Below are 121,896 nucleotides of genomic sequence, written 5' to 3' on the forward strand. Positions count from 1 at the left end.
TCATCTTCAGAAATCCATGCAAAAATTGCCCATTATTGTAGCTTCTAGCTATATCTAGATAGCTTTGGGGTGAGAGTTTCACTTTGACCCTTTTGCACATACACTGTGGGGTGACCTGGACCTTGGAATAGATGTCTGATCCTTTCGATGGAGAGATTTGGCAGAAAAAAATATTCATGTTAAAGCAATTCATAGGAAAGGATGGAAACCCTTTATTTTCAGAGCAAATACACCTTGTCACTTAAAATGGAACGGCAATACTTGCCAATGCCTTTAGAATGGATAGTACCCTACAGCTCTGCTCAGATGTATTTGAAGACTGCCTCCAGCCTAAGGAAGCTGAAGGAAGGCTTTAAACACTGCTGAAGGGAGAGGTGAGCTCAGTACATCCTACAGACTGAAGTTGATGCTGCTGTATTGTAGGGCCTTAGAATCTTCCCAGGTGCTAAATGACATGTCAAGGACATTTCCATAAACAATGTCATAGGATTTTACAAAGATCTGGCATTAGCAAGGATCCAATACAAAGCTGAAGAATTGCTGAAATAGAACATAATCAGTTCTAAGACTGACATAGATAACATGAAGCACAGGTAGTATATTGGAGTACATATTCAAAGCAACAGATAATATGCAACATAGTGGTGAAGTCTATGGTCCCTAACTCATTAGCGAAGCATCTGAGACCCCCTCCCTACAATACTTCCCTTCTACTTGGAATATTTTAGGATTAGCTCAGATGCATGGGGAGTAGAAATAGGACCTGTGTGTATAAATAACGTTTGTGGAATGTAGTGCTTATTTAAGTTTGGGAATCTTTAATAGATGCAGATGACCCAATAAAGATTAACCCTTTGATCACAGTGGATCTCATTGTAATTCCTAGAGAAAGACCGAGCATATACTGCACAAGTTCAAGAAGGGTTGCCAACACCAGGGCCTTTTCCACACTACTCACCTTCATCTGGAATGGGGCGCAACACTGCGAAAAAATCACGGAAGATAGCGTCTTCTCGCACAAGTTTTGCGCAACGTTGCAAGAAGACGCTATCTTCCACGTTTTTTTCATGACATTGCGCCCCATTCCGGATGAAGGTGAGTTGTGTGGAAACGGCCCAGGAAATTCATGGAGATTTGTGGGCAGCAACTGGGAACATTGGAGTTTGAGGAGGGGAGGGACCTCAGCACGCCATAGACTCCACCCCCTAAAGCTGCCTGTTTCTTGAGGGGAACTGATCTCTGCAGTCTGGAGATCACGTGTAATTCTAAGAGAACTCTAGCCCCCCCCCACCACCACTAGGTCCAAGTACTGGGTCTTTACTACTTATGCTATGGGCAAACCCAGCTATCAGTAGCTTCTGGGCAGAACTTTATATTAGAAGTAGTTTAATTCTGGCAACTTAATTTTTAAAAAGTTGTTGCCATGTATAGTATATTGGGCTACATTCTCCGTGTTGGTGGAATCTGTAAAAGAGGATCCTTAGGGTTCTGTTGCTATCATAATGGCTCATATAACATATGTATGTGCCATCAAGTCACACCTGACTTATGGCAAACAAGCAAGGGGCTTTCAGGGCAAGTGAGGAGCAGAGGTGGTTTACCAGTGCCTTCCTCTGCAGAGTTTTCTTTGGTGGCCTCCCATCCAAGTCCTGACTCTGCTTAGCTTCCAAGGTCTGACAAGTTCAGTCTATACCAAGCCACCTTTCCTCCCTTAACACAGTTAATCCACTGGCATTGTCAGACCCTCAGTCTATCAAGGTCATTCTTGCCTGCTCTGACCAGTAGCAACTCTCCAGAATCTCATGTCGGGGTCCTGCATATCACCTACTTACAGCATTGTCTTTAATACGTTTTATCTGCTTATATAACCATTGATCTCTAATTCTGTAATTCTAGTTCAATTGCATTGTTCCCTGGTTGTCTTATGCAGTCTGATCACACTATTTATAGCTTGTAATCTGCCTTGAATCTCAATGAGAAAGACAGACTACGAATAAAATAAATAACTGGAGACTGAACCTTGGGCCTTCTGCATTTCAGGCTATGGATGACAGGATATGGCAGACAGATCCCTGTCCCATTGCAACAAGAAGTCCAGGCTCTTGGTTAAATGGGTTTATTTAGAAATCAAATCATTTCCATATATATGCCCATAGGATTACTCAGAAGCAAGGTAAGCATCTAAGCAGTAAGAGCAAGATTGACAGGAATAGTAATTCTTGGGGAAAACCTTCCTCTTAACACTCACGGTTGCTCCTTTCCCTCCTCCCTACAGTAAATAGGATTTTGGCATGAATTTGCCCTGAGAACATCTCACATAGCTGTACTATCAAGTCGAGACACTGAGAAAGCAAGAGAACAAAGTCGAGACATAGCAATGCATGGGAGTGAGTAGTCTACAAGGTCATGAACACTGAACGTTTCTACAGTCCACTAGATAAGCACCCGCAAGCAGCCTGTGAAAGAAACAGTTATGGCATTGGCAATAGGACATCAAGTTACAGTATGAAATATTGGTTCAGTATTAGTATTGGTATGGATGGGGCTCAGACATGACACTGCATGTTAAGCAGATACCTACCTCTGAACCACAGGTACTACCCCATAGGTCCCATAAGGATGGACTTATTACTTTGGTCAGAGTAGCCTGTGGTAGTAGTAATGCACCCTTCCATATGACCTCCAAAGAATGGGGAGTGGTGCTTGAGCCTCATTATGACTCTGTCAGGAAAGGGAAATGACTCGTTCTCTAGCCAAGCTAATTCAGTGACTGCATGAATTTTCAGTAAGGACATCGACACATTAAATGTATTTCATCTTTGTCTTTAAACCTGGGAAAGCATTGGGGGAATTGTTTTTAATAAACATGGAGGTTTTTTTAGTAGCCCTCAAAGGGGTGTTAAGAAGATAAAGAGGACAGTATTCTGAGCACCTTGAAAGAAGCCTTGCATGTGAATATGAAAAGAAGCAAACAAAAAGATAAGTATCATGTTGCCTCTATTGAATCAAAGCATGATACAAAAGCCAAATAAACACTTCAGTGTTTATTTTTGCAGAATTTTGGGACCATTATCTCAATATAAAAATGAATGTATGCAGGGCTTTTTTTTCTGGGAAAAGAGGTGGTGGAACTCAAGACCGCACAATGATGTCACTTTGGGTCAGCTGGAACAAGCAGGGAGTTTTTTAAAGTTTGAATTGCCCTTGGTGAAAATGGTCACATGGCCAGTGGCCCCGCCCCCTGACCTCCAGACAGAGGGGAGTTTAGATTGCCCTCTGCTTGGAGGGCAATCTAAACTCCCCTCTGTCTGGAGGTCAGGGGGCGGGGCCACTGGCCATGTGACCATTTTTAAGAGGTGCTGGAACTCCGTTCCACTGCATTCCCACTGAAAAAAAAGCCCTGAATGTATGATCCCTTGGTTTTCTCACAGGCTTTCTTCTTCAGTCTTCAGTTTTGAGTTCATCATCTTCCTCCGAATTTCTGAAGGAAGAACAAAAGGAAAATGATATTCAGTGGTATTCCATTGTTAGAAATAGAGGACCAACATCATGGGACATTTGGTATGCTTAAATTTAGAATTCCTTAGGCCTTTTGCCATGAAGAAGAGATACCTTAGTACCCCTTATTCTTGGGAACCACACCAAACTCTACCTTGTTAGCAGTTGGACCCCTTCCTCAAACTGAAAAGGCAGTTTATAGATATGGAATATCATAAACCCCTTGCCATAAGTCCTAGACACTGCCTGGCCCCAGGCAGAGCAGATGCCAGCTGGCCTGGAGACTGGAAAGTTACCAAAATATGAGTCAGAGGGGAGAAGACTGACTGATGGCCCCCACATCCTGGAGAGCAGCAGAGATAAAGAGGCTTCCTGAGAGAACTCCCTGCCTAGCCTCCTTTGCTTCCCCTCACCCATTTATCTTAATCAAAACTATTCAGTGAACCTGATAGCCTTGCCATCCGGTACCTACCAGGTCATCAAGCAATATTTTCACCTATAGTCCATCCCAGATAGTCATATCAAACCTTTCACAAGTTATTGTCCTACCTCTGAACAAACTATTCAGTTACAATAACAGCCTCAAGTTTGTTTAATGGGTACCAGATCTTGCTATGCAAAGCCTGTGATCTTGTTTCCAGAGCTACAGTTCCAAGCAAAACAGTTTTCTGTGTTATAAATGTGTTGTTGTTCAGCAACAGATTTCCTTGCACTGCTTCATAGGATTCACGCCAGATTAATAGCAAGAAACCTTTTTTTTGGAAGGATGCATGCAATACAAGATTGCAATACATATCAACATGCTCTACAGGGTAATAGCCCCAAAGACAGACAGGATCAGTGCCTTCTTTCCAAGGGCATCACTTGTATTGGGGTGTGGGTGGGAAGCAGGAAATGCATCTCTTAGAGGAACCCCCCTCCCAACTGGTCCAACCTCCTCGCTGGGTTTGAGACTGGGAGGCATTGTTTGGTGACAGTTTTGGTCCTACATTAAAGATAGGTTTCAGAGTGTGGTGCTGGGGGACTGCTGCTCAGCCCCTTGGCTTCTGGCCTATGGGGTTCCACAACGTTCTATCTTGTCCCCCATGCTTTTCAACATCTGTGTAAAGCTGCAGGGAGTGGTCATCTGGAGATTTGGGTTTAGTTGTCACCAATATGTGGAGGAACTCAGGGTCACTCTATATGTTACTCCTTTTACAAGTTCACCATGCAGCCAACCTGTGCTCCATGCCGTCACACAGCAGCTCCCTCCCCCAGTGGCAGCTTTCCGAGCCCATTTGCGCTCTCTGTTTTAATAGACGTCATTCCCCAAAGTTGCTCTGTGGGGTTGGCTCTGTGGTGAATTCATACAAGAAGTAATGTGTAGAGTGACCCTCAGCTCTATCTCGTGCTTCCAGTAGATCCCAGGGAGGCTGATGAAACTGTGAACAGGTGCCTGGAAGCAATTTGGCCCAAGTTGAACCTTAGGGTGCCACTTTTCTGCATGGGCATGCACTCATTTTACCATGCTCCCCACAGTCACATGGCAGCTGTGAGGACGAATTCCTAAAAAAAGGAGAGCCCAAATGAGCTCAAAATGGAACTGCAGGGGAAGAAAGGCTCCCCCCATTTTTCTTGTGTGAAAGCCTCACAGGGGAGTTATTTTGTTAGTTTTGCTACTCCATACGGAGCAGCAAAATAACGCCCTCCCATACGTGATTTTCAGAATCACAGAGTTGGAAGGGGCCATACAGACCTTCCAGTCCAACCCTCTGCCCAATGCAGGATGAGCCTAAAGCATCCCTGACAAATATTCACCCAGCCTCTTCTTGAAAACTGCCAGTGAGGGGGAGCTCACCACCTCCCTAGGCAGTTGATCCCACCTTTGAACTACCTTTGAACTATGAGAATATGAGAAAATTGTGTTGGGGGAGGGCAGGAGCCTTTCCTCCTCCACAGTGCTGTTCTGAGCCCATTTGGACTCGCTCTCTCTTTTTTTAAGAAGCACTTCCTCACAAATGCCTTGTGACTGAGGGAAACACTTTAAAAGGAGTGCACACCCATGCAGAAAAGTAGTCTAGAGGTGCTCTTAATTAGAGGTGGGCATGATAAAAAAAAAATACCGATCAAACCGTTCATGGATCCAGGCCGCCGCTGAACCCAGGTCACTGATTCTAACTGATCAAGTCCCGTTTCCGATCCAGAATCGGGAATTGGGGAGGCCAAAGTGGGAGGGCGCCCCGCTGTTTCCAGCGATATAGGAATGGTGGTTGGTGGCAGCGGCCACCAGGCCCGGCGGGCATGGGGAGGCGGCGATGAGCCGCCTCGCCTCAGGGAGGGAGGGGACGTTCACACACACACAACACACACACACACACACACACACACACTCTTAGAGTAGAGGGGAGGGAGTTTTTAACCCGGCAATGAGCCGCCTCCCCTCAGGGAGGGGACATTCACACTAGGGCCGGATCTATGGTTGCCAGCGCCCAGGGCAACCGTAGTCAGGCTCTTGTGTGCGCGCGCTAATGGATCGCCCCCCCCCCACGCAGCAAGCCGGCTGTGCCGGTGCACTGCGGAGCTGGCAGCAGTGCGAGTGGCTCAGAGGCTGCCCACGCCGTTCACCTGCCCCGCAAGACAAGGGGCAGCCGGCTTGCCCGCGTGCCCCTTGTCCTGGGGAAAGGCGAACGGCACAGGCGGCCTCCCAGCCTCCCATGCTGCCTTTTGCCTTTCCCCAGGACAAGGGGCGGCCGGCTTGCCCACGCGCCCCTTGTCCTGGGCAGGGCTGGATCAACGGGGGTGGGCAGGGGGGTAGTCTGCCCTCAGCGCTGCCAAAGAGGGGGCGCCGGGTGCAGTTGCCAGCCCCAGGAGCGCGCCTGGGGAAAGTTGAACAGCGCGGGCGGCCTCCCAGCCACCCGCGCTGCCTTTTGCCTTTCCCGCAGGACAAGAGGCGGCCGGCATGTGGGAAAAGCAAAAGGCAGCGCAGGTGGCTAGGAGGCTGCCCGTGCCGTTCGTCTTTCCCCAGGACAAGGGGCGCGCGGGCAAGCCGGCCACCCCTTGTCCTGGGGAAAGACGAACGGCGTGGGCGCCCTCCCAGCCTCCTGCGCTGCCTTTTGTAGAGAGTGACAGACAGAAAAACACCCATTCCTCCTACAAAGCCCCATTTTTTTAAAAAAGCAAAAAAACCTTTGTGCCCATGGCTTCAGAACACCCCCTTCCCCCTCCCTCCCCTGGGTTGCTGCTCCATGGTTGGAAGGAAGCCTGCTAATCAAGGAAAGCTGGGCTTCCATTCGGTTTTCCAGAGTGTCAGAAGGAGGGCAAACACAGCACAGGCATTCCCCTGGCTCCGTTGCTAGGGCAATAGATTATTGGCGCCTGAGTGTCTGGTTCTCCGATTAGATCACAATGGCCCCCCCGATCAAGCCCCCCCCCAAATGCTGGATCGGTTGCCGTGGACGGAACCGATTAGCTGAGTCCTGATGGTGCAAACGCCATTATCGGGTTTTTTTTCACATCGTGATTCCGATCGTGCCCATCTCTACTCGTAATCCCCCCAAAAGAGGTGCTACTGGAGGAGGAAAGGATTGATTCAGGAATGGGTATATCTCCTGTTTGGATGGGGTTGCACTCCCTCTACAGGACCAGGTTTGTATTTTGGGAGTGCTGCTGGACCTGGGGCCTCCTATTAGACAGACAAGTGGTGGCAGCGGCTAGGTGTGTTTTTTACCAGGGTAAGGCAGCTGTAGCCCTTCCTCGGTGAGAAAGATCTTGTCATTGTGGCAAGATCTGTGCCCTGATAACATCTATATTAGATTACTGCCATGGGCTGTGCATGGGGCTGCCCTTGAAGACTGTTTGGAAACTATGGTTGCTATAGAAAGCTGCAGCCAGACTGGAGCAGGGTGCAGGGACAATATCACTTCTGTCTCGTTTCCTCTATACTGACTCCCAATTGCTTCCAGGTCCAATTCAAGGTGCTAGTAATGACCTTTAGAGCCCCATATGGCTAGGGGGTCAGCATAACTTAAGGACCACCTTCTCCCATATGAACCTACCCATCCATTTCAGTTATTTTCAGAGGCCTTGCTTCAGGTGCCCCCACAATCTGAGGCTAGTTGGGTGGCAATCCAAGATAGGGCCTTCTTAGTTGTGGCACCAAAACTTTGAAACTCCCTCCCCAGGGAAATTCGCCTGTCTCTCTTTGTCATTTTCTTCTGCCAGTGACTAAAGAATACCACCAGTAAATGATTACTGGCCCTCCGCCCTGATTGCGTTTGTTTTTACTGTAGTGTTAAATATTTATATAAACATTTTAAATGTTCTAATGTTCACTGCCTTGGGGACCCTATTTGGGTGGAAAAGTGGAATATAATTTTTTAAAAATAAATAAATTAGGTTAACAGCCCCCTCAGTTTATGCCTGAAGGGAAGCAAATGGCTAACAACATTCCAAACCTCAGTCTAATACAACCCACCTATGACTGTTCCATGGCCAAAGTGGTCCTTGAACCCATAGCTACAGCTGGGGCCTAAGGCAAGTTGCCCCAATTATTTTGGGAGGAGGGTAGATTAGCACAGCCTTCCTTTAACGCATAAAGCAATTGGGGAGGGGTGTGTTTACTGGGCACTTCTTCCCTTTTTTTATGGCCCTCAGGGCTGAGAAAAGGTAAAGCCTGGAGATGACAGGAGGCTGTTGGGATTCTTGTGAAGGGACTGTGGGAATGTTGCCAACAGCTATCGAAGATTAGGTGTTTTTTCTCCCTTTGTTTGTTTCAGATATTAAAAGGCCCAAGTATGGTCAGACATGTCAGTCTTTTGGCTAGATTTGTAGCCCTTGCTTGTACTAGGAGAAAACACAGGAGGCTGCATTAGTCTTCAGTAATACCATTCCCCCAAAATCAAAAATAAAGTAATATTCAATAATAATAAAGGCCTGTATAAAAGGTTTTATTTGACATTGGGTTTTGCTTTTAGCCCTTCTTTCTTGGAATACTCACTCAGAAGATCATCAGCTGAACTCATCAGAGATTTCTAACTGGGGGGGGGGGAAATCAGATATCCTGAGAAGTTAAAAATTAATCCATAAAAGTTGGATTTGCTTTATTTTTATCCTCATCCAAGAGGTGCAGTTTGTATGTGTGGGTCACAGTACATGTGACAGACAGCAGAATGGCTGATTCCCCAAACCACACTTGTTTTTCTCTAATTGTTTCCTAGAAAATTGCTTGTTTTTTCTGACTTTCTGGGGCTGGAAGAATCTTTCACTCTTCTACTTTATTAAACCAGTATGCAGTTTCTGTAAATTAAGATTCAATTGCATTTGGGGTTCAGCTGTGACAGCTGGGAGGTATAGGATTATATCTTCAGTTTTAAGTAAAAATAGGGGATTGGCCCTTCTGTGCTATTTTCCTGATTTAAATTACACACACCCTGAAGCTGCTGTTTATTCTGCAGGGAAAAACATATTGTTATCAGTCTATTTAGGTAAAGAGCTGGTAGCCAGCTCAAGGTTGACTCAGCCTTCCATCCTTCCGAGGTCAGTAAAATGAGTACCCTGTTTCCTGGGAGTAAAGTGTAGATGACTGGGGAAGGCAATGGCAAACCACCCCATAAAAAGTCTACCAAGAAAACATCGTGATGCAACGGTCCCCCATGGGTCAGTAATGACTTGGTGCTTGCACAGGGGACTACCTTTACCTTTTACCTATCTGTCTATTTTCTTCCAGGGAACAAAGCAGATTTGGGGGGAATGGTTAATTTAAATTTGGGAAAAAGTGGATGGGGAAACAGTTAATCATTTGGGTCATTTCTACCCCACTTTCCTCCCCAATGAGGAGAAAATCCTTCTCATTTCTATTTTATTCCACAAACCCTGTGGGTTTGGTTAGGCTGACTGGCTCAATGTCACCCAGCAAAGTTTCATGGCAGAGTGGGAATTGGAACCTGCGTATACCAGCTCCCAGTCTAACACTGTAACCAACAAGCTGCAAAGCAGCACAAGAGAGTTCAGTCCCAGGGGAAGGTTGGTTCCTTAAAGTTGCTTCAAAATCTCTTCTTTGCCCCTTCGTTACTATGAACTCCAAACTGGTGTTATTCAGGAGCACCTCAAGTTCTTCCAAAGTTTCAAGACTGATGTTAGTGGATTTGAGAACAGCATCACTACCTAGAATGTCCATGCTTTGGCATCTGACCCAATGGTGTTGAACTAGCCCCAAATGTTTACTAGAGGAGCAACCCTGCTTTCAAAGTGCCTTTTCCAAATTAACTTCTGCACAGGATCAAGCCCCTAAAGGAACAAGTTGATTCTGTGGCTGCTCTCCCATCCATGGCAGCTGTTTGGGGTTGAACCTGATGGTGAAAATGGATGTCAGCTGCTCTGGAAGCTCTCTGGCTGCCTAAATTATGAAGCACCCCCACCTGGCTGCTCTTTTTCACTTGGAGTGCTCGCCTCCTCTTAAGAACTCATTCCTAGGGACTGGGAGTTTCTCTCCCACCTCTTTCTGTCTATGTTCTATGGTGGACAAAGTCTCTAGAGTAAGTAGTTCTGGGTTTTTTTTCAAGGGGAAAAGGTGAGGGGGAGTTACTTAGAGATATTGGGCAGGAGGTGTAGGAAAGAGTTAAGCTGAAAACTGTTTTCTTCCTAAAAAAACAAACAAACCTGACAATTTGGTGAGCTGTTACTTTCCCTTCTAGCTAGTTCACAGTTCCCCCCCCCCACCTCCCAGGTGGAAGAGGAAAAGGCCTTTCTGTGGCTGCTTCCACACACGTTGGATAATCCACTTTCAATACTCTTTAGTGAACATTTGAAACTGATTTTCCATGTGTGGAACAAAAAATCCACTTCAAAAGGATTGCGAAAGTGCATTAAAAGTGCATTGTTCAACGTGTGTGGAAATGGCCTTTGTATTCTTCCCTGGATCATCTTAGGGGGGAGGTAAGTTGATGTGAGAATAGGATACGTGCAGAGTGCCTTTACTTGACAGTTAATCTGCAACCCATCACCCTGGCAGTGAGAGAGGAAGGCCTAGGGTCTCAAAGCCTGTGACTTCCAGGCACATCTGAGTTTTAGTCCCTCTCCAGAAACTAAGAATAGAAATGTGGGAAGAGGGCACAGCAGCAGAGAGGCATTTATGCAAAGGGAATGAATAACAGGGAGCCCATCCCCACAAAGGAAGTATATCAGGAGGTGCTCAATAGTCACAGATTAACAGCTTAAAACAAAAGCAAAATGTGACTTTAAGAAGAAAGGGCTGATGTCTAAGGTAATACAAAGGTAAGCTGTTGTCTCTTGTTGAGGACTAGTGTAGCTTATGATGAAGCTACCTTCTGCTGTACAACCATTCCTTAGTTTGGAGATAATATTTCCAGAATGCCAGTCATGTTTGTTGCAGCAAAAATAGACAGGAGTCTGGGGGCACCTTTTAAAGACGAAGAAGACATGGAATACTGAAGAGGGGGAAAATACAAATGGCAGAGTAAAGGGGAAAAGATGTGAATAGAGGAGGGCCTGTGGGGAAAAAGACGGGGATATCTTATTATTGAAAATTAGAAACCGTTCCTAATTGTAGTAGTTCCTTAGTTTTGTTATGCCAGTTACCACAGGTAGGCACCTGGTATCCCTAGTCTTTGTTTATTCCTCAGAAAGTGCTATTGGGGCAGCTTGATGAAATCTGAATTTGGTTTCATACTGGAGTCTCCTTTTGAAGATCTTTTGTTGAAGAAAGTTGTCCCTTGGCTGGCCTTGAAAGTGATTTATCTGCTAGGATGCCTCAGGCCTTTAGAAAAGACACTGAATACCCTTGGAGTCTTTATCTGGGAGTTCCCCTTGGTGCCTGTTGTGGGTTTTCGCTTGTGCTGTGACTAAGAGACTTCTCTGCTGCTTCTCCACAGATGAAACGCCATGTCCTCATGCAATCCTGCAATGACGGGCTTTGACTCCCAGCTGAAATGCAGTGCACCAGTCCCCATACAGGGGAGCCCTTTCTCTGCTCTCCAGTTTCTGCCGCGTTCAAGCCGCTCTTTTCCCTTGCTGAGCCAAGAGGAATTTGTGGACACCTTGGATGGGTAAATGAACAGCACATTCCTGACAATTTCTGTGGTGTAGTCTTTTCTCTTTCTTTTAGAATTGGTGGATATGGATTTGGAAGTACTAAGACTCCAGTAGGGTTACTAGTTCCAGTTCCAGTAACCTTTCTTGGCACAGTAAAAGTGTCGAGATGGCAATGGCAATACAGTACAATTTGCCAATTAGTCAAAATAAATTACAGGTGGTTGTAACTCTAACTGCTAATGAAAATGAAGAGCGACAATAAACCCTCCCCACAGGAACCCAACAATAATCACAGGTATCACAGTAAACCTTTTCACTCCAGCTTCCCCCCCCCTCTCCCTTGCTATCCCCTTTTCCATTTTTTCCCTTTTCTCTCACCCTCAGCACATTAGCGAGAAACTCTGCCCCCTGTTCAGTAATTGCAGGAGATCGGTCTGCTAACAAAAATTCTACACCTCTAGTAGTCGCTACCTTAAGGGTTTGAAAGAGGGCTAATCAACCATGAGTGCAGCTGGATAAACAGCGGGCAGTATAGAAATATATGCTGAATGGAGTCAGGTTCATAGCAGTGACACCTGCAAAATCTTACCTCATGAGGAATACCCTTATATCAGCTGGTGACCGACTGAGGGAAATATATTAAGTCTGGCCAGCATGAAAGCTCTGCGTTGAGAGGGAATTGCTAGAGTTGAAAAATACTGGGCCACGGCATTATGTGAAAAGGAAAGACCTAAAACCCGGGCAGGCAGGGAGAAAGTCCCCTTCTGCTCCAGCATTTATCACCTGCGAATCAATGTACCAAATTCTCATGTGAATTATTCAGAGTATATAAGTTTCACTAGAATTAGCCAGAGAATCTAAATCAATACTCAGAGTATTAATTTTTTCAGATATTGATTGGGACCATTGAGAAACAAACATATTGGCCCTTATAGAAGCAATAAGGCTATTTAAGGGAGGCTGAAATTAAAGATGCAACCAATATTTAATGGTAGCAATCCAAGCGCTGGATTCTATGGTATGTAGGCCCAACTCAGCCCACAGAACACAGTAGCCTACCGAATTGAGGATACCAAGCATGCGGCACAAAAAGATTGTGTTAACTCGTTCGATCTTTTGGTCAAAGCCCTGGATTAGGGTTACTAGCTCCCAGATAGAGCCTGGAATTCTCCCTGGATTGCAGTACATCTCCAGTTCCCCTGGAGGAAATGTTAGCCTTGGAGGGCACGGTTCAAGGTATTGCATCTCCTGCACTCTCTGATCTCCCTAGGCAGAGCCTCAAATCTCCAGGAATTTCTAGATTGCAATCCTGGGCTCCAGTCTGCTTGGATTTTCAGTCCTTTCCCAAGAACAGCCTGCTATGATTATATGGTGGTGAGTCACTTTGTATGTGGCTGGAGGTATCCTGAAAGGACTTTAGCTTCAAGAAATAAGCTCTGGGGATAAGGGCCCTTGATATTCTGACAGTTCTATAACTGTAGCATTGGCTGTGAATAGTAGTTCATTGATCTCACCATCCCAGAATCTTGCCTCCACAGCAGGTAGTTCCCACTGTGTGTGTGTATGTGAGAGATTTTCTGCTTTTGCCGAACAGGAGTCCTGGTCTGCTTGAGAGTGGCATCTCTTCCATGCCTGACTTGCAGCTGGTCAAAAGGATTGTGTCTCAAGTAGAGTTCTACCTCTCAGACGAGAACTTGTCCAAGGATGCTTTTCTCCTGAAACACGTGCAGAAGAACAAGATGGGGTTTGTGAGCATCAAACTCCTGACATCTTTCAAGAAGGTGGGCCATCGTTGCTCTTAACTGCCATTCGCTCTCTTTTGGCTCTTCCTCTGCAGAGGACAGAGTGGTGTTGGCATGGGACCCTGCTGGCCTCATCCAGGTTTCTTGCAGGCCAGACCTTCTGACTTTTGCAGGATAGATGACTGTGCCTTCAGAGTTTTAAGGGTCCTCTCTTTCTGTTGTGTAAGAGAGAGAGAAGGTAGCTTTGCACTGCCTTCTCAGATTGGAAGAGTGGGAGCTTTAAAATAAGCTGTGATTAATGTTTTAAAAATTGTGTTCATAGTAGGGTTGCCAGACTTCAAGTGGTGGCTGGAGATCTCCTGGAATTACAACTGATCTCCAGGTCACATAGATCAATTCCACTGGAGAAAATGGCTGCTTTGGAAGGTGGACACTATGATATTATACCTTGCTGAAGTCCCTCCCCTCCCAAACCCCGCCCCCTCCAAGCTCCACCCCAAATTTAAAGAAATTTCCCAAACTGGAGCTGGCAACCCTAGTTCATAGGTCAAAGTAAGAATTAAAGTCAGGCTAACAGAACTGAGACCATCCTCTGGACTGTAGTGTGCTTATTAGTGCCGTGCCCTATTCACACAGTGCAGAATTGATTTATGAAATTCAAAGCTACAAGAACGCAGCCTTCAAAAAAAGAAGAAAAAGAGGACCTGCAGAGAATTGGCAGTTCTTATTTGGGGTGGTTGGGGTATGCTGTTTTTATTTGGGGCCCTCTTGTGCGGTTGGGCTGAACCCTCATGTATTTTTTTAATGGAGTTATGGCTTAGTTATTTTAATACAAGTTTTATTTTTATTGTAAACCACTAAAGTATTTTTTAAGCGTACACTCTCCTAAATGAGAGGAGATGCACAGGGGGGCACTTTCAGCGCCATGTTTGTGTACGTGCCCAGTTTCAACTTGGTAAAAAATCTTCATATTAATTTTTTTCATGCTTGATGATGCAGGTAGCCATTGGATTCTTGTGGGAGGGGAGATTTCTGGCCACATAGTAAAAAAATCTCTCCTTTTTAACAAAAAAATAATTAGGTGAAATACTTAACCAGAGATTGGCGGGTGACCCTTTATGCGCTGCAGTTCTCAGAGGCGCTGGAAGTCAATGAGGAAGGTACGAAGGTGAGGAGGAGAAATCCCATCCCAGAGTTTCTTGTGAACATCCCTCCAAGCAAGATGCTTCTGGCCTGGAATGTCCTTCCACAGGAACAAGCCATTTCCACTTCACTCCTGTTCCAGACAATCTTTCTCATCAAGATAACTAAGCTGTTCAGCCCCTTTGGTGACATAACCAGCATTCGCATCTTCCGGCCTGGCAAGAAGCTACCTTCTGACTTGAAGAAGTATGTCTCCCGGTATCCTGAACTCTTAACCAAGTGTTGTGCTTTGGTAGAATATGAGAGTTTGGAGAGCGCACGGAAGGCTTTTGAAGAGCTTTGCCACAAGCAGGTGGTCGGTCATGGAGAAGCCATCAAAGTGGTCAGCCTGTCTGGAAGGGGTTCCAAAAAGAAGGGCATGGTCAATCAAGAAGATAGTGAGGAGACAGAAGAAGTGGAGAAGCCTCCTGGGAAGTGGGCTAATGTGCTATCTGAGGGCCTCCAACACGCCCTCGAAGACTCCTCCTTCTACAGCTCTTCAGAGTCAGACAGCACTCCAGTTCTTACGCCGATCCTGCCCCGGAATTTCCTCTCAGCTCCTGTCTGGCCCACTAAAGTCCTCTCCAGTTCTACTAGCCTGGTCCTCAGACCAAACTTCTTCAGCATGCCCTACATAGGCCCCCTCCCACTTCATGAGTCACTGGCTAAGCCACTGTTCTCCTTACCTCTCTCTGCTCCAGAGCTGGGCCATAGTGCTTCTGAATTGCAAAGGCCATCCGACTCCTGCTGGCATAGTGGGATGGGCTCTGGGATCTTGTGGGCCTCGAAGCAGAAAGGTCAGGCCTGCAACCAACCTATCCAAGGAAAGCCACAGCTGCTGAACTCGATGGCTCCGACGAAAAGGATGTTGGGATCACTTGGTGCTCGGCTGGCAGTGATCCGCCTTCCTCATGGGCCAGATGGCACCAAGGGATTCTACAATACCATTGGGAGGGGGAAATTTGTCTTACAACTCTAATTCTTCCATACATTTTGCTTCAATGCAGCATATTTGAAACGGGTTAGCTGGGGTGTGCACCATTCTTGGGGAGACCTAATTTGTTGGACTGGGCATAAAGGGGGTTGTGGTGAAGAGCTGGCTTGCCCAGGGAGAGGCTGCTTGTACCAGATATGACCTAGGTTTCTCTTTAATCTCCTCCACCAGCCTTTTTTTCCAAGGGTCCACTTTCCATACTCTGTTCCCCCCCAAAAAACCTTGGTACTTTGGGGGCATCCTGTGCAATGTGTGAAAGACTAATTCCCATTTCTGAGCTGGTCTTTACTGCCTCCCCCTCCTTTATTTTTGAATGTGACCTTCTGCACTGATTTGTGCCATGAGTATTATGATACTGTATTATAAATGTGAAACTTCAGTGAATTGAAGCGGAGGGAGGGGTGAGTGAGATGAAATTTCAAGTGACTGACCTCTGAAACATTAACAAGCAGAATGTTAAAAAGTAATTAAAGAATAGAACTAAGCAAAAGTTTTGTAGTGCTCGGTTTCCTTACAAAGAATGTGCCACAAACCAGAAATGTGAATCTGTACTCCACCCACACCTGTCCTTGACCCCCAGCCAAAGAGAATCAAGGTATATGTTCTACTAGTCTATTGTAGCAAGAATTCATTAGCACTGTAAAGACTAAGAATATTCGTTCCACAAAACTTTAGGCTGGCTAAATTTTGTTACTAGAGTAGGTATGGGGCAGTGACTTAAGCAGAGTTTTTTTTCTTGGTGCTATGCAGCATCTATTTCAGCCTGTGGCTTTGGGCTCCCAAGGCACCAAATATTGTGAGTACTGACATCTGTTTTTAGGAGAAAAAACACTGGGTTAAAGTGTCACACTGGAGTGTCTGGTAGACTGTTTCCTATCCCCGTGCTACCTCTGCCCTCTGGCAGTACTATCCCACGATGATTGCAAAAGGGTAGCAATGGTATAGCCAGTTGCAACAAAATAAACTCCTGTGCTATCTTAAAGAGTAACATTAACTTTAATAGCAGCTTTCTTGAGTCACAGCTTGTTTCTCTGAATATGTTAAAGGAAGATTGTACTGGAAATTCTTCTTATGGGGAGGAAGAGTTGAGACAGAGGTCTGGTGTGAATTTTGTCACAAATCAACAATCGCACACTATGGATGATAAGTCAGAGCTTCCAACAGATAAGTCAAGTTATAAAGTAAGATAAATAAGGTAAATAACTACTCAGGGAGATGTGTAAAATTTAAATGAAAACTTATTAATATTATTAAAAGGCTATAGTCTTGAGTTGCCAAATATTAGATGAGGTCTAATGAACTCCAGAAGTTACAATTGATTTCCAGACAACAGAGGTAAGTTCCCCTGGTGAAAATAGCTGCTTTGGAGGGTGGGACTCTATATTGTATTATACCCCTGTGAGGTCCCTGACATTGCCAGGATCCACCCCCAAATCTCTAGGATGTTCAGAACCCAGAGTTGGCCACAATGTTAGATGATGGAGAAGAAGCTTAGGGGAAACAGCCTGCAGCGCTCCGCGTTTTTGGGACTTTGGAACCACACTGACACTTCTCTGCCTCTTTCACAGCTGCTGGTTGGTGGCTGCTGCTTTTTCTTGTAAGGGACATCACTTGTATTAATTTTTATAAGTGACATCTTGGACTGGTTCAAGGGACATCTACATCTGTCTGTGGGCAGCAGATGCCCTAAGGAAGTCCACGAGGAGGGTGTGGAGGTGAATGCCATTAGCTCTCCATCTTCTAGTCTTGAGTTATACAGCCTCTGAAAATGGAGCACTGTGGAACTAGCAGCCATCAACAAACCCTTCCTCCATGTCTGTCCAATGGTTTTTAAATGGCATCTAGTTCCATATCTTGAAGTTATGAATTCTGTAAGGCAGTTATGTTTGAATAACAACAACAACAACATTCGATTTGTATACTGCCCTTCAGGACAACTTAATGCCCACTCAGAGTGGTTTACAAAGTATGCTATTATTATCCCCACAACAAAACACCCTGTGAGGTGGGCGGGGCTAAGAGAGCTCCAGAGAGCCGTGACTAGCCCAAGGTCACCCAGCTGGCTTCAAGTGGGGGAGTGGGGAATCAAACCTGGTCTTCCATATTAGAGTCCTGCGCTCTTAACTGCTACACCAAACTGGCTGTCAATAGTACAATAACGAGATCTGTGCTTTTCCAGCAGCAGTCTTTGCGATTCTGGGATCATGAGCAAAATGTGAGTCCAGGAACCCCAGAATCATGGGGGTGGGGGAAAGTAGTTATAGGGAGAGGGCCATGATGACTCCCCCATGCCTGTTGTCATCTTTCAGAGATTCATATTAGAAATATGGTAATCTAAATATTACAGAGCTAGTTATAGGCATCTAATCTCTCTATCACATATCCCACCCTTCTTCCAAATAACTAAGAATGACATACACAGTTCTGTCCCCATTCTTACAATAATCCTATCAGGTAGATTAGGCTAAGATTGTGACTGGCCCCGAAGGTCAGACTGAAAGAAAATGACTGACCCAAGAAGTTTCACAGATGAGTGGGGATTTGAACACGGGACCCTCCAGTCCTCACCTGTTATTCTAACAATTGCACAGCACCATGTTGGTTTGCTTTGCACATAAATGGTGTCTATGAGGAGGTGAATGTATTATATACTTAGTCGTGATTTGTATCTTATTGTAAATAACCCTTGAATGGAGGCAGCCTTTGTAGGACATCAATATTACCCCCCCCCTCCACTTCCGGGTTTTCATTGGAAGTGAGGTAATGGCACATGCAATGCTGTCAGGTCAAAAAAAATTTTTTCTACTGCTGCTGCTTGGAGGGGCGCAGTGGGCTTACAGGATCTGAGAGCAGGGGAACGGCCTACCCTCTCAGGGGGACTGACAAGCTCAACTCAGCATCAGTTTGTAACGGACCCTTTAGTAATGCCAACCCATTCCTGTGTTTTAAAAAGCAGAGTCATGGAGGAGGCTGCCCACAGTTTCTCTGTATGATTTACTTTGCTTACTTCCAGTCAGTTTGTGATGGAGACAGACAGGTAATTCTGACTAATTTCTGTTTCATAACAGAGCATTAGTCACCAGAATGACTTGTCCTCAGGGGACTGCGTTGTGCTTCTCCACTTTCAAAAGTGTGAGAAATAGGAGTCACTAATTAACAGCGCAGTCCTAGGCAGAGTTACTTGAGTCTGTTGGTTTCAGTGGGCTTGAGGAACTCTTCACAGTATTATCCTGGAAGAGGTGTAAGCAGATCAGCATTTCAGAAAGAGATTAATTCTGGCTTCTGAGAGCGTGAACTTGTGGTAAACCAGGCCTAGTTCACATATTTGTGCGCATCGGGTGATAACACCAACCTAGGGTTGTCAACTCCTGGTTGGGAAATTCCTGGAGATTTGGTTTTTTTACAGCGGTATTAATTCGTTTCTGCAGTAATAATGCTAGCTCCAGTACTGTAAGCAAAGTAGATTAAATTAAGCACAGCTGCTCAGTAAGCACAGCTAAGCATGTGCATGCGTGCATTCTGATAAGGCAATAAATTCAGAGTCGACTTGCTTTAATAAAGAAAATAAGAGTACATTTTATTTAGGAACTCCTCTCAGGATAGAAAAGAGGAGAGAATCTAGTGTAATCTATCTAAACTAAAATGCTGATAGATACAGGGAGCAAGCCCTGCTTCCTCCATGGTGATGAGATGGAGAGAGAGTATGCATGCGAGGAAGAAGAAGGCTGAGGAAGGAAGGGAGTTTCCTGAGAATAACGATCTACAGATCAAATCTGCAAATCAGATAGAGCAGTATAGTCAGTCTCTCTCTCTCTCTCTCTCTAAGCCTGTGAACAAGGGTCAGTGTACAAGTCCTTCAATTCTTAAAAATATAAGCTCCAGATTCATAAACTGAGTTGGTGATGGTCAGCTGTACCCCATCAAATATGGGAACCCATGACTTGTACAGCAGCTCCGCAGGTCCTAAGCAAGAGGTCTTTCACATCACCTACTAGTTCACATGAACTAGTAGTTCACTAGTTCAAAAAGGGAGATGCCAGGGATTGAACCTGGAACCTTCTTCTACCACAGAGCCACACATCTATGCAATGTCTCATAAGGGCCAAATTAGATGTGATAGTGTTTATAGATCCAACCTGTGGATGTCACTGCCATTTCAAAGCCTAATGTGGCAATTAAAAGAAGCCACAAGGCCCTAATCCTGCAGCACAGTAGGAGGCGATGCTCTTGTCCTCCTGCTCTGCTCTTTTTCAAGTGCAGAAATTGTCATTTTTGTAACATCAAGCCTGATTAAGAGTTCTTGAGAACTCAAAAGCTTGCTTGTTGTTTGATGTAATTTGGGTTGGTTCTCATAAAAGGTATCACACTGCTTTTGCTTTGGACTGATACAGCCGTCTGCACTTTCTTGATAATCTTATGTAGGTCAGATTTTTTAAAAAACGTATTAAGTTATTTATAGTCTGCCTTTCTAACTGGGACTCAATGCAGATTACACAATCAATAGGATGGGACATCCAATGAACAATGCAATAAAATTTGGATTGCAGAAATCTGGAACAAACCAGAAATCTGAAAGAGTTCAAACAAAGTGCAAGTATTAACATGCCATGTTAAACAATGCCAGAATTACATAGTAGGGTCCTACATACAGCAACAGGCAGCATAAGCTTTACACAGCAGTAGAGACCACAGTCCCTGGACCCTGACCCTTTACCCTAGACGCTTTTTAAACCATTCTGTATGGTACAACCCTATTACCTGTGCTCTCTAGAATAATTAAGTTTTGCATAGTTTGCAGAAAACTAGGAGAGCTGGAAGCCTTCCCGACCTTGTCAGGCAGGCCATCCCAATGCATATGTAGAATGTGCCATTGTAGATTTTGCCCATTATCTGCTTGGATAAGTGAAGCTGCTTTGGCAGAGCATGGGCGAGAAGTGGTCCCCATAAGAGGGACCAAGACCATAAAGGGCTTTGTAAACAATAGCCAATACCTTAAACTGAGTTTGGTAACTGATAGGTAGCCAATGGAGTGACTGCAGAATGGGAATAATATGCACGCTCTGTCTCGCTCTCTGAGCTGAGCTGTGGTCTTTTGTACCAACTGCAGTGTCTGTTTTGATTTTGAAGGGAGACCAAAGTAAAGTACATCACAGTAGCCTAGCCTCAATGTTACTGTAGTATGGATCTACAATACTAGATAAGCTATGTCAAGGAAGAGAGACATCTTTTGGGGCAGACTGAGTTGGAAGCAATTGTGCAGCTGCATTAACTTCCTTTTCCAACTTGCAGATCCAACTTGGATATGGTATAACCTCCAGACGTAGCAGGGATCTGCTGAAATCCATCAGGTGTGTGTGTGTGTGTGCAATGTCTTTCTGTTTTCCCAACCAGCATTATCTCAGAGCCAAACTACACGAGAAGCCAGACACATATTCTTCACATATTGTATCTTGCAAGATTCCCTGGGTAGTGTAGCTTTATAAAGAACAGCTGCTCTTGATTCTCCACTGGAGGAAGAGCAATGGAGGGATTCTCTCTCTGTCTCTTGCAAAAAGCCTCAGCTCAAGTTTTCCTCTGGGATCTCAGGGGTGGTGGTGAATGTAACAGGAGGCAGGAAATCCAGGGCGGCTTTTTTTGCGCATGAGAGAGAATCCCCACCACCACTCTTCTCCCTGGCAGAGAATTGTCTGTCTGTCTTGAAAAAAAGCCACCTTGGATTTCCTGGCTACTATCTTTGTCTAGAGTCAGACAGAGGTAATTGACTAAAGCTAGCAGGGTCATCTCTGTTCTGTAGCTGTTTCCAGGGCTGTTCTGGGCTCTGTTCTGGGCTGTTTCCAGACGGCTTACCTTCTGCCGCTCTATGCTGCAACGTCGCTGCTCGTGCTGGAGAAAACGCGAAATAGTGCGTTTTCTCGTGCAAGTTTTGCACAACATCGCACAAAACTTGCGTGAGGAAACGCGATATTTCGCCTTCGCCACAGCACGAGCCACGGCATTGTGGCATGGAGCTGCAGAAGGTAAGCCGTCTGGAAACGGCCCTGTTCTTTTATAGTGCTTACCACACTATAAGCACTTTTATAGTGCTTCACCACAATTTCTCTTTTGGTTGGTTGAGGGCACTTCTCCCCTCCTCCTTTTTTATGCATCTCAGATATAACACCACTGAGAGAACTTTTTGCAGCATCCCCAGCCTGGTACTTTTAAAGGGACCAAGTTCACATGAGTATAGGGAGAAAAAAGGCATAGAAAGAGATTAAATGTGAGACTGCCTCACGGTCTTCAAGTGTGTGCTAGTATGTCCAATTTCTTCATACACCAATGTAGGCTCCTGTCAATATGAGGTCATGCATGCAATACTGACATCATGGCATCCTCCTTCCACAACCTGCAATACAATTGGCTGGAAGGCTTTCCAAACCACCAACACACACACACTTGCCTCATTCTGGGTCTCCTGGCTTGACACAGCTGCAGAACCAGTTAGGCTTGTTCTTCAGAGGCTGGGAAAGCAAAATGCTCTTTGAGATTGCTGTCCCATAACCAGTTCTTCCAGGAACCTCGAAACCTGCAAGGCTTCAAGAGTCCAATGGCACAAATGCTGTTCTGGATTCTTCTCTGTTCCTGTCAAGGTTTTGTTTTGCAATCTGTTCCTTTAATCTGTTTGCTCCAGATTTCAAATTAAATTAACCAACTAATCGATAAATCAACCCAGCCATTTTATCAGTGTCCCAGAGGATGGATTGCCTATACAATCCTAAACTAGGATTGCATTAACAGCTTGCTAAGACCCCAATGGATAAAGAAGAGGGTCACTCATTAGAATTGCAGTGTACCTATTTATTCATTCAAATATTTATACCCTGCCTTTCCTTGTGGCTCAAGGCAGTTTACAAATCACAATTTAAAACAGAAATCCCAAATATAGCCCTCCCATGTCAGGGGCTGCCAACTCAGAGCTGCAAAATTTTTGGAGATTTTGTGTTGGGGGGTACAGCCTGGGGAAGGTGGGGTTTGGAGAGGAAAGACTTCAGTGGGGTGTTATGCCATACAGTCCCCCCTCTGAAGCTGCCATTTTCTTCAGGGGAACTGTCCTATGAAGTCTGGATATCAATTTTCCAGGAAATTCCTAGGCCCCACTTGTATTCTAAAGTTGCCAACCTCCAAGTGTGCCCTGGAGATTTCCTGGAATTACAACTGATCTCCTGACTACAGAAATCAGTTCCCCATCTTATAAAAGAGGTATTGTAGTGACCTAGTTTCTACATGAAGAAAAAATGTAAAATGAAAGTACTGACTGGCCGAGAGATAAACGGTCGGGTGGTCTTAGAAACAGGCAAAAGCACACATTTTACATTCAAAAGGAAGAAGTATTTTGTGGGGTAGGGTGTTAGGTTTGTTAGGTTTTGAGAACTGACCTTAAGGTTTTGTCCTGCCATTTGCCCTGGCATACACACAGAGAGAAGGCAGAATTTTAGGATTATAAATAAGGATGTTGGGGCAAGCTGTTTTTCATGGGGCTCATTCCTAGCCTTCTCTCTCCAGTCTAAAGTTTAAAACACCTCTTAGTCTGACACTCTAAGCACAACAGAATACTGTTACATGGGCTCAACAAAGATCTGGAACTTCTCAGCCATTATAGCTGTTAGTAAATTTAGCAAAACTAGGAAGATCGCCCATTACTACTTTCCTGTAATTGATTGCTTTTGAATTTTATGCAATTACTTCTCACCCTGGACCCAGTATTTCATGGCCCGTCGATTCTGCCTAATGAGAACCTGCTATGTGCAACTGGAGAAGTAGGGCTGAGGCCTGGAGGAAAAAAAGTCCTGCCTAACGGAGGTTCAAAATGTAGAAACAGGCAAGTGAAGCTTTTCAGAGCGTGTAGGTAAATAACATCTTCTGGTAAATACCGTCCCCTTAAGCGCCCATTAAAAGGACAGGACTTTTTTTTCCACAGGCAATTGGAAGCCCTAAAGTCCATAATAAAAACGTGCTTGTCTTTAAAGTGCTGCAAGATTCTATTCTATTCTATTCTATTCTATTCTATTCTATTCTATTCTATTCTATTCTATTCTATCATTAACAAACGAATTATTCCACTGCCACTGAAAATGCTCTGCATAAATACTAAGCATTATCACTACGTTGACAGATGACTTGAGAGGTGCGCGGAAGAAGGTACAGAACGAACACACAGAACTCAGTGGGAACAGAATGAATGGCAAGAGAAGGCGGAACCGCAAGCCACCAATCAGCTCGTAGAACCGCTCCCGCTCTGTTTATCGGGGCGTTTGGCACTTGCCACACCTCGTAGGGCTCCCGGAAGTCCTGTGGTTGCTAAGTTACCGTTGCTAGGAAGCGGCTCCGCGTCTTCCCAGGACTTGCTTGTTCCAAAGATGGGGGACTCGGAGGGTGAGAGTCTGCGGGGGACGTTCCCCAGCCTCATGGCCGAAGGGCTCATGCTGAGCCGGCGCGGGGAGCTGGCCAAAGCCCTGGCCTGCTACAGCTACGTGGGTATTCGGCCCGCGAATAAGCGGGAAAGAGGGGAGGAGTCATTTTCTCACGGGCTGTTGTGAGGATGGAAAGCTCGTACTTGATAGTGCCAGAGTGGTGTGGTTGGAAGGCCTGTGTTCTTCTTGCCCTGTGAGTGATTTTGGGTCAGTCACCCTTTGTAGGGTTGGGTTGCTAACAGCCCTGGGGGGAAATGTCCTGTCCCTTTAAGGAAGCTAAATGGGTGGAGATGGGCAGATGAAACTTTTCCAGACAAGGAGGTCAATCACATCACCTGGTAAATAGTATCCTGTTAAGCTTCTGTTAAAAGGAGAGGACAATTTTTTCTCCAGTTGTTGGCAACCATGTTTCTCAGCCTATCCTACAGCTGGGGTTACCTGCTTTAAACTGTTACCTGTCCCTTTCCCTTTAACATTAGCCTGATCTCCAGCAAATACCAGGAGATGTTATTTATTTCCATGCTCTGAAAAGCAGGGTGGTGTTAAGAGTGTTGAGTGGTTAGAGTGCTGTACTAGGATCTGGGAGATCCAGGTTCGAATTCCCACTCTGCCATGGAAGCTTAATGGGTGACCTTGGGCCGGTCACATGCTCTCAGCCTAACCTACTTCATAGGGTTGTTGTGGGGATAAAATTGAGGACAGGGAAACTGTAAGCTGCTTTAAGTCCCCATTGGAGAGAAAGGAGTACAAATGAAGTAAAATGAATAATCCGCCCATTTCCACACATTATATCTCTATTGAAGGGGAAAGAAAATTTTCTCCCAGCCAGCTAGCAACCGTAAACTTACTTCACAGGGTTGTTGTGAGGCCAAAATGGAGGAAGAGAAAACCAAGTATGTGACCCTGAGCTTTCTTTCAGGAAAGACAGGATAAAAACATACATATTTATGGCGCAAGGTGAGAAGGACTGAGTGCTTAAGATGGAGGTCACATGATTACATGGGAGGGATTTGAACTCTGAGGCCCAAAGTATGGGTGGAAGTAGAGGTCATGCAGAACAAATGGGGAAGGCTGAGCTGAGGGTTGGGGTGGAGTGAAAGTTCCGTGACCTTTCACAGCAGATAGGAGGGAGATTTGTTTTTCTTTTTTAAAATTTTTATTTTTTTACAGAAGATACAAGTCTCGTTTAGAATAGATAAAAAATATGACAACAATGGTAGCACAACACATATATAAAAGGTTTCTAAATGTCTAAAAATAAGTCCATATAGAATTGTTGTCTCTATGCCATACATTCAAATGTTGATAAGATTGTAAAGTCCTCTGTCAATTGAATTACAAGAGGATGGCATTTGTCTCTCCAATGTTATAATGTATTTTAGCTACAATAATGGCATGGAGGGTCCATTTTCATTGACCATTGGTTTGCCTCCAGGAGATGGGCAAATAGTTTAGATGTATGCAAACATCATCAAATTGTCTAACAGAAAATTAATACAAGTAATGACTTCCTCCCAATAAGACCAGATAACGATGTGCCTAAAGCTTATGCCAGCAATTAGATAATTTACTTAACCCTTTACTAAAAAGGTACTTTGGTGTCCAATATAGCCTTCGGGTTTTTTTAATGAATAAGTTACATCTTGAGATCTATAGAAACAACATGTATAAAGTAGAAGGTCATATCCCATTAGGAGATTCTGAGCTTGATCCCAGATTCATAGCTGTAAGCTATGGGTCAGGGCAGAAGTCTCATAGAAGAGGGCCTTAGTTGTATGCTTCAGGTGGGCAGCCATGTTGATCTCCAGTAGAAGAGCAAGATTCAAGTCCAGTAGCAACTTAAGAGACCAACAAGCTCTACAGTTCCTTTGTCAGATACTCTGACTCTTGAAAGTTTATACCGTGGAAATCTTGTTGGTCTTTAAGGTGCTTCTGGACTCGACTCTTGCTTCATATGGGGCAAGGTGATTCTATTATAGTAATGATGTCTAAGCAAGTTCATGACATTGGCCAGTTGATCCTGCAATTGTCTGTCCTGCAGTTTTAATATTTGAGAAGTGAAAGCAATATGAAAAAATAAAGCATGCATTGTCCTTCCCGGTCTTTCCTTCTCTCTTTTAGGTCAGGCAGCTGTTGGCCACTCTGAGACTTTCCCCCTTCATAGCAGTGAGCGAGTGAAAGGGATGAATGAGGGAAAGGACTTGGCCTCTTGCCTCTCCTCTAAACTGGTCAACCTTGTTGCCTTTTGCTGTCCTGTGTGAAAGGTTACCAGGTCTGAAGAGAGAAAGTTATTAGAGGGGTTTTAGGGGTGGGTGAGTCATTTTGAGGATATGGTTAGCATCCCTGAGGGAGGCAGGAAGAGAAAATGAAGTGGATAAGTACGTTATTTGTCAGGAAGTCAGAGTTCACTCCAGGAGTGGAAAAGGCCAGGAGGCTGGGTGGGAACTGGTTCAATGAGAGTCTGAGGGCCAGAAGCAACAGTCTGGGTTGCTGGCCACAGTACATTAACCATTGTGGGGAGAAAGCAGGCATCAGCTTATGTTATCCAGACTGCAAGCTAGGGCTTTACAGAGCTGAAGTTATCCCAGAGGATGTGTGCTGAGGCCAATCATTTGAGAAATGTAGCTCTCGTGTATGCTGCTGCCCCAATGGTATGGTTGGGTTGCACAAACTCCAGATCAGTCTCACCTTCTGTTCTGCAGTGAGTTCTTTGGAGCAAGTTGCAGAATGTTGGGGCCTGGTAGGCAGATAGCTTGATCTGAATCCTACCTGGATGGCCTGCAGTTGTTGAGATACAACGTGGTGACATTAGAAGACAATAATGCAATGAGGTCGAGGCTGGGGCTGTCGCCACAAAGGTCAACTGGTTGGGTAGAAATGAGATGACGCGCCTGTGGAGCCCTGTTAGAAAAAAATGTTGGCAGCCTGGTTTCAGGGACAGGGCTTGAATATAGACACAAAAAAGTATGGACTGGCTGTTTAGACCATTAGATTAGTGCAAAGTTGGTTTGTGGAATTCTAGGTTCACTATGTTCCACCAGGTGAGGCATTTCTCCCAAGCTGATCTCTGCATTTAGTTCTGACTATCCAAGAGAGCAGGATGGAGGTTGATCTCTATCTGGACCTTCCCCCTTTCATCCTTCTGGCCAGTTCTCAAAGTCCTCCCATGTTGTTAGTCTGCTAAAATCATTACTTTTTTCTTTTGAAGGTTTGACTTTTTGAGTTGCAAGAATAAAAGGTCAGTTTATACCACTAAAACTGGGCTGTGTACTTTTATTCATCAGGCCTTGCAGCTCCAGGCAGGGGACAGGAACTGTCTTGTTGCACGTTCAAAATGCTACCTGAGACTAGGAGATACAGAAAATGCTCTGAAGGATGCAGAGGCGTCCCTGCTGAATGACAAAGAATTTACCAAGGTAAGCCATTGGAAGGGAAACAGATCTGCTCCCAACCCTAAGGACGTGTTTTCTAAACTTATGGCAGGCTGGTGGAGGGAAATTATAGAATCCCCTTCTCTTTCTTTCTTCAGACAGAGTTAAGTAAAAAATCCAGTTCTCATGACTACTTTGGTTCTGCTATTGCTTTTTTGTGTGGCAACTGGCATATCAGCAAGTCAGAAAATATTGTTGCAAACTAGGGTAAGGGTAAAGATGCTCTTATCAAAGAAAAAGATGAAGAACAGGGATGGAGAATTGTGGTAGTGAACTGTTGCATTGGGGTGGTGGAGTAGTGGGGGCTCAAGGCTTCCTACATGCTCATCATCAGGAGATACCCCTTTACATGTTCCCCTGATGGTCATTGGTGTGGTTTTATCGGGACAGGGTGTTCTCTGTGGTGTCAGCAAGATTTTGGGTTTCACTTCTCAGGGAGGCCTGTCTTTCCCCATCTCTGCTGGCTTTCAGAAAACTGGTCAAGAAAGACAATATTGTTTTTGAGGCATTTGGGAAAGTCATGTCTCAAGTCCCTGTTGTATGATTTAGCTGCTGTTGATTCCTCTTGGGTTTTTTTCTGGTTTGAGTGTAATTGATACTGTTGCTCTGTTGTAATTGAATTTGGTGCTAGTGATTAGATTTTATAATGTTTCATGTTGTGTGTTTGCTGCTTTCAGAAGCCAAAGAATGTGTTTGTGGGGCTATTTTAACTAAGTAAATTCCCTTTGTTCGTTATATTTCCTTTTCTGTCACAGGGTTTATATCAGAAAGCAGAAGCATTGTATACCATGGGGGACTTTGAATTTGCCTTGGTCTTTTACCATCGAGGGTACAAGCTTCGCCCAGAGTTGCAGAAATTCAAGCTGGGCATTCAGAAATGTCAAGAGGCCATTGAAAACTCTGTTGGAAGTAAGCTATATAATTTTCATGGAGGGTGAGCCCTGGTTTTTAGTACTGCCTGGCTTTCAACTTGACTGAAAGAGCACATGTAAGAGAGAGTGGCAACAGAGGGAATGCAGCCTTGATTTATCCTTGTGTAAAGTACAGTCCATCGTGAGGGCCTTACAGAAAATGTGTAGACCTTAACTTCACTTTTGTAAAAACAAAAAACAAGAAGCTATTTGTATTGTTTTTAATTCAGTTTTTTCCTTAATCAACCAGATGGCAAAATATCTGAATTTAAATGTATCCTTTGTGCCTTAGAAGTCCAGGCAGTGGGTTCACTCATGTACTTTCCTCCCCCATCTTTTTAAATCAATTGCTGCTACACTGGTATACAAGAGAAGAGGGGTCTTTTCAGTGATGGCTACAGTCTTATAAAACTCCTTCTTGAAAGGTGCTGTCTGTTTTTTCTGTTTTAACATCATAGCATGCTGCAGCAGTGGGAACAGCAAATTCAGCATTAAGAATTATCAGGGAAAGGCTGAAAATAAAACCATTCCATATGTCCTTTCTGGAAGGCTGGGGTTTGTTTTTCCCCTATTTCAATTAAAAATAAGTCTGGAAAAGGTACAGAAAAAGACATCTAAAAAAATCAGAGGGTTAGATCATTTTCCTTTATGAGGCTCACCTGATGTCTCCCATAATAGTTGCCTGCTTCTGATTGCAGCAGGTGTTTTTTAAGGCTTTTCTCACCTCTTGGCTGGTACCTTTTCTCTCTGTAGGCCCTTCTTCTGTGAAACTGGAGAATAGAGGGGACCTCTGCTTTCTGAGCCGCCAGGCAGAGGTATGGTCTGGCTAGCATTTCCCAAAGTGAGTGTCTAACCTTCTTGGGAGGGACAAGAAATCATGGTAAGGGGGGGGACTGGTTGACAAGGGGCAGGAAAGCAGGAAGCTCAGCCTTTTGGCCTTCCTCTCCCACCATAACAGGTGAGATAAGTGGGAAAACCCACTATCCTCTTCGTCAGGATCCCTGCTTCTTCAGATTCCACAGTGGTAGTCTGTGGGAGCAGCAGAAATGAACAGAATTTTATTCCAGCATAAACATTTTGTTGAGCAGAGCTCACTTCTTCCAATGCAGTGAGTGGCTTTTAGTTCCCCAGCAATTATGTTGGCCATAGGTTGGATCTGGATTGGGCACCATTTTAGAGAAGATTTTATCCATTTAAGAAATGCCACAAGGGCTCAAACTTGATCAGGCCCATGTTGTGTGTGTGGTGGGGGGAGAGGAGATCTTGTCATTCCCCCTGCCCCGCCTTCCAGCCTTTTCAAGTACCAAAACAGCCTATTTGGGCATTTGAAAAGGTATGTAAGAGGGAACACGATGTCCTGGCCCCCCATGTATGATCAGGATTGGGCCCTTGCAGCATTTTTAAGTGAACAAAACCTTCTCTAAAATGGTGTTAGCAGCCACCGGTTGGACCTGTGGCTGCTGTTACGTCTATTTTGGCTCACATTTACAGATTTTAATCTAATTTAGAAAAACTAATGATTCACTATTAGGTTTGAATTTTATACAGTTCTTGGTACCTTGGCCCTGCTGTTTGTATTTTAAAAATACCCATGCATCAAGTAACCGTGTAGTATGGAGGCAGTGGGTTGCATCTGAGGAAAGTGCCACTAGACTTGTGCTTGTTCATGAGAATGAACAGAATTGAAAGGATAAACAAAATTAATTGTGAAAATAGTAATAATCCTTAGAGCACAGCACAATAAAGTTAAGCACTTCTCATCGACTTCAGCAGAGCAGTTTAGTACATACTGAACTCTCTAAATGAAATTAGTAGGACTGGAAAGTGTTTTAACTTTGGCTGGATTTTGTACTTTTCTTCAGTGCTTCAGGCTTCTCACATACATTATGTCAGTAATATTTACAATAATGCTGAGTCTTAGGCCAGTATTGTTCTCATCAGCTTAGTATAGAGGCATCCTGAAAGTAACTTTTAGAAGATCACTTGCCATTGCCCTACGTTAGAGGAGTGATTTGTGTTGGATGAAGAAATTCCTATTCCTGGCCTGCCTCCTTACTGATTTTGGTGTTCTTTTCATATGGTTTGAAGTTTTCCAAGCTGTTTTTCCCAATACTAATAAGGACTGGCCACTCCCCCCTCCTATTACGGAAGGTCAGCTGTGTTAGTCATTTATGACCAAAACAACACTGAGTCTTGTGGCACTTGAAAAGCTACACAAATGTATTGTGGCCTAGGCTTTTGCGAGCTCAAGCCCCCATCACCGTAAACATCTGACGGGATGGGCTGTGGCTCATAGAAGCTCCTGCCACAATAGAACTAGTGTTTATGGTACCACAGGGCTTCTTGGTTTGTTGGAAGTGAAGGGGAGATTTTCAGGACTCCAGACAGTGTGTTTTAAGCCCCATTGTATAATTTATCCTGTGGCCCTATGTTAGCTCAGCCTGGCTGCTTTGCAGCCTTCTGCCAGCCAGGCTCCTGTCCCCACTCCTACTCCCGCCCCTGAAGAAGTAATATTGTCTTGAAAGTGGAAATCTGAAGCCTTTGTCCTAATTTTAAAATTTGCTTTCCTACCTTTCTTGGTGATAGAGTAAAAAGGCAAAACAGAAGCTTCAAGTCAAGTTCCCTGAAAAGGACATGCGGTATGGAACTCGACAACAGGAACAGCCTGCACGGAACGAGAAGACAGAACGGCAGCTGCTTGGGGAGCTCTACGTTGACAAAGCTTTCCTGGAGAAACTGCTCAAGGATGAAGGTTTCTATTTGCTGCTTCGGCTGGGGTTGGGAGCTTCTGATACTCAGACCCAGTCATGTCCCCTTTCCTTTCTATAATGGCAAGCTCTGGGTATATGCACACATGCAAAGTTGCAAAGGTGCTTTCTAAGACAAAGGTTGGTATCCTAGCATATGCTGGAGGAACTACCTCCAGTTGAAGTGATTCTTACAATGGAGGAAGAGACTCTTGAGTAGGATGAAGGCTTCAAATTTTGCTCCGTAGAGAGGTAGGACACAGGCCAGTGTTTTCAAACCATATTCCTGGACTTGCTGAGAAGCATACCCAAGGATTCCTCTATGAGAAGATCCCAAATGACAGACAAACTCCTTTGAACGATGGCTCGCTCACAATATCGCTCTTTCCTGCTGTATGGAAGCACAGGGAGTGGGAGGATGGGATGACACATGGGGCACATGCTCTGTTCAAGTGGCATGGCAACAAACCTCAAAAGAATCTGGGCAGTGAGCCAAGTGTATGATCTAGATAGGGTCACCAACTCTGGTTGGTGAAATTCTTGGAGATTTGGGCGGGGGGGTAGTACTTGGGGAGGGCAGAGTTTGGGGAGGGGAGGGAGCTCAGCAGGGATGTGATGCCGTAGAATTCACCCTCTGAAGCTGGCACTGTCTCCACAGGAGCAGATCTCTGTTGTCTGCAGACTGGTTGTAATCTTGGGGGAATTCCAGGTTCTACCTGGAGGTTGGCCACCTTAGTTCTAGAGCATACCCCAGAATCCTTTGTCATATATTGAGGTGGGGGTGGTCTCTTGGCTCAGAAACAAAGATGGACTGGGTTCTATTAAGGCAGGAAGTTGGAAACCCAGTGCACAAAAGGATGTGAGCAGCCTCTGTCTTGGTGAGGTTTACCAGAAGTGGAGTGTTGAGATGTCAGAAGGAACTTAGCAGTAAGAGAGAGGGAGTATAACAGCAACAGCAACAGCAGCAACAACATTTGATTTATATACCGCTCTTCAGGACAACTTAACGCCCACTCAGAGCAGTTTACAAAATATGTTATTATTCTCCCCAGCTCTCTGGTGGGGCTGAGAGAGCTCCGGAGAGCTGTGACTGACCCAAGGTCACCCAGCTGGCTTCAAGTGGAGGAGTGGAGAATCAAACCTTGTTTTTCAGATTAGAGTCCTGTCACTCTTAATCACTACACCAAACTGGCTCTTGGGGAGGAGATGTATGGAGAGAACAGAGAAGTATGGGGAGGAGATGTATCTATCTATATGTGGTTCAGTATCCTGTTTAACTTCCTGGACAAAAACGGATTCTGAGTGAAAAGCTCAATATTATAAGGCAGTCAGGTGTCTTAGCTGAATGGCAAAGCACGTCCTTTTGTGCCAGTTCTAGCATTAGGAGAATTGAGGCAGTTGTCTTAGGTGGCATATCTGGCAGGCAGCAGTCTCCTATGTTGCCTGTCAATCTGGGCTTGAGGATAAGGAGGATTAATGCTTCAGCTCCAGCGGAGATGGCTGGATGTGTGAAAATGTCTCAAGCTGGCACCAGGGCGGGCCCTTGGTATGTGGACAGACCAAACTTCAGTCTTAGGCATCTCCTGTGAAAGGGGAACAATATTCCATGAGCTCTTGGTGAGCAGCCGCCAGTCAAAGGCAATAGCACAAGGTGTGGTGGATCTCCGGTCTGATTCAGTATAATGTAGTTTCCTGCATCCAGGGCACCAGAAAATGAAATCCAATGCAAAATAGCTATGGACAGTCTTTTTAGCTTGTGTTGCTATACACAGAGGTCTTTTGCCTGATGAAGCATTCTGGGCAACTGCCTTGAAAGTTTTCACTTTGCCTATTTATTCTATGTTAAGATGCACACCAAATTAAACTTTTTTTGCAGTATTCCTAGCATCCAGTATTCCCAGAACATACTATTTGTGAAACTTTCCTCCACTATCACATATCAAATGAATAGATTTACTTCTTGTCACCTCTCTTCATTGCCCAGCTTTCACATCCATACATAGTAATGAGGAGTGCCATAGTAGGAGTGACCTTGGTCTCCAGCAACATTCCCTCATCCTGAAAGATCTTTTTTAGTTCCTTCATGGCTGCCTTTCCAAGTCTCAATCTCCTTCTATATAAAACTATATAAATATAACATTCAGGTTTGCTCCCTGCCCCTTTGTTTGCATTTTGTTTGTCTACAAGTATTTGTTTTTGTCTTGGGTACCAAGAAACAAGCATTTAAATTAATACCCTTGTGGATTTGGCTCCCTTTCCTGTTCTATATGGGTTTTGCATGATTTGCAGTTAAAAATCATCTGCCAAAAAATTCTCCCACTGGATTTAAAAGATTATTTTCAGAATCAGAGTTCTTTGCTCCCATATTCTGGCTTTCTTCCATAGTTGGCGTTTGTGGAAACATAGTACACTGGTTCCTCCAAGGATCTTGATAGGATCCATCATATTACTGGACAAACAAAAAGAGAGACTGTGGGCCAGATCAGATGTGATGGAGTCCTTGTATCCACCACAGGAACACTGCCACCATTTGAAAAAGTGATTTAAAAATGTGTGAGGGCTGATCAGGCCTGCAGCATTGCTTGCTGAGGCTCTCTGCCCCCACCCCCATACCTTTTCCAGTGCTGAAACAGTGCCTCGCCTGGCTGTTGTTTCAGCACTTGAAAAGTTGTGTGTGTGTGTGTGTGGGGGGGGGAACCGGATCAGAGTTGGGCCCTTGTGGCATTTTTAAATCATTTTTTTTAAATGATGGTGATATCCCTGTGGCAGACACATCTAGTTTGGCTCTTTTTTCAAGTGACTTGCTGTGTGTTTTCTTTGAGTGAATGCTTGCTAGTGATGTTAAAAGTTCAAAATGCACTATACTTAATCGTAGTTATACTTAACAGTAGTGGTGTTTGCAATTCAAATGGTGTTACAGCAACATCTACTGACTAATCACAAGTGTTACCAAAAATACAAAAATTGGCCTAAGTGGGGAATAAAGAGAGCACTTCATATTTCACTACAGGGAGGAGGCATATGTAAGCAGGAAAGTGAATCCTAAAGTGCAGCTATGATCTTCCCCTTTTTTTGGTGCCTGTCCTCTCTGTAGACTTGATCAAAAGCACAACAAAGCAAGGGATCACAGTTGGGGACCTGATCCAGGAAGGTCTTTCCTACCTGGACACCCGCACAGACTTTTGGCAGCAGCAGAAACCCATCTATGCCCGGATCAGAGACCGCAAGCTTGTGCTGAAAAGATGGACTCGAGATCAGAAGCGGAAGCCCTCAGATGTGGCCAGATACATCCTCAAGAGCATGGAGGACATTGACATGTGTGGGTATTTGGTCTGCAAAAGTGTAGCTGGGGAGCTTCATGAAATGGATATGTTTACTTGTCAAAATTAATTTTACTTGTTTACTTCATTACTGCCCTGCCTTTCTCCCTAGTGGGGACCCAAAGCAGCTTACATCATTCTCTCCTCCTCCATTTTAGCCTCCCAACAGCCCGAGATCAGATTGAATTGTGTCACTCTAGTCAGAGTGGGGGGTGCATTGAGCCAGAGAAAGCATCGCTCCCCCTTCCCGCCCAATACTGAACAAAGCTACATAGACTTGAGAACTTAATCTGATCCTTGCATCTTCTGGGCTCAGTCCCCAAATGTGTAAAGTAGGATACAGTAATATTTGCACTTGCCATTCTTGCTGAAAGGGTCAGTTCTCAGCCACAGGTTGCAGTGATCTGCAAGATGCTTCCCGTATTCTCCAGGGAATGAATGGAGCACAGAACAAAAGAAAACTATCCTCAGCTTGGTGCCCATCTTGTGGGAACGTATCATATTTCCCTGTAGGCCGTATATGCAGCCAGATCACTTCTATATCTCAAAGAGAGAACCAGCTTTGGGACTTGCCTTCAGCCAGGGGCTGTTACTGGCAGCCTCCAAAATGCCTTTCAGAAGCCACCACTGGAGTTTTTTTGATAGTCTGCATTAGCTGGGATTGCTTCTTCCTGTGCCTGCAGTTTGAATGAAGCAGGCCTTGAAATCAAAGAATCTGACCTGAGCCTCTGAACTGCACCTCCCCATTAAGTACCAGTTGAGATGTTTAAATTTATACAGATGTCTTTTGAGAAAGGGGGAGGAGGATGAAGAATTAAGCAGGGGAGGCAGGAAATGGATATTTTATGGAGAGTTGTACATGATGCATTATGGGAAACTATGAATTAGCCTGTCTCTTCAAAAGCGTCAAGTAGCTGGAGTTGTCTGTTATATTGGACTGAGGGCCAAACTACAAGTGATGAATGACACTTGAATGGCAAGTGTATTCTTCCCTGTTCACTTGCCCTCCACTTGCTCTCCACTCGATCCACTTGCCGTTCAAATGTCATTTGTCACTTGTAGCTTGGCTCAGAGATGCACCAGAAATTGTCTGTTATATTGGACAGGAGCATGCAACCAATCTGACACAGAGGACATAGTGTCAGATTTTGACTAGGAAGATCTGGGTTGAAATCCTGAAATCCTGGGCCAAATTAGCCTTGAGCCAGACTCTCTCTTATCTTAGGGCCAAGCTAGAAGTGACGAATTACACTTGAATGGTAAGTGAACAGACTCACATGTATTCCTCCTTGTTCACTTGCACTCCACTTGATCACGTGACTGAGTGGAGTGCAAGTGAACAGGGAGGAATACATGTGAGTCTGTTCACTTGCCATTCAAGTGTAATTCGTCACTTCTAGCTTGGCCCTTAGACTAAGCTACTTCATGGGGCTGATCATGGCGCAAAGCATATTATCCTTTGCACACAGAAGGTCCCAGGTTCCACCCTTGGCATTTCCAGTTTAAACGATCTCAGGTTCAAGGCTGGGAAAGAACTCTTGCTGAGACCCCAGAGAGTTCTTGCCAGTTGACCTGTGGTGGCTCCTTCTATCCAGCTACAGGTAAATCAGGAGACAGTGGCAGGAAATACCTTGCAGGATCAACTAAGGACCTACTATGGTCTACCATTTGATCTCTGGTGACTCAGAAGATGTCTTGAGATAGGGCCTGCTGCACAGGCAAGGTCATGCAGTGTTGTTTGCTTCCAACAACGAAGTAACAAGGGATTGTGAAGGAAAAAATTGTTCAAGTCTGGGAAGCCCCATTCAGTTAGGTGCACTCAAGAGTTACACCTCTGCCTAATATATGCACATGACCACTGTTCTTTTTTCCCCCTCTCCCCCCCACCTCAGTGCTGACAAGTGGCTGCCCTGAACGAAGCTGCCAGAAAGCTGAGCAAGTGCTGAAAAAGATCCAGGGCTGGTCTGATGATGAGATCCCAAACAGAAGCGAGCTGGTGGGGAACCTCTACAGCTGCATTGGAAATGCTCAGATTGAGATGGGGAACATGGGGGCAGCTCTGCAGAGCCACCAGCTGGATCTGGACATTGCCAGGGAAAAGTAAGAATGGGGCAAAGCCCTCTTCTTCTTACGCCTGAAAAGTACCCAGTTCTGTCTAGTGCATAGCTGTGGTTGCATGCTCTCTGTTTTGTCACGCTGTTTAAGAAACATTAGAATCCTAGGATCCTCAGCTTTCACAAAACAAAAACCACCATATTATTGCAAAGGAAACTGCGGAAAGCTGCAGGCAGTATTTGGCGGCCTGATAAGATAGGGTGGAGGGCAAGCTGGACCTCCTGTGATTGGAAAGGACATCCATGTACTTTGCAGCTCTTTCCCCTTCTTCCTTTTTTTAAAATTTTTTTTTATTGTATTGATGTCTTTGTTTACATAGCCATACATAGTCACTTCCATTACATTAACATAATCCTACATCAATACAACCTTTTCCCCTTTATGTTACCCCTTTCCCCTTCTTCCTCAGCCTGTCTCCCCATTCCCAGCAGTTCTACTGGCTGCTGGTAAAACTTGGGCCTAGATGATTGCATCTAGTTCTGGTCTCTGTATTTTAGCCTAATGTGCCAGCAAACTGATTGCATTGACAATGAAGTCTCTGGAAATTCTTTCAAGCATTTGAGAGTGTGAAGCTGATCTTAGATGAAAGCAGATTTGTGCAGTAGGGTGGGAATGGGATTGCTCCAGAATAGAAGAATGGACAAGTTCAAGTTCGGTGGTGGCCCTTCAAGTTTTCAGTTCTCTTCTGCTGGATTTCTCACCAAAGCGTGAGCCTTCATGTCTTCTCTTTTGATTAAAATTTTAGGCTTTAGGCTTTCTTTCTCTCTCTCTCTCTTGCAAAATTGCATGTATATAGCCATTACATATATATATTGAAATGTCATCGATATTGATCGTACTGACTCATACTGTGTAATCCGCCTTGAGTCTCAGTGAGAAAGTCAGACTGTAAATGATGTAAATAAATAAATAAAATAATTAGCATGCTGTTACCTGTTCCTGGCTCTTGGGATGAGACAGCCTGTGCATTTAATAAACAAATAAAACTATCATGCAGCTTGATCAGGCATACCTCCATGTCCTGAATAACATTAGACAGGTGATGTTAGTTTGGGCATGGCTAACTTGGAAAATCACACCCAGAATTCTGAGTACTGTCTTAGTATTGCAAAATCATTTGCCTTGCCCAGGGTTTATACCACCATGAGATGAAGGTGGACCTTGGAGTGTGAAGGGAAACCTTTTGAAGTTGAACCTGCTTCTAAACTTACTCTGTTTTCTGGGACCCATTGTTGCAAGGCTGTGGACTCCTACCAAGTGAGGGTCCCAGAGGTGGTGGGTGTAGGCTGTGCCAATTGCCACTTGCACGGCTGATGTTCTGAGCCCCCAGGAATGACTAGGGCCACGGGTTAAAGAAGGAGCAGAGTAGCTCTGCATCCACTTCCCCCTTTTCCACTGCTGGGGGGAGGGCAAAGTCGTCTTTCCCAGTTTGAGAACTGCAGCGCAGCCTTAGGGAAAGATGCACAGAGTCAAACAGCTGTTTCTTCAAACCACTTTCTGAGGTCTGTCCTCCAAATACAGTCAAAGCCATGGAAAAATGCCTCCCAGGCCCAATCCTGCAAGTTTTCATGCTATGTAGTTTTATTTAAAGATAATATCATTTGGCGATTTACTCACTGCTGTGTTTAGGATTGTTTTGGTTGCTACTTTATTTATTGCTGCTTTTATTGTTCAATCGCTTTTAATGTCCTGTTTTTATAGGATTTGTTTCTATATTGCTGCTATCTTTATTAGATTTGTTTTTATTGTATTGGGCATTGTCTCATTGTAAGCTAATTCTGGAGTCTGCAGTTCATAGAGTGGGGTAGAAATGAAATAAGCAAGAGCCAACATGATGTAGTGGTTACAAAGGTTCCAGTCCAATAGCACCTTAAAGACCAACAAGAGTTTCCAGTGTATAAGAGTCAAGTTCTCTTTGTTAGACTAGGATCTGGGAGACCCAGGTTCAAATGCCCCACTCTGTCATGGAAGCATGCTGGATGACCTTGGACCAGTCATGCACTCAGCCTAACCTACCTCAAGTCCAAAATAGCAGACCCCCTTGTTTCCGTTTCTACTTTCTGGAAGATGAAAATTGTCAGCAAGACAAGTTGGGAATTGATTAGACGTTGTTTTTAGCAGATTTTGACTTCCAGTAGATATCAGGGTAATTCTATCTCTTTGAAAATGTTGTAATCTGGTCTAGGATTATATCATCCAAGTCCTCTGCTTGGCCTGGAGGTCTGTAGCAGACTCCCACCATAATATCAATATTATTTCTTCCTCCTTTTATTTTTTTACCCAGAGGTTCTCAGCTGACCATGCTCAGATTCGAGTATTTCTTCACAAGTGTATACATTCTTGACATATAGTGCTGCCCCTCCTTACTCAAGGAGGCATCATGAAAATTATTCTTGAAGTGACTGTGCCCTCCTCTTCCTGCTCCAGAAAGCAATGTGGGGTTTTTTGAAGGTGCAGTTTGCAGAATCTCTAGCTGAATTTTAGGCTGAAAGTCTTTTATCACAAGGACCCGTCTCTTTGACTCACAAAACGTCCTACATACACATTGTGGGCCTTCTGAATGAGTTGGGGAAAGGAAGGAGGGTGGACAGGAAAGTGACCTCCCTGGGTGTTTGGAAGCTCACAGTACCAACTTCGAGACTTCTTGCTTTTCTGTTGCAGCGACCTGACTGATGCCATCTCTAGAGCCTTGGACAATATTGGCAGAGTGTATGCCCGCACAGGCAGTTTCCAGGAAGCCATTGACACGTACGTGGAAGCCCAACAGAGGTCCTCTTGCTGTCTGCAGTGAAGTCAGTCTGAAGCCAGCCCTTTTGTCTTTCCTGAGTGATATCACTGCCTCTGCTAGTAAACTGGCTAGCCCTGGAGCTGGTCAGGAAAATAGGAAAACCAAGTCCACCTCAGAGTAGGCAGCTTAACATGGACTTCCTAGAAAAATATGATACCCTTATGAAGCCAGAGCATATTTTAAATGAGACTCAGTTAAGGGGACATATGTTTGTGTGCAGGGGGGTTGGGTTAGCCTGCTGAAGCTCCTGAAGGCTTGAAAATTGTTGAAGGAAGACTTGGGGAAAGGTGGTATTTCCAACCCACCCCCCTGCATAAAACTGGTTTACCTATTTTGGCTTCTTCCCAAGGCACCCTGGGAGTTGTAGCTTGAGAGAGCTCTTGACTTCTCACAAGATGGACTGTCAGCATCTTCACAGATCATTTGCAAGTCCCAGTGCTCTGCTAGGGAGAAGTCCTAACAGTGCAACTGGTATAAGCTGTCCATGTGGATGCACCCTGGGACACACCTGTTAGCATCCGTAGCCAGAGGACAGACTAATTTTCCTTCAGTGGTGTCACCAGACATCATTGAAATGGGTGGGGTGTGTGCGTGTGATGTGCTTAATGAGGGATGGACAGAAGATGTTTGGTCTTCAGGGTGTCTGGAAAGCTACTGAGGACTGAATCTCCCCCCTCCCCCCAAAATCTGCTTTAAGAGTTCTGTTTTTCTGTCGCAAAGGTGGGAAGAGAAGATCCCTCTTGTGAAGAGCAACCTGGAGAAGACTTGGCTTTTCCATGAAATTGGAAGATGCTACCTGGAGATCAACAAAGCAGCTGAGGCTCGGGACTATGGGGAGAAATCCTTGGCCTGTGCAGAGGATGAAGGGGACGTTGAGTGGCAGCTGAATGCTGGTGTCTTGGTGGCACAAGCGCATGGTGAACAGCTTTGCACCTAAACTTTATGCTTAGATAGCTTTCTTCTTTAACAGAGCTCCCACAGCTTTGTCTCACAGTAGTGAGCTTCTGAGCACTTGATGACTGCAGCACTTGATGGCTGGAGAAAGTCCATCTGTGAAGGGTTTCCCCTGACAGAGTTGCTGCACTAGGCATGCTTGCACCTGTTGAATTGCTGTCTGTTCAGCACAGAAGCCTCTGATGATTGGGACATAGGCTCAGTTGTAAAAAGGAAGAAGTAAGGAGGGCGCAGATTCAACTAGTGTGCAGTGGGGGAAGTAGTATCCTAATCAACTCTTGATCTCCTCATGTGCTATTGTTATGCTGCTCAGTGTACAATAAGACACATTGACTGGGATGGGGGAATGGTTGAATCCTTCTAGAGCAGCAAACCCCCCCAGCCCAGATGACAAACCGCCATGTCCAAAACAGAATTTTACGTACTAAGGCCTTTTTTGCACAGGTGGTTTTTTGCCGCTTTTGGCCCCATACTTCTGGTTTTCTTCCAAATTCCGGACAATTAAATCCCCCTTCAGACTTCAATGCAGCGTTTCAAGGATTCTCTTCCAAATTTGCTCCTAGCGTGCAGACAGAAAACTCAGAAGAGAACTCTTGAAACACTGCATTGAAATTTGAAGAAGGAGTTAATTGTCCAGAATTCAGAAGAAAACCCGAAGAGGCCAAAAGAGGCAAAAATCACCCCATGCAAAAAAGGCCTAAGAATTACAGGGGGAGGGGGGTGTTGAGTTTGCAGCAGTCGTGATTAAAGATACCCATTTTTTCCTGAGCACAGAACATTGATCTCCTTAGCAAAGCCCCTGAATTGGTGAGGAATGTGAACAGGTACATAATATTCACAGCTGAGGGTAGAACCATGGGGCATACCCTGCCTTGAGGAAACAGTGCTTGAGATAAATTATGCTCCTTAGAAATGGACATAAATTTTATATTGGCACAAATCTACTAAATGCAATTCATTTAGATATTTAAATATGGAGTTTTGCAGTGTTTTGGATATTTTTAGCAAGGAAGAAAGTGGTAGAGAGCAAGGAAGGAAGAGAAACATGTGTAGGAGGGGAGAGGCTTACAGGTTACCTCTGGACTAACCGTTTCCCATTCACATGTGGCATCTGGCAGTCAGTGGCCTGGTTTAGACAAATATCTCCCTGTGTTCTGGTCTGGGGTGTGTTGCAGTTCCAAAGAAGGTCAAAAAAGCTGTCAAATGTGTATTGCTTTACAGTTCATCTTCCTGAGGAGATTAGCTTTCTTTCTTTTTCTTTTTAAAAAGTCAGGTTTCTTGCCCCTATGATGAGAACAATGTGGTTGAAGGCATCTGGGCCATGCCTGCTGATGCCTCAGCAGACAGAGAAGAGCCTGAGTGGGGTTTCCAGGTGTTCAGTACCTTTAGAATTCTGTCCCTCTCCCAAAATCAGTATCAGTTACTCAAAAGAGTACAAGTGACTGAATAAACAGCGCAGAATAGTTGTGTGTGGCAAGGAAACAGACTTGCATTTGCTCACTTGGTCCACTGAGGGTTCCAATCCGTATGTAACATTATATTTCTATAGGGCTTATGCAAGTAAAGTTTAACATGTGCCAGCCCAAGCTAGGCAGTCATTTTCCAGGTTTTATGATCAATAAACATGCGGTCATTTCTGGACTGGATGCAGTAGATCAGGGATCCCCAACATGGTGCCCATGGGTGCCATGGCATCCACCAACAACTTTCCTGGTGCACTCCAAATAATTTAAAAGTGAGCAGGGCCAGGTAGGCTTTTGCCCAGCAGGGCTTCTGATTGGCAATTGGAGATCTGATTGACTGGGCAGATCTTTAAAAGTGGCTTCAGCAGCAGCTGCCACAACAGCACAAAGATCTTCACTGCATGACTGAAGGTAAGCCAAGCTTTGTTTGGACAAGAAAATATTTTTAGACAGTGTGTTCATTTAAAAAGGCATCCTTGTTAAACTGAGCTTCTGCCTGAAATGTTGAAAAGTTACAACCAGAGTTGTGTGTGACCTCATTCCCTGACGCTTTGTGGTTGCCTCATGTGGGCTCCAAAGTTTGGGGGGACCCCTACGGTGGCCTGTGTGCCTAGGTCTTATGCAAATGTTGCACCTGAGAGTGAACCTGGGACCCACGCACCCAGTGGGGAGGACAGGCAGGGTGCTGCTTCTGTATGCCCAGAAATTCATCTGGCCTGAGCTGTGAAAGTGATGTGCAAAGTGATTAGGGGTGGAGCCCGCTGTGTGGTGGTTTCTGTGAAAGTCCATGAGGTGAAAACGTTGCTTTACAAGACCAGCAAGACTGAGAGCAGCCCCTAAAGAGGGCAGAATGAGCCCTAAGTTGCAGAGGTTAAAAGCTTGCTTCCTGATCCCCTGCCCCCAATACCATTCCTAGAAAGAGCACACTGCCACTGATTGCTGCAGAGAGTTCAAATAATGGTCCAGCAACTGATCAGACTGACAGATTTTTCTCTGTATCCTCTGTCTTGAGTTAATTTTTTTAAATTTTATTTTAAATGAACAATTTTGACTCGCAGTGAAAATGGAGGATTTCCAGTCAGCGGTCATGCACTTTGAGAAGGCGCTGGAGAAGGCAAAGCGCATCCACAACGATGCGGCTCAGCAAGCGATCATCATTGTAAGTGATAGGCTGAAACCCAAAAGAGGAAGCGGAGGGTGATGTGGTGGGAGAGTAATGGAATTGGGTGGAGGAGCAGGGTGAAAAACCATCACCACCTTTGGGTGGCTGTCAGAGCTTGCTGTGTGAGGAGCTCGCTGTGGTGCTGGGTCAGGAAGGATGCCCCTGCCTGCTGCGGGTTCAGACCCCTCAGGCTGAAGGTAAAATTATACCTGAAGAGCTGGGTGCTGGGAGAAACATTAGGGATGGATGGTTGTTGCTTTCATGCTTTGTTTGTGACCCTCTGAGAAGTAGTGGGAACAAGATGTTGGACTAGATGGAACTGGTTTGATCCAGTTTGACTCTTCCTGCGTTCCAATCATTGCATTTGCACTGGGTCTTGCATCTCCAAAGAGGCTCCAGAGTCCTCTGCTGTGCGTCATTATACTCCACTGCTGTGATTAAATAACGGACCTACACAGTTGTCTCCCGCTTCAGTTTTATTGATTCATTGAGTTTCCCTCCAGCCATCCAGGCAGTGACAGATGAGACACTATTAACTTGCTAGTCCCCATCACTTGGCAGTGTTCCTCTTCTTAGCCTGCCAGAACTCTGTGTGGCTTGCCACCCCTTTTTATTGCCTGCTGAAAAGCACTGGGCAGCTGGGTTTGCTTCACTAGATGTTGCTCTTCCCTGTGCTGCCCCCTTTCACAACAGTGAGGAAGGGTCCACTCCCATACTCCACCCATACTCCACTCCCATACTCCACCAGACAGTCCTCTCTTAAGAGGATACCCAAAATTATCAGCCAGCGCAAATTGTACTGCAAATATGAGCTTTCTAACAGTGGGTGGGTCTGAGCTTCTTCCAGGGCTCTCTTAAAATACTGGTCTGCCCTTGCTCACAAGGCCTGCCTGAGGCTTTCCACTTAGACGCCCTTCTGCCTGTTTGTAGGCCCTGGACGAAGCCAACAAGGGGTTCATCAAGGAGCTGAAAGAAGAACAGCAACTCGAGCGGCTGCGTGAACTGCAAGGTTGGTTGATTTCCCCAAGTGGTGCCTGGAAGGTCCCTAGGCCCATCCTGAGGTTGATCTGTGTCTGCAGCGGGCAAGCAAGCAGTCTTGCTAACTGGCAGGTAGGCAGGCATGGAAGGTTAGCCGGCTCCTGGTGCCCACTTACTGAAATGCTCTGCAGTTGGGTCCCCCTCGAGCAGCAGAGCCCAGCGTGGGATGAATAATGCTCAGAGTTTCTTAAGAAGATGTGGGGGGGGAATCTGAATTGGGTGCCCCGTCCCGTTCTTCCTCAGCCCTGTGTGGGGCTTTCTCCGAAGGAACTGCTTCACTAAGCCAATTTGATAGGTTCACTGGCGCTAGCGTGGAAGGATGTGACATAATCCCAAGCCATCCTAACAGGTTTTTCAGGATGAAAAGCCAGCAGAGGTATGACTAAGGTTGAATGGATTGAGTCTGTGGCAAGTGCCCCTTTATTCCTCTATGGGACCTCTTGTAGGTTTTCCTGTTAGGTTTGGTAGACCCTCATACTGTGATTTCATAGTTCAAAAAATCAGAGATTTGTACCTACAGCTCATTTGAAGAATGTATTGTTTCGTATGTAACTTTTGAAAAATGAAAAGTATACAGAGTGTGTGGAGGGGAGACATTGACTTGGGGTTTTCCAGATCAACTTGATGATGGGTTTGATGAAAACAAGAGGAAGCATTTCTTTCTGTGCTCATTTATGGCATTTGTTGTGACAAAATATGGTGATGGACCACTAAGTTGATGTCTTTTGGAATGTTAGTATGTTGCAGGAATGTTTTGTGCTGCCCCTCCAGAGGCTTGCTCGAGGTAGCTTACAAGTAAAAACACCGAAAATCATAATAAATTGATATAAAAAGCAAAACAAGCAATTAAAAAGAAAGCAAGGGTGAGAAAATCTACACCCTTTCTCCCATGCCTTTGAAAGGTGCGGCAGCCCAGCCCACCTGACCTGTCTTCTGACCCTATTAGTGTGACCGTGGAGGGCTGTTGTTTCCTGTTTGCAAGCTTTTAATCAGGTTGGTGGGAAAACGTGTTCTGCCTAGCATCAGCAGGACCACAGACTTGCCCCAAGGCCTTCTGACCCCTTCCCGCTTTTCCAGCTCCTTTCTGCCCTACTCACAAGTTACTGCAGATAACAGAGCATCCTAAGGGAACGGAGTAGCCATGCCTAGGCCACAAGCAACACCCCGTGCAGCAGAGCCATTGGGTAGGTGGTGGTCCACACTGTGAGCAGCTCCGCTGTATTGGAACAGCCATGTCGTTTCTTCCAGGCGTAATTTGCAAGGGCCTGTTTTCTTGCTATCACGTCCCTTGAGTGGGATTGGCTGTATACATTAATGAAGCAGGAGAACTACCTCTTTACAGGATCAGGAAATACATGCAACCATATGAAAAGAGGTCTTGAAGTGCTGAATCAAGGCTTGTCTGTAGGTGGCAGCATCTCTCTGTCCAGTATTCCATCCTGATTCCATCTACAAGAAGGAAATCAGTGTAATGCCTTTTATTAGAATGAACCAAATTTACTCAAAACATTATGCAAGTTTTCAAGCTCACCAGAGTTCTTAATCAGGCTGTATGTCACAAAATTCAAAAAGATAGAGGGTGGAAAGCAGTTTCTTCAAGCCATGCTGTTAAGGTCTGATCTTGCATTTATCATCTGAGGGATGCATCTGCCAGTCTGGACCTCTGCTAACTACGTTTTTTTATGTTATGTGACTTCAGAATAGAGGTTTAAATCCCTTTGGAGGTGGTGTACGTAGGTTTTAGTAGCTTGAATGTCAAACCCCCAAAAGTTGCAATTCTGCCCCTCCCCAGGAGCACTTTCAGAGAGTACTTGTATTACTTAGGACAGAGAGAGATGGCTTCAAGCCATATTTTTGCAGAAGGCACCGAAGGGACATGCACAGGCACCTTTGGCAGAAAGCCCCGAATGGGAACTCGTGTTTTGCTTTAGCCATGAGCAAGCTGCTTTCTCTCTCAGCCTTCGTCCCATAGTCAGTAAAACTGAGTAAGTTGAGGCTTTAAACTGTAAAGATAGAGGTGAGCTAAATAATGCTAGACAGCCTCTCTCCTGAACTTCCTTTTCCTTCTCAGAGTTAGAAGATGAGGAGGAGGAAGAGGAAGGCGCAGAAAGCTATGACTGGGACACTGCAGAAGAAGAAGCTGACCAAGAAAGGGAGGCCACAGTAGAAAAACAGGAAGAGGAAGCGGCTGAGAAGGCTGCAGCCAAAGGAGAAAATCAGGTAGCAAGCACTGAGGGATCAGAGGAAAGCGGGACTGAAGAGGGGGAGATGGAAGATGTGAGAGAAACTGAGGAGGAGCAAGGAGAAAGTGGGGGAGAGCCTGAAAGGACAGAAGACGCAGAGGAGGAGGAAGACCCTGAAAAGCCAAGTGAGGACATTCCAGGATAGGGCATTTGGAAACTCTCGACTTGTATGAGAATCTCTGTTTTTGGGTCACCCATTTTCCTCCCAATAAAACCTTCTATGTAAGCCACTCCTGGTTCCCTATAAACATTTCTAAAAAAAACCCTACCACTTTACTCAGAACTTTTCCAAAAAACAGATTCCATGAATGTAGGAAATTTTACATCTTTAGGCAAGGAGTCCCCAAAGCCTCCTGTGTCTAAGCAAATAAAAAGGAACTATTATAAAGAATCCTTCTTGATCTGTTGTAATCTTTCTTTCCGCCCCAATGACCAACCAGATCAGTTAAGACTGATTTTAGTTGCCCACCAGCTAGATGATTAAAAGGATTTCCAAATCAATTACGTGCCTTGATTGACATAATTAACAAAAGAAATGGAGCACTGGAACTATGTATGAGTGTGGGGGAGTTTGCTTGCCTCTCTGTTTTTTTTTAAAAAACTATGTTATTAATAGTCTACCTTTCTCACTGATACTCAAGGCAGATTATACAGTGTCAGTAAATGTGATCAATGGTTGGGACAGTGAATAACAATGCAATAGGGTATGGATTTCAAAAATTTGAAAGCAAGCAGAAATCCTATACAGAGCTGGGACAATGCTGAAACAAAGCATAAGCAATTCAACACAATATTAAATGATGAAAAAACTACCCAGTAGAAGCATACTTAACATCATACAATATACAGTAGTGTAGTCCACTGTCCCTACCCCTTTTCCAAAGCATCTCTTTGAACTATTTCCTTACCGTACAGCCCTCCTATTTGGGTAAAAAAAAGCCATCCTGAATAATTCAGTTTTGCATAGTTTGTGGAAAGTTTTTCCTTTCTTGGGGTCAGATTTACCTATCAGTGCATCCACACAATCCTGTTTAAGAATAAAAAATAAGTAATTTTTATGTTTAACACTTAAGTAAACAAAGGCTTTGCATAGTGTTAATAGCTAAACTTAAACTTCTATACATGAGTTTCCCAGTAACAAAAGGCTGGTTCACACAGGCCACAAGTCAGCTTGCTGTTATCCTTGTTGGAAGAAAAAGCAAACGAGCAGAAGCAGATTTTTAAGATCTCAGTAATGGTTTATATATATACCTAGGTCAGGTCTACTTTTTGTCAAGCTGTTACTTTCTAGGTGTGAGTAGAGCAATTGCATCCATATATACAAAATACAAGAGTATAGGTATGTGTGGATTGGGCTCAGAACATTCACACAGGGTCCATAAAATGTAATCAATCCCACCTGGCTGCTTGATAGTTCTTAGATTTTGCACTCAGGAGGACTTGCATTTGATGATGAAATTACACTGATAGACCAAGAAAGGTGCCCAGCTTTGCACCCCCCCCTCCCCGTGATGATGTATAGGCATGCAGATGTCCCATCAGTGAATCAGTCTCCTGCCCAAGGTTTGCAACACTCAAGGTCTGGTCACACATGCGTTAAAGTCATGTGTGATAGGGAGAAACCACAACTCTATTTGAGTTTAACATGTGATCTCACTCACTTTCAAAATGGTTTGGAGGAAGGGAAAAGGGCTCCCATGTGTGCATACAGAGGAAGGAGTGGCTTTGTCCCTGCTTTCTGTGGATGTGGCTTTTTCTCTTTATCTCTTTTCCTTGTGTGTGCCCAGGAGATGCATGGATCAGGCAATCTTCTCCAAAGTATTGCTATCTCATAAAATGGCTGCCAAGCTGAATTTAGCAAAGATGGAGTCAGGGAAGAGAGCACTACAGGACCCTTCCTCACAGTTCAGTCCATGGAAACCTGAGCACAGTCTGCTTCTTGCAGCCAGAAAGAACATAGGTGTGGATGTACTAGATCAAACTGATGGGTCCATCTAGACATGCTGTTTTGTAGTGTGGCAACCAGATGTTCCCAGCAGATCCATAAAAGGGACATTGACACCGAGGCTTCCTAGTTTTTCCTCAGCTCTAAGAGTTACTGCCACTGGACGTGGAGGTTCCATTTAGTCATCATGGCTAAATAGCTATTGGTGGTCCCATCCTTTATAAATGCCCCCTTTTAAAGCCAACTAATGTAATGGACATAAATGATTACACTAGAAGGAGGGGGGAGGAATTTGGTTTTTAAACCCCATACATAATTTTATAAAACCCTCTTAGTAACCTTTTCTCTAAACAAAAAGCTCTGAATTTTTGAAGATTTATCATAGGGAAGATCCCTTCATCACCTGGGTTGCCCATTTTGCCCTTTTTTCTGCATTACAATATCCTTTTTAAAGACACAGTAATCAGAACTGTACATAATATTCTAGATGTGTACACACACAGAACTATGCAAGGACCTTATGATATTGACTGTTTTATTTTTCAATTCCTTTCCTAATAATCCGTAGAATAGGATAGACCTTCTCCATCACTGCTGAGCAGCGAATCAACATTTTCATCAAGATGTTCACATCTCCATGATCTCTTACCACCAGTTCAGACCCGCTCTGTGTATATTTAAAGTTAGGATTTTTTTGTTCCTGCGTGCATCAACTTACACTTAACTACACTGAACTTCATTTGTCACATTGCTGCTCAATCACCCAGTTTAGAGAGATCTTGATATTACTTTACTATCCGCCTTAGCTTTTATCATCCTGAAGAATATAATCTGCAGACCTGGCTGCTAGCCCCCCAAATCCAGCTCATTTATGAACCAATTCAGTAGCATCAGTCCCAGTACAGAGCCGTGTGTGACCTACACTGCTTATTCCCCCACTCCTGTCCCCACTGTAAGAACTGTCCATTTATTTCTACTTTCTGCTTCCTATTTTTTGATTACTTTTTTAATCCATAAGAGGACCTGCTGTCTTACCTCATGACTGCAACATTTACTCAGGAGCATTTGGTGAGTGACTTGGTCAAAAACTTTGTAGAACTCCAAGTAATAACTCCATAATTAATTAACCAATCAGCCTTATCTATGTATTTATAAATTCTCTCAACTCCAAAAGGGTGGTGAAAGAGGATGTCCTTTAGTGGTTAATAAACAGTTTCTACAAATTTACATAGAATAGGGTTAAGTTGGATGTTCCTGCATCGTAGTAGAAAAATTAGTGTTATGTTTGCTGTCTTCCAGTCCTCTGGAAGGAGGCATCTTTCTGTTAGATCAAGATTGCATGTGAGTTCCTGGAGAACCCTCAACTCCAGCTCTTATCCTCTTTATTTGACTTGACTCTTCCAATATTCTTCCTGAAGTTCCACAGTGAAAACGGAAGTGAAGAATTATTTCAGTGTCTCTGCAGTTGCCCTGTCTTCCTTTCATAATCCTTCTACCCCTTTGTTTTCTATAGGCCCCATGGCCTTCCACACTGGCTTTCTGCTTCTGTTGCATTTCAGCCAATGTAGGGTTGGCTCTGACCAGCTTTTCCATTGATGATAAAGGAAAGAGGGTTCCTTTGACCACCCAAAAGTCTATACTGAGTGTCAGGAAACTGCATGGACAAAAGCAAGGTGGGATGGCAATGGGCTGTAGAAAGGCAGGGAATTGACTGAGAGAGAGTGAAAAAGCTTTTAATTTCCTTTTCAGTAATCCTGTCCTTTTGTGTAGTTGCGTCTTCTGAAATGAAATGTCACATTGCACTGCTGGGAGGTTTGCTGTTTGCAGAAAAATATTTTCACCTGGGAGAGAATTTTCCTTTGAGGCTGAGCTTTGCCACCTGCTTAAGCCTTACCCCTAGATGCACAGCTACCTGTAAAAAAAACACCTTGAAAGCTAGTAGTTTGTTTGCTAGTGGTTGGTCATTAGATGTTTGTATTATAACAGGGTGGCTTATATTTGTCAGCTGCCTTGGGTGTTCTCTCAACAGAAAGGTGGGATATAAATTAATAAATACTTGGCTCATTATTCCCCAATAGCGGAGCACCACTTAAGAGCAAGTCCTCTCCAGTGAGCTCTATGATCTTCAACAAGCCACAATAATTTATGGTATCTAGGAATTTTGTCTGTTTCTCATGTTAGACATACACTGACCCTCACCAATGTGAGAGTAGTTGAAGTCACCCATTAGCACGTGCAACATCCTCTAGTTGCCTTCCAAGTTTTCCTTTCTCAATATGAAGATTAACCTTGGGGTTCTATTACAGGGAGAAAAGGTAAATTTGGTGCCCGATGTTTCTACCAATAGATAATGGGGACAGGGACTATTCTTGGGAAGTTTTTCAGTTAATTGGACTCTGAGTGATGGAGACTTTGTATCTAGGTATGGCTGCTTCTCACTTATTGTTTCTCTGTCCCTCCAGGTTTCTGAGATGCCCATTGTTGCTATGTTCCCCTTGAAGAGCCACCATGCCTACTCTCCCATCTTAGCTCAGGAGTGTCTAGTGCTTGCATATACACACACCTTTCCTTTTCAAGGTTCTCTTGGTATGCATGCTTTGCCCTTTGCTTCTTTTGTCTCCAGTAGCTGTCACTTCTCTTGCCCTCTCCTCTAACAGCCAGTGCCTAGTTTATCCCCACCTAGATTATCTAAATTTAGTTTATCATTCTTTAAGGACGAGACATTATAAAGCAAATGCTCTCCTGCCAACTTTCCCCTAGGAGCAAGTTTAAAAACCTCTCTGCAACTTTGCTTTTTTTATGAAGTGCCAGCCATCTGGCTCCATTTCCATTCAAATGGAGCCCATCTTTTCATCTAGTCTCAGAGAAAATGTTCTGGAGGGCCTGACACCTCTAAACCTTTCCTCCTGCCATGATTGTTTGGTCTATGCATTGAGGCATTGTATTTCCACCTGGCCCGGAGTGCAAAACGGGCAGCGTGCCTAGGAAGAGCCTAGACTTTAATATCTTGCCTTGCAGCTACCAGCTACACTATCTTACCATGCAGGTACTGTTGGCTAACAGCAAGTGCTTTGGGTTAAGTGCTAGGTGGATCGAACGAGTCAAGCCACATCAACCTAGAGAAAGTTAACCACCACCCCTGCTTTTGGGAGCAGCCTAGATGGGGGAAGTGGAAAATATTTATTCGTGTATTTTTATATTGCCTCATGGGAGAAAAAATGCTTTCAAGATGGTTTACACAAGTGATAAAATTACACAATACGTCTAACAACCCCCCCCCCCGGAAAATGAACGTTTTGTTTTATTGTAAATGCAACAATAAAACCGCAGTAAAAATCCCAAAGTTCTACAATTTATTCAAGCAAACTGCTCCGGAAAAAAATCCGGGACGGAAAACACACACAGAAGCAATTATTAACGGACAGCAATAAACATCACCGGAAGATTGCATGAATATAGAAATGTCTTTCCCCAAGTCCGCAGTTGCCAGTTTGAAGCAATAACAGAGCGCAACACACTCACGCTCTCCCTTTTCCTTCAGGCCACAGACGGGCTCATTCCACCCCCTCCCCCCGAATTACAAGCGGGCTCCGGGAACCCTAAAATGTCACGAAACATACGAAAGAGCTGCACTATCCCTTGCAGCCTCTAGGTGGCAGCCGAGAAACGCTGTTCGAGAGCCCCCTTTCTGCGCATGCGTGGAGAAAGTCCTCGGGCAGGTGCTTCTCGCGCTTCGGCTGCTTCGCGCGCTGTTGTACCAGGCAGGGATAAAAGGGGCGTGTCCGCTCCCTCCCTCCCCGTCGGGGCTATGAAAAGGGGCGCGAGCGGGCTGTCGCCAGCCAAACGTCAACATCAACGAGGCTGCTTGCGTGCTCGCCCCTGCCAGAGGCGCTGATTCTGCTGCGTCCGCCCTCTCCGCTCGGAGGCGCTGCCATGGTGAGTGCGGGTGATCGCGGATTTCAGGTGGCAGGAGAATGGATGGCGGAATTGGGCAAGCGAGAGAGCCCTTGTTTTGGGGATGGAGCTATAAAAGCATTTTTGCTAGGACTAGGGCAGAAGGACGAGAACAGCTGGCCAGCTGCAGAACCCTTATTCCCGCGATGCCTTTTTGGTATCGTGGAAAGGGGCTCGTGGTGGAGGCATTGGGGGCGGGGGATGCCTCCCTCCTCTTCGATGACAGAGGAACCTGTACCTTCAAATCAGTGCAGGACAGGCAGAAGTTCAACAGGTGGGGTTTTCTCTAACTTGCTCTAGCAAAAATCGAAGAGGGCGCATTTTGACCTGTTTCAAAGCACAGAGGGGGCTTTTTTACCTGTTTCAAAGAGAGGGGCCGCTTCAGTTGATCCCATCTTTCAGTTGGTTGTTGGAAAGGGCAGAGGCAGAGCACAATTTATAGAGAATGTAGGTGGGAGTCTGAAGATGTTTCTGAAAGGCTGTTACAGGTAGTACTTACAGTTTTGGGGAAGGAGGCAAGTAATGGTCAACTCAGATATTGTGCCCTCTGTGGAGGGCACCAGAAGAGCTTTGGTGAAGTAGCGTGCTGCATAGAAGATTCATGTCTGAAAGCATTTGCCACACATTGCGGATGAACATAGCTTGTGCACCCATCTACTTTGAGCTGAAACTAATTTCAGGGGAAAGGAGATTGGGCAGGAGCTAATGGGTTTTGGAAAACTACTCTTGAGGACAGGGCTCTGTGGGCAGGAAGAGGCTGGAATCCTACCCTGGGAGATCTACAGCAGAGCCACCCCTTCTGTAGTTTACACTCTTGACAGTTTTTTGGTGGTGGGTTTAAAAACATTTAAGAAATAATGTTATGAGAGCTTTGCTTTGCCTCCTTTGGGGAAGGGCGAGAAGACTTTTGGCAGGTATGCAACATGTTATCTTCTCAAAGGATGTGCATATTGGAAAATTGTATTCAAAATTTCCTTTGAAAGCTTCACCTAGAAACTGTAAACAAAATTAACTCTCCTTTTAGAGTAACATAGACCGATGGAGGTGGATAAAAGTTTGTGAATTGAATGGAGCTCTTCATCAAACATAGTAAACAGCAGATAAAACTGAAGCTTGTGTCCTAGTTTTTTAAAAGAATGTCAAAATTCACATGCAGTGTATCAAGTGGGGAAAATCAACTAAACTATTCAGGGAGGAAAGTTATTCCCTCCCATTTAGGATTTCTTTTTCCTAGTATTAGTTGTAGAGAAATCAGTTATGCAAAATTTAATCATCTGTAACACATAGATTTTGGACTCTTGAGTAGCAAGAAGTTCTTGTCCATCACTCAATTATGGGAACTATCAAGTAGGAAGAGTAGAACTTGGGAATCTAAGAATATAAGAAGCAGCTGTTTCATTATAATGTAGGCACGTATTCTTTTGGGGCGAGGCAGGCCCTTATGCTTAGCCTTGGAATGATGCTTGCTACACTGGTGTTCCCCACCCCATTCCTTTTCCTCTCCTTCCCATTCGCTGGAAGCAGCAGAAAAAGAATTTCCTGGAGCAATTCCCACAGGGCTTCAGGCAGCCAGTCCTAGGAAGGCAGGAGGCAGTAGTATAGCCAGCTGTTTCCCTTCCTGCAGCTATTCTAGAGAACGTTTGAACACCAGGGAAAGCTAGCTGGTCCAGAATACCATTAAGAAAACAACCAAGCTGATACCTCCTGCTTTCTGCTTCAAGTTCCTGCAAGAAAGTCCCGGTAAGAAATTTACATTACTTTCACCCCGTCTTTGAGAGAGGAGTCTTTTTGCCATCCTTATTGCTGAGACTATTGAGATAGAAGGCAGGATGCATTCAAGTTGTTGTGCTGGTACATCCATCCCCTCTTCGGACTGTGCCCCTTCCGGCCAGGTCTAGGAGGGGGTAACAGTCCCTTGCTGTGCCGCTGAGGGTTGGGTTCCAGTTGAGCGCCTCCTCAGTGGTCCCTGGAGAGGCTCAGCAGCTGTTCTAGAAGGGATCCAGGGAAATCAAACTGAAACAGCTCTAAAACAAACTCCCCTTCATTTCTCCTACACTTTCCTATTTTCGTAAAGCTCCACAAGCTTTTGATCTGCATTTGGGTTTACTGATGGTTTCGTTTTCCTGTTTTTTGTCACAAGCAGCTGACAAAAATGGTCTCTTGTGCTGTTGTGCAAGCAGGGTGGGGGTGGGGGAGTGTGTTTTGAGGGGGAGAAATCAGGCAGGTGCTTAATGTTCTCTGTTTAGAAACTGCTCTAAAAACATCTGTTGTATTCTGCCTCAAGTAAGCCTTGGTTCTGTATGTTATTTACAAGGCTGTCTTAACATTTCCTCTCTCCTCCCCACATCTCAGCATCGCTACCCTGTTTTCACACCTGTTAGCAAAGCAGCTCTAAAAGCTTATTCGTGTGGGTGGCTGAAACAGCTTCTCATGCCTGTGGACTTCCCACTTCATTTTCCGTCCAGTATCAACAACTTTTACCCACCTCAAATTCCTTTCTGTCAGAAGGGGGAGGGGGGGAACGACACATCTTGAGCAGGGCCAAGCCTGTAGGAATGTTCATACGTATCCACCATTTTCCAGACTTGTGACAGCTCACTTTAAAATTAAAATTGGAGCCATATTACATCTCTGCTTCCTAGAATAATGGATCTCAAACTTTTTGGCGTGGGACCTGCTTGCAAAATAATTCCACGCTACTTTCCTGTTCCCCAACATAAAATGAAGGAATCTCACATCAATTAACACTGTGAACGAGTTTATATTTTGGTTTTCATTCTTAGTATTTATAAATACTAAGTGAGGGCATTTCAGAGCAGCAGCAGCAGCAGCAGCTGTCTCCATAGCAGTTTTCTGGGGGCGAGCAGGCAGGCAGCCCACCGGATGCAGGGCGCCCTGGGAGAGAGCAGCAGCTGCCCGCTCCAAATGGTCTTTGGGGGCCCTCATGCCCGATGGGCTTGTGCCTGGAAGAAGTATGCTGCTGCTGGCTTCCTCCAGCTCTTCAGCAAGCAAGGAGAGCCTGAAGTGGCATGCGGGGAGGAGTCTCCTTCACTTCCCAGGTAAACTTGCACCAACCCGCCACGTGAAACTCATCTCTTGTGGTTCGGCTCTCTGTAGCTTCAACACTCATCTTCAGTTTCCTCATTCATTTTAGCAGGGTTGGGCCAAAAGATCTGTTGCAACACCTTTGTAATAACTTCTTTCAAGAGGTCAGCAAAGCTTAAAGCAAAGTTTCACAGTCCTCAGGGGCTCCCTTTGGCCAGTCTCCATCTTTTCTAATTTTTGCCATTTGCTTAACCAGCAATACTAGCTTTTGATCATTTGACTGGCTTTTGGTTCCAAAATTTTTCCCAAATGGCTCGCACAGAGAAACCCTGCAGAGTATGAATGTTTTACAGACAAGTCCTTTTCACCCCCAGTTAGCAAATCTTTTTTATTCCATAATGTAAACTCCTCCTTTGAAAGCGGACTAGAATTGCAGCATGGAAACTTCCCACTCCTTTTGTTTCTCTCCCACAGATATGGAGGCATTTAGTCCCTCAGGCTGGGAAAGTAGCTTCTGATGCGCTACTACAACTTTTATAACACACACACAAGGAATCAGCATGCCCTCGCGGTCACTGCTGTGTGTCAGTCTCAAGATGTCACAATATGCTATTGTTCATATTCACCAGCAAACTAATTCCCTTTGCTCAGTCATGATTATTCCATCTGCTGTGATTTGTGTCCCAGGAGAACTAAACATCCCCCAAAGAGGTGCACTGTTGAAAGGCAGGAGACGACTCTCAGTGTTAAGAATATCTTCAACTGAAGACATGTTTTAAACCCCAAAAGGCTCTTTTCCAAGGGATTTTTCCACTTAACGCCCTACTTGTTTCTTCACTCGGGAAGGGTAAATTGTCACCCACCTCTGTTATCTCTGTAGGACCCTGCCCCCCAACTAATATTGGGTTTAAAGACTTGCAGGGATCACTCAAAAAACCAAGCTGTCAGAGACTTGATTGCTTTGAAGACCTAATGAAAATACCAAGTGCAGTCCAGTTGTAGATAAAATATTTGGAGTAAAATAAAACATGGCTCTGAAGAAAGTTGGGTGCATTGAAATTAATGAGTCTTCAGCTAGACTCCTATCCCATTGTTTCCAGTGAGAGACTAACAGTGCAATCCTAAACAAGAGTTACACCATTTTAAACCATTGATTTCAGTGGGCTCAGACTGGAGTAATCCGGTTTAGAATTGCACTGTAGTACTAATAACTGTCTTGAATATGGATGTATCTTCTTGTGTGCTGATCCAGACTTGGTTCAAAATGCCCAAAGATGCTAGGCGGCCAATAAATTGCTCACTCTCCTGCCAACCCCTCTCAAGTTTTGTCTCTATACCTGTTTGGTTTGGGAATTCAGCATCTCAGCAGAGGGACACCAAAATAATCCAGTTCTACATCCTTCACTGCAGGAGGTTTTTTAATTATAGAATCCAATACTGGTGATCTTTCTCTCTCTTTGTCTCACACACACACACACGCTCCTTCCTTCCTTGGATGAAGGAATAGAGGGATGCTTATTAAATTTGCAGATGATACAAAATGGGGAGCGTTAGCTAATACACTGGACAGCCACTCACAATTCCGAATGATCTTGACAGGCTGGAAAACTGGGCTAAAACTGACAAAATGAATGTCAACAGAGATAAATGTAAAGTTCTGCATTTAGGTAGAAAAAAATCAAATGCATACTTGTAGGATGAGTGAGTCTTGTCTTGGCAGTAGTGTGTGAAAAGGATCTAGGGATCTTAGACGACTGTACAATTAACATCAGTTAGCAGTGTGATGTGGTAGCTAAAAAGGCAAATGCAGTTTGGGGCTGCATCAACAGAAGTATCGTGTCCAGATCATGTGAAATGATGGTATTGCTCTGCTCTGCTCTGCCTAGACCTCATTTGGAATATTGTGTTTAATTCTGGGCACCGTGGTTAAGAAGGATGTTGACAAGGTGGAGGGAAGGGCTACAAAGATGGTGAGAGGACTGGGGACCAAGTTCTATGAGGAAAGGTTGAAGGAGTTGGATATGTTTAACCTGGAGAGGAGATCATAGAATCATAGAGTTGGAAGGGGTCCTACAGACCATCTAGTCCAGTGCAGGATGACAGAGAAGTAACAAGATAGCCATCTTCAGATATTTGAAGGGCTGTCACATATGGTGGATAAAGTGGAGTTATTTTCCATTGCCACAGAGGGTCAGACCAAAACCAACAGGTTAAAATTAAACCAAAAAAATTTTTGGCTAAACATTAGGAAGAACTTCCTAATGGTTAGAGCCATTCCTCGGGGGAATAGGCTTCCTCAGGAGGCGGTGGGTTCTCCTTTGGAGATTTATAAGCAGTGGCATAGAATCAGCGATACTGATTCTAGGACTCAATATGAATGCAAGCAGATCGGGAGGGGGGGCAGGAAGGGATACGCCAGTGCTTGGCTATCGTGGCCCTTTCTTATGTCCCCAGGATAATGCCAATTGCAACTTTGCCATCAGGAAGGAATTATCCTCCAGGCCAGACTAGCCAGGGATCCTGGAGGTTTTTTACCTTCCTCCAGGCATTGAGTGAGGTCACTGGGGGAGTGTGGGGGATAGCTGTGAATTCCTGCATTGTGCAGGGGACTGGGATGGATGGATGGATACTGGACAATATTATAGGTGTTATAGGCTTCATAACATCTCTGATGGTAAAGCCACATTGTAGCCTAGCTCCTTAAATAATAAATTATGTAAATATGTTCAAATCTACTAATAATGTTGTATTTATATTCCATTCAAAATCAAAATGAGTGTTTATGGTAATAGGCACTAATTCATTTGAATGGCTGTTTCTCTGTATTCTTAAACAGTGCATTTTATTACATACCTGCACCCAACCATGGGTTTTAGTTGTAGAAGTGATTTGAAAAATTAAATATAAAATTTGAGGATATATGCTTTCAGATGCTTCGGATTTCAAATGCGGGGCCTTACTAGCAAGGCAGCAGTCAGATTGGTTTTTGGCGTAGAATTGGCTGGGTGTCAGAATATGGTCCCGTCTTTGAAAAGCAGGTTTCTAGTGCTCGTGGAAGCATCTGGAAGTCTGTAGCGTTTAGGGGAGAGGTTGAATTGAGTTGCTCTGCCCCTCCTTTATTGCTTGTTTATGGATGGGAGGAGGAAGACTGAGAGAGGTCTGTTTTGTGCAGAATGGGACAAATTGTTCCATCCAAGCTCTCCTCTCAAGACGGGCTTGTGTGGTACTATTGTCTGTGTCCCCTCCTACCCGTTTCGACACAAGCATTTATTATTTCAGATTCACTGCAAAACAATTGATGCTCACACTGCCGGGGGTCCCCCCACCGATTATCGTGCTTTTGTTTTGTGGTTCTTTTTGTTTTTTCCCTAAAAAGCCATTGTTAACTGCTGTTCCACAGGCAGCTGTTTTATCAAAATAGTGTAACAGCCATTAAATTCCCTGGTGTCCTGAACCAACGCATGCTGCCTCTTCTCAGTGCCTTGTAGTGGTATGTCTGCAAAAATAGATACAACAGGAGTTTGGAAGTTGCATTGAGCTTGCCAGGCTCTTGTGGACAGATACTACTCAAAAACCTGCTTATCTGCACACGGATGTACAGAACTGTTTGCTGCTTCCTCTTGGATAAGTTAAAACCTCCATCCTCTTGTGAGTGCTGTGCACCTCTGAACTGCAATATCCAACTCCTGATAGCTCAAGATTCAACTTATGTTTTCCTTCTCTGGCAGACTCCCTGCAAGTTTGAACTTCTTTTCTCTTGCTCTCAGCACATCAGAAAGACACTCTCTGTCTCAGTCAACACCCTCTCCTCCCATTTCTGAAAACCCTCTTTATCCAGAATCCCCCTCCCCTTTTCTCTAGACCGTCTGTAATGAGTTTTGTTCCTTACTCCTTGAGATGCTCCATCTTCCTTGTGTCCTTTTGCCTGTGGTGCTGTTTAAACTTATGCTCTGGGCTGTGGGTGTGCCGTGCTAAAAATCAAAACTACCAAGCAAAGCTGAGATCTGCAGTCTGTATAAAGCATGCAGCTGTTAAGTAATTTTGCACAGTTTTCTTCTAGTTGTGGGAAGGGGTAAAGCACCCCTTTCCCTAACGCCTGGAAATACCATTGAGCTTATTCTGGGTATGAAGATTTCACCAGGCATCATCCAAAGCATCAAGACAGTTGCAGTAGCATAGTGGTTAAGTGGTTGGTCTGTGAATCAGCACTCTGCTGGTTCGAATCCCATGACTGCCATGACCTCAATAGGTGGCCTTGGCTAAGCCACTCCACTCATCCCCAGCTACCCAGCTGTAGTGTGGAGATAATAACACTGACTTTGTAGGGCACTGGTCTGTCTAGAAGAGCAGAATATAAGCACAGTTATTAGTTATTATTAGCATCCACCTTTCCAGGTAAGAGAATGAGGGAGTTAAGCACCTGAAAAGTGTTCAGTGTCCATTGGCAAGGTCAGCAGGTGATCTTCTTTCCCATCAGGTGTAGAAGAACCCCTGAACTGGAGCAGGTATACAAGACTGGTGTCTCTTTCCTGGCTTCTTACCGGTCTGGTTTTTAGGGGATGGTGTTAGTGATTTTTTTGGGAGGGGGGGGGTAGTGTATAAACTGTTATGTATATGCACAGCCCAGCAAAGATATAAGTAAAATGATCTTATTTTCCATTACATAACTGAAAATGGAATTTTCCAGTAATAATGAGAAACACAATGGCTTGTCTTTAGCAGACAGGATTTCTATCATTTGCCTCTTGAAACCCTGACTTGGGCCTTAGAAATAACGTAATTGCCAGAGCCGCAGGTATTACATGCTCTGTCTTGCTTACAGCTATCAGTAGATGGACAGCAGCATTTTGGACTAGGTGAAATTTCTGAACTAACTGCCTGTGGACAGCACGTTACAGAGGAGTCTAATCTGGAAGTGAACAAGGCCAGGTTGCTCAGTTCTAGTAGCAGGCAGAATGAGCGCAGCTAGAAGAAGAAACAATTCTAGTGACAGATGCTGCTTTAGAGTCAAGAAACCGAGTCATATCCAGTGGCATCCACAGACTCCAAACACGTCCATTCAAAGAGAATGTAGCCCCACCCAGGGTAGGCATCTCCCCCAGTCTGTTGGTCCACCTAATCACCCACCCTCATCAGCTCTGCCTTGTCTGGACAAAACCCCAGTTCAGTTCAGTGCTTTACAGCATCCTTGTGTTGGTTCACACCCTTACCGGCATCCCCTGGTTCAGACACAAATGAGAAATAGATTTGGGCACCATTCCAGATCTCCACAGTGTTCCTGAACAGCCTTGTCAACATATTATTATGGGGTGTGTGTGAAAGAGAGATAAGAAGGGCCCTTATTGGACAAGATAGAACAGATCCCAAGGGGGAGAAGAGCAATCCCCGGCACCACTTTCTGGGATTCCAATGGACTGGAGCCACTACAGGGCACTGCCACCACATGCGCATCTGCTAGGTATCCCAGGAGAATGCCATAATCAGTCACATGCCAGGGAGAGGTGCAAGGCAGCCTTATCTCAAACCCAGTTTGAACCCTGATGGAAATGGATCTAATTAATCAGCCAGTCCTAGCTTTGGCTTGCTGCTAACCTCTTCGATACTCCGCCCAGGCAGGGTAAACTTGATATAACTATATGTTGTTAATGAGCAAAGAGGACAAGATTAGGGTTGCCAGGTTGGGAAATTCCTGGAAATTTTGGGGAGAGAACCTGGATAGGATGGGTTTAGGGAGGGACTTCTGCGCAGTATAATGCCATCGAGTCCACCCTCCAACGTGGCCATTTTCTCTAGGGGAATTGATCTCTGTGGCCTGGAGATCAGTTGTAATTCAGGGAGCTTTCCAGCCACCACCTAGAGGTTGGCAACCCTAGCCTGGATTGAAAATGTAACCCTCTGCCTACCTAACTAGTACATCTTTATCTTCCCTTTCCCCCAAGGAACTCAGGTTCCCCATACTGTCTTCTGAGATCATTTGGGTTGAGAGTGGCTCACCCAAGGCCAAGCAGGAAGCTTTGAGGCTGAATGGAGCTCTGAAGCTGGGTCTCCCAGATCCTACTCTGACACTCTAGGCAGTAGACCACACTGGCTTTTTCAGACATTAAGAGCAAGAGTCCAGAAAGATCCTTTCTCTTGTACAGCCATGCATGTATCTGGATTGGCCAATAATGATGATGGTGATAAAGGTCTGTGGATGGAGCAAGGTGTCTTGAGGAGTTGTTTCTAGATCCAGTGGGTGATGACCCAACAAAACTGCAGAAAACTGCAGAAGAACTACCATTGATGGTTTGGACTGTTGGAATGCGTTTAATATAGTGTTTTTATAAAAATAACCTCAATATTATCTTAGAAGGAAGAATATTAACTGGTAAGGTATAGCTGAAGCTGGGAGGCGCAGAGTGTGAAAGCCACTAAAGGTACAGCAGTACCGTCACTGAACCAGTAAAACTGTATCATATAGGAAATTAGAATACGTTAAGAAGGTCTAAGTGTGGTGTGTGTGTGTGTGTGTGTCTAAAAATGGTAAAAGGCATCAGAAACAGAATATGGGTTTCCTTGAGAGCTTGCTGGAAAATGTTACACCTAGGGAGAGCAGATGTTGTTGGTTAAAGGAAGTCTTTTGGTTTGTGATGTTCAAAATTGAGGTTGCCACACAGTAGCCCTTTACATGGCCTGCAGGGCCAACATGCATAGAGGAGGAGTGGAAGCTGGCTAGGATCAGCAACCTCCAGCTGGAGTTGGGAGATCTCCTTCCCCAACCCAAACCCTGCCCTCCTCAGCCTCTGCCCCCAAATCTCCAGTAATTTCCAGCCTGGAATGGGCAGCCCTGGAGCCAGCAGGCCCCACCCACTGTTTCCTGCACATGGTCTCAAAAGTAAAACCATCATGCTGCCTATGAAGGTAATCCTGAACCTATAGAATGTGCAGCTGTTCAATAGTTTAAGTAAAGCAGATTTTAGGGAGTTTTTATCCTCTATGGATGTGGGCAGGGAGGAAGAAAGAAATTCCCTTTTATGCAACACCCAAACTTAGCAAAGGCAGTGAGCAAATTGAGGCATTTTCAACCAGATAACAGCTACATAGTAGATTACACTGTCATGTATCAGTGAACTGGTGGCCTCTAAGTAGGGTTTGGGGGGGGGGGCAGAGGGAGGTCTTGGCAATGTCATTAAAAGACTTAAGGAATCCCGCTCAGGCAATGCCCCTGTTTTGCTACAAGGTTGGAGCAAGAAAGTGGGCCAGCAAAAATGTAGCGTTCATTTGCAAGGTTTATTTATGGTTCTGCAGAATGGCCTAGGCCAAAAAGAACAGGCCTGTGTCCAAAGGAGCTTACATGACTGGCCCAAAGTCGCCTTTCATTCTTCTCCATCTGAAACACGGTTAGTGGCCCACCTTTATAGCAGGCCAGCAGAAAATGAAGGAGCTACACGTGCTATAAAACAATGCAGCCTGAAGAGCTGAGTCTAACCTGAGCTCATCAAAGCTTGGCTGCTAAGCAGAGTTGGCTCTGGTTAGTACTTGGATGGGAGACCACCAAGGAAGATACAGAGAAAGGCATGGCAGACCACTTCTGGTCATCTCTTGCCTTGCCTTGAAAACCCCGCGAGGGGTCACCATGAGTGGTTTGTTAATTGGCAGCCATTCCTTGTGTTGCGGTTTTGTTGGTGCCATAGGGCTGTGCTGTTTTTGCAACCACAGACTGACACAGCAACTGCTTGTGAAATGCACAAAGTTCTTATTTGACATAATAGTGTCATTTAAAGCCATCACTGGGCCATTTGTGCCATCTGAATAGCCAGCAGCAACAACAACAAAAAAATCCTCTTCTCCAGTGTGGACTGAAAACAGTGGTCTATTATTCAGGGCCAAAAGATGGTATCTTGCTCTTTCTGGAATGTTCCAATAGAATCACACAAATTATTTTTCTTCCCAATTTCAGAACAAAGGCTTCGCCCGGAAGAGCCATACATTCCTGCCCAAGATATTTAGGAAAATGTCTTCCCAGCCCAAAGAGCGTCCAGAGAGCTTGCAGTTCCCCTTCCTAGATGATGACGAAACAGTCACCACTATCCGGGAATCGAAAACACTTTTCGTCATCCGGGGTCTGCCAGGGAGTGGAAAATCTACCTTGGCACAGGCCATCCAAGACAGGTACAAGGATGTTTGCAAAGTCGTCTCCACCGACCACTACAAAATCACGCCCACCATAAGGAGCGCCATTCCTGAAGATTATGGCAAGGTGGACGAGGACCTAGTTGACTATTTCAAGCGCGATGTCAGTGTGGTGGTGATGGACGACACCCACCATGAACGGGAGCGGCTAGAGCAGATCTTCGACATTGCTGACAAGTACCGTTATGAAGTCATCATAGTGGAACCCAAAACGCCGTGGAAATTGGATTGCTTGCAACTCAAGGATAAAAACCAGTGGAAACTTACGGCAGATGAGCTGAAGAAGCTGAAGCCTGCCTTAGAAAAGGATTTCCTTCCTTTGTACTATGGATGGTTTTTGAGCAAAAGGAGCTCGGAGAACTTGCGCAAGACTGGGCAGGCATTTCTGGATGAACTTGCCAGTATTAAAGTCTTCAAAAAGGAGTCTAATAAACACTGTGGGTACCAAAAGGCTTTTACTTTTAAACCTTTTAAAAACCTTTTTAAAACTTTTAAACCTTTTAAAAAGGCTTTTTAAATAAAAAACACCTTCCACATTAATGCATGAGGAGCAACTTCAGGTTAGTTTGTAAGGTGCATATCCTAAATGGCAATCCTTTGCACACTTCTCTGGGAGAAAGCCCCAGTAAATAAAGTGGGGCTTACTTCTGAGTAAACATGCATAGTAGTGCAGTGTTACAGTCCTTGTCTGAGGACTTGCATTTTTAAAAAGAAGTTTCTAGTTCTCACAACAGTTGCAATGCCTGGGAATTTCTCCTTGTCGTTCCTTGGTGTCACCCACTGCTTTATCCCAAATAATTTGAGAACCCATGAAAGCAGAATGAATTATTCAGACTTAAAAATTTCTGTTGGACTTTGATGCAGAAAACAGAACTTTGGCCACTAAGTGTTTCAAAAGTTTACCTTACTTTGACTGGAATTGGGTAGTTTTCTTCCTTCCTAGAAAGACGTTAGTGATGGGAAGTCTGGCTTCAGAAAATTCCTGTTAAAAGTTCTTTGACCTACTGCTGGCTCTCTGTGCCCCTGCTCCCATCCTGCCTGCCTCTGTGACCCAGTGGTTTTGCTGTAGCAGTTTTTCCAACCGCTGAGATCCCCAGAGATCTTTGTGGGCCTTACTTCTTGGCTTGCAGGTACTATCTATGACTCCTCCTTAGATTCTGGCCTACTGAAGAGCAGCAGGGACCCTTGTCCTTCCTCCTCACTGCTCCCAGTGACCCATCTTTCAGGAGCTGCAGTTTCTGCTCCCTGCCACCCTAAAAAAGCGTAGGCAGAGGGTCTGAGACTTACGCTTGTGTTGAAAAATACAGCAGCGGTGGGTACTTAAGAGCCTGAAACGAATTTAGGCATATTAAAGAATAACCCGCATGTCAACTTATAGACAGCATTTGTCTCCACAGTAAGTTAGTTTGACTCCTGGAGGCTTTCTCACACCAACTGGGGAACAGCTCCCATTAGGTCTCCAGCTTCAGACCTGCTTACCTTCCCTTGAGTGGTTCCAGGGTAGCAGAAATGCATAGAGAAGGAGAGTGTCAAGAAAAGAGCAACACCTCCCTTTCAGGAGCACATCTGCAAAGGTGCTGCCTTAAACTGCCCTCTACTGAGCAAGCTGCCCCTGTAGACCATTTCGAGATGATTGGCAGTGGGGACTCTGCAATCCTACTGTGACAAAGATTGGCAGAATGGCGTGCTTAAGCACACACTGTTTCTCCAGGAACCTGCTGCTGATAGAGAGACACAGCCTGGCCACCTCCGTGAGCATCTCTATCCCTTCAGTGGGCAGTCTCTTCTTCCACCAATTGCTCCCCCTCCCAAACTGCTTCACAACTTTCCATTGCCATTGAAATATCTGGGACAACTGGTAAGCTCCTAGAATCAGAAAGGTGAAGTGCCTTCTCTATCTAACTTGCTTCCAGTATCCAAAAACTGACCTTTCAGCAACTGCTGTGGGGCTTCTGATAAGATCACACTCTGGCCCCCAAAACTCATCATCATCCAAATGGCTGAGCTTGGTGGCTTTTGGGTCTGTCCAAGCACTACTGTGGAACCAAGGAGGTACGGTGGTGGAGTGATTCAAGGGTACTTGCTGGAAGCTCCCCAAAGAGGCAGCGGCATCCTTTCAGAATAGCAGAGATGCTTGCTTTGTTGGGGGTGGGATTGGTTCAAACGCCCCTTTACAAGGAGATAATATAAACATCTGCAGCATTTGAGAGCGCTGTATGAATGCCAGAAATGCTAAGTATTAACTTCATCCCAACATGTAGAAGGTAGCTTATTAATTGTCATTATCACAGGCTGGATTGGTGAAGATTTCTGAAATAGCAAGGGCATCATGTGTTGTCACAGTCTGTACATGAGATGCCAGAGATTTCCCAGATGTAGATTAACCCTGCATATTGCACTAGAAAAAAAGTTTAGCTGGTACGGGTTAGGGAAGGCACATGGGAAGAGGCTGAGGAGAAAAATCTGTTCCCTTTTCTTTGCAGTTGGGGGAGCGATTGAAGACCCCAAAATGAAATTAGACTTGACCAGCTACTTTGTGAAAAGGCCTCCGGGTGTCTTGCACTGCACAACAAAATTCACTGACTTTGGGAAGGCCCCAGGATCAGAGGATTATGCACAGCAAGAGGTGAGAGAATTTTCTTTCTTCTGATAGTGGGGGAGGGGACTGTTTTCAGCCTCTGGCTGGAAAATCCAGCTTTTCCATCCTCCTGTTCCTGGATGCTTCCCTTGTAAGGAGGGAATGGGATGTATCGTTGACAAACACCAGGCTTCTCTGTGGAGGCCAGTTGTCCAAATTGTGCTTAACATATTAATTAATTGATTAACTTGTGCCCTGCCTTTCTCCTCCATGGGGACTCAAAAGAGGCTTACGTTGTTCTCCTCTCCTCCATTTTATCCTCACAACACTCTGAGGTATTTTAGGTTGAGTGTGTGACTGGCCCAAGGTCACCCCGTGAGCTTTCATGGCAAAATGGGGATTTGAACGTGGGTCTCCCAGATCCTAGTCCAACACTTTAACCACTACACCACATTAACTCTATGAACTGGACATCCATTTATAAACTACGTTACCAGATTACTCAGGTGTGGAACTTTTTTTAAAAACAGCTCAATGTTCCTCTTGGGCTCCCTGTCACCCGAACTGAGAGCCAAGCTACAAGTGATGCCTGACACAGGTTGGACACTTGTCAGCTTCCCTCAAGTTTTGATGGGAAATGTAGGCATCCTGGTCTTGCAGCTGTAATGGAGAGCCAAGCTGTAAAACCAGGATGCCTACATTTCCCATCAAAACTTGAGGGAAACTGACAAGTGTCCAACCTGTGTCAGGCATCACTTGTAGCTTGGCTCTGAGTAAACGGTCATTCCTAGAAACCAGAAGGGAAGGGCAAAACCCAGACTGAATACAAAAGCCTTCCTGACATTTGCCAAAACTGCCTCAATATTTTCAAATGTATGACTACACCGATGTGAGTCCTTAAACTGTTTCATTTTAAGTCAGGCTTGTAAATAACTATTTGCCTGATTTCTCTAAGTGAGGAAAAAATCTAAGCAGCCAAACAGAGAAGCTTTTAAAAACCCAAAGAGACTTTTTTTTTGTAAGATCCTGATATGTTCAAAGTTACTGTCACACAAGTATGAACAAAGAAGCTGGCTAATAAACAAAAAATAACATTGTGGACTTTTGTGGACTTATTGGTGAAGCTACTTTAAGCAAACAAACACCAATATTTTCATTAATTTTAACCAAGAGGCTCTCCATCAGGATCCTCAAGGAAGACATTGAGAAACTGCAGTGATTTTTTATATATATATAAAAAGAGGTAACGGATCTCTTTTAAAGAGGGCTGCCTTCCATATGAATTCTTTAATTCCCTTCTGAAGCCAAACAGATTTTTAAAAAAAGTTTCACAAACTTTAAGAATACACTGTTGTCCTCCTGCAATTAATTAAACTTTATTCTGGGTTTTCCAAAACCTGGTTTGCTCTGATGGTTTTTGTTGTTGCACTTTATCATTAAAGTCAAGTGGCACCTTAGAGACCAACAAGATTTTCAGGGTATAAGCTTTCAAGAGTCAGAGCTCCCTTCTTCAGATACCACCATATGAAAGGGATCACAGTCTTGTGCTGTTTCTGCTAATAGCCTTAAGAATTACAGGAATAATTTCTCCACCAGGCTGTGAAGTCATCTTATGGAAAAGCTTTCTTCCTCACCATCTCAGCCCTCTTCATCACTCCAAGAACTGCTGGGGCACGCGTAGAACTAAGCGAGCAGCAACTGCTTCTGTGGCCAGGTGACGTGGATGTGCTCCCACCGGCAGGCAACCTCCCCAAAGGCAGCCGTGCTCACGTCACCCTGGGCTGTGCCAGCGGGATAGAAGCCGTCCAGACAGGCCTCGACCTCCTTGAATTTGTCAAACTGGAGAAGGCAGGCAACAAAGGCGAGGAAGTGGGGGAAATCGGTGGGGGGAAACTTTTGTCCTATGGGAATGGCATGTGGATGATTGTGCTTTCCAAAAAGATTGAGGTGAGGGCTGTCTTTGGCGGGTACTACGGCAAAGGAAAACTGGTGCCGACTCAAGGGGGCAGCAAAAGGGGGTCACCCTTTAATTCCTGTGTGATCATCTGAGGGCCTTTCTTGCCAAAATCATGTTTTATATGAAAAAAAACAATTACAATTTTTGTTCTCTCACTAAAGCCAGCCACCATTAAATTTTAAGCACAGCTAGCCCCTTCCACAGGACCCACAAGAAAGAAGCCAGAGGCTGGGGCACCTCTAATAGAAACACTAGCACTTTTTTATATATAAATGGTAAGATTAATGCAACTAAATACTTCAATTCATAGGCAGCTGAGGATTTTTAAAACAGAAATTTAAAGAAATGGAAGTATTCTCTGCAGGAGTATTGCTACTCCTGGCACTTTTGGCTCAGATTCACCCAGCATCACAGTCCAAGGCCCAATATTAAAAGTTGATACTGGCTGAGAGAAAAGCTTGCCCCTGTCATGTGTTGTTGGATCTGAGCTGCTCCCTGTACAAAGCATCTATGTGAGATGTCATTCCAGTGCCAAGCCCCCTGGGTGAGTTCTTTTATCTCTGCCACCACCGCCTCAGATCTTCCTCAGTTCCCAGAGTTTCATGCCCTCTCTTATCCTGAGTTGTTATATCTTTGAAAAACAGATTCCAGGCTTGAAAAACCAGACCTGCCTCAACTTATATAGTTGTGCTATGGAGCCTTCCCCCACTGGGTTATTGACTAGAGCAGTGAGGGATCTGATGGAGGATATAGATTTTTTTTTGTCATCAAGGACCTATAGCTCACTTTGTGCCAAGTACTTGAGAAATAGAATTCCTCTTGTTTGGACAAGCTCAGTGACAGGATCCCGCCCCCATCTCAGTCCTTCAGATCAATCAAGTGACTGCCATGCTAGGATTTCCAAAGTCCTACTAGGAAGGTGGCAAGGGCTGTGAAGGGAACTAAAGGATTACAGACCCTGTGTAACTCCATACTCACTGTGTTTTCTGAGGCTTAATAGTTGATGCTGCCCACCCACCAGGGATTGGTCACACAGAGCTGCCAGAGTCCAGTGCTGTGCTCACAGGCAAAGGAAAACATGACCTGACAGGCAGATCATGTCAAACTCTCGTAACTAGAAGTACATGCAGCTTGGACCCCAACTAACTTCACCTTGGAGCAATGTTGTGGTAGCTAGCTAGACCATCAGAATATGAAGAGAGGATTACAAAGGCAGGACTCTCTCAAGTCTACATGCAGGCATACACAAATGCACAGTCAGGCTGCGCATCTCCACCAGACATTTCTTAATGGGTTCTCTTCATACTATCACAAGGACTAGAATCTTTCATCTTGAAAAAAGGATAATGTTCTAAAAAGACAAACCAGACCCACAGCTCTTAAATTATAGGCTACACCGAGGGATATTTAGAGTTGTGAGGTAAAATTGGTTGGGTTTTTTTTTTTGCAGGGGCAGGAGTCAAGTATATGATTGGATTTAAACCACCATTGACAAAAACCCCACCTATTAACTGGGCTGTAGTAATTTTGGGGAGTGGTGGGGGTTGAGTTGGGGACTAGCTTAATCCAAGCTGCCTCATAGACAATAAAAATTGCCTTCTTCCCCTCCCACAACCCCCTCTCCCAAAGCTCTGGCAAATAGCATATGCCAACACACTGCCTAATAGTGAACTATTTTTTAACATAGGAATGAAAAAAAAACACATTACTAGAAGCTTGCAGCCACATATTTTATATCCTGAGCAATTGAACATTCCATGTCCTCACAGCTGTTCAGCCAGTCAGTTTGAGAGAGTTCACCACCTCAAATGCAATACAGAGTAGATTTGCTAATAATTTGCAAAGAGTCAGCATGGGAAAACTGCCCCATGCAGAGTCAGTCCATTGTTTACTTGAGCTGGCAGCAGCTTTCTAGAGCCTCAGGCAGAAAAGAGCCTTTTTCAAGAACTGCCAACCCCAAGATGGGGATGGCAGGAACTGAGCATTAGATCTTCTGAAAGAAATCATGCACGTTTTGTCACAAAGCCACCACCTCCACCCAGGATGAAGCCTTGCCTTGGAAGTTCACCAAATATAAAGGAGCTGCAGGAACATGGTATCCTATCCTAAATCTGTATATACATTCCATAGGTATCTGCTCTACAAGAAAGCTATTCTTTTAATTAATCTCTCCTCATGAACTCCCCAGACCTGAGAAACAAATATAATCAATCCATTTTGAGCTACAAGACGGTCCACTCATCAGCTACCCCTACCACTAACTATTTGGTTCCTTCTCCAACCTCTAAAAACTAAGCAGAATATGTTTGATAGCGCCCCTGCCCCCGATCATCAGAAATCTTTTGGTACACGTTTTTCACATTCCAAGCCATAAAAGGAACTCCCCAATTTAAGTCAATTCATCCTTTGCCATTTCTCTTGTTATGAACAGTTATCACAGATATGTTTTATTTCCTTCCCTGTCCTATGCCATCAGATAGTTACACGTCATTTCCTCTCTCCCACCCCCCACCCCTAGCCCAAACCCTTGTGTCTTTAGAACCACAAGTGTAGAATCTCACCACTGCAGAGAGCTGTGCAGGTGATACAAAAAAGGGAAGATGCCACATACAGCTTTTCTGGAGAGTGGGTGATATTTGATGAAAGATGGAAACGACCCCCCCCCCCCGTACTGTTACTTTTGTATGAGAAACAGATGGAGGTTGCGGGTGGGGGGCAAGATCAGAACTTCAAAGCAAGCATGTTAGGCACTTCTGAACTACAAATTGATTACTGTACACATGGCTCACTTTAAGCTGTAGTCCAGAAAGTCTTGGAGGAAACAGTGTTCTTCCCCCAGGGTAGGATAAAGAGAAAATAGAGATTTTTTGGAACAGTGGAAAGTGGTCTGTAAAATACTATGTTGGTGAGGAATAAAGGCATTTAGTGAAATACCTCAGACAGATAGGACTACTGCCCTTTGAATGCTCAGAACGGGTTGGATCCAACCGGTTTTTCCTGTGCTGAAAAAGGAATCGCTAGTGAGTGTGACCATCCCAAAAAGCCGTGCTGAAGGTCTTGTGACCTGCCTGGCCCAAAGGCATGTGGAATGGGGTAAGGACTGGATGAGATGAAGTGCTTGGAACACTAAAGTGCCATAGAAAAGTTTGAAAATGTTAAAAGGTTTAAACTGTTTAGAAACTAGCAGTACTCCGAACAGGTCTACATTTGGAACACACAAAGATAAAGAGATTGTTTAAAAACTCCAGTTCTCTTATGTGCATGAAGAACCTGATGAAAACGTAGATGGATACCCATGGATTCTTTGGGTATTAGTTAAAATAAGGAAATAGTGAGTTTGTATCTGTCTGTTGACATTGTAACAGTAATTGATCCTGGTGTACACTCTGCTTAGTTTTGTATGCTGTAAAAATATAGGTGTGGATCCCTGAGAATGATTTCTATGCGCAAAACAGATTTCTTGCCTCTCTGAAGTCCAAAATGTTCCCAAGGAGCAGCACTGGGGAGGGGCATTTTGGGCTGTAGGAGAAAGAGGCAGGCAAGAACGTCACACTCTGCAGGCAGAAATCCTTGTCTGTAGAACCACTCTGAAGGATCCAGGCCAGTCTCTAAAAAATGAAGGATGTAATCCATTGAAAGCCATGCATATCCTAAATCCCATTGATTTCAGCTGGGGAACAGTTAAGTACCAATGTAGTTTGGGTTGGATAGGGCCCCAGGTCTGGCACAATATTTTAGATACACATTTGAACAGATTACCTCCCAGCTTCTCGATTGCAAACCTGAGTTTGTGTCATTTCTAAGCGACTGTCCCCATGTTCCAATGTATTAATTCTGAGCAAGTAATAAAAGGTCGCAATTTACCACCAATTACAGTCCCCACCCAACCTGCTCTTGCATTAAAAATGGCCGTAAAATAGACATGTCTAGTTTAACACATTCTTTACTTGAATTTCATCTGGAAGAGCATGCTCAGGAGTATACATAGACATTGGTGGTGTTTTTAAAATTGTATTATAACCTGCACAACACATCTAAGGATGTATCCTGCCCTACCAGAGTTGTTCATGAGAATGCTGTAAGACAAGAGTCCGTATCCAGCTGTCTAATGTCCTCATATGACCATGACTCCCCTGGGAGAACAGGTCTTATAGACATAAGCAGTGGGAACAGCACAGAACCAAGGCTTATCCTCCTGAATAAACTTTACAGGTCTATCTAATGCTTTGTTCATGTAACTGTGCCCCTAATCAGCAGGGAGATTTAACACCGCAGTTGACTTAAGAGTAATGAGACTTAAAACAGAAAACATGAACTCAGCCTGATTATAGAATCCAGATGGAAGCTTAAACTCCATCAGCATATTGGACTTGGATCCTGTGGATCTGGTCTGCTTGTGGTGGAGCTTTCCTCCAACGCAAGGAGCTTTGACTTACATGATCCAAACTGTTTTTTCTTCTAAAGCAGTGAGATGGGGTTTTTTGAAGTCTGATTTCTCTTGAAAATTTAGTTACAAAAAAGGAAGTCTGTTACACTAACATGGTGTTGCTCAGGAAACACAGCCCAGTTTCATTTTAACTTTGTACCTGCATAATCTCCTAGTGTCAGATCTTGATGTCTCCTGCTGTTAAGTCTAATGGTCAAATTTCTGTTAATAAGTCTATCTTGAAGTACGGTCAAAGCCTGTTTTTATCTATTAGGAAATTCTGCAATGGTTCTTTTTTTTTTTTTTAAAAAAAGAACACTTTAACTCTTTCAGGGCAAAATAAAAGCTTGTAGTTGCTGTGAAGTATATTGAAATAAATCCATTATTAATATGTAGAAAAGTTTGCTGTGTCTTGATACTTTAAGGGGCTGGGGCTTTTATTTCTCCGACAAGACCAGAGGTTACTGCAACAGGGCACCCAGATTTGTGATTTCATTCATACAGACCATGCCCTTTTGAGAAGCAACTGCAGATGGTGCCCTGATTGGACCCCACAGTTGGCAGGAGTTTTGTAGGCCGTCCAGTCCACCTCAAAGCAGGGAATCCACAGCTAGAACGTCTCGGATTGCTGGCTGTCCAACCTCTGCTTCAAGATCTCCAGTTTGACAGCCCACCCCCACCCTGCGGCAAATCACTTTCATCCACAGAAGTTCAACCAAAGTCTGTCCTTCTATAAGCTAAGCCCACTTTATCTAATTTTTGCCCTTTGAAATGGCACAAGACAAGTATGTGCCCTCTTCCGTGGGACAGCCCTTCCAAGTATTTGAAGACGGTAATAATCTCTCCTTCCCAATCTTCTTTTATACTGGCCAAACATTTTATTTTTTAAATTAATTTATATCATTTATAGGCTGCCTTTCTCACTGAGACTCAAGGCGGATTACACAGTGTGAAATTAGTACAGTCAGTATCAAGAACATTTCCATAAACAACGCCATAGGGTAAATAGATATAAGTTCACAAAGACATAGCAGGAATCAAATACAACATATTGGTGAAGTCTGTGGTTCCCAACTCATTAGCAGATTGTCTGAGAACCCTTCCCTAGAATACAGCCCTCCTGAGTGAAAAGCCTTTTTGAATAATTTGGTTTTGCATCATTTGCGGAAAGCCAGAAGACGGGGGGGGGGGGGGGCGGCTCTCTTGACTTCAGGCAAGCTATTCCACACAGTAGGGGCCACCACAGAGAAAGCCTATGTATGGCTGCTGTTGATTTCACCTATGTGCAGGGTGGCACCTGCAGGAGACCCTGTTTGGAAGAGCGAAGCTGCCGTGGAGGAGCATAGGGAGGGAGGTGGTCTTGTAGGTATGCCGGACCAAAGACGCAAAGAACTTTGTACATGAACATACCCATTTTCTTCAAACTTTTCTTGTAAGATTTGTCTTCTGGGCCCCCATCTCATATCACTGTTGTCCTCCGCTGAACCAGTTATGGCTTCTGAAATGCCATGGGATGTACTCTGTGTGGGAAGCTGCTTGCATTTGGCATTCACACAAGTTAGAAGTTTCTCTTCTGCGGGGGGAGGAAGGAGGAGAGGCATTGTCTGGCCCTAGAGTGTCCTTGGTACCATTCCTAGGTGCTGAAACAACAGCCACCTGAGACCCCTAGCAGCCTTACAGGTGTCTGTACCTTAGTCTGAGACTCTTCAGCCACTGCATTAGTCTCTGAGGGTAGGCATGCATTCAGTCAGTAACTCCCGACACCAGAAGGTAATTTTATTAAGTAATTCAGATTATAAGGAGTGTATGCTGAGCAGGAACTACTCTACTTGAGCACAAGCAAGAGGTAAAGGAAAATAACAAACATTTGTCCCTGCTGGCTAGGGCCAACCAACTAAACATTAAAAGCTTGCCATCTTGCATCTCTGATGTAGGTCTCAGGCATGTTGCTCTTACCCACAGGCTTAGAAAGGGAAGTCCAATCCATGCCAAGCAGTTCTAGTCATCTTGGAATCTGGAGGAAAGCCTCTCATATGCTGGTAGAATAATACTGAGCAGAGGATCCCCAGTGCTGTGAGCAGCCATCTTTTCAAAGCCAGTTGACCAGTCATGGCACACTTGGCTAATTGGCGGTGCTAGCATGAGAAATGAGGGAAGGTAGATGGAGGCCGATTCCTCTTGCTGCCCAAGGATGTTTCTCTTGGGACCAAGCAGGCTCCAGGTGCAACTAATTAGCAGGCACACACATTCCCAGGACAGGCCGAACTGGGCCTGTGGTAACTTACACTCCGGAACTACAATAATGAAGCCAGGTCAACCTATAGTTTTAATGGCTCATCCTGACAGGCATGTATTAAGAAAAATTCTGATCCAGGTATTGATCCAGAACTCACCTGACTACCCAGTCATGGCCTCTTTTGAAGTTTCAGAGTTTGAGCCCCTCACCATTGCCATGGCTTCATGGTGAAACTGGGAAGCCATGCTTAACAAATTTCAAATGGACTGTCATAGGTTTCTTTAGGTGGGGCTCTTTTTACTTCGTCAGTTCAGCCACCCCACCCCCAACAGCCCTTGATCTATCACACCTAATCAAGAAGGAAAAGTCAACAGTGAATTCTGGAGAGTTTATTTATTTTTTTTGTACATCATATACAGTTTATAATAACGTTAATACCAATTGCATATGGTTTTTGCTTCAGTCTGGTTTGAAATTCTGCATATAAACACATTATGAATCCCGCCTAACAAATCACCAGTTTTTAATTTTGTTCTCTTTCAATTATCTTCATCTCTGAAAGGTTAAAAGGTTCAAGTTGGACAGTATACTTTTACCCATGTGTGAAGCCATCCCTAAAACAGAACCTGAAGGAGGAGAAAAAAAAATAGGGAGGGGGCATAACTTCCAGAACAGGGTCATGCAACAAACTTCGTAACAGGAAGGCTAGGTTCTCACACTGGAGGTTTAAAAACATAAATTTGTTAAATATTTCTAGCTAATACAGCCTCTCTCTCAAAACAAATTAAACACTGGAGAGTCCGTCCTCCGCACAGCAATTCCTCATACATGTACAGCAAAGAGGATTCAGTGCATGCACGGAAAGATGGAGGGAGTGGAGCCCGTGAAGCAAGATAGCAACTTTTCCTAGAATGCTCTACTCATGGATAGCAGCTCATGAGCAACGCATAAACCACCCTGGCTCTCCATGGCTGAGTAGACCTCCTGTGCTCCCCGCTGCCCCTGCCCCCAAGCCTGGCTTACACATGCAGCAGGTGGTAAGAGTTGAGGATAATTCAGACTGCAGGTGGGGTGCTATTTTGGAAACATCCCCCCATATAAATATATATATATATATATATATATATATACACACATACAAAAATCCTGTAAAAAGAGAAAGTAATATAGCAGGGCTAGAAGCATTCTAGTCCAGCTCTGTATCTGCCGGGCTATTTTTTATTTGCAGAGAGTATGCTTAGAAGGAACAGCTGACCGTGATTTCTCCACCTGCAGTCCAATGGGGGTAGACTCCATTCTATTCTCTCTCTTGGATGCATGGGTAGATCAGGCAGATATTAGGCAGTTGAGGGAAGATTATTTGGAGGTGTCAGCAATAAACTGATACCTCCCTGCTGATAAAAGCTAATCCAAAAAGTCCGATGACTAAAAATGAAATGCAATGTTTTCAAATACCACATCGAATGAATGTGGCGACTATCCCAAAAGGCTTTACAAGTTCAAGTGCCTACTTTAATCCAAGGAAAACAGCTCCTTAGTGGCTGCCTCTAAGACAGAAGCTGACTTTCAAGTCAGCAGAAATGCACATTAAAAAGGCAAAATGTTAATTTAAAAAAAATTGGCACTCATCAGCTTCCAGAATAACACCCGATGTCAAGCACTAGAAATCTCATCCTATCATTAGCTTTTGAATCACAAAGATTTTAAGTGCTTGAGACACCAAGAAACCAACTTTCTAGACATTTTTAAAGTTAGCTTTGAGACTGTTCCCATTCATACAGCCTATCAAAGAAAGCCAAGCACTGACTCATTTAAACTATTCACCACACTCCTGGAAGCATGCTTTTAAGCATCTAAAGAAAGCAATTTCAAACCTGCTGAAGACATTCAAGTTTGGAACATTTATAGGAAGGTTTTCTGTGCCTAGCAACACCAGCCCTCTGTAGACAAAAGGCCCACTGGTATTCTTTCCTCAGAAGGCAACCATGGCTTCCAAATCTTTTCTGCCCACTTGCAATTATACTTGTGGTTCATTTTAGCCGAAAAAGTGCACAGAACCCAACACCTCCTGCCTTAACCCCTCTGGATGTGCACACACAACAAATGAAATAAATAGTGCAGTGGAATTTGACTGGCCGGTGGGGACCTAAGCCAGGAGAATATAAAAAGAGCTTCAACAGACCAAGCATCACAGCTCCTGCTTCAAGAACCATTGCTATTCTCAATCCTAAACCCACCCTTCAGCCAAGCCTGCAGAACCTGGGCACCTCCCTTATTGACTGTATTTGTGCCACTGATGACAACTCCGTCTGTGTTCTTGGTCCTGTTCCTGGAGGTAGGAAAAGGGGGAAGGCCGAACTCACCTTTAATGCTTTCTTCAACAACCCATAAACCACAGTGGAACTGCTAAAAAAGAAGTACAAAACTCCCAGACCACCACCTACACACCTCCTAAAAGGATGCCGTAAGTTGGATCGGAGATGAAAAACGTCCTGGAACAGAATTCTGGGCACTGCACATGAACAGTCCCCTAAAAAACCTCACACATGGCTGTTGAACACACAAACCTTTTGATATTTTCTAAGCCACCTAAAATCTGCTGAACCCTGGCTTAGGCACAAGGCAAAAGGGGGGAGGGAGATACGTTGTTCAAAAACCAAGCGAGAAACCAAGCAGCCAACCTTTTTCTTTTGTTCCAGGGTCAATTCATTAATGTAGGCAGTGCTAGGCAGAAAGTTGCCCAAAGCTGTCCTAAGTCTACAATGGCATCTGTTTTTATTGCAGCTAATTTGAACTGAACCAGAGTGTCCATCAACCGGGCCCTGACATCTGATGAAACTACCAATTCAGAGTATAGTGAACATTGTAAGCAAACGTACGAACAGCTAGCAAATTAAGGGGGGAGAACAAAAAGCTACTTCTGTTGGCTTGCCACTCTGGAGAAAAGTAGCATGCTAACTTTACAGCAAATGAGCTATTACTGTTGTAACAGTTGCCCTGATGATGCCAACATACACAAATGAAGATCAGCACTGACATAGTTAAAATAGCACAGCCAGTGAGTTTAGGTTGCTACTTTTTCAACAACCAGTTCCTTTACAGACAACCTCCTGGGAAAGGTCAGGACAAAAAGCTCACTGCCAACCAGAATCTGAAGTTCTACAAGTACAAAAATGTACCCAAAATTTTAAAAATTCCACTTTTGGCACAAAGATTTATGCCAAAGACAAAAGAGACAGCAAATCACCTTTGAAGCATTCTACAAAAACAGGCTGCCTGGCAGACACAATCATGCTTTAAAAAAAGGGGAGGGAGGGAGGGAAACAGTCAACCTTCCCCAACAAAAACTGCCTTTTGAGAACATGGTTTGTAAAAAGGAAGAGTCCAGCAGTTAGGGGGATGTGTTACGGAACCATGACAGTGACATCACGTGAGGACTTGCATTTGTGAAATGGCTGTTGCAGATCCAACTGCATGTACAATGTTTCAGTCCACATGCCATCACTTGAGAAACCCTGTTCTTTTCCTAGGAGGCAGTTGCATGTTGAGCTGGAAGCCATCAAAGTGACTAACCTTTGTGTATGAATCAGCCCTTAACCAATCCCTTCAAGTGCTCAAAAATTGGCAATGCAGAAAGAAACTGCTCCCGGTGTGAGATGGAAACTGAGGAGTGTTTTTGGACCTCTTACAGGTGCAGATAAGAGAAGTCTTCCCCTGATACCAAAGGTGAAACTTTCCAAGAGGTGGATCTTGCCTGGGGGTTCTCAAGTACTCAAATGTTCTTGTGTAAGTGGTTCAGCTACAGCCAGGACCACAAAAACAAACAAGGGAAAGTAATGAGATCTCCCCTTGTGTAAACATGGAGGAATTGTCTCAACTGGGTGGCACTTGATAAAAGCTGCAGGCCTGTCTCAGAAGAGGAGGGTTCCCCCAGTTAAATCCTAGCGACTTGGGAGTGTAAAATTACTTTTCATGAAGAAACCAAAAGATTTTATTTTACTTTAAAAAAATAAAGTTAACAACAAAAACAAACAATTAAAAGGGAAGAATATTCCTTCACTGCCCCTCCCCCTTCTTTATCTTCAAGCGCTGGTTTTTCTTGTCACTCTAAAGCACGCACACAAAAAACTGAGGTCTCCAACGAAGAAAACGCCATGGCCCTACGGAATGGCGAGATGTGATGAAGGGAGAATGTAACTTGAGGTTAAAAGAAGCCAGTCAGGTAGCGTGGGTTTCACAAAAGGGGGCTGGCCTCTTTGGTGGTTTAGCCAAATTGAAAATAGAAATTCCCTGGACCGGAAGCTGAAAGACAGAGGACAAGCACACAGCTGAAGTTCGCATCCTTGTAGGGCAAAATTCCCTCCATGATGTGTCTAAGATACTGAGCACCAGAGTGGCCACTGCTGTTCAGATCTCAAAAGGGAGACAGAAAACCTCCTGCTATGACATGGGAACAGTAGTGCATCTGAATGGCTGGGCGATAATGGGGGATGCAATGCCTTGCCGATGTGGGGATTCGTGGGATGGCCTTGCAGTGGCTTGTCTCTTTTCTCCACAGTCGGGGACAGAGGGTGGCGCTGGGGGAGAGACTGTCCGCACGCCAACCTTTGGAGTGCAGCGTCCCACAGGGGGCGATACACTCTCCCCTGTTGTTCAGTCTTTATATGTGCCCCCTCGCCCAGTTGGTGCAGAGTTTCAGACTGGGTTGTCATCAATATGCAGATGACACCCAGTTCTCTCTGTTGATGGGAGGCCAACCTGATTCTGCCCCTGACACCCTGTTGAGAGCCCTGGAGGCCGAGTCTGGGAGGGTAGAACAGAGCAGGCTGAAGTTGAATCCCGTGAAGACGGAGGTCCTGTACTTGGGCTGTGGACTGTCGGAGGCAGGGATCCTTCTCCCGACCTTTGGGGGGGGGGCACCACTTGTGCCTGTACCATCGGTTAGGAGTTTGGGTGTGATTCTGGATTCCTCCTTGTCTAGGGAGGGCCAGATTGCAGCTGTGGCTCGGGTGGCCTTTTTCCACCTTCGGGAGGCCCGGCAACTGGCGCCCTGCCTCTCAGCCCAGGACCTAACAACAGTGATCCATGCAACGGTCACCTCCAGCTTAGACTACTGTAACTTGCTCTACGCAGGGCTGCCCTTGGGCTTGATCCGGAGACTTCAACGGGTCCAGAATGCTTCTGCGCATGTCCTAACTGGAGCTTTGTGTAGGACACACATTACGCCTATCTTGCAGCAGCTTCACTGGCTCCCAGTAGAAATCCAAATCCAGTTCAAGGAGTTGGTTTTGACCTATAAAGCCCTAAACGGACTGGGACCAGCATATCTAAGGGACCATCTCTCCCTGTATGTGCCCCAGAGAGCACTTCGTTCTACCGGAAAACATCTACTGGTGGTCCCTGGCCCTAGGGAGGCTCGGCTGGCCTCTATCAGGGCCAGGGCCTTTTCGGTTCTGGCCCCAACCTGGTAGAACTCTCTGTCGGTGTGGACACTCAGGCCCGCCAAGATCTTGCATCATTTAGGCGGGCCTGTAAGACAGAGATATTCTGCCAGGCGTATGGTGGAGGCTAATTTTAGCCCATCATTGCTGAGCCTTCCACCGGTCTCCCTTTACAAGGAGTATGGAGAATCCACTCACGCTGGTTGCCCCGAAAGGGGTACAGTATTTTATCTGTTTTTATTATTGATTTTAAGTTGTATTTTAATCAATGTTGTACCTCGCCCTGAGCCCACTTGCAGGGAGGGCAGGTCAAAAATAAAATAAATAACTAAATGCTTTTCAAGCAATGTTAAGGCAGAGGTTCAGCAGGGGGATTCAACCAACTTCTGGGTACGGAGTATATAGAGGCACTGAGTGCAGTCTCTGGCATCCTTAAGGGATGGGATCTAGAGACTTGGGTGGGTTAAGGCCCAGCACTGCAACTGGCTTTTGAAAATATGTAGTAGTCCCTAAATTCAGTTCCCACAACCTGAATTTAACAGGTTTCTGATTCATCCAGGAACTCAGGCAGTGCCAGACTGAAACCTGGAGGGGGGGGCATCTTGCTGTTCATCTATAGGTGGCATGAAGACAGACTACTTACCTTCAAAACTAAAGCCTCCTGGCCCACCAAAGAAAGCCTTGAAGATATTGTTAGCATCAAAATCTATTTGGGGGCAAGGGCGGGGGGGGGGGGGGAAGAGAAAAAGAACAGAACAGTTAGGAAACAACTCCAGCTTAGCTTCTTGGTTTTACAAACCAACTGAGGGCACATGTGTTCGCTCCCTCCCCAAGTGGCCACCAAGGTCAGATCCCTCCCTCTGGCTCACCTCCCATATTCATGCCATCTTCCTCAAGATCCTGCCCACTGTCATAGCGTGCTTTTTTCTTTGGATCAGAGAGAATGGTGAATGCTTCGCCAACCTCCTTGAATTTTTTTTCTTCCTCTTTCTGGATTTCAGCACTTGCACCGCTGTGCCGATCTGTCAGATTGAGGGCCGGGGATAAGAAAGAGAAAGAATGAGAGGTATCAGTTGTGGTGGGAAAGAGGCATACAGCCCAAAAAAGTACAAATAAACCAACAATCAACACACCAAAAGATAAACAAAGAAACAAAAATCTATGGCAAGAACATACATAATCAATACACAAAACATGCATAAGCTAAAAAGCATACAAAAAATATCACACAAACCAAAAACTGTTTAGATGGAACATGTTTGGTCTACATCTTTTTAATCTAAATATTTTCTTAGATTAAATTCATAGGGTCCCCATAGGTCAGAAATGACTTGATGGCACATAACAACAACAACAACAACAACAACGACCAAACAGTCTTCTTCAGCAGTCTCTAAATATTGCATTGCTTCATTAAAGTACATATACATATATAATAAAATATCAGGAATATAAACATAATATACAGTTGGACTAAGCCACTGCAACTCTTTAGAGGCCTTGTTTTGCAAAACCTAAGGATGGCACACCCCTTGCTTCCATTTTTATCCTCACAACAATCCTATGAGGTATGTTTGGGGAGAGGGAGAGAGACTGGTCCCAGGTCACCCAGTGAGCTTTATGGCAGCATGGGGATTTAAAACCAGGGTCTCCAACCTTTCTGAGCCAGTGGGCACCTTTGGGATTCTGACACGGGGTGCAGGGCCCAGGCACAAAATGGCCCCCAAAGGAGGTAGATAGAGCCACATATGTACACAGAGAAGAAGCCCAAGTGCAGGGAACATTGTAACCTGAATTAAAAAATACACTGGGAAAGAAGTGAGAAAAAAAATCAGTGCTGGCAACTGCCACCAAAACATTATTTTAATCCGCACAGCCAATCAGATCTCCAGTGGCCAATCAGAAGCCCTACTGGGCAGGAACCCCACCTGGCCCTGGCCGCTTTTTAAAAACACTTGGTGAGTACCATGTTGGAGACCCCTGCTCCAAGTGGATGTCTCCATTCTTCAACACAGGGTTATAAATCATCAGGAGACTTGATGTTCTCATTAGAATGCCGATCACAGTAGGGGTGGAGGGAGAGAAGTAGAATCAATGCTGATACAACGGGGACAGAGTGATGGAAACATTCAGTGTTGAGGTTTAATTTTCAGCCCTTTTTGAGGCACATTCCTTATTCTCACAGTTTGGGAACTACTGAATTAGCAGCATGACTTGTGGGGCGGGGGGAGAGTTATTTCTGCACCTGGGTGATGCATCAGGGCCCGCTTCCGATACGCCTTTTTGATCTCATCTTCAGAAGCATTCTTGTCCACCCCCAGAATCTTGTAATAGTCTTTCCTTTTGCTTTTCTTTAGTTCCATTTGCGCATTCTTAAGGAGCTGCTTGTGTTCTGGAATATTACGTAGGGGGAAAGAAGATCAAGTAGATTTAATTGCAACAGAAAGGAAATGTTAATAAACTCGCCACCTGGAAAAAAACATGCAGATTTATATATGGAGTTTGCAAGTAGGTAATATTGCTCTTGATATAGTTTCCTTTACAAACATAACATACACAGCTGAAACAGCAACAGGAGCTCGGTCAGATGATAAACTAAGAAGTCAGAAATATTGGACCTGAAATTGTGTGTGTAAAAGGAATTCAGAATCCACACATGCCTATGAGTATAAAAGGAAAGAAATATCAAAAGTCCCCAGCTTATATTTTATCACCAAGACTCATTTAAAGAAGCCCACAAACTTAACAGGATTTCTCAACATTTCAGGAGGGCCAGAAACATGCTCTTAAACTCAGAATATGAATATATGAAATGTAGCCCTTAATTCAAGCAAGACACACAGTGACTGATGTTTAAAACCAGATATTTTTTTAAAAATGCCCATCAAGACAGTGTCATGGTGCTCTGTTTTTACCTTTTGTCTTCTCTGTCTGGTAAACCTTTTCATAATCCCTTACAGCATCTTCAAATTGCTCTGTGTCCATGTAACTACGAAATGAAGCAGAATTATCACACTTGACAAGTATCAACAGACCACACCGGGAGGGAAGAAGGTAGCCACGAGACTGGGGAAGGGGAGCAAGTTGACAGAAGGAAAATTCTATTAAACCTTACACTGTAGGTTTCTGCTGCTGGGTTCCCAATCACTCTCAAGATTCTTGACCATCTGACCCTCCCCCACTCTAGTCTGAGAGACAGATATTGTTACATTTGGTGGCAGGAGATTCCACAGGACAAGACTCTGTAAAGGGTTCATGTATGGGGAAATCTCGCTGTGGGCAGCAGAGTGGAGACTGGATGTGAGGTCATCACCATCATTTTATTTGATTTCTTGTCTTCTCAAGCATGAAGGACGCATCTAATATTTGTTTCTGTTGATGGCACTCCCAGGGGATAGTGTAGTCCAACTTAAGTGTAAGGGAAAAAGGGAACATGGCACATTTGCAGCAACCTCCTCCCCCCCCACCAATGGATCATGGAAATCCATGGAGGAAGACCAGCATGAGATGCAACTAAGAGGCAGCTGAAGCCCGTACAGCGAAGCAGCCACATCCTCAAACCATCCTGCCCTCTCCTCGTTATCAAAGCATACTGCTAACAAGAGCACAAAATAATCTGACTATTTATGACAGTTTTTATTTTATAGTTTTCATGCCACTATACCTAAGGATGAACGAGTTTTTATTTTAAGTTCAAAGTTTATTACACTTGGTCACTGGTTTGATTTAAATGGGTAATTACTCTTCCTTGAGTGCTTCCAACATATCAGAGACTACCTCAAGTATCATCACAAAAGATCTCAACGTATGCATGTTATAAGTTCAACCAGTCTTGTTCCTCTTAGAGAAATCAAGAGGTAAACCTTGCATTTAAAAGGGTTGTGAAGTAGTCGTTTCAAGTCTTCACTATTTTCTGCCAGTAATGTGGTATCATCTGCATATCTCAAACTGTTAATGTTCCTTTCACCAATTTTCATCCCACCGTCTTCTAAACCTAATCCAGTTTTCCTTATATGTTTTGCATATAGGTTGGACAGACAGGGAGATGATATACATCCTTGTCTGACACCCTTGCCCACTGGAAACCATTTTGTTTCCCCATATTCTGTTCTAACTGGGCAAGTACACGTTGCACATCAAAACAATCAGATGATGTGGCATACTCATCTCTTTTAACACCATCCATAGCTTTTGATGTTCCACAGTCAAAAGCTTTGGTGTCATCTATAAACCACAGGCTGGTTTTCTTCTGGTATCAAAGCACCAGATGACAAAATTGCACTGACTCCCTACCACCCCTTCTATAAACACGTTAAGTTGCCTCGTATTGAGTCCGATCATTGGTCATTCCAGCCCACTACTGCCTCCCCAAGTGTTTTGAATCAGGGTCTTTCTCAACATTGCTCTGTTAACTGGAGACGGCAGGGATGGAACCTGGGACGTTCTTCATGCTGTGTACACACCTTATCAGTGAGCTATGTCCTTTGCTCGCCCACGCTCACATGCGTGCACTCACCACTGTGCTCTCCTCAGGTATGCTTTGATGTACGTATCGTCCAGTCTGATGGCATTTGTGCAGTCTTCTATTGCTTCGTCTAGCTTCCTAAGCTGTAAAGCAAGCTGTGAGGTTAGGGTCAGAACTGCTCTGTGGTTTGCTTATTTTTATTTCCATTTTGGTCTCTAGGGCTGGAAAGCAAAATATTCTCAACTTTGATATCCAGTTTGCTTTTTCCAGGAGAGTAAATAAGACCATTTAATATATATTTTTAAAATTTCGCACTAAATTGTTTAGAGGTATGTGGTGCCAGTGTACAACAAATGTCACTTCCAAAAAAAGCTCCTATCTCATTTACTCAAAGGTAAAAAGCGAACCACCAGGGATCACGAAAGAATCAAGAAACTGCATTACACCAAGGATCAGAACACAAAGAGCAACAGAATAGGCCAAAGGTATTTCCTTTCCTTTCTCCCTTAGAAGCTCGTTGATACATAGATCTTGAGAAGTGAAGTTGTTATTTCTTAAGGGACATAAGGACTGGTATAAATTTTGCAACTGCCAGTGTAACTTTAGAATCCCTATCACTGAATAAAAAAGGGTATTACCTCAGGCACAGGTGGTCCAGGCTGCTCAGTTAAAAGAACAGCAATATAATGCAACCAAAGATTCTCATAAAAGGGCAATCCAATAACACGTGTGTTAAAACAAATCCAAAAGTATTTACATCACAAAGGTTTTTAAAAAGGACTGAAGAAGACTGAAGTGCAGCAAAAATAGGTCATAGAGGTTCAACAGGATCCTTGAAAAATGAGGCGGCTAATGGATAGGTGGTTAACTTAACCTGTTCAAAGGTATCTTCACCATGTTCTACAATTTAAAGGAACCCAAAAGCTACAGTTTCTGAACTGAATATCCTCCATAAACTCACTCTCATTCTTTTCAGAGGCTGGCTGACGGGGTTTTTTTAGGACCTACAGAACAATAGATTTTGCTTGAGCTCTTCCTCCCTATACCAGAAGGCATGTGTTCATTTAAAAAACAGGAGACTGGCGTTTCCTTGATTGATTCACTAGGAGCTCACTTTTTGGCTCTACCTCCTGGTTTCACTTGAATGTAACTTTCTTAATCCTGCTGGCCCCAATAGTTGTTTCTGAATAATTTATCTTATTACCTGACAGAGACCTCAACAGCAGCGCAGATAAATAATGTAAAAAAACCTGAAACAAATCTCCAAGGCTCAAATTCTCTCTCTCATTTGAGATCAAGAACTGGAGGCTTCCAACACTGGTCTCCAGTGTTTTAATCAGAGGATGGGATGGGGAACTGAAACTGTTAAGTATCTGGACATTGAATAAGGTGGATGTTAGAAGCTGACAGAAGTAAATTAATTGGAGGCTCAGGAGGAGTGTGGATGGAATGAGCAGAATTTGTAGGCAGGCCAGGGTATTAATTTTAAACTCAATTTCTCATCTGGAATACAGAGAAAACAACAGTGGTCTGCCTTACAAGGTTGCTGTAAGATTCCTTGGGTATACAATCAAACAGTACTATGTAACTCCTTATTATAAAGTACCAGAATGATGATTAATAATAACAACATTCGATTTATATGCTGCCCTTCAGGGCAACTTAACACCCACTGAGAGCAGTTTACAAAGGATGTTATTATTATCCCCACAGCAATCACCTTGTGAGGTGAGTGGGGCTGAGAGAGTTCAAGAAGAGCTGTGACTCTTCTGGGTCACCCAGCTGGCTTCAAGTGGAGGAGTGGGGAATCAAACCCGGTTCTCCAGATTAGAGTCCTGTCGCTCTTAACCACTATAGCAAATTGGCTCTCTGTTCCTTCCACGTACACGCATCCTCAGGAAGTGGAACTGTGTGCTATTCACACGCCGATCCTGCCTATTTTTACAATCAGTGTCTCTGTAACACTCCATGATACAATCCCACAGGACTTGTCAGACTGAGTCCTCATGGGCCAATTGGGGGTGGGCTGCCCCCCCTTGGTAATTTCAGATGGGCTCCACAACTGAGAGGGCACCTTCCCCTGTGGCTTTTAAAATCAAGTGAGTATTCCAAGGCAAAAATTCTCTAATCCTTTTTCATTTCACGGTAAGAGGGACTTCCTCCTCTGCTTTGCCTTCCCATTCCCAAAACTGTGAGGGGCAAAGAATACTTTAGCTAGGTCTCTATTAGCTGCCTTGAGTTCACTAGTGGAGAAGGATGGGACAGAAATACTTTAAAGAAATAAACCCCACTTGGAACTTCCTTACTTTGGAGTTAACCGTCCCGCGGTTACAGTAGAGTTTGGCATTGGTTTTCCTGTTGTTTGGATCTATTGCCAGGGCCTCTGTGTAAAGGTCAAAAGCTAGTTGGTAATTCCCTTCCTTGAAGGCCTTGTTTCCGTCATCCTTCTTTGCTTTCAGCGCTTTAGCATTCTGGAAGAGAAGAGAAGGCGACCCCTGAGACAATCTCAGCAGTTACCCCCTCCCCCGCCCCATGTTTTTGAGATGAAGAATTTTGAAGAACTGCTTTGGATGCAGAAAAACCTTTTTGAGCATGAAGAGCAAACAGCCTTAATTAGGACCACTCCAATCTCTTGCTGATGATGTTACAGAAAGGGGACTAATTTCCTTGCTGGAATGGAAGTAGAACGTCTGTACTGGGTGGCTGTCCTTGAACAATATGGGCTCTTGGTCCTGAATGCCTCTCCCATCTAGTGCCTTTTGCCTGTGCGAATGTGGTACCCCATTAAACATCCTGTGGGCCTGTCAGAAGCACCATTCCCTGTCCAGCCCCTCCTGGTACTTACACGACAAGCAATACAGGCCTTGTCATGGTCTGGAGCCATCCGAAGTGCCTGGACAAAGAACTGTACAGCCTTCTCAATGCAGTCCTCATAGTAAAGGCAGAGCCCTCGGACATAGAGGGCATCAGCATTCGTGGCGTCTATTCGCAAGATGTCACTGAAACACAGAGGGAAGAGATAAGGGAAATCACAACTGGCAGTGGCAAAGGAGAAGAAGTCACACCCCCACTCTTAAATGCAGGGGCTAATCAGTCAGCATCTACTACAAATCCATATGCAGCATCTTAGCTCTACAGCTTACAACCCCTCCTTGCTGGCTACCTTCTCCCCTCATTGTCCTTCCCTTCTTTGTCTCCTGCCAGGGCCTTCTATTCTCCTCATTCCTCTGGACCACTCTCCTTCCAATCACAAGCTTTCTCCCCCCACTCCCTATTCCTTTTGGGTATTTTGGTAGGGCTTTCCTAGACCCCTGGTTCCTGCTTTCCCAGATCAGTGCTTCTTTTGCCCCTTGGCTAATCCTTCTGCTTGCATGGCTCTTCTGTAGTATCTAAGTAGCTCAGCCAAACTGACAGCTAGAGATGGTTCTGCCTACTCTGCCCCTCTCTGACAACAGGGCAGCTCAGCCAATCATTGCGAGAGCCCTTAAATTACATAGAGCAATTGCTTGTTGACAGCACATGGCAAAAGAGACCAGTAGGGGAAACTGCCACTGCAGACCAGAAAGAAGCAACCTTCAACTCTGGAAAGCCAGGGTTTTCCAAGCACCCCAAGAGGAGATCCAGTCATACAAACAAAAGAGGTGCTACTGGAACAGAAATACCAAGCAAAGTTGATTAAGACGTAAAACTTGCTCCTCTGCCCAGCAAGGCAGAGAGAGATTCCAAATGTGCATGCCTACCTTGCAACTGACTGTGCTTCAGGATAGCGGCCTAGTAACGCTAAGCATTCTGCTTTGAGGATTTTAAACCGGTGGCAGGCGGGGGCAAACTCTAGCACACGATCCATGCAAAAGACCACCTGGTGGGGGGGAAAAGAAACAGCAGCAGCCAATGAGAATGGAAAAGTCCAGACGTGGCTTGCAGGAGTCACCACTAGGCCTGTTGGGAGAGCAAAGGACATTTAATTTTATTTATTTGAAATATTTGTATCTCACCTTATCTCATTTGACTCCATCAAGCATCACATGTCAAATTGTGGTTAAAGGCAGCCACACTTGCCTGGGGTAGGGGGAGCAGGGCTGAAAGCATCAGGCCTAGGTCCAGGGCTCCTGAATACATGGGCCCAGTTGTAGCTAGAATGTGGACACATTTTTCTTTCAGCCCTACCACTGGGGAGAGACAAAGCTGGATGGGACAGAGGTACAGATCTAAATGCTTTGTCGTCCTACATAATAGGGGATCAGTATTGTGTAATAAGCCTGGCCAAACTCTGCAAACACAGAACTCTCTATAAAATACGCAAGAGCCAACTCATCTGCATAATTTTAATGCCGTACTCTAATGGAAAGACAGGGCAAAGGGGACTTCTTTCTGCAATCGTCAGAAATCTCTATTGTGAGACACAGAATGGAGAAAGAAGATACAAACTGTACTGTGTATAACATTTCATGTTGCAAAGAAAGATTCCTCCTACTAAAGGCTTAGTGGGCTACCAACAGGCATTTTTTAAACAACATAGATGAACTGTAATATAGGCTGCAGCACACAGAAATATAACCTCAGGCAACATTTTCTCTCAGTATGCCATTCTACCAAGTAACGTGGCATTCAGGTGTGTGTTTTTCAAATATGAAAAAAGAGCCACCTCTACTCCCCCGTCAAGACACAAGCATGTACCTTAGATAGAACTCATTATCACTGGTGAATTGTGAGGAGTTAAAACTCTGAAACTGCAGGGCAGCAAATGTTATTCAACAACTGAATTCTCAACCCCAAAGAACTCAATAACTTTGTATTCCAAGTCTCAGGATGACCTCCTGCAAGGACACAGCGCCTTGAGTGCCCTGTGCTGTCCTTCTGGGGAACTTCTTCACATTAGGGTCAGTTTGCACAAATACTCAGCTGGCAGTTCTCATCATGGGGAGGAGGAAGCGCAGGGGCACTCCCACCACCCTGCCTCAAAAGAACCACGCACGGCAGGTCCAGAGGCTGGACCAATATACACAAGCCCCTCGAGGAATGCCTGGACAAACGGATCCTCCATGCAATGTGGGTGCCTTACATATGTCAGATGCTCTGATGAATGACTGGGGCACACCCACTTCTTCCCCTTGCAAAGATGATCACTGGATAGGAATAAGCAAGAATTAGATCTCAGAGACAAGGCCTGCGGGAAACACAGCCAGTGTCAGAGAGTACAAACTCAGGGGCAAAAGATTGCCCCATGAGGTCCGATTCATACATTCAGGACCACAAAGATAGGAAAAGGGTGATGGAATGCAGAAGTGTTAAGAAAAAGACCGCACCACTTTAGTCTGAAGCATTCCCACCAATGGAAAACTAGTACAGCCAGGAGAAAGCTTCTCTTCCCTGCCTTTATTTACTGCCCTGCTTTTCAGTTTGCAGGGAGTCTGAAGGTCAGACATGAAGGTTCATATACTGAAATACTCCCTGCAAACTGAAAAGCAGGACGAGTTTTCCATTGGTGGGAATTTCAGATGTAAAGGGACACTGAAATCTGTCATTCAAAGTGGTGAACTCCATCCCACAATCTCATTCTCTGGCATGTGTAAATCAGGTCCAACACTGTGGGTTGGGGTGTGCACATGTACATCAAATGGGACACAACAGCAGCATAATTGTCTGCCTAAACCTCTAACTACCCCAATCATGCAGATGGGGGGGGGTTCAATTTAAGAGCAAAAGGAGTATCTGAATAGTGGCTGCTCTCCAATCTTGTTCTTCCCTCTGCCCCCATGTGATTTTCTCCCAGTATCAGAGCTGGAGTGGGGGGAAAAATAACACACTGAGGGTGTGTACTGGAGAGGCACATGCAGAAGGAAGGTTTGCCAGTGAACTTTTTCTTGCTAAATTGGATTCCAGCATTCCCTCCCCTCACACTCCTGCATGCTATACAACTCAAGCAGATGTGGGTTTATTCACACAGATTTGCACGTGCTTGCTCTGCATACTGGTATGCTCTGGGGTAACAAGAAGGCGCATCCTTGTAACAAGAGGAAACACTCCTGCTACAACATTCTTGTTGTAACACTTGTTCCACATTCTAATTACTATGGGAAGCATGAGCAATTCTGCACACTACGAGTTTTAAAATCAATTTGTGTATGCGTGTGAGTGTGTTTGTGTGCGCGTGCATGTTTGTGGGAGTGTGTGTGAAGCAGAGATGACAAATGGTCAGCTCACACCCCAGGCCTCAATGAGTGGTTTCACAACCAAGTATGCTGCTCCAGGCCAGAGACAGCTGCACAAGAAGGGGACCATTGTGTGGCCTGAGGCTCAGCTGGGTTGTCAACTCTCCCTCTCTTCCCTCCCCTCCTTTTCCACAGGTGACATCACCATCGGGCGCCGTGGGAAGCACCAAGAAACTCCAGATGATGGAGGGCCATGGGAAGAAGGCGCTCATTTGAAAACAAAGGACATGTTTGATGGCCCTCCCCACGAAGGGACAGAGAAGGCTGGCGAGTGCCGGCTCGAGTCTCAGACAAGGCAGGGTTCTTCTTTAAGACAAACTTCAGATTGTCTCTGGCAAGCCAGCTGCTCTTTGCAATTTGGAGGTAGTGAAACAGGAATTCACCACTAGCTTTAACAATGAGGCCATCAAGCCAAAGGTACTCCGACCATGCATGGGGGGCATATGGGGACAAGCAAGAGCCATCAAGGCAGCCTCTGCTGTTATTCAAGAGAGCCACATTCTACAGGGACACCTAGAACATTTAGCCCTGAGAAAGGACCCGTTTTATTCAGAAACTCACTCCTAGTGTGTGTGTGTGTGGGGGGGGGGAGGGAATCAGTGTAGTCCTGTGGATATGAGATTGGGCTTTAAACCTGGGAGGTTTGAATCCTGCTAAGCCACAAGTACACTGGAAAAGTCTGCCTCGTTCCCCTCATGAGCATGTTGCTCGGAACAGGAAAATGGAATCTGACACTGCCTGCCAAGGAAAGGGTTCCTCACCATATCTGCTGCTCTCACATAACTGCTTTCTATTTACTAACCTGGTAGTAACATATAAATATGCATTTTCAACAGGATAATCTCAAGAGAAACTGAAACTCCATATGGCCTTGAAGAACCATCCAGTTTGTTGCAGGAAAAGCTGGACTTCTCTGAGGATGTCTAAAGTAATCAGCAGCATACACAGTCCTTGCAGCTCAGCACCTTCCAAGGGAAGGGAGGTTTCTCAGTAGCTTATCCTGATGGCCTCCATGAGAAAAATCAGTAAGTTTCCCTGACAATTTTCTCACAAGTGACAGCCCCCTACAATGTGTTCTGGTCTCCCTCTCAGTTCATGCTGGACGCAGCAAGACTCAACGGGCATGGCTGGTGCCGTACCAGGATCATGCCTGAGAATATACACCTCAGCACACTCAGAGGCTGTTTAGTAAACAAGTTAGTAAAGAAAGGATTTCCTGGAGGGAAACTTATGATTCAGCTACAAGGCTCTGGGGTAAAATCCACAGTTGGTGCTCGGGAGGGCAAGCAGGTGCGCGTGCAAAGTATGGAGGAAGGAGAATGATCTTGCCCAAGTCTTCGAGCCTTGTGCTGATGGCTGGGTATAGTGATGGCCTACATAACTATATTAAGCCCCTCTCCTCCTTGCTGGTGACTTGTCCCCAGGCTGAAGAACCTTCATCAGATGAATGCTCCCAATTCATATTTGCGAAGAGGTGGAGAGTTTCTCCTTTGTTTGCTGTGAAAATCAGGCATTCCTAATCCATGGGTTTGGGAGAGGGATGTGGATCTGCTTTCACTCCTAACTGTCCCTTTAGAGGCACTCTTGCTAAAAAGCATTTTTTTGGAGAGGAAGGAGGGATCCCTTCATATTGTAGAGGAGCATCACCAGGGCCTCACTTCTAGGCATATATACTACTTGCAGTCACAGCTCAGTATAGTAGGGCACATGCTCATTTCCCACCATCCCCCATTAAAGGATGCCATGTGGCAGAGTTGTGAAGCAGCTCTGCCCGAGTCCTTGGGGAACTATGGCCAATCAGTAGACAATATTTGGTGGGGTAGACTGAAGGTTAACTTCAAGTAAGGCAGTTTTATACTCACCTTTCGGAAATCTCGCTTCTCAAAGTCCGCTTCGGCAATCTTCTCATACTCTAGGACAGTTCTGGCATTGTTTAGCTGAAAGGGAAGGCCAAAGCACTATCAGTTCCCATTATGTTGGTTTAATACACAACAGCCTTTCCCAAGCTTTCAGAACCCATTTCAGAGGCTGTTTTTCTGCACATCCCAAAATCTATGAGCAGATACTGGAGGCAGTCTTTGCTTCCTTTAGAGATTTTAGAAATCGCATTTCAAGCTTCATGCTTTGGATGATGCACCTGAATATATATCAACAATATCTGTGAAAGCTTGCAGTGCTCAGGGAGCAAAGTCTCTGTGTGCCCTATGTATTAGGAACGCCAATTCCTGGAGTGATGCCAATCTGGGGAATTGAGACATGATCCACTAACCTGAGTCTTATTCTTTAAACGTGGGTAAACTGTGGGATTTTAAGCAATTCACATTCCACCCACTAACTCTTGCATACATGAAGTGGAATATTCCTCCCCACAACACACAAATAATCAAACACAAGAAGGAAAACTGCTGTGTGACTGATCTCTCTATTACCACTGAGTGATGGAAGATCATAAACCTTCTGGGTTGGATCCAGCCATCTTTTTTGCTCAATCTTGCCTAATTTGCTTCTCTAATACAGTCCCCATTCCACAGGGCTTTTGTAAATCCTGGTTTCATGGTTGCTTACAGAGACCTTTTTTCAGTAGCCAAAGGAATACTTTTTCACCATCAAAAATTCTGTAAGGATCCAACCTACATTGGATTCTTGTTAGATTCTAACCAATCTTCAAATTCATTCAAAAGCAACTGGACACAACTTTAATATACCAAGTTAGCACATTTACAGACTATGACACTCCAGCGTTCTATACCAGACAAAGAAGATTTGTTGATGCAGTACAGCTGCCATAATATAGTCATGGTCGGGGTGAGTGTGAGAGAAACCCATCTCTCTCGGTCCAGACACACTGAGCCTTTACCACCTTACCTCTTGCTGTGCTTGTGCATTATTGCAATCTAGTTCTAGAACTCGTTGGAAGCAGCGGCTGGCAGCCATAGCGTTCCCCAGAGAGAGGTGACACTTGCCCTCCCGAAGGTGTCCCTGAGAAGGCAAGGAGAAGGAGAAAGAGGGAGAAAACTTGTTTGCCATGGGGATTGAAAATGGGAGTTAGAATCAGGGAAGCTGTGCACAGAGATCACATACCCTCAAAAAGCTATCATCCATCCTGATAGACTGTTGGGCATCTCCAAGAGCCTCCCGAAATTTGCCCAGCATCATCAGAGTAGCCGCTCGGTTTCCATAGTAACTGGCATTGTTGGGACAAGTATCTGAGGATATGTAACAGGACAGTACTTAGTAAGGCAAGAATGAAAGAGCTCTTCCCCAGCCCCAAGTATCAAAGTTTTGGTATTGTTAAAAAAAAAGGCAACATGACCAAAACTTTGCACCCTTTTCTAAAACATTTTGAAATCTAAGAGGGTTCTTTTCCTTTCTTTTTTTGTATTATTGTTCTTCAGCAAGCACGTGATCTGCTGGTAAAGAGGCTGGTCCCTTTGCCAATCAGTAAGACAGTGAATCAAGACCACACACCAGGAAGGGATCTCTACAGAGCTGGAGACAAGTATGCCAAAAACTGTAACTTGGTATGGAGAAGGAATGAATCTAGAGCTGCTGAAAGTAGAGAGGATCCAAGAGGGAAGGAAGGTGGGGTTTCAAGATTGTTCCATACTTCCACAATGTCTTGTGGACCTTCAACTGGCTAAAGTTTAACAGAAAAATCCCCACAGGAGGAAAAGCACTGAAATAGGAGACAGGAGATGGGTGCCCAAGTCCTGTTATGGGGACATGGGGAGGGTTTTTTTTTTAATGGGAGGAGCCATAGCTCAGTGGTAGAGCAGATACTCTGCAAGAAGAAGGTCTCAGGTTCAACCACAGTTGAAGGATTTCAAAGAGCAGTGTTCAGGAAGCAACCCTTTTCCTGCCAGAAACGTAAGAGAGCCACTGCCTGTCAAAGACATGGACTCATGTTCTGGATCAAGGCATGGATCCTTAGTAAATGTTAGTTTTGAGATCTCAATGCCAGCACCTTTTGCTATGGACTTTGCAAAGGAGAACGAAGACACATATGTCAGTTTAGAAAACAAAACCACCTCCGAACATAATACTTATTTTCTTTTCCCTTAATAAATCCACGTTTCACATCAGGGGACCACAGCCCCCTTTTCCTTGCACATAAACGATACTGCCAGAAAATCTACTGTCTTCTTAGTTATCCAGCACTGCTTGAATGTTTTCAAGCTGTTCTCTCAAACCAGGAAGGTTAACAACTCTGTTCTTATGATCAATGACAACTGTGATTCTTAGGATTCCACCGCTGCTATTTAATCACTTCGCATGCAGCACCACTACGCAATTAAAAAAATCACTCAACACATATGCGCCACAAACACAATGATATGTATGTGTGTGTATTTGTCTATTACATTAATATAATGGTCCAGATCTTTAGATGCAAGCTACAAGCAAAGATGGAAAGGGGGATGTACTGTATGTGTGTACATTTAGGCTTCTTTGTGTCGTTTAGTTGGGGCTTCCTGTTGCTACCCACAGATTTGCCTGAACTGGTTCAGGGTGAACATGTTACAGACCGGAGCAGAAACATGAGGTTTGGTTGGAGGCAGCTTTGGGCCAGTCACACACTCTCAGCCTAACCTACCTCACAGGATTGTTGTGAGGATAGACACAAGAGGAGACCCATGAATCCTGACGGCCTATGGAAGAAGGCCAAAATAAGATGTAACCAATGTCAGCCCCCCCTCCTTTCCCCTACTTCTCACCTATGGCTTTTGTATAGTAGTTATATGCTTCGTTGTAGTCTTTCTTGGCGTAAAAGGCATTTCCTTGTTCCTTGAAGGACTCTGCTTCTCTGAAAGAAAACAAGACATCACATCCTGCAAGAGGCAGTAGCAACACCCAGCATGAAGAAATCAACAGGACAGTGCTCATACAATCACCAAAGCTATGGAGGAATCAAGGACCCTCACCCCTGCTCAATGCAGGCAACTTAGCTGTAGTTCTCCGTAATATACACCCTTCTCTCTCAGTGATGTACACACCCTCTGAAAGAACATTAAGATGCCGAGCAGCTGTTCACAGTTAACCAACTGAGAACATTATACTTGGATGGGGCCTCTATCTGCAATCACATCATGCAAAAATTGAACAAACTGGTATAAATTTCCTACGCAGACATCTTCCAAAGGCATGGACAGTTTACTTTTAAACACTCACTCAAAGGTTTCCACTCAATCATTAAAAAGCTTAACACAGTAATCTCATGGATTTTAATTAATTAAATCCACACACATTTGCGTATGAATAAAGATAACTATGAAGGAAAAGGCACACTTTGTTTTAGCTTGATTGATCAATCAAGGGCATATTTTTAGTTTTTCACTCTTGACTAAGCACAGCAGATCTCATGCCCTTCACCTGGGGAGAGAGAACATCTCATATACCCATCCCACTTGGGCTGTCTCTTGGCTGTTTTCCTCTGGGTGTACAAGCATTAACAATCTCAGAAATTTCAGTGTACCTGTTATATACAAAGTAATTACTAACACAGGTCTCCCAACAGAAAATAGATCTTAATAATGAAATCTCTGGAATACAGTCAGTTCAGGAAACAGAAAAATGCAACATGATATAAACATGTGGTTAACCTTCATCTGAAGTTTCACTTGTGCTGTTCTGTGTGTATATGACTGTATCCTCAAAGAAACAGACATGAATCACTGCCCCAACTTTTAAAAGGGGCTAAATTACAGAGGAAATCTAAAAAGCACAGCAGAACAGATTTTAAACCTGGGAAAATTTAAATTACCTAAAAAAGAAAAGATTTGATTCTAGTTCACATATTTGCTTGCTATTACAAAACATACTGTCTTGCAATTAAATGGAACATTTGTATTACACAAGGCAAGGGTCCTCAACCTGTAAATGCTGCTGGAATTTTGAGGAAGAGTAATGAGAACCAGCCCTGACCTGAATAGTCCAGGCTAGCCCAATCTCATCAGACCCTGGAAACGAAGCAGAGTCAGCCCTGTTTAGTATTTGGATGGGAAACCAACAAGGAATTCTAGAGTTGTTACGCAGAGGCAGGCAATAGCAAGCCACCTCTGATCATCTCTAGCGCTGAAAATCCTACGAGGTCACGTAAGTTTGCTGTAACTTGCTGGCACTTTATACACAATAGGCACCAGTACAAAATGGTTGCCATGAAGATAGGGCAAATCTCAAAATATGAGCAGTTCCAAGTCAAACAGCTTCCTATAACGCAGACAGCTGTTTTCAAATGAGCACTCCCTAAAGATGCAAAGGTGATGCCTCTTGGGCTGTTCCCCTATTCCAAGAAGGTGGAGGAAAGTTGTTTGCTTTGGGGAAGAGGCTGTTTGGTTCCAGTTACCAAAAAGGGAAGGTTTGTACATACTTTATGGCCAAAGGGAGAAGATTCCATGTCTAACGGTGGCCCCATTTTAGTGTCCTACTAAAAGAACACAAACATCAGTATTAAAAAGGAATGTGTTTTTGGAGGGGGCATTCTAAAGAACTGCCAGAAGAACAAGCCCCCAATATTCTCCCTTGATCCAGATCTCCCCCTCCAAGATATTATAAGCTCTTAGCAGAGTAGGCAGTGTTTTCCTCTGCCTCAGTTTTCTCCTCTCTGCCCCTTAACGTACTCTCAACCGCTTTCACTATTTTGAGCCTCCTGCAGCATGCTTAGTCCCCATCAGAGGTTAGGGCTGCCAGTCCCCAGCCTTTGCCCCCAGCTACCACTCACCTGGCCAGCGGGGGGGGGGGGGGGGAGTCCCCGGGGAATGGGCCTGGGAGGCAAAAAACCTCCTGGGCCAGCGTCTATCGGGTATGCTCCCCATGGGTGTGATGACATCATTTCCTGGAGTGACATCATAGCAGCTGGGGGCGGGCACGCTCCCGACCTTCACAATTGGCCCTTGTGAAGAGTAGGAGCATGCCCGCCACCAGGCGCAATGATGTCACTCCTGGAAGTGATGTCATTGCCCCACACTGGGCGAGTGCGCACGTTTTGCATACATGCAAGGGCTCAAAAAAGGTGAGTGCTGGGTCCCACCCCCCACCAGGAGGGTAAAGGGACCTGGCAATCTTATCAGATTTCTTTGGGTTTATGTGCACTTTTTTTTTAAAAAAAGTGCAAGGTTGTTTTTGTACATACCTGAGAGACTCCCCGGCATGCAGAAATCCCAGTCATGTCTGTAGGTAGTCTTGAATTGCAGCCCTACTGATAAGCACTTGACCATCAAGCTTGGAATTATGTAGTCTTTAATATGTGTGCTTCTTTATTAAATTCAGATTTCAATTTAAGCCAGTTTTTTAAAAAGGAGAATTTAATGACTATTTTAAACCAGATCTTTAATAAAAAATTAATTTGAAATGCTTTTTAAGTACCATGGGGAGATGCTACAATGCTGAGAGCTTCAAAGTTTGCCACCTGCTTATGTGCACATGAGGGCTATTGATGAACCACAAGATAATGCTTTGCAAGCATCCTAGAGATTGGAGACTGGCCAATTTATGGAGGATGTTAGGACTGCACTCTTTGCTTGAAGCTATTAAGGTGGATGGGAAGAAGAAAAGGAACTGAACCCTGGGCTGAAATGGATGTGAGTAGGTTTGTATAGGATTCTATGATGACTACCTGTTGCTAAACAAACTTGTCAATGCCTGAGGGGCATTTTAACACCTCAAGCCTGCTCTGGCTAAGCTAGGAATCCAGTTCTCAAGTGGTAGCTACAGAATCAAACTGGCTATGAAGAAGAGAACAAAAAGCCTGCCCCAAGCAGCCAAAGCGGATGGCTCTCCGCTAGTTTCTTCAGCAAGACCAGAATACAGCACAGATCCCCCTCCCACCCTCCAAGAGCTAAGCAAAAGCCACTACAGAGCAGACAATACAAGCTATGTTAGGAAAGCCCCTTACAAGAAAAGGCAACACAAAAGAGGGCTGTGTTGGGGCGTGTTAAGATGCTTTTAACCTCATTCTGGCCCCAGTGGTGGCCACCCCCTCTGCCACCTCTCACTAGAATGGGGCAGTTCATCAGCTCTTAGCACAATAGGACCCAAGAACATTTCTGTTCCGCGGGGATGGCGGGGGGGGGGGAGGCTTGTGAGGTCAAGACCAAGATACATGCAGCTCACATTTATGGCAGCCAATCCACTTCGGCCCCGCAAGCTGATGGACTCTTCCCTTCCCTACACGTAGTCCAATAGATGGGGGTGAGCTTTACACAATATCTAAGTGGGCTCAGAGCAGCCCAACAGAGCAAATGATGCAACCTCACAAGGGCAAAAATACCTCCCTTTTCTTATTCCCAGGACTGCATAGGAACTGCCTCTTCTCATCATTATAGCTCACAGATTACTAATGGCGTTGGCTAATACATTTTTCCATTAATTTGGAGTTCTTTCACTCCACCTGATCCTTGTTTTTATCTGGAGGTCTCTTTAAGCCACAAAAGAGGCAAGCAAATACCTACATTTTTTACAAGGATAGGAGGAAGGGTTAAGCAAACCAGATGCACAGGATTTGTTGAGGAAGAGACCAGGATCCATAGTGAGCAAGCTGGGCTCTGAAGCAGGACCGTGGCAATGCTGGTTGCAAATGATGCCAGCCGCTCAGGCTAATCTCTGTACTGAGATGTATACTGAGATATGTCTATATATACAGGGACAGACTACAAAATTAAAAGACCCCAGGAACAAGCCAGGCTGAGTGTCCCCTATGGACAGATCACATGGCTCACATCTTACCAACGGTGCCAATGACAGGTGTTAGCTCACCAATGGCTTTCTCCTAACCTGCCACTGGTAGCTGTGGATGGGAAGCAACTACATGTGGGTTGGCACTAAAAGTTGACACTGCTGGCCTGTGTGGTAGCTGTGTTAAGTCTATCGTAGCGAAACCAAACAGAAGTTCAGCGTCACCTTCAAGGTCAACATTTATTCCAGTATGAGCTTTTGTGAGTCAGAGCTAATTCTGCAGAAGTGTTCTTACTCTTTAAGGTGCCACTGGACTTCTTTTCCACTCCTGGTCAGATCTGATCCAAGTGGCCACTGCAGCTTCCAGGGGTTATAGCTTGCTTGCTCCTGACTTCCAGGGGTGCTTCAAAGCAGTGGCCCACTGGAAGCTTCCCCAATAAATTAAACAGCCCTCTCTATATACCCAGGCTGTGTGTGTATAAGATTAGTCCTCGAAGCAACAGCCACCTGCAAAACCTTCCACAATCTGGAAGGAGAAGGCCATATAACAAGAAGCACATCTTAATGCCTGTGAAACAAAAAATACACAGGAGGCCTCAACATGAGACACAGAATGATGGGATTCCCTAGAAATAGGAAAGAAAATGATGTGTCTCCATTTGTACCATCATTCTAACAATAAATTGGCTGGCCTCTTGCAGATACAATGCAGCCATCCACAGACTTAGAGCCAAGCTAGACCTGACACCCGTGGCTACTGATGCCATATTTCATGGGATTTGTAGTTTTTTTTTAACACAGAGCCATGTGTGCAGGCTCACCGGCTCACCAGGAGGCATGGCCTCACTGCCTTGTCTCAGTGTGCCAATTGGGGGTTGGGGGAGTGGAAGGGATGCCCTGCAGCCCTCCACCTGGTTGCTGCCACCTCTGCCATCTGCTCACCTGGCTTTCTGCCCCGCCCTCTCGTGTTCTGAATGGCGGCATGGTGTTGGCTGCACATCCCCACCACTGTCTTCTTCCTGCTCTCGCCTGGTTTCACTGGTCAGGGCACCAGAGCAGGAGGAAGGCACGCAATGGCCTGCACCCCCTGGATGTGCTGTCATTGCTGTGCTGCCACCCAGAGTGTGGGGGAATACAGAGTTGGGCGAGTAGCCAGCAGCGGTCAGGTTGCAGAACAATTCCTCTCCTCTCCCTGACCCCCACCTCACCAGGGCAAGGTAGTGAAGCCACGTCTCCTGGCAAACCAGCCAACCAGCAATCCTATGCCCCCATGGCAGCAGCTCTTCAAGATCTCACACAAAGAGACGCCTTTCCCAGACCTGCTACCTGTGATGCTTTCAGCTGAAAACAACGGGGACTGAAGCTGCACCTCCTACATACTAAGCATGTGCTCCACCACTGAACTATGGTCCCTTCTCCAAATGCCTTTCTAAATAAGAGTTTTCACATGCCTTGTCAAGATTTGTAGGCCTGGCCTCTGGCAGGCCTCCCTGAGTAGGGGGATCCACAGACACAGCACCACAACACCTACGTACATAAATCTTACCGTACAGGCAGGGAAACCAGAATCAAACCCCCTGCTGAAAATGTTGTTAGTCCTGTATAGTTTGGGACCAACATACTTGAAGGACCACCTACTCCCTTATGAACCTGTCTGACCACTACAGTCATCTGCGGAGGCCTCACTTCAGATGCCCCCACCTTTTGAGATTGGGGGCAGTGGTGGTGACAACCTAAGAGAGGGCCTTTTTGGTCATGACACCAAAACTCTAGAACTCTCCCCCAGGGAGACTTGGCTGCCCCTTTCTGTTGCCATCTTTTGCCAGCAGGTGAAGATTTTCTGTGGTTTGTTAGGAATTCCATCAGAGATCCCCCCTTCCTACCTAATATTTTAATTGATGTTTTTTTATTTTTGCATGTATTTTAGCTCTGTTTTTAATTGTTTTAACAATTTGTTTTGGGTTGGTTTTAATTGTATTAATTTTTATTTAATTAATACATTGTAATGCTGCCTTTCTACCCAAACAGGGTCCCCAAGGCAGCAAACATTTGAATATTTAAACAATATTTAATATATACAATATTTCAATAAAACCTTCCAACTCCAGAACCATGGATAAGAGCCAATAACCGCTATTGGAGTATACCAAATGAAACAAAAATGTCTTCTGCCCACTAGCAGAAGACAGCAATAGAGGGAGACAGGAAAATCTCCCTGGAGAGGGAGTTCCAAAGTTTTGGGGCCATGACCAAGAAGGCCCCATCCAGTGCTGCTAGCCAAGTAGCCTCAGATGGCAGGGGCTCCTGAAGCAGGGCCTTTGAGGGTGGGGGGGGGGTCCAGGTGGCTTCATATGGGAGAAAGTGATTTTATTATGTATGTTTTAATTTATCAGGCTCCTTGTGAGAGCAGACAGGTGCGTCAGAAATTTTTAAATATAAAATAAATCAATATGCCCTGGAACAGGGCAATGCCAATAGTGATGAACAAGAGGTCCTTCATGAGGGTTTATCTGTCGTTACAGATCTTTTCACTGAGGAATCCCTTGCAAATTTCTGAGGAACACAAGCCTGAAAACTACAGCACTGAGAGTTTCCATCTGCCATTGCTCTTTCTGGCTTTATTTTGGGGTGGGTGGGGGAAGTACAGCACACTTTGGCTCATGGAAGTCTTACAAGAAAACTTCTGTTGGGCTTTTTGGGGAGATGCAGGTAACTTGGGTCTACCACCTTCATCAACGTGGTAAGCACACGCACACACGCTCATACACATAACAGAGAGGTTTATTTATTTATTTTTAAAAGTGAGCCCTGCGCTTGTTTACTAAGCACTCTGACTGCCACAACAAGGGGGGAAATTCTGATCTCCTGATATCACGAGCAATTGTTTCTGCTTCGAACAGATGCCACAGCCTGAATGAGGTCATTCTGCAGGGCTCGCACTGATGTAGGCTGCGCTCCCCACTTGCTACTTTTGAAGCTGGGGAAAGAATCTGGCTTGGCTATAAATACAATCCTGCTTTCTGAATGAGCCCCTTTGTCAGGCGAGGAGTTGGTGCCCCTTCTGAGTGAACCCAAGGGAAGGGTGGGACCTAAGAAATCTTTCACCTCCCACCACCACTAAAGCTCCTGGACCTTGTGCAGCTGGGCTAGGAAGGACTCTGAGGCTCTGGGTATGCCACCCATTTCCATATGCTACAAACCTCTAGGCTGCCATGACACCAAGGCAGTAAGGCAGAAGTCAAGCTCAACCACCACTCCCAGCTCTCTAGCCAGATGCACCCACACATACAGGCGTGGAACTCCTACATGTTATTTGAGAGATCCAGAGAGGACAAGAAACCTTTGAGCAGAAGTTCTGTTTGCAAGAAGTACCTGGCACTGTACACATCCATGTGGCATGGCAGGCTCTTAATGGAACCATGGAGAGCACAAGAGCAACACACACACCACCTTGGAAAATAAGGAAGTAAGTGTATAGCAACCCCAGCTTAATTCCATTTTTCAACTCTCAGAACTTGCAAGTTTATAGTTCGAGATTAATCTCAAGAGCTCATAAGCTCTCTCAAATACCTGCCGACTAGAAGGATCACTGCACATGTTATGGTAAGAGCATTCATAGGCATCTCTCTGCTTGGTAAAGTCAGACTTATGTGGCAGAGGGCTGAATAGGATCTCCAGTGGCCTGATCCTTATAGATCCTTTGCAGTGACTAAAGAAATCCTGCAGAAGAAGCAAAATCATGCTTATTCTGCACAAGAATGTAGCTTTTCCTGATGCAGAATTTTGAACTTGTCAACCCCACAGCACATACACAAAGTGTCATGGACTGGGGGAGAGGTGGATTCAAGCTGCATTCCAGAGACCCCTGGGGCCTTAGATGCTAGCCAGAATACCAGTAATGGTGGAGAAGCTCTGTAAATGACAGCTTGCTACAATTCAGTTCTTTTCCTGTAATGTGAAACTGCTAGGAAGCATTGGACATGTTCCAGGTCACACTCTCAGCTCAAGTGGGGAAACATTGAGGCTCATGAAGACTGGCCAGCCCCCCTACATTAACCAAGCATGTGATCTATAGAACATTTGCCAGCATCCTCTGCATTGCACAAGGATCCTGTGCAGGAGTTCCTCTGCAGATGAATCAATATGGATAAAAGTTCCACTGAAAGCCACAGTCCTAGATGGCACAGGCAACTTTCCCACCCACTAAAACTTGACTGAGCCCTGGGTGAGAAACCACTACTCAAAAAGGGAACTCACTCTGTCTCATGCCTGGGATCTCAGACTGGTCATCAGTCTTGACTTCTTTTTCCTCCCTGGCTGCCCAGACTGTCCCCCTGGAGTCCCACAAGCACCGCAGACACAGAGTGGGCTCAACTCCCTCCTTGCAGTGGCAATGCAATGCCATGTTAATGTGCAGGGAGTGTGAATTGTTGGAGGACGGGGCTTGTGGGAAGGCGCTGTCCAGAGATTATCTGTTCATCTCCTCCAGCCCCAGCTATACAAAACAGGCCAACAGCATACAATACAGTTTATTGCAGCACCCTGGAGAAATATTCATCTGTGCCATGGTGCCCCCTAGTGTTTAACAAGGAAACAGAGAACATACCCATTTCAGCAAGGCGTGGAAGAGTTGATACATCAGGACAACAAAGGGCGGCTGATCTCTTTTGCACGCACTGCACAACAGCCCCTGCTGGACGTTGTGCCTGAGGAACCGGAACCATAAGCCTGCATTACTGGGATTCTCATTGCCCTTAAAGCCATCACTGTGAGCAGCTCTGCCAGGAATTCTATAGGTTTGAGTTTCCTTTTCTAGGAAACCAGTCCACTTCCAAATGCCCAGGAACTATTAGATTCCCAGCGAGTGCAGTCCCACATGAAATAAGTCTGGCTAGAGGAATTCCTTGGCTAAGATTCTTCCACTGAAAAAGGAATGGTAACCTTCTTCGCTCAAGACAGCTTCAGAGCCATCTGATGTGCAGCAGCTGTCAGCCTGATAAATGTATTTTGTATAACAGCTGGGGAAAAGAACAGCTCTTTACCACCATCCTATCCTACATGTCTCTTAGGGAAACAGGGACATTCAGAAATCACAGCCAGTCTGCTTGAATCCACTGGAAGCTGGGAGTCTACAATTTACTACTTTTAACAGTAAGTAGTATCTACTGTGGTCGAAAGGGCTGCCTCCACAGTCAAACCTCAGCAAGTTTCCAGAGCTCTAGAATTTGCCACAATTGGGGACAGAACACCTGCAGAATGGCCTTATGTTAGAGAGACAAGAGAGCCACGTCGCCAGGGGTCCTTAAGGAATTGTGGCTCCTGGGCTCTACTCATCAGGAGTTGCCAGGCAAGGGTCAGACACAGGATTGCCAACCTCCAGCTGGGGCTTGAAGATCTCCTAGAATTATAACCTCATTTCCAGACGGCAGATATCAGTTCCCCTGAAGAAAATAGTTGCTTTGAAGGGTCAACCCTATGGCATTAAACCTGGCTGAGGTCTCCCCCCTACCCAAAACCCGTCCTCCCCAGGTACCACCCCCAAAATCTCCAGAAATTTTTCCATTCATGTTTTTCCTGTGACATGTAAAAATGGCACTCAGAAAGGCAGAGAGATAGGCTTTGTATCCTAACTGAGATCAGGAAGGGATTTTCCCACTACCACATGCAATTAAAGCAACCTTGGAGCATTTTGCCTCCGCTAGAGGATCCAGTTTGGTTCACTTCCTTGACTGACCTGGTGCTACTTGTTCCTGAGGCAAACTGCTTTGATCAGTTTTATGCTCAAGACTTTGTGTGTTAATTGCCATGCTGAGCTCCTTGGAGGAAAGGTGGAATAAAAATTATTTTGTGAGCAAACATATGGCCTAACAGCATACAGGAGCAAGTCTGTGCTAAAGAATTAGACTATGTTATTACCTGAGCCCTTAGACTTCAAGACTTGGTTCTTTAAATTCCATGCAACAGGTTTGTTTATCCAACAGAATCTGGTCAAACACTGCACAAACCCATCAGATTTGTCACTGAGTGTCAAATTAGAAAATATCAGCAACCCAAAACATGCAATAAATGTGCGCCCTCACACACTTGTATTAGCTTGCATTAGGAACACCACACTTTAATATTCAGCAGGACAAAACACGATATGCAAGCTTAATTCAGTCTTCCACAACACTTGCTATGCTGGTGGAATTATTCCACAGCAAGCATCTTAAGGTACAGGCAATGGGAAGCAAACAGATTAACATCTACATATAGGTAAAATGACTTACATAGTTTTGAAAGTACCTGGATTCTTGTCATGTGTTATACAAGCGACAGAATCAGCACATGGATAACTGCAGTCTCTCTTACTGCCAACACTGCTCAGACTTTCTGTGTCATAATGAATTCCACAAATATGGTGACCCTGGCGATATGAAGCGATCCTAAACAGTTACACCCTTCTAAGCCCACTGACTTTGACGGACTAAGAAGGGCATAACTCTGCTTAGGATGGCACTAACAGAGTGGGAAAATTTTGCTATATTATTCTACTGATTGTATAAATTGGTCTTACATCTTGGAATATGCTTTTCCTTTAACATTTGATCAGATCTCTGATGTACCAAGTACATTCTCATCATCAGAGCATAAGCCCAGCCATCCCCAAACGTTTGATGCTAAGACACACACAGAGACACACACTTCCACACTTTAGCGCACAGGAATTTTGAGAGAGATTCACATGAGGAGACTGTCAACAATCACCATCTGAATATGTACACACATCTAGAAGTTATGTCTCAAAATTCTCATGCGAATGGTTACGGTCACATTTCTGATATTCTCTATAAAATGTTCATCACTTTAGGGGCCATAAAACATGAGCACTTGCTTTCATCTCCATATTATGCTGTTAAGAAGTCCGAAGTAACTCCGTAAAGAGTCCACTGAAGAGCGGAACACAACAAGAAGGAAAGCTCTACAGCAGGGATAAGCAGCAACTTCCAATTTGCTGGGGGGGGCAGTTCTCTACCCAAGCAACTGAGGGTATCTCCTCAGGTGCTGGTAGCACAGCTGGGGCTGGCTGGCTGGGAGAAGGCAACAGGAAGCATAGACATTAGGGGCACCACTAAATGCAGCTTGCCCCCAGTATCTGGTTCAGTACAACTGCTGCCTCCCCTCACCCCGCTTTTTAATGGCACATCGACATCATCTCAGATTGACAGTGTTTTTCCCCAACACTCATAGTGCTTCATGTCTCCTAATGATCAACTTCCTTTTCAGGATGACCTCAAAATCGGGGTGACAGAAACAACATGCCAGCTTTCTTAGCTCCCACATGCTTTATTTACTCTGACACACAATATTTACTGACCACAGCAACTGTGCATGCCAGTAGCATGCTCTGTAAGTCACCTTCTTTTGCCTCTACTCTCCGCTCCTCCCAACAAGCTAACCAATATACAAAAAGGGCCACTGAGTCACAGCCAGAGTCTAGCCCAGCCAGATATAGATATTTGGGAAAGCACAGTGTGCCACAGGAGAGCTCTGTCCCTAGCTGTGTCTTTTAATTATGTTTATTACCAGTGGCCTACACACTACCAGGAGCTCTGATCATCCTGACAAATTATATGTGCATGTGAGGAGAGGGGAGGAAATGCCCATTTCTGCAGACACGTCTTGTTCTTTTTCCACCTCACCTATGCTGTTGGCTGTTCTTGTCAGCAGTGGCAGAGTGTTACGCAGGTACTGTGAACCTGATAGTTATTCATTTACATCATTTATAGACCATCATTCTCAAAAAAAAAAATCCAAAAGGATGGTTGTTAGTCATAGCCAGCAAAAGGAACATTAGCAACGTACATGTGAAAGTAGGCACACTCAAGGTGTGACGGCTCTATTGCTATGGTTTTCAAACTTACTTTTTCCAGGGTCCTCATTCCATGTTGCATTCTCTCCCAGGACTTCGTGTGCATCCAAAATACAAACTTGGTATGTTGCAGCGAGGGGGTTCCCAACCAGGTGCCCATGGGCACAATTGTGTCCACTTGCACCCTTCTGGTGCCCGCCAAGTGTTCTTAGAAAGTGGGTGGGGCCATTTTAGGCTTTTGCAAAGCATGACTTCTGATTGGTCATTGAAGTATTGATTTGTTGTTCAGATTTTTAAAAACACTGCTTTGGCAGAAACTGCTTCCGCAGCACAAGGATCGTCAGAGTGTGACTAAAGGTAACCTGCAGCAGCCATTTTTTTTGCTTTGCCCACCACAGTGCATCAGAATTCCAAATGTGCTCTCAAGCTGAAAAACGTTAGGAATCCCTGCTGTAGAGTATTGTGGATAGCCAGGGTCGTGTAGTAATTAGTGTCTGACTAGGATCTGGGAGACCCAGGTTTAATCCCCACTCTGCCACAGAAGACCGCTGGGTGACCATGGGCTGGTCACAAACTCTCAGCCTGACGTACCTCACAGGGCTGTTGTCAGTACAAAAAGGAGAAGAGATTTATGTAAGCTGTTTTGGGTTCCCTCTGGGGAGAAAGGTGGAATATAAACGAAGTAAATAAACAATCACACACAAACACTGGGGACCAGACACTACTCTGTGTCTGCATATGGCCTGGGAAGACGTAGTGGTGATTAAGCTGTTTTTCAGGGTAACTTGCTCATCATTATTGGTCTTCTAACTGAGAAAGCCCTGATGCATATAACTTTTCAAACCGAATGCCTGGTAAAATCTGTATTTCCAGTTGCTAAAGCTTTCCTGCCCCACTTGTTCTCTAGCATCTCAGAATTCTTGCTCCCAAATGCATTCTTTGGATGGTGCTGGCAACTGGGAAGAAAACTGACAATAGTTATATTTTATTATTTATTTTTATTTGTTGGATTTATATCCCGCCCTCCCTGCAAGCGGGCTCAGGACAGCTCAGAACATCATAAAGGAGGTGGGGAGGAAAGATGGCTGAGCAGGTTCAGCCCTGAGGCCTCCAACTACTGGTCACTGCTGCTTTAAGCGAACGAGCCCTAGTTTAGGAGAAACTCATAATCAAATCCAGCTTCCCCCACCCAGCCATGAAACTCATTGTCATAAAATTACTCTCTTGACACTTAATTTCCTTCAGTTGCCTTGGGATAACCCCCTCCCTTGTGATTAGTAGCTTCCAAAGGGTTCATAAGCCCTGCCAGTCACCCTGTAACCTACAGGGAGGCTGGCTAACCTTGTTACTGTTTACATCTAGTAAATTCAATAAGCGGGGGGAGAGAAAAGAAATTCAAACTAAAGTGTAGTATTTTGAGCCACAGGAGTACCGCAAAGCCAAAAACTTCAATCCTTAGTGACAGGCAGCCCAAAGGCTTCCACCTCCCTTCTCCTTCAGTTATCCACGGGCCCAACCTCACCTTTCAGAAGTAATAAAGTTCACACCCACAGAAAACTCACTGACTGTTGAGCTGTTATCACAATGCCTTTCCAAACAGCCACCTCAGGGCAAGGAAGCAAAGCACATTGCAACCGCATGCCACTGAATCAGTTACTGCATTTGCCACAAAGCTCCCTAAAGCTAGCATTTTCTCCACATGCAAAAGAGAACAGTTATCTAGCTCTGACACAACCAGCCACTAAGCTATGAGTGAACTTGTCAAGACTGCTTCCATGTTTCCAACAAAGAATTCTATGCACTCCCTATCAAAATCTGAAACATGCGCTTCCAATAGGGATCCTAAGGAGAACCTGTTAGAGACACTGTATGCTTCATATCCCTACTACAGCTTTCATTCCTTTTGCTCAGTTTCTTATAGCCTCCCACTGAAAAGACAGATTTCTGTTCCAACCCAAGACATGAATGCAATGTTTGAAACTGTACAAAAATTACTCCCATCATCTTCTGAAAGTTACCAGATATTCCACATACAACCTCCCACATTAATCCAGCAATTAATGAGCTAAGAAGTCCCTGGTTAAAAAACTCAGCAATAAGGGTGACAGTGGCCCTGGCCCTGACTGGCAATGCTATTGTAAGGATTACAAAGGCTCTGAACGCTCAAACACTTAAAATGCTTTGAAAATGAATATATTATTATTCCACTTACAATAGTATTAATAACAACAAAACTAAGAATTACAGCAAGGATATTAGGAGGGCAATCCTACTGAACTCAGATGTAAGTACACCTCATGTGAAAGAACTTACAGCGCATCAGGGCTAAACCCTACTATTTCCTCTTTGGGGCAGCATGCACAGCTGAGACCCTCCCCCTTAAAAGCTCTACAATAAACATGAACACCTCTTGGCTTGATCAAACTGAGGATCCCTCTGGCCTAGTACTCTGTTTCCTGCTGAGCCAAGAAGCCCACCGCATGCAGGGCATGAAGGGAACAGCCCTATTCTGCTATGTGTATTCAAGCACCTGTTACTCCACAAGTACACATGGCCTTGAACATGGAGGCTCCATACCGTTCCTGTTCCACTCCTGCGTTCCCTAAATCCGTCACTTAATAGGTATAGCAATATATGATAAAGAGAGCTTTTACTCTCAGAAGCTCATACCTTGGATATTTTGACTGGTCTTTATGGTGCTAATGGATTTGAACCCTGCTCTTCTACTGCAGATCAATACAGCTACCTATCTGAAACTATCTTCATATGCCACTCAGTATGCACCTACATAAAAACATGAAACTGCCTGTCAGGCCCTTGGTCTTGTTTATTCAGACTGGCAGCAGCTCTCCAGGATCTCAGGTTGTCTTAACTGGAAACCCCAAAGTCTGAACCTGGGACCTTCTGCATGTAAAGCAGATGCTCTACTACTAAGCCGTGGCTTCTCTGCATCTCATCCCAGCATCAGTTACTCGAAAGGTACATTGCCCCACAGACTCCATACAATTCCCAATTCTTTGCTATGTGTTTCCTAACATCTGTTATTTCAGAAAACTACTGTCCGTGAGCAGACTCTCCAGGTAGCTCCCCTTCCTCTGCTATAGGATCGGTTATTTCACAGGTCTGCTGGCAATGAGCATACAGATTCCATGCAGCTCCCCTTCCTCTACAACTTGCTTAGTGTCAGTTACTTCAGAAGCATATTGCCCCTGAGCCTGGAGGATCCACGCAGCTGCTCCAACTCATGAACACTCTCAGCTTCAACTCTCACTATACCCTCATTCATGAACCGGGGGCGGGGGGGAAGCTAGCCACCCACCCCCGTCTCCCCCCCCAAACAAAAGGCCGCTTTCTCCTTTCACCCAAGGATCAGACTCCACCCCTTTATGGCCCCCAAAGGAGCCCCTCCCCCTCATTTTTCGAGGACGGCGGGCGGGGGTAGGCGGGGCTTCTACCTGCGCGTCCCCGCATCCTCATCCTCGTCGCTAAACATCCCCGGCGCCTCAGGGTGCGGGATGGAGGCCGCCACTGCCGCCGCAGGGGCCATAATCACGTCGCAATCGCCGCCCGCCGCCGCCATCTTGCTTCCTCGCTGCTGCAACCGTCGGCCGCAGAGCCGGGAAGAGAGACACAGAAAAGGAAAGAGAAGGGGACCGGAAGTTCTCGCGTGCGCTTCCGGAGAACGAGGAGGAGAGGGAGTGAGAGAGAGGGGCAGAAGAGCTACTTCCGGATTGGCGAACCAAAGAGAGTGAGAGGCCGACTCCGCCAAGAGGGAGTCATTAAGTCTGGGGTGGGGGGAGTGGAGGAAGGGCGAGGCCGCCATTTTCTTTCTTGAGAGAAGAGATAGATGAAAGTGCACCACCACGTTTTATATCTGAAGAAGTGAGGTCTCACATAAAAATTGGTGTTGTTAGTCTCTAAGGTGCCTTTGGATTTTTATTTTGCAACTATAGAAGACTAGACTGCCCTTTGCAAACGTCAGACCCGCGGGGCCCGTGTACAATGAAGCTTAGTAACATCATCAGTACTAGTAAAAGCAAAAAAAAAGGTATCTTCTTGTGGCGCTATAAGGATGAGCAGGTGTAATCCTAAATACACTAACCCCTGGGAATATACCCCAATGAGTACAATGGGATTCCTGCATAGTCCTTCTTAGGAGACACCCCCACCCCCCTCCTTGTAGCACTGTAAGGGCCTGCGTGTTTAAAGTGACACACACTTATGGGAACCAAAGCTGTCTCAGAGGCTCTTCAACTTGAAAGCACTTTGGAGATTTTGAGAAGATGCCTGCACAAAACAGCTGCCACGAGATGTAGGGCCAATGACAAAATATTGGGAGGTTCCATAAAATATGGAATGGTTCCCAATGAAGTGTCTTCCCATCTCAGTGGCAACTGCTTTCAAGTGAGAACTCCTTGCATGTACAAAGCCAATGGCTCCTGTGCTTCTCTCAAGGGTCTTTTGCATCAAAGTGTCAGAGAAAAGCCAGAATTGGCCCTTAGCTTTGAGAAAGACACACTGTTTCCGAAGAAAGGAAGAGTTTGTTCCCTGCAGGCACAGGCAGAGGTTGTTAAGCCCATAGACTGATGAAAGTACGAGTCAGTGGCCCTGCAAAAACATATGGCTGTTACATTTTTCTCTGTGCACACACATACTCCTACCATGCACACATAAACTCTTACCAACTGAAGGTACTCTTCATGGATCTAATAAGGTGGATTGTGATCTACAAAAGAGTATGCCAAAATTACCCATCTTGTCTTCAACTAGCTTCTAGACTGACACAAATCCCTGTATAAGTTATACATACAACTGGGCTTCAGGGATGCAATATCTGGAAGTACTTACTTTGAACTCAGTGGAACTTCATATTTATTTCATTTATACTCTACCTTCCTTCCCAATGGGGACACGAAGCAGTTTACATCATTCTCTTCTCCAATTTATTCTCACAACAACTCTGTGGGGTAGGTTAGGCTGAAAATGTATAATTGGCCCAAAGTTACCCAGCAAGCTTCCATGGTAGAGTGGGAATTCGAACCTTGGTTTCCCAGATCCAAATACCACATAAGATCAGAATGTTAGATTTGACCTATGGCAGATAACAGGTGGTGTGTGTGTAACATTTAGAATGTGGATTGTATGTTTTCCAAAGACTTTCCACTAACATTCTTGTCATTGAATACAAATTTAGAGCTGTAGTTGCAGCATCAGACTAGGATCTGGGAGACCCAGGTTCAAATCCCCACTGCCATAGAAGCTTGCTGGGTTGACCTTGGGCCAGTCACACCTTTTCAGCCTAACTTCATGGGATTGCCATTGTGAGGATAAAACAGGAGCAAAAATGATGTAAACTGCTTTGGGTCCCCATCAGGGAGAAGATGCAGAGGAGTTAGCCGTGTTAGTCTGTGGTAGCAAAATCAAAAAGAGTCCAGTAGCACCGACTAACCAATTTTATTGTAGCATAAGCTACAATAAATACAATTTTAAATTGCATTTATATATTTATATATTATGTATTTGTATAAATACAATAAATACAATTTTATTGTAGCTTATGCTACAATAAAATTGGTTAGTCTTAGAGGTGCTACTGGACTCTTTGATCAGGGAGAAGATATCTAAACAAATTGAAATGGTTTTGTATCTTCCAAACACTGAAAATTCACACTCTGACAACTTTTTATTTGAAGTCTCCTTTCACTTTGTTGGAGAGAAATAAGATCCAGCAAGATCTGTAAATATATCTGAATGAGAAGAACCTTGCTGGCTCCCCCCCCCCCAGCAGCCAACCAAATGCAGCTCAGAAGGTGGCAATCAGGGCACTGAGGCCAGGGGATGGCCATGCTGGTAGGCAAAAATCAACAACCTTTGAAATGGACGCTCCTTTCCCCCCTCAGAGTTTTTCATTAGTCTAGCCCCACCAGAATTTATTGAATCCTTTTAAAAAGCCATCTGTGTTAATGGCCATTGCTGCATCTTGTGGAAGTGGATACTGTAAGCTATGCCGTTACTTCCATCACAATGTGCTTCATGCAACACACTGGTGAAACGTACCCCCTCCCCACCTGTGCCAAGTGTTCTGTCTATGGGACCTCTAGGTAATTCCTTCGTAGAAGCAGAGCAAAGAAGCACCACCGCAGAAGGAACCCTAGATGGAGCTGTGGGCTGCATCTTCCTCATTCCACCACTTCTTTCAGTCCTGTGACTTTGTCGACTTTCACAGTTCCTCTTCTGGTTGAAGCGGAACAGTGCTTCGAGGCAGGCAGAGAGCTGAGAAACAAGGGGACAGGCACCTTGAGCAGGTAAGTTCATCCTTTTTTCATGCAAGCGTGCCAGGATGATCTGCAGTGGCAGAGCAGATTCTTAGTTCTACTTTCTCTATCCAGTTTTAGAAAAGCTGGAGGTCTAGTGTGGATTTGCATGGTCATATCACACCAAAGGGCCAACCCACAGACTATGCATCAACAGACATGGGCTCGCTGCTGAGCGTATATTCAACAGGGAACAGCAGCCAATTCTAACTTGTATGAATGACACACATGTCTTGTATTGCCTCAAGAGTCTCAAAGTACAGATTTATTGTGATATGGACTAGAACCCACTAGCAACGAAATAAATTTAAATGGTGAGACAAAATGTTATGAGGCAGGAGTAGATATAGGGCACTTCTATGTAGATGGAGCTGTGGCTCAGTGCTAGAGCATCTGCTTTGTATGTAGAAGGCCCCAGGTTCAATCCCATAGCAGCTCCCATTAAAAAGGATCAGGTAGTAGGGGACATGGAAGATCTTCACCTGAGGTCTTGGAGAGCTGCTGCCAGTCAGAGTAGACAGTATTAACCTTTGTAGGCCAATGGTCTGCCTCTCTATAAGGCAACTTCTTGTGTGGTGGTGGAGGAAAGTGCCATCAAGTTGCAGCTGATATGTGATCTCACAGGGTTTTCAAGGCAAGAGACATTCAGAGGTGATTTGCCATTGTCTGCCTCTGCATAGCAACCTTGGACTTCCTTGGTGGTCTCCCATCCAAGTGCTAACCAGAACCAACCCTACTTAAGCTTCCAAGATCTGACGAGATGGCAGTAGCCTGGGCCGTCCAGGTCAGGGAACTTCATGTGTACACATAAAAATAAAATGTGTACCATGAGGCCAGTGACCCATTCATGTAAGTGGTAAATGGTGATCCTACAATCTTATTAGCCACACTGGCCTAATTTAACACTTGTAGTAGGCAAGAAACTCAGTTATGATTATGTCTGAATACAAGATAGAATTTGCAGATACATTCTAGGATTTGTATGATGTGCCATTCCAGTCTGTTTCAAAGTAGAAGAAAATTACATTATAGCTTACTTAGGGATGCTGTCAAAATATAATGGGATAAACATCACAACATGGGATAAACGTTCCCATATATTACAAGGAGGAACCTGTTATGTGAGTTTCACTTTTGGCTGGAGTGGATTGGACACAATGGGATAAATATCACAAGATGGGATAAGTGTTCCCGTGTACTATAAGGAGGAATCTGATATGGGAGTTCCATTTTTTTCTCCATGCCACCCAATAAAATGTAGTTCTGTGTGCGGTGTTTATTTTTAAATTCTAGGTATTCAGCTGCAAAAAGATGAATGTATGAAGCAGCCAACTTAAGCAGTCTGCTTTTGTCCCTCTGTTTATTACCTCTCCAGTTACATACAGGTTGATGATGAGAGAGCACAGCTCCAAAGAGCATGTGCAGCTGTATGCATTTTTGAGGGAGCTGAGTTTTAAAAGGCGTGTTAAGTACAAAGCACAGGAATAGTCCTGGACCCTGTGGTGTTTCCGCCCTCTGTCGATGAAAGGCTTCCCGCACGCCTCCAACATCTTAGAATTTCACAAGGCTGCAGGCAGCTTGGCTGTGCTTCCATTTTTAAGATGTTGTTTTTACATTGATTCTAACCTGAGATGTTTTATGAGAATCCTTTTAGACTGCTAAATGTTTTGTGCTGCTCTGGCTTGGTTTTAATACTGCTTTAATTTTAATGAGTTTCATGCTATTTTATTACTTTACTGTGTTTTACTTTGTAAGCTGCGTCAAGTAAATCTCTGAAGAGGCAGCATATACATTTTCTAAATAAATAACAGATTTTCACAGCTCATCCTCCCCCCCCCCACCCCGCCCCCCGCACTTGCCAGGAGATGGGGAAAAGCTGCAAAGTGGTTGTGTGTGGGCAAGCAGCAGTTGGGAAGACCTCCATCCTAGAGCAGCTTCTCTACGGGAACCATGTGGTTGGTAAGTGTTGACTTTTGCTGTGTGAGGCTCAAGTCCCCTCTTCAGCCATGAAGCTTGCTCGATCAGTCCGTTTAGCTTACAGAACTATTGTAGGGATAACGATAGTTGATTGCCTACCTGTAGGGTTGCCAACCTCCAGGTGGGGCCTGGTCATTTCCCAGAAATACAACCGATCTCCAGAGTATAGAGTCCGATCCCCCAGAGAAAATGGTGGCATTGGAGGGTGGAATCTATGGCCTCACAACCCTGCTGAGATTCCTCCCCAAAGCGTGCCCTCAACAAGCTCCAGCCCCAAAATTTCCAGGAATTTCTGAATCCAGAGTTGGCAATCCTACATACCCATGGCTCAGAGACTGGATGGCTGAGGAAGCATGGCTTTGAAGAAAACAAAAGTAGAGGCAATGTGTTTAGCACCACTATTTGGTATTCAGGGTAAACTGAGGTTTGCTATTGTGGAATGTGTGAAGTAATTTTAGACGGAGGAAGAGTGTTTCCCTCCCCCCCGCCCCTTAGAAGTCATTTCACACCTCTGCATGGGTACACGTTATTTTTGTTTGAGATCCTCTGTTGATTCCATGAGTGGAGTTTTGATTGAAGTTAGTGGCATTAGCGATCTTTTAATGTGGAAGTTTAAAAAAATTTACAACAGCTTTAAATTTATGGAAGAAAAGCAGTATGGAAGCGTATAAATGCATCAAGCAGCCCTAAGATCCTGTGCAGGCAAGGGGAGAAATTAAAATCAGTTCAAGGGCGGTGAGATATCTGAATCAATATATCAACTTGTCACCTTCCAAGGGGAAGCCACGCATTACCCAGTAGTGTGTGCAACCAAGCCATGGCAATTTCTTAGAAGGAAAGGCAGGTGCCCGAGGCTGCAATTTTACGGGGAAAGAGGAAGGTCTATGTTTAACCCTTTCTACATCAAGTCAGTTTTCTGCTTGAAATGGTTTCCCCCAAACTGCTTTTCCTTCCCCAGGATTCCAGGTATAAGGCAGGCGTTGCCAATATTTTGACATCAGCATGTGTTGCTGGATAATTGTGCCCTGGGTACCAGCAAACAGTAAATGATGCAGCAGGGCCTGTAATTTCCAAAGAGGGGTGTCTAGCAAAGCAGTTTGTGCATGAAGGTAAATATCTCTTTAGAGAAGAACAATTCTTGTACTTACAGAACTGACAACCCTCTGCTGTCTGCAGGTTCAGAGATGATTGAAACTCAGGAAGATATCTACGTGGGTTCGATTGAGACTGACCGAGGGGTGAGGGAGCAGGTGCGCTTCTATGACACCCGAGGCTTGAGGGATGGGCTTGAGCTACCCAAGCACTGCTTCTCCTGCACAGATGGCTATGTGCTTGTTTACAGCATTGACAGCAAGGAGTCCTTCAAGAGGGTGGAAATGCTCAAAAAGGAGATTGACAAGAGCAAAGATAAGAAAGAGGTTGGTGAACTGCACCCTGTGACACCTGAGTCCAGAACTCTGTTTTTTAACTTTATGCCCTTGGAAAGCTCTGCAGATTGGGTTATCTACAGAGAATCCTGAACATATCTGCCATCTCTACCTGTTGCAGATTATTTGAGGATGTAATAAAGGGCACATTATTTGGTCCGCCTGGTACAAGCTTGCAATCCCCCACCCTCAGTCCCCCACCTTCAATGATTTGAGAAGTGGGAGAAAAAAATGGGGTGGAGGAATAGTGTTAATGGCGATGGTCTAGGAAGTCCTCCCAACACTAAAGATCATAGAGATTGGAGAGATTCCTAGAGCGTCATCTGGTAGTGACATCACCTCCCTTAAACCTCTACCCAAAGGGGACATCATGTCCTCTGTGACACTCTAGGAATTTCCCATCTCTATAGTTTTCATGATACGAGTTTGGGGAAATTCCTACAGTATCATGGGGGACATGATGTCTCATTCCCTAAAACTTCACCCTCCCCAGGTACCACCCCCAAAATCTTCTTGGATTTGCAGTGCAGGACTGGCAATCCTAGGTTGGTACCATTGGTAATTGCATAGCTGCTGTAGCATAGTGGTTAAGTGGCTGGGATGCGAATCAACACTCTGCTAGTTTGACTCCGACTACTGCCATGAACTCTGAAGGTGGCCTTGGGTAAGCCACTCCTCTCAGCACCAGCTCCCCAGCTGTATTGTGGGGATAATCATAACACTGACTTTGTTCACTGCTCAGAGTGTGGCACTAATCTGTCCAGAAGGGTGGTATATAAGCATATGTTGTTGTTTTGTTGTTGTTATTAGTTAGGGGTCAACCCTCCATGAATCTACAATGTGGCTTCTGCTTCCTATGACCAGTATGAGGGAAGAATGATTTCAGAGGGCAAATGATTAGGGAGTTAAGTTCTTGCTCTGCAGTGGTAGGGCTCCTGTCCTGTCTGCTCTCTCAGGTACTGTCCAAGAGCCTTTGCTTCTCACCTCAGAGGCCTGAGCCACAGCTGCTGCTGTAAACACTGTTGTAAGAACCAGCACTTCTCTTTCAGAGTTTTAGAAAGAGCCAGTTCTTGCTTCTAGCTCAGATGAAAGACCCAAATGCCAAAACTCTACAACACTTACGTGTGAAGTTGTTGGTGGCTAGTAAACCAAAGCATGGAGGGGAGGCATACAATGACCAGATGTGCTGGAAGCAAGCTGGGCACCAGCTAGTGCTTCAGGGGCTCTGTCTCTTTGGTGGAGAACCAGCCCCACATACTGAGCAAAATGTTCTGGCACTCTTCCATTCAGCACACATGCTGGGGAATGTCCAAGACAACAGGTGGGAGATGGGAGAGGTAGGGACTTGCATTGTCTGCGTTGCACAGCACAATCTGATGGTGATGTTATCATGCTGTAGGTGACACTCTAGCATTTGCCCAAAACTGTATGGTTTAACCACAGAGTTTGGGGCAAATGCTTGAGTGTAGACCTACGCAATGACATCACTTCCAGGTTACACAGAAGTGACATTATTCTTCCCCTGCCACCCATCTGAGCAGCAGCAGGCAGAGGTGGCAGGGGGCAGGAGACCTTGCAACAAAGTGGAAGACCTGGTAGCTTATTTCCACTTTGCTAACCCCTTTTCTCTCCCCTTGGTTGGGGATAGATAGGCCAGGAGCATGGTAGATGATATAAAACTAGGAACTATAGTCTTGAACCAAAGCGAGCTTGACTCTCAAAAGCTCATACTCTGGAAACTCTTGTTGGTTTTTAAGATGCTATTAGCCTCAAACCTTGCTCATCTACGCAGACCAACACAGCTACCTACCTGAAACTATCTGAAGACAGTTGTTATTTTACTCAGATACACTCTTATCTTTAAGCAGTAGTAGAATTCTCAGCTGAGGTCTGAGACTGCACCAGCCAGTCTTCCATCTCTTGGGGAAGCTGCACCTTCTGAGCATTTAAGCCTATGTAGAACCATCAGTGGGGAGGATTATGTTGGTTGCCCAAAATGTGTGGCCCCTAAACTGCATTCAGTAAGTGATGTGAGGCCTTTACCCTGCTTCATCTTGATTCCACCCTGAATGTCCTCTGTGTATATTGTTGAATCACTCTAACTGCTCTTATCTTGGATCCTCGCAGGTCACCATTGTGGTCTTGGGCAACAAGTGTGATTTGCAGGAGTTGCGCCGTGTGGACCATGATGTGGTGCAGCACTGGGCCAAAGCAGAGAAGGTCAAGCTGTGGGAGGTCTCAGTTGCTGACCGCCGGACCCTCATTGAACCTTTTGTCTACTTGGCTAGCAAGATGACCCAGCCTCAGAGCAAGTCCGCTTTCCCACTTAGCCGCAAGAACAAAAGCAGTGGTTCTGTGGATGGGTGAACCTTTGGGTGTCATGCCCTCTGTACTTTGTACAAATGCATGCACACAAGATCATCCTTATCATGAAGTGATATGAAGCCAGAGCTTCAGGCAGCAAGATTCCAGGTGGGGCACCATTTTCCTTCCTCCAATCTCCATTTTTTAAGAGAGAGAATTCCAAGTCAAGAGAAGTACAAATCATTTTGACTCTGTTTGACCTGCAAAAACATTTATAGCTAGCAGTGTGTGTGCGTGCGTGTGTGTGTGGGTCTATTGCTAGCAGATGCCATGGTGTGTTTTGTGAAAAAAAAAATAGCGGGTGAATTATAGCAATGGTTGAATTTTTAACTTCTTTCTTTAGTCAGCTGTTAATTCTCACTTGTCTGAGAACCCTTGTGAGGGGTACTAAATTCTGCTCTTAACAGAGGACTTTAACAGTCGCCATGACAAAGAGGAGATGGTTTCCAGAACGACTCCATTTTGTTGGTGGACCTGCTTTGCTTGTCTGTCCTCCCTTCTCCTCGACCAGTTATGAGGAAGGAGGGATGCTTTGGTTTTTGCACAAGATGGGGGAGGGGTGTCACCTCAATGCTGTGGAGAAAGAGGCGAATGGAATCCCCTTGCTTATTACAGGAAGACTTTCATCCTTAGCAGGGTGGGGGGTAGGCGGGCTTCTACCTGCACATCCCCACAGGTAAAACCTTATTTAAAGGTTCTCCCCTTGCTGTTTTGTTTTCAGATTTATTACCACAGAGAGAGAGAGACCTAGTGTGGTGTAGTGGTTAGATTTTTGAACCAGGATGTGGGCAACCCAGGTTTGAATTCCCACTCTGCCACAGAAGTTTGCTGGGTGACCTTGGGCCAGTCATTCACTCTCTCTCAGCCTAACCTATCTCACAGGGTTGTTGTGAGGATAAAATGGATAAGGGGACAGTGTTGTAAGACAGTTTGTATCCCCATGGAGGAGAAAAGGGGGATATGAACCAAGTAAAATAAATAACAAATAAAGAAAGAAGGTTGGGGAGGAAGTTTAAACCAAAAAGAAAAATGGTTGCAATGTCAGAAACTTGTTGGGCCCCCTTGGCTGTAACTTTCTACAATCTTCAACCACCACAGAAACGTGCCCCAAACCTTTAAAAACATTACAGGGAAATTAAGATATATTTTAATTTTAGTTTTAAGATCACAAGACAGCAGCAACATTTGCACTGAAATGTTGTGAGGCACAAAGAAGATCGTCTCAGATCCACCACTCGGTGCTTCATTTGTTGCAGGAGAGGCCCCTGGGGCCGAGAGATCAAATATGTGGTAACTACTGCCTGTGGTTGTTCATGGTGAAGGGAAATCATGCTGCAGATCCCCACTTCCTCTGCCCGTTTCTTCCTAATTATGACTTAATCTCAGGCTTGCAAACTGTTATCTGTTTACTAATAAAGATTAGACAGCGAATGTGTTAAGTGATTCCGGGGTGGGTCAAGACTGAAGAATCTGCTTATGCTTTCCAGGCCATTTAAGATCTATGAACCATACCGTTAAAAAAAAAAGGCGGCGGGGGGGGGGGGACAGTTTACAAAACTGAAATAAACTTTGAAGTTCTCATCCTGCCTTTTTTTTAACCCTTAATGGAGGTTGCTTGCACTGAGCTTTCAGTAACAAGCACATCTGGTTTGGGCAAAACACAAATGTATTTAAATTTTAATCAACCTTATTAAAATAAAGATTTTAAAAATCTGTAACCAATGGATAACCACAGCATTGGCACAGAATCTAAATGTGCAGCTGGTTTCAGAATGCATTTGTGCTAGGAGGCGGCTGTGCTCCAGCTGAGGGTAATATCTCCCAACGATTGCTTAGCAGAAAGATTTTCAGCAATTTAGAAATCAAAAGACCAAAAAACCCAGGATGGAGGCTTAGAGTTGCTGATGCAGCTTTGTCTGTACCAGTGGTCACCTGCTAATTCAGAAACCAAGAAATGTAATATGTGCAAAACTCAACAGTTTCTCTTCTCTGCTCCATCACATCTGACCACTATGCCTTACTTTGAGCATATCCAGGCTGCACAGTGTCCACAGAATTTCTTCAAGGGTCCTTGGAATCTCTGCTGTTGCAGCTAAAGCTTTTATTAGTGGTAACAAGGGCAACCTGCAGATGTGCCCTGGAGATCTCCCGTAATTCCAACTGATTTTCAGACCGCAGAGACCAGTTTGCCTGGAGAAAATGACAGCTTTGGAGGGGGGACTCTATGGCATTATATCCTGATGTGCTCCCTCCTCTCCCCAAAGGCTCCCCAGGCTCCTCCCCCAAATCTCCAGGAATTTCCCAACCAGGAATTGTCACGTTTGAATGCTCCATCAAGGGAGAAAAAGTGACTACACACAGAAAGCCAACAACGAGATGGGGGGAAACTAGGCTAGAGCCTTCTGCCTCGATATCTTATTTCCTCTGAGTAAGGAGCTTTAGGGAGGCACATTTAATTAGGTGGTTCCTGCAGTCAGTAAAGCCCAGTGAGCTTGACCACCTTCTCTGCCCTTTGAGCACACCAGGCCTTGGTCTAAATCCCGTATGTACTCATCTGCAAGCTCAGTCTCTCTGAATATGTCGTATGATGACATTTCCATCTGACTGCACAGAGACGCCCGTCAGAAACAGGCCATATCCCAACCTGCCATGCCTAAATCCAGTGGATTTACTGAAGATGTCCCCAAATGCTGTTTTGAATAGAGGGCTCCTGATCCCATTCCAGGTTGCAGACAAGCTGAGAGGTCTTGCCCAAATCTCCATCCCATTATCTACCAACAAACAGGAAGCCAGGA

General features: G+C 44.8%; 4 protein-coding genes across 7 annotated transcripts; 3 read left to right on the forward strand and 1 right to left on the reverse strand.

The window, feature by feature from the left end:
- The first annotated feature begins 11,376 nt into the window (after positions 1-11,376).
- On the forward strand, positions 11,377-15,429 carry LOC129339091 (la-related protein 6-like). Its single transcript, XM_054993694.1, has 3 exons — positions 11,377-11,540; positions 13,097-13,307; positions 14,350-15,429. Exons 1-3 carry the CDS (start codon positions 11,377-11,379, stop codon positions 15,427-15,429), a joined length of 1,455 nt encoding a protein of 484 aa, XP_054849669.1.
- An 8,404-nt stretch (positions 15,430-23,833) lies between these two features.
- On the forward strand, positions 23,834-71,835 carry LOC129338902 (2',3'-cyclic-nucleotide 3'-phosphodiesterase-like). Of its 3 annotated transcripts, none has more exons than XM_054993450.1 (12): positions 23,834-23,954; positions 27,179-27,310; positions 28,081-28,234; positions 28,990-29,051; positions 30,823-30,988; positions 34,078-34,302; positions 36,196-36,403; positions 39,080-39,166; positions 39,927-40,123; positions 42,682-42,782; positions 43,716-43,794; positions 62,950-63,132. In XM_054993450.1, the coding sequence occupies exons 1-12, from the start codon at positions 23,841-23,843 to the stop codon at positions 62,997-62,999; spliced, it is 1,575 nt and encodes a 524-aa protein (XP_054849425.1). In that variant the 5' UTR covers positions 23,834-23,840; the 3' UTR covers positions 63,000-63,132. The 3 variants fall into 3 exon arrangements, with proteins under 3 accessions (XP_054849425.1, XP_054849424.1, XP_054849426.1); XM_054993449.1 differs by lacking the exon at positions 62,950-63,132 and adding an exon at positions 45,895-46,397; XM_054993451.1 differs by lacking the exons at positions 23,834-23,954; positions 27,179-27,310; positions 28,081-28,234; ... (6 more) ...; positions 42,682-42,782; positions 43,716-43,794 and adding exons at positions 51,866-51,947; positions 65,666-65,808; positions 67,357-71,835 and having other exon boundaries at positions 62,950-63,619.
- Positions 71,836-78,342: 6,507 nt separating this feature from the next.
- DNAJC7 (DnaJ heat shock protein family (Hsp40) member C7) lies at positions 78,343-110,679 on the reverse strand. Its single transcript, XM_054992823.1, has 14 exons — positions 110,475-110,679; positions 95,213-95,301; positions 93,579-93,703; positions 93,363-93,476; positions 92,360-92,434; positions 88,026-88,144; positions 87,131-87,284; positions 86,592-86,756; positions 84,337-84,428; positions 82,736-82,809; positions 82,066-82,212; positions 80,690-80,842; positions 80,464-80,526; positions 78,343-78,681 (listed from the first exon to the last, which is right to left on the reverse strand). The coding sequence occupies exons 1-14, from the start codon at positions 110,597-110,599 to the stop codon at positions 78,644-78,646; spliced, it is 1,533 nt and encodes a 510-aa protein (XP_054848798.1). The 5' UTR covers positions 110,600-110,679; the 3' UTR covers positions 78,343-78,643.
- Positions 110,680-113,254: 2,575 nt separating this feature from the next.
- NKIRAS2 (NFKB inhibitor interacting Ras like 2) lies at positions 113,255-120,532 on the forward strand. 2 transcript variants are annotated; one of them, XM_054992300.1, is made up of 4 exons: positions 113,255-113,324; positions 115,145-115,292; positions 116,487-116,728; positions 118,865-120,532. In XM_054992300.1, exons 2-4 carry the CDS (start codon positions 115,199-115,201, stop codon positions 119,102-119,104), a joined length of 576 nt encoding a protein of 191 aa, XP_054848275.1. In that variant the 5' UTR covers positions 113,255-113,324; positions 115,145-115,198; the 3' UTR covers positions 119,105-120,532. The 2 variants fall into 2 exon arrangements, with proteins under 2 accessions (XP_054848275.1, XP_054848276.1); XM_054992301.1 differs by having other exon boundaries at positions 113,269-113,324; positions 115,196-115,292.
- The last annotated feature ends 1,364 nt before the right edge of the window (positions 120,533-121,896 follow it).

The sequence above is a fragment of the Eublepharis macularius genome, chromosome 12 (assembly GCF_028583425.1).
Source record: "Eublepharis macularius isolate TG4126 chromosome 12, MPM_Emac_v1.0, whole genome shotgun sequence".
NCBI classification, from domain to species: domain Eukaryota; kingdom Metazoa; phylum Chordata; class Lepidosauria; order Squamata; family Eublepharidae; genus Eublepharis; species Eublepharis macularius.

Bases quoted from the DNA above. Each gene is read 5' to 3' on its own strand.
- LOC129339091 (XM_054993694.1), top strand. From the start codon at position 11,377: ATGTCCTCATGCAATCCTGCAATGACGGGCTTTGACTCCCAGCTGAAA. The intron at 11,541-13,096 runs GTAAATGAACAG...TGTGTATGTGAG, and splicing joins TTTGTGGACACCTTGGATGG to AGATTTTCTGCTTTTGCCGA. The intron at 13,308-14,349 runs GTGGGCCATCGT...AAAAATAATTAG, and splicing joins TCCTGACATCTTTCAAGAAG to GTGAAATACTTAACCAGAGA.
- LOC129338902 (XM_054993449.1), top strand. From the start codon at position 23,841: ATGGGGGACTCGGAGGGTGAGAGTCTGCGGGGGACGTTCCCCAGCCTC. The intron at 29,052-30,822 runs GTATGGTCTGGC...TCTTGGTGATAG, and splicing joins TTCTGAGCCGCCAGGCAGAG to AGTAAAAAGGCAAAACAGAA. The intron at 36,404-39,079 runs GTAAGAATGGGG...TTTCTGTTGCAG, and splicing joins CTGGACATTGCCAGGGAAAA to CGACCTGACTGATGCCATCT.
- DNAJC7 (XM_054992823.1), bottom strand. From the start codon at position 110,599: ATGGCGGCGGCGGGCGGCGATTGCGACGTGATTATGGCCCCTGCGGCG. The intron at 86,757-87,130 runs GTAAGTACCAGG...CTTCTCTTCCAG, and splicing joins AGGCCTGTATTGCTTGTCGT to AATGCTAAAGCGCTGAAAGC. The intron at 78,682-80,463 runs GTAAGTAGTCTG...TCTGTCTTTCAG, and splicing joins AGGAGGCTTTAGTTTTGAAG to CTTCCGGTCCAGGGAATTTC.
- NKIRAS2 (XM_054992300.1), top strand. From the start codon at position 115,199: ATGGGGAAAAGCTGCAAAGTGGTTGTGTGTGGGCAAGCAGCAGTTGGG. The intron at 115,293-116,486 runs GTAAGTGTTGAC...TGCTGTCTGCAG, and splicing joins CTACGGGAACCATGTGGTTG to GTTCAGAGATGATTGAAACT. The intron at 116,729-118,864 runs GTTGGTGAACTG...GGATCCTCGCAG, and splicing joins AGAGCAAAGATAAGAAAGAG to GTCACCATTGTGGTCTTGGG.